We start from the raw sequence: 134,645 nt of genomic DNA, 5'->3' as shown, positions 1-134,645 counted from the left end.
GGTGCGAATGTTGGAAGCATGGAAGCAAAGCAAAGGCCGAGAATGGCGGCAACCCCATCCCTCTATCATCGTAAATCCCCACTTCAACCCCCCCTTACGCTTTCTCCATTCCTTCCCCCAACCACTACCAATACCACAGAGAGAGAGAGAGAGAGAGAGAGAGGTTAGTCGTACCTGTTGTTATTACTTCTATTAGCACTGTTACAACAGGATAAGTTTGCTTGCCTCAAAAGTTGGGTCTAGCTAGCGCGTGGTTTCCTATTCGGGAAGACTTGTGCTGTGCGGGTGAATCTGGCGTTTAAGACAAGGAAGAGTGTTTGTTGAAGCATTCCCCTAGTGAGAGAGGAGCGAAAGATGATGAAGATGGTTCCTCATAATCACCACCACCGTCCATTATCGCCATTTGATAACGATTCCTGTGCGGAGGGTGGTGATGGCGATGGCCCCACCACAACTTGTTCTGTGTCTATGTATAATATGACTCATCATCATCATAATATAAACGATGCTGTTAGTGGAGTTTCTGCTTCTCCTGCTGTCTCTGCAGCAGCTATTCATAGTGGGGGTTCTGCCGTAAGAACTTTGCAGCCTTTTTACATTTCCACTCGCCCTGCCTTCAAATCCCCAGGTTTGTGTTCATTTCATTCTAGTCAATGCTCACTACTGCTTATTTATTTGGGGTTTCTTGCTGTATTCTTTAGTGGGAAAATAGAAGAAAGAGAAAAGAAAAGGATGAGAGTCAGAAGAGAGAGAAGAAGAGAGATGAGGTTGCTGCTGTGTCTGAGACTCTGAAAATGCGTTGTGTGTGTTTTGGTTGTGATTGTACATAGGGGCGATGGCGGCTTCATTAGGATTCCCTTTCACAAATGCGCAATGGAAGGAGCTTGAAAGGCAAGCTATGATTTACAAGTACATGATGGCTTCTGTTCCTGTTCCTCCTAATCTCCTCATCCCCACCGCTCTCACGTCTGCTTCTTGCTCTCCCTGTATGACCCTCTCTCTCTCACTATTTGTGTCTCTGTGTCTTGTTATTTCCTACATCTTTGCCCCTCTGTCTCTCCCTTTCGTTATGCTTTTTTCTGCTGTCTTCATTGTATGCAATATCTGAAAATTTTTATCTTTGCCCATTTTCTCTCTCCAAATTCAACTTCTTTCCACTCTTTTTCTTTCTTTATCTGGGACGGAAATGATGTCGGTTCAGTCTGTCTTATCAGCAACTTTTTTTTTTTGGCCTTTTCTCATGAGCAGTCGATAGTGGTTTTAATCTGCGGCTGTCTAGTAGCAGCACTGATCCAGAGCCGGGGAGGTGCAGGAGAACAGATGGGAAAAAATGGAGATGTTCCAGAGATGTGGCTCCTAACCACAAGTACTGTGAGCGTCATATGCACAGAGGTCGTCCCCGTTCAAGAAAGCCTGTGGAAGTTCAAACAACCGACGGCGCCACCACCGACAACAACCAGCAACAGAAAAGGGCTCGCCAAGATTTTCATCATCCTTATCCTACATCTGCAGTTACTGTGGCTGTTTCTCCTCCCACGATTACAAACTTTGGGTCTTCTTCTCTGTTTCTTCAGTCTCCCACCAGTCAGACATTTCACGAACCCTACCATTATGGTGTCAAAGCCTCCAGTTTTGGATCTTTGGCCTCTGTGCCATCTGATAGCCAACCCAGGTGGGCTTACTTGAACTTTTTACTTAGGTTACTGTTAAATATTTTTGGTGATAGGTTGATTGATTCTTGCTGCGGCCCGGGGTCTTGCCATCCGGCACCTCTGTGTGGTTGGTCAGGAATTCTAAGGGAAAGAAATTTATAAAAGTTACCTTTTTTTTGTCCTCGTAAAGAACCTGAATGTGAGCCATTGATCTTTAATCCTTTACTATATATTTGCGTGTATCCTGTACAAAAAAGAAATGTTTGAAGTTAACTGTCTTATTCCTTGTTCTGAGTCGAAGACGCAGAGAAAAGGCTGTATTTGATGTTGTTCTGTTGCAATAGACTTGACTTGACTGCTGTTACTTACCCGGTGATTTAAACATGTGCAATGAAGGGGCTTGGACTGGATGCTGAAGGGAGATCCCATTTCCACGGCTGCTTCTGATCTAGAATGGCAGCCTCTGATGCAAGCTAAAGCTGATCTGATTAAACAGAGTGCCTGCAACAACAACAACAACGCCACCATATCTAGTTCAAGTTACGAAGACGCTCTGTACCTCAGTTCCTTTGCGTCTTTGAACTCAGGACTAGACCAACAAAACAGACGTTGCTCTCTGTTCCTGAATCCTCTCCTTCCCATGGAGAATCCCGAGCCCCAGAAACCCAGGAGATTCATTGACGCTTGGTCTAATGCTGAAACGGTGGAAAATAATAATGGCAACGCCAGCAAAAGCCCTGTTTCGTCAGATGCTAAACTATCCCTTTCTTCTCTTGATCTATCAATGGGTGGTGGTTCTGTGGTGGATGCGGAAATGGGTTCTATTCATATGGGTTTAGGCCTAATGGAGCCCAATGGAAACACAGAAAATGGCAACAAAACCCATCTTTCTAATTGGCTCACTCCTGCTGCAACGTGGGCGGGTTCCACACCTGGGGGGCCCCTAGCTGAGGTTCTAAGGCCAAGCACTGTGGCTCCGGCCACCGAGGGGGCATCCAACCCGCCGTCTCCGGTCATAACAAATGCCGAATCTGGCAGTCCCCTGGCAACAATGGTGTCATCTCCATCTGGGGTTTTGCAGAAAACGCTGGGATCCATGTCTGATTGTAGTACCAATAGTAGCCCAACAGTGGCGTCTCCAAGGGCCAATTCTGAGTTTGCCTTGCTCTTGTTCAATAAAGCAATTTAGGCCTTTTAGTTGAAGTTCTTAATTTGGGATGATATCAAATATTATGTAATCTTGATTTGTTTGGATATTTAGGTAGCATAAAGATTTTCTGGGTGTTTTGTATACTCAATCTGCAACTTGTGCTCGTGTTAATGTGAAGAAAGCTGTGTTCGGTTTTTTCTGGTCGGGATGATATCTGTTAGCGGACTGTTCTGTGGGGTTGTTTTTGGTTAGGGTCCGGTCCGGGGGCCCTGTCAGTAGACTGGGTCAATTTGCTGTTTCATCCCCCCGCCTCATGGAAAGTTATCTCCCGCAATATTTTCGCTTCTCAGTTTTCTTTTTTTGGCCCCCACTATTACGAATTACCAATTAGCTAATCCAAGCATCGAATCTTCTTTCCTTCTCTGGCTAACCCAAGCCTTTAAACTCTGTTCTAAATGTGGTAACTAGATTATTGCTCGTTACTTGCAATGTAAACGTGTCACTTCTTAAGGCCATTGGGTAATACGTGTCAACCTTGACAGCGGGGTTGGATATATTGAAATCTGCAAACAGTTCTCTCCGTCGCTTTTGTTCTTTATCTTTTGCACGAAACCAAAGAAGTGGCCACAGACGGGGCGTGTCAAGGACTTGGTACCTGTGGTGCTGCCAATGGCCAAAGGAGAGAAGGGTACGTTGCAATTTCAATTCTTTTAATGGAGCTACTGCCATTTCTTTTTTACTTGGTTATTTCCAGGGAGACACAAACTATCCCTAACAGCTTCAAATTGGGTGATCAATTCATGCCCAAGGCCAAGCCTCTAGAAAATTAGATGCCCTGTTCTAGGAGAATCACGAGGGTCCCATCATCCTCGTAAATTTACCAAAAAAAAAAAAGGTATCAAGGAAGCTCGAGACCCCCATTTTCTTGAAATTTTGAAATTATTAATATCAATGTTGATCATGCCGCACGTTTTTGCACCCGCACAATGCTCCATTCCCGAATATGAGTAATTTATTCGTGATGTTGGGAACACAAATGGTTTAAAATACTCTCCCATGAGCATGAGGGAGATGATAACTATTGGGAGTTGCGTTGTAATAGTATCCGTCTAATAGTTTGAGGAAATTAAAGTAAACCAAGGCTTATATTTTAATTATTTCTGGTCTGCAGATGATGAAATCAATAATTTTGACCCATGCTTCATGCTTGTTATCTCTTTTTCCTCCCCATAAAACCTTTCTTGAAAACTGCGGATTAAAGAGCCCGTTAAGGCATAAGTTTAGCAACGCTATATGCCTAAAGTTGGAACCAATACCATCTTCTGCAAAAGGCTGTAAAAGAGGAATATGAATGCGAACACAAAAATACCCCACCTCCATCCTCATTTAACAAGATAAGAGCCAAAAAAGAAAAAGATTCTATTGACCCTGTTCTTTTCTAGTCGCTGAATGGGTCTCCATACTATAGAGGAACAGAGCATCCTCCTTTGCACCTCCACATTTATTGCCATCAACCTTCAACCTTGCTTTGCTTGTTGGACGATGTGATGCCATTGAAGACAGATTAATGCTAGTTAACTAAGTAAAGAAAATTTTCCTGAACTGCTAAATTGAGAAATTAGCTGTCTGCTTAAGGTTCTACATTTTGAGCTAAACAATGTTGGACAAAGAAATACTATTTTAATCAAATATTTGAGCTTTATAGTGTTGCTGCTTTTGTGGGCTTGAAGTCCTCTGCCTGGGTGCACTCAATGAGCGAAGTCGAGCCTTGGCAGAAGCAGTGGCAGCCATATAGTTAGGCACTGAACCATCATGCATTGAATATATGGACTTGGTGGTGCAACGAGGACCACTAGCTGAATGCACCTGAAGATGCTGCTTCGTCTTTCTTGGTGATGAGGCTTCACACTGGGCTTTATGCACCGGTGAAGACAAAGGAAGGGTATGGCTTCTAAGTGAAGAATTGAACTGAGGCTTATACCCACAAGATGATGACCTCGTGGCATTGGAGTAGGGTCTAAATGTGTCTATTTCAACTATTTTAATAGGGTCTCTTTGATCACACGAAGCTCTACCTGTACTCTCTCTGTTCAAGCTTCTTCTTCTTCCTGTCCATGGATCAGACCATCTAGAGACTTCCTCAGCCTCTCCCTCACTCGCGCTGGGCTCCCCGCGAGTTCTCCATATCTAGTGTCATACACACATATATATAGCAAGAAATTAGCTGGTGTTGTGACACTGAGGATTTGTGAGATTAAGAAACTTAAAAGTAAGGTTCATGAAATTGGCTAACCTGTTGAGAGAAAGCATCAACCAGAGCTTCTTCACGTTTCCAGGCAACTTCCTTCTTTTTCTTAAGAGAAGCTCGAATCTTGTCAACGGTTTGTGCTTCATCATCTCTACACTGCACAAGTTAAACAGTAAATAAATCATCAGATAGAGAAGGGGCGTCTTTAAGAACACATGCAAGATTGAAAGATAATAACACATACAATGGACTTGCTGTCAACTAAATGTGATCCCCATATATTATTAGAGGAATCACAGTCACTTAGTCTGGAATCAGTGCTTCCATGTTGAGAAATCCTCCTAGCTCGTTGTTCACATAGCCGAATTTGAACTCGAACAAGGGCTTGCATGCACTGAAGGGTAAATTTCGCTCTCTGGCGGACATTATGACCTCTCACTAATGCCTGCAGCTTTACTAACCCTTTAAGTGCCCTAAGTGCTCTTCTCGCCTTTCATATGCAAATCAAAACGCACAACAATGAGCCCTCATTCTCAGAGATATCTAGCGATCCACAAAAAAGTAAAGCTTGCTATTTACCAGATAACCTCTGAAGGCTGTTTGAATAGTCGTGGCAGCATGGTGGCGTCTGACAAAGATGGACGACCTTGCAACCCGTACAGCCTCCACGGCTGCCTGAGCAGATGCTACGGCTGCCTGAGCAGCCGCTGTAGTTGCCATGGCTACTGCAATTGCGTGCCTTTGCGGATCAGCGTCAACTACTTCAGAAACATTACTACTTGTTGCTGTAATATCACCAGTAGTGGTTTTAGTTCTTTCCTCAGAAAGCTGAGTGACTACTGTTTCTTGACCCAACGGCTTCCTGAAAATCCATCTTCGCTTTCCCCTCCTCTGCATTATACATAGAGACGCAAACGAAATCATCCACTTTGGTTCGTACTTACTCAGTTATTACAGCGTATGCAGAAAGTAGAAAGGGCACAAAAGCATAAGAGTGTTTGAGGTTGTACCTTTTCCTCCTCCTCCTCCTGTTCGGGTTCTTCTCTTCTCCTGCTACTGCTTCTCTTATCGGTTTCTTTTGTTGGGGACCGGAAAGCCCTTTTAACTGCAGTCAACCAAGAGCTTGCTCCTGCCTTCCCCATGAAAAATAAAACAGCCTCACCAAAATCTATATCTGCATATATATATATATATATATATATAAATTGGGCTGAACCAATTCTTTTGCTGCTTCTCTGGCTTTGATGAGTAGTTGGTTTCTTTAAATGCAACATGCAGGGAGATCAGAATGATGAGGGTAAAAAACAAATGATATTAGTCGTTGCTTTTGATAACTGAAATAAAGTCAGTCTGCGGCATGTGGGTTATAGCCAGTCCATGCATTTGGGAACAGCGGCGCCCTGCATTATTATGTATGCATACATAAGGTTTTTATCACTTTTGCAGTAAATAATGCTTAAAACTTTGGTGTTTTCTGTGGCGTGTTTGATAATGGTGCTTTGTGCCAGTGGTTCGAGACAAGCTTCAAAGTGAGAAAGTACTCTCGAAAACGCAGAAAGCTGAAATGCTCACAGAAGGAAAGAGAGGGGAGGTGTAGTTTATTCTATTCCGCTTTCAAGAAATTAAGGATAGTCATTAACGATCCAAGTAACCTAATACTCTCTCTCTCTCTCTCTCTCTCTCTCTCACACACACACACACACAACCGTGCACACATATAATCACTGTATTCTAGATTATTTAAGACGTTTGCGTATATAAATGATCAATAAATTTTAAAACTTTAATGTTCATGATATATAATATATAAATATTTATAAATAGAGTAAGTAAGAAATTTTTGTAAATACTGACGATCCTTAATGCTATCAAAGTAATCCAAGTGGAAGAGTTGAAGGTTGGACGATAACTGCATGAGATCCAGAAGCGTTTTTATTTACGACAAAGACACTGACAGTTGATACAGTCAATATATCCTCCTCCAAACAGGAAACTTTTGTTGGCGGAAACTTTATTTTTGATTCGTAATAATTGGAAGATACGGCAGGGCCTTGGACCAGTCAAACTTCATTGGATTCTCCGCCCAGGTTTTCTTTCTCTGACGTGGCCACTAAGTAGTAGTGAGCAAGCTTTCATATTTATTTGCTGGCGAGTTCATGACAAGTGATAGAGCTTCCAGTGAAACATCAGCGTACGTACAAACGAAACATGATGAAAACCGATGCGTGCGTTGTACAAGAAAGCCACAGCCATAATTGAATCCTGAGTTATTATATGTGCTTTTAACTTTTACACATGTTTGTGATTCATATAGCCAGCAGAGCCTGCCTGATTGCCTGTAATTTTTTTGAGGCCTCTCTTGCGGTCAAGCGTTCTGTGGCCACTTCAGCAGCACAAGCCAAGCCAACTCTTATCACTTCGGCCACACACTTCTCTGCTTTGCGCTGGCACAATGTGAAACTAGAACTATTATAGCTGTCACTAGTGCTGCCTTCACTATGAAAACCAGGGCTTGGTGAGCTTTGTGTTGTTGACCATTCAAAATCGTTAAAAAGCTTTGGATCAACTGCATTCAGTATTTGTTTCTCGTCCATGGCTGACACAAACTCTTCTAGACATAAACCTTCCTTGAACATCTCATCAGTTGGCTTCTTTCCCATGAACATCTCGAGCAGTAAAATCCCAAAACTATAGACATCTCCGGCGGTCGATGCCTTGCCACCCAGACCGTATTCTGAAGCAAGTTACAAGAACGTTAGAAAATTTGAAGGACGTTAGATCATTGTTTTTAGATAAAATATTACGATGATGGTTTCCTCGTACCTGGTGGAATATAGCCGACGGTACCCTTCAGTCCTAGAGTGACAGACTCCAGTGAATCCTGTGAAAGAAGCCTTGCAAGTCCAAAATCTCCAAGATGGGCTACCATAGTTTCATCTAACAAGACATTACCAGGTTTCAGATCGCAGTGGACTACTGGTGGGTCACAGTCATGGTGTAAATAGTCCATGGCGTTAGCAATATCTAAGGCAATATTCAATCTCTGCAAGAAAGTCAAGGAGGACCCTGATTCTTCGTCCACTGGGTACAACCATGTGTCCAAACTACCGTTGGTCATGAATTGCATAACCAAAGCTTTAAAGTCATCACCTTTGTAATCAATACCCGAACAAGAAGTGATGAGCTTCACGAGGTTCCTATGCCTGACGTTCTTCAAAGCTTCACACTCTGCAACGAAACTCTGGGAAGCCTCGCTTAGTTTCAAGTCGAGTACTTTCACGGCAAGAGTAGTTTCACTGTGGCTGATGCTGAAAAGACCCTTGTAGACGGAGCCAAACCCCCCGTTTCCTATCAGGTTTTCAGATGCAAAATTGTTTGTGGCAGTTCGAATATCCGAAAAGGATATATGTTGAGGAAATCCCTTCAGAGGGGACATTGAAGAACATGTTTCATCATCCTTCTTTCGAAAACATTTCATCCACACTAAGCAAATGGAGACGCATAAAATAGAGGCACTTGTAAGTGCAAGTATAAGAGGGAGTAAAAATCTAGTGTGCGTTTTACCTTTGACACAGAAAGTGATTCTCAATCTTTCCGCAACTTCTTTGTTAGGACTGCAAAGCTTGCCGTTTCCTTGCAGGGTAACCTGGGTGAGGTTCGTAAAAACACCTTTCTTGGGAACTTCCCCTTCCAAATGGTTAAAAGACAAATTCAACTTCACCATGGGGCGAAGCTTTTCCAAAGTCGATGGGATGGGACCTGTGAGGTTGTTTGAAGATAAATCCAATGTTTCCAATGACGTTAAGTTCCCCAAAGTACTCGGTATTGGACCACTAAAGTTGTTTCTTGCTAATTGAAGCATCAGCAAGCTTGTGCAACCATCTATTTCTTCGGGAATATATCCGGTCATGAGATTGTTAGACAAGTCCAAGAACTGAAGTTGCTGCATGGAGCTCACTTCAAAAGGGAGGGATCCGTGTAGGGTATTCCCTGCCAAGGACAAGGTGGTTAAGCTAGAAAGCGTAGAAATGCCCTCTGGTATGGTCCCATGAAGGTTGTTCATTTGAAGATTCAAATAGTTCAACCTTTGACACTGTACAATGCTGGAGGGAATTTTGCCAAACAACTTGTTATTGTGCAATGCAAGGGTAGATAGTTGAGTCAAATTGCCAAACATGTCTGGGATTTCTCCAGATAACTTGTTTTTGTACAAAAGAAGTCTCTCCAGTTTGTTTAATGCTCCCACGTCTCTTGGTATCTCTCCAGTGAAATGATTTACTTCAAAAGATAGGGACACAAGGTTTTGAAATTTTCCTATGTCCTGAGGGATGCTTCCGCTGAATAAGTTATGGGATACACAAAATTGTTCTAGAATGGTTGAAAGATTTGCTACGGATTTTGGAAGCTCCCCAGCTAACTGATTAGAGTCGATCATCAGAATTTTCAGCGTCGGGCTATTTCTCAGGGAATCAAAGAACTCAGAATTTTTTGATGTTCCAGAAGAGAGTTGATTGTTGCTAAGAATTAGCCTGGTGAGATTGCTCATGTTGCTGAACAAGGGAAGGTCTCCATGAAATTCATTGTGAGAAAGATCAATTTCTTGGAGATGTGAAGCATTGGATATGGAATTAGGAATCACACCGCCAAATGCATTGTTTGCCAGATAGAAACCTCTGAGATTTGGAAGAGAACGGCCTATATGTTGTGGTAATTTTCCTGAAAGATGATTTTGTGTTACAGATAAGAAGGTCAACGAAGAGATGTTGAAGATAGAAATCGGGAAATCCCCGGAGAAATAATTCTCAGAGAGTTGAAGATGAGAAAGATTATGAAGATTGCCCAAATCGCTTGGAATCTCTCCAGAGAGATGGTTTCTTGCCAGGGAAAGATTATAGAGAGAGGAAAAGTTTCCAAATTCAGGAGGGATTTGACCAGTGAGATTATTCAAAGAGAAGTCTAGAACTTGAAGGTGGCGTAGAAGGGATAATTGGGAAGGAAGTGTGCCACTGAGATTGTTTGCAGCTAAGTTAATCACATTAAGAAGAGAAAGATTTGAGAGCTCCAAAGGAAGATGGCCCTGGAATGCATTATTGGAAAGATCAAGTGATTGTAAAGAACTGAGGTTAAAGAGTGAAGAAGGTAGATTACCAGAAAGGCCTAGTCCTGGGAGACTAAGAGATTGAACTCTGTTGGTGTTTTTGGAGCAGGAAACTCCATGCCAAGAGCAGATAGAGGAATTAGAATTCCAACTAGAAAGAGAATCCTTTGTGTCAGCGACTTGGGATTTGAATGAAAGAAGGGCATCTTTGTCATCACAGAGGATGTGATGGAAGTAAAGTTGGAGGAAAAGGAGAAATAATGCGAGAGGAATATGAAATGTCTTCTTCATGGGTACAAGCTAAGCTTCAGATTCTGCATGGCTCATCAATGGCGGAGAGAATGCAGATATTTATGGATGAAACAGGGCTCTGACTTAGTTATGGATCACATTAACGTATACTAATAACCCCAATCATCACTTTTGTCCCCTGCCTCGTTTGTGGTCAAATGTATTATTCTACTTCTTCTTCAGATTATATATATATATATATATATATATATATATATGAATCCTATTTTTAGCCTACTTTGACCCAAAATTTAAGTCCAGTTTAATAACATGTAAGAGTGTTTAATATTTTTTTCTATGTTATCCTTATATACACTTAAGCTTTATATATAATTAGTGCAGTATTGGCTTTTCACAATAGTGTATTTAAAGAATTTTATAAATTTTTTAATATATTTAATAAAATAACGTGTTTTTAACTACTCTATTTTTTTTCTCTACATATGATAGTCAAATAGAAAGAGTACAAGTAGAGTATTTGAAGGTGACACCAGTGACTTCCAGAAGTGGCGGAAATTTCTGAAATAATGAGATCAATGAAAAATAATGGAACTAAAGAACCAATATTCAAATTCAATAATAGGTGCTTATAATAAAGACAGATGTAGTACAGTTGACACGAGAGATTTTCAAATTGAGAGTAGACCAGCAAGCAAATGATAGAATATGATAAAATATTAACTTAATAATGGCGTATAGTTTGGATTGAATATATATACTCCTCCGATCCTTAATATAAGACTCATTTAACTAATTTGATTAGATTAAACAAGTTAGATAAGTTAGTTAATTATAAAAAATGTGACACGTTTTTCCTAAAACACCATAATCATTTTTTTTAATACCCCATCTCCTTCTTCTACTTAATTATGATTGAGGGAGTATCCATGGGGGTAATTTAGAGAAAATTGATAAATATGAGAAATAGATCTTATATTTAGACCAAAACCAACTCAACAATTAGGTCCTATATAAAGACCGGAGGAGTATTTGGTCACAGTAGTTGAGTAGTTTTCATAAAGACCAAGTCAGGCATTGACGTTGATGAATAATTATGTCAAAGTAAACGTAGTTTGGTGCGGAATTCCTCATTTTGACTAATCAAATAATCAAGAATAGAAATAAAAACCGTCAAGTATTATTAGTTCAAAGTAAAATGTCCAAATAAAAAAAAATCATCAAATATCATCAATTTTGTAATAGCATCTGGTGTGGAATTGGTCTCATTTTGACTAATAATGAATCAAGTATAGAAATAACGCGTTTTCCTGATGATATGGGAGTGTCCACAAATATATAGCCCACAAGCATGTGTGGATCCTCATGATTAATGATCATGAATATGAAGAGCAGGAACATGATGTGGTCGTCGTCATTTTCTTCTGTTCTGGCAATAACGCTCTTCTTACTCCTCCTCTTCTGCAACCATCTCCTGGTTTCTGCTAATCCCAAACTTGGTTCGTACTCCTTTATTTATTCATCCATGACATCAAATAACAGTCTTTTTGTTAATTAGTTAGTTAACTAACGGTGAATATATATATATATATATATATATATGAATGGTGGCAGGACGAAAACTCTCACAGGTTCCCGATCCGGCTGGATCGTACAAGGTTTACCCAGGTGGAGGAGGATACCCAAGTCCGTAGCCATCTAGCAGCAGTCACTATATATGGCGAATTATTAATTAATAAAGTGAGATCCCATTTGTCTTGAAATGTAAGACTCATTTTGTAGTGTAAATTATACTATAAAATGTTTTATATTTAGGATTGGAGGAGTTCCGTATTATTAGATGAATGTTAGTTTTCATTATCTATATATCTTCTTTTACCCCCCCCTCTCTCTCTCTGGGAAATTCTGTATTAGGGTAAGATGCAAAAAGTGATTGGTACTTGAACACACAGAAATACTTTTAAAAACCACTTTTCTGTAAATCAAGATAAACTTTTCTATATATTTACTTCATATATTATAAGATCACCTTTAAAGTCATGGTTTAGTTTTTACTCAAACACACACTTGCTCAAAAATTTAGATATGGTTGGCGCAGATATATGTTGTCATGTTTCTTTGACGTGTAGCCGTTGTGTGTTTCTTTGACGTGGCGCAGATATAGTTTGTTCAATCACAGGGTCAAAATTACTAAATGAATGCTTAAATAAATTTTAAGGAACCACACGGTTTTGGCATTTAAAATTGATTACGGAGTTCATCCAAACAGGCATGGTGAATTTTATAATTTTGGTGAACAGTACGGGGCCTAAGCCCATCTCATTGCTCAAAAATAACCCGTAGTTGAGCAACCCTACAATGTCCCTGTACAACAAGCTACTCACTTCTGCAGCCAAAAAAAAAAAGATCCTCTTTCAAAAACATTTAAAACCTTACTCATCTCTAAGCTAACATTGGCAAGGCATTCTGCACAGATATTGCCTTTCCTGTAAACATGTTGAAAGCTCACCTGCTCAAACATATCTGACTCAACATTTATATTTTTTAGCAAACTAGAATCAGCCTCTCTATCATCTAAAAACCTATGCAAGATATTTATAAGAGAAATGGAATCACAATCAACAATCAAACACTTAATACCAGATTCACTGGCAATTCGATCTTAAACCTGTGATGACTCCCCAAATTTCAGCCTTTACAGCAGAGCATGAGCCCCGCTTCTTGGAGAAATCTTTGAGCCATCTTCCATTGCAATCATAAATAATCAGGCCGCCACAGCCTGCAAAAGTATTTGATCCCCTACCTGCTCTGCATCCATCCCACCCTTGGCATCTCCCATCTAATATTCCTCTCCAAAACCAGCAAAGTTTCGTTTACATAATGATTATAATAAGCATGTTGGGGTTCTCTGCCCATCTAAACCCATCTTCAAACATACTCCTATTCCTCCAACTTCATGACAGCCAACAAGTAAAGCCACACACAATCACTTTCCTTTCTCTCTCTTCTAAGGGTGTGTTTGGTATGAGGGATTTGGGTGGGAGGGAGGGGAGGGAAGGGAAGGGATTTTAATGATTTCCCCTTGTTTGGCAACACACAAATTTTAGGAGGGGACAGAAAATTTTTTAAAATTTCCCTCCCTTCCCTTCCTCACCTCCCCTCCAAAATTGGGAGGATTTGGAGGGAAAGGGCAATATTTTGTTATATTATGACCATTATGCCTATATTTTGTCATGTTATGACCATTATGTCTATATTTTGTCATGTTATGACCATTATACCCACGCCTTAAATAAAATAAGAGCAAAATTGTCCATATTAAAATATTTTTCCCTCCCCTCCCCTCTTTTTTTATAAATTCAAACAAGATAATATTAAAATCCTTCCCCTCCCCTCCCCTCCCCTTCCTTCCATTAAACTCCCTCCCCTCCCCTCCCTCTCATTGAGCCAAACATACCCTTAAAGACCACCTGAACCAGTCTTTATCACCAAAGATATAAAAATCTTAATTTAAATCAGATTCGTCCAAGTGATTCCATACCCTTCTTGCAATGCTACAATCTCTCAGAACATTCATAAGAGACTCTTCCTCGTTATTGCACCTGTAACAGAGAGCATTTCCACCCAACATATGGTAAATTTTATTTTAATGCATAATATTCATTTAAATAATCTTTTATTTTTGAAAAATAGAAACATAATATAAATGAATAAGTTGCAGAATTTAAATATAAATAACCATAGAAGATCCAGATCGGAAAAAAATTATAAAAACCAGCATAATTTCTTTTAACATTAGAGTCTGTGCAAATGCCAATCTGAGGATGTAATAAAACTAATAATTATAATTGTTTCACAACAAAAGGAAAAATTTCCCTCTGGCTACAACAAAGTCACACATCAAATCTCATAGGTTTTGGACGCATGCGATCACCTACAATACTTTCAAAGTTTTTCCACTGTTTATCTATAATTATCATTAACACATGACTTTTACAAAATTTATCCAAAACTAAATTCACGCAGGCAACAAGCCTAGAGATAGAACAATCTCAGTGTCATTCAAATAGCTCTAAAAAGCTATAGAAGAGAGCACTACCACACAGATAAGCTCGCTAACAATATTAAAATAAATATAATGTGTTCGTGTTTCTTTTTTTTTTGCCCCTCGTCCATATGTACATTCTTTGAATAACCTTCAACTCTGTCTAATTTGATGGAACTGAGAACAACGTATTTTTTAAAATGTAAATTGTTCCTTGACTAGGGACATGATCATGTCGGTGGGAAATTAAAGCGATCTCCACCACATAAAATCATTGTTGATAGGTAAAGCGAGTCTATAAATAGCAGTTATTATGTTGATTTAATGCCCTCACAACACTGAGCATGGGAGTGATGAAGAAGATGAAGTCATTTACTTGTGATTAATGTACTGATTCAACAAAAGCTAGAATTTAGGAATCTAAAGCTTACTATTCACTCTACAAAAAAGGAAGGAAAGAAAGAAAGCTTACTATACCAATGTTAAGAGCTTCTCACATCTTTAGGAAGCAAGTCTATCGTCTTAAAGCAAGCATCAACATTATATGTGTGTGTAATGTCTAATGTCTTGTAAATATTGGCTTTTTTTAAGTACATGATAACTTACAATTGTCCCATCTAACAATATTACGATCTCTTCATTATCATCAAGAATACTTATCAAATGATGGCTTCTCTAGTATTTCTTTCTTGATACTAAGAGATTTCATAAAGTCATTACGTATATAGTGTATTAAATTAATACATCAAATATAAGAAATTTAATCTAATTATGGTCCAACTATATGTATGCATACACATCGATTAACTCTCAATTAAGTAAGTAATTCACCAGTGCGGTTTATTTTGGCATTAGTGTGATGGTGAGATATGGATCAATCTAATGCAGATATTTTAATTTCCTGCAACTCGCATGACGACACAAGCATTCATGGGCCGTAACTCCTAAGGGTCGAATGAGGATGCATGACGAAGTAGGTGATTTGTTTTAATTTAACCAAAAATAATGATAATAAAAAAAAATCAGAAGTTGTTTTCTAATTAAGCACAAGTGTTGAAATTAAATGTTAATGTTTAAAAACATCCTTCGCAATCAAACTCGATATATCTGAGACAAGGATGCTGATGCCTTTAGCATGAAAAATTAGTAAATTTATTTTATAAGGAATAATTTCACTGCTAAAAAAATCAAACTTTTTAGAGATTGAATTTAGTTTTAAATATAAGATTTCAATTCACTTTATCTTCTATATTTTTTCTAAAATATTAATTCCTATTAATTATAAAATATGATTCTCATCAAGGGATAATTCCAATCACACGCACATGATTGAAAATGATAGTTTAGGAAGACCAGCACATATTTATGACAAATAACCTACTTAACTAATTTTTTTAATATCCTAAAATTTGTTATGTAACTCGTATATATTTCAATAAAAATAATGGGTTCATGTTTTCTTTTGTTTTTTTTTTTTAATTCCCTCCGTCTCTGTATGTGCATTCTTTGAATCTTTAACGGAGCCAAATTGAAAGCTTCGTGTGTTTTAAAATGTACATCAGTCCTTGGCTAAGCACATGATCATGTCGCGGTGGGAAAATGGTCCCTATCATTCGGAGTTGACGGTGTACGGTGGAGGAAGCCAATAAAAATAAAATATATGGAAGAAGAAAGACTCAATTTGGGTTCATGCCCAAGAAGAATTTGAAAATTGATAATAAAATATGTAAGAAGTGTTGTTGATAATTAATGCGAGTCTATAAACAGAGGTTGTTATATTGACAGCCTCACCACACATGTTCAAGGTCGATCACTACGGGAGGGTTGAAGATGAAGTCATGTGCTTCTGTTCTGGCAATAACACTCTTCTTGCTCATCACCCTCTGCAACCACCTGGCTTCTGCAGATTTCAAACTCGGTATCACTCCTCTTGCTTCCCTAGTTCCTTCATTTTATAGTTTTCATTTATATCTATATGTTTTGTTTAATTTACATATATATATATATATATATATATATATAGACACACAAACACACACACTGAGCGCAGGACGGAAACTTTAATTTCGCAGTCGTGCACAGCACTCCCAAAACACCCTCCCGGAGGAAACTGATGTCGCACAAAGCCATAGTTACTTTATGAATCATAGGTCATAACTAGTTTTAAGGTTTTAATGCAATTCTGGTTCAGCTCATATGTGTGATGTGTCCGTAGCTTAATTATGGTGTCCGTCCAGAAGGTAGTCTGTTATATATCTACCTTTCTCAGTTCAAAATAAACCTTCTGGATATGTTTCTTACTTTGTGACTGTGCTCCAAGTTTCTGTATCGCACCCACTGGCCACTTCTGCACGTTTAATAATTACTTGTTCCTTATAATATATATATATAAATTGCTACTCCTTGCTAATCCTTGTAGTACGTATCTGTTGTTCATAATATAAAAATTATTTGAAAATTAGATTTAGTTCTAAATATAAAATGTAAATTTATTTGGTCTATTAAATTTTTAATTTTTTCTCCAAAATATCCTTAATAAGTAAGGGCTTCTTATGAAAGAATAATTTCAATATAATGCACATAATGAAATAGAATAATTTAAGAAAGCTGACACACATTTGTTACAAATGACGAATTTCATTAACTAATATTTTTAAATTAGTTATCCAGATTTTTTATTAAATGCATGAGGTAGTATTTTGAAAATAGGGTCTTTTGAGATATGCATGAGACAGAACAGAAACGACATGGAAAATTGCTCGATATTTCAATTAAACAAAGATATTTAGAAGGAATATCAAAAGATTATACCATCGAAACTAGGATTGGTTTAAATTGAGGTCCTTATCTTCTTATATATTTGATGAGTCCTAAACTTCTAATGAATAAGTAAAAAAAAAAAATTTAAATAACCATAGAAGGTCCAAATTGATTTTTAAAAAACTCTATCAAAACCAGCATTATCGATATCGTGCTTTTAATATTAGAGCATATGCAATTATAGCCGCTTCGTACGGACAAGCAAAACATAATTTTTATGTATTCATGGAATCATGAATGTTGACTTGTCAACATGATGCATGATATTTAATTTCAAGGATGTCAATATGATCATAGTGCATATCTGCCACCTGCAATATCTTGAACTCTCCGTTCTCACCGAACCTCAGCTTCTGCGTCTCTTTTGGGTTAGATTGTTTCGTCACCATTAATGCTACCGGCACCGCCATGAAGTCGAAACCCAAAGTCGTCTTCTTCCTGGTGTTCTTAATATCAGAACCGCTTCTACTATTCGATCGAAACCTTCTTGGTTAGGTGGTGAGTGTTTATGGTTGTAAATGGTTCAAATGATGCTCAGAAAACTGAGAAGAGAGATTTATTCAAGTCCGGAGAAGGAGATGAAGCAATCAGTCTCAGCTAGGTGATGTCGTACGGAAAGTAAAAGAAGAAGAAAAAGATGGGACTCAATCCAAAAAAGAAGGTTTCGGTGTTTATTTGTGAAAAGGATAGAGATTAAATTGACGAATGAGGGGCATGAAGGGATGTTCCTGGAGATGATGAATTTCTGACAATCAGAGTCAGCTCCAGTATCTTCCACTTCCCTCGTGAAGCGCACACACGATCAAGAAATTCGGCAAAACAAACTTTAAAAAGGGGTTTTTTTTTTAACATAAAAATCCTTTTTTTAATTATGTAAACAAGAACTAAGGTTTAATATTGTACAACACATAAACTAAGTCAACAAAACCACTATAACACAAGAGTTAGCTGTGATAAATCTGCGTAAAATCTGATAAATAAATGAATGGTAAGTTGAGTTTCTAGGAGTTTTTATATTTTACATTAAATATTAAAAATGACGACAACTATATAATTTTTTAATGTAAACTTTGTTTGAATTAATCATTGTCATTTTCATGGCTGTGCTGTTTTTTGTGTGAAACTTAAGCTCATCCATGCGTCTGTATGCACTATGCGCTATGTTAAGTGCTTGCTATACAGGCTATCTATTTTCACATCAATCACTTATTAGAGGCCAGAAATTGTAATTGCTTGAGGCCAAACATAAAAATATAATTGCTCGTGACTTAACCCACCTTGTTTGACACATTTCAACGTGATGTGTACGTCTTTGTCTTTTGAAAGTAGGAGATGCCATGAGACGCATGGGAAACGAATAGACATTATAGGGAAAATTGTTCCAATGTTCCATACAGACAAAAAGATTTCAATTAAACAGAGATATTTACAGGACTTATATTATGTTTACAAGGAATTTCAAAAGATTATACCATCTAATAAAATAGGCTTTGTTTAAACTGAGGTCCTTATTTTCTTATATACTATTTCCGATCTTAATTATAAGAGTTAGTTGACTAATTTAAAAAGATTAAATATAGAAATTAGTTTTTTATAATAAATAGGTGTTGTCTTTCATAAAATATTCTTGCTAATCAAATGTATTGGTTAGAACTACTATTGTTAAAAAGACTATCTTGAAAAAAAATACATAAATATAAGAGACAAAGTAGATTAAAGTCTTATATTTAGGACTAAAATAAAAATCAAACAAGATTTTATATTAAAGACCGAAGGTAGTACTTGATAAGATCTAATGATGAATTCTAGTTCAATAGGTTGGATTCGTTTAAATGATATATTTTTGGGTGTTTTTTTAAAACGAAGAAACAGAAATGGAGACGAATAAACGGGAAAAAAAAGTTAAATTTAGGCAACCGTATAAGGTACAAATGGGGGCGGGGAACTACATCTATATATAAAGAAGCAGCATTATTGATGCAGTGCTTTTAGCATTAGAGCTGAGTGTGTGCAAATGCCAGTCGTATATAATTGCTTCGTGTGGGAAAAAAGACATACATTTCTTATATTCATCAAACCATGTTGACATTTCAACATATGACATTTCCACGATCTCAATGTCATCAAACCATGTTGACATTTCAACATATGACATTTCCACGATCTCAATGTCTTTAAGAAGTGAGATTTAATGCGATGAACAGAATGGAAAAAAGCTATATATACACAAGATAAAATATTAATGCAAACAAAGATATTTCAAACGCTCATATTAAAAGGAAATATTAAAAAAATTATTTTATGGAAAGCAGGCTTGGCTTGCATTGAAATCCTTAATTTTTTGTATACTTGATAATATAAAGTTGGAAATTCTATTTTAATGTATAAAATACTTTTATGCCATAATAAGTTTATTGTTCACCCTTTTTTTAAAATAGAAACAAAAAAAAAAGAATTGATGAACTACGGAGAATAAAAACATATAATTTCTTATATTCATCAAATCATGTTGACTTGTCAACTTGATATATGACATCTCAACGATTTTAACATCTTTTGGAAGTGAAATTTAATACTATGCATAAGATGGAATTGACATGAAATGGGAAAATCTCTCTATATGTGAAAAAATCACAAGGAAATTTACAAATATATTTTAAAGATTCACGTTAAAAAAATATTTTTAGAGTTTACATGGTGAAAACTAGGCTTGGCTTGAATTGAAATTCTTGTTTTATTCTATTTGAATGCATAAAATTCTTTTCTATGATTGAAAAAAATGGAAGCAAAGAATAGAATTGAGGAAGCAGACAAGATTCGGATTTAATCAACCATGTAGAAGACTCAAATTTAATTTACAAAACCAGAGGACCGTTATAATAGATAATCAAAGTGTTGTTGATCAAGTAGGTGGGAAAGCAACGTCCATCACATAGAAGTGTTGTTGATAATTAAATTGGGTCTACAAATAGTAGTTACTGCCTCCTGTACTTAATAAAAAGCTAGTTTAACATTTAATTTGGTCCTAAATATAAAATTTCAGTTCACTTTATCTCTCATATTTATTTATTTTTTTCAAAATAATTCTTGTACACATATTAAAGATTCTTTCAAATAACAATTCTAACTAATACATATGATTAGCAAGGGTATTTATGAAGGACAACACCTATTTATTATAAATAATTAACTTAACAAATTTTTTTAATCTGCTCAAATTAGTCAACTAACTTTTATATTAAATTAATTACAGGAGGTAGTATTGTATTATATTGATGCCCTCACAACAGTCATCAACATGGGAGTGATGAATGAAGAAGATGAAGTCATTTGCTTGTGTTCTGGCAATAACACTCCTCTTGCTTATCATCTTCTTTCTGCAGATTCCAGACTCGGTACCACTACTTCTCCTCCTTCCTTTCTTCATTCCTATCATTTTCACTCAATTAAGCCCTGTACGTACGTATTAATTTATGTATATTTTGCTAAGTGAAGGAACGAAACTTTCGCAGCCTGTATCCCATACCGTACGTCCCCCCCGGAGGATCCAGCCCTCCCTACTGCCCTCCCTCGGCATACAGCTGCCGTCCCTCAAAACCATACTTATGAAACATAAGTCATAACTAGTTTTAAGGTTTTGCGGTAATTTTGGTTTAGATTATACTCCAGTTTTTCATATAAGTGTTTGTTTGATTTTTATTTTGATCCTAAATATAAGATCTTAATCCACTTCGTTTTTCATATTTATTTATTTTTTCTCAAAGTAATCTTGTAATGATAGTAATTTTGGTTAATACACTTGATTAGCAAAGATAATTTAAGAAAGATAATACACATTTATTACAAATGATTTGCATGTGTCAAATTTATTTAATTATATGCAAAAGACTACATCTAACTTTATTTTGATGTGTCCTTTCCCTCATAGTCATTTAGGTATAAATATTGAAAATCCTATTTATATGGGTGATAAGCATGGTGGTCTAGTTATAGTCAAGACTTGTCATTTCCAAATAAATTGTTATCATTTTTAATTAATGCACTTATTATTTCCTATTATAGTGTTATATATCAGGAAAAAACACATTATTAATATCAAATTTAGACTTGTCATTTTCTAATCAAGACATGTTATTTTTAAATAAATTATTGTCATTTTGATTAATGTACATGTTATTTTCTGTTATGCATCAGAAAAAATTACTTTGTTAATATCAAATTTAGTCTTATTATTTTTCAATTAAAACTTGCTATTCCCAGATAAATTGTTGTCATGGGATGGAGCTACAGTAAAAGAGTCAACTTATATTTTTGTTTACATTATAAGGTTAAAAAGTTATTGGTGACCCAATGATCATCTTTCTTTTTACTAGTCCAAATGACCAAGGAATAGTGGAATCAAATCCCACTCCTACTCCCACCACTTTCTTTAAATATTCTTATATGGCCAAAAAAAATCTGTGACAAAAAAAAATTCCACCGGCAGTCACCACTCACCACACTAGCACCAACAATGGGTTGAGCCCTTTTAAAAAAAAAACCAAAAACATTTTTGTTATTTCATTGAATTTCAAAATTCCAATTTGAGAATAACTTCTTTCTCTGTCATTTAAAATCCTTAGCTTCTCAAATTGAAATATCATATATTTAGTTTTCTTTATTTGTCATTTTCCCTTTAAATTAAATCACAATTTTTGTCTGTTTTTCCGAAAAATACAAACAGAATATGAATGAATAAGTTATAAGATTCAAATATAAATAACCATAGGAAGATCCAGATGGGAAAAAAATTATAAAAACCAGCATAATTTCTTTTAACATTAATCAGAGTCTGTGCAAATGCCAATCTGATGATCTAATGACTAATAATTATAACTGCATCACACCAAAAGGAAAAATTTCCCTCAATATAACAAGTCACACAACAGATCTCATAAGATCTTGTGTGCATGCGATCACCGACGATACATTCAAAGTTTTTACACAGTTTATCTATAATTAACATAAACACATGCTGGAATTTTATACAATTTATCCAAAACTAAATTCACGCAGGCAACTAGCTAGCCTAGAGATAGAATATATAATATCAATATCATTCAAATAGTTCTAAAAAGCCAGGTAGGGCACTCTGACACAGATAAACTTACGAAAAATATTATTCTTTCTGGTCCTAAATATAAAACTTATTCTGTAGTGTAAAACCCATTCTATAGTGTAATTATACTACAGAATGGGTCTTATATTTATGACCGGAGAATTTACATTACAAAATGGATTTTATATTTAGAACCGGATGGAGTACAATCTTTTTCTCCCCTCCTCTGTATGTACATTCTCTGAATCTTCAACTCTATTTTGATGGAACTGAATATGTTTTAAACGACGTCATTTTAGATATGTCATCTTGTCGGTCAATTTTCTCATTCAATCTCAGCTGTCTATATAATTTCATATATTATATATATTTTATCAATTTCCCCCTGCAATTCAGTCGTTCTTCTTTCGCGCATTGGTCCATTCTTTCTTCTTCTTTCGTTCTAGTCACGCGACGCTTATTCCTTTTTTCGCTGAACAATCATCAACTTTAATTGGATTTGGGTGTTAATTGTGCTCTCAATTTTTCTCTACTTCCCAAATATTTTTTTCTTGATTTTTTAAAATAATTCTACGTAAAATAAATGCAATTTAATTTGATTTCGTATAAACAAAAAATATTGTTGTCTTCCATTTTTTAATAATTTTTCAAGCAAAAAGTATTTTAAATTAGTGCAAGTTTTCCCTTAAAATTTTAGATATAATTTTTTTGAAAAATTATAAAAAATTGGAAACTGCATTATCATATCATTTAGAAATGGAATTTATTGCTATGACCGAGATGGATCGGAATTGACACAAAATGAAAAATTGCTTGTTTGCTAAACAAAATGAAATGAAAAATTACTCAATTAAACAAAGTTATTTTCGAGACGTTGAAAAAGGAATATTAAAAAATCATATTATTAAAACTAGGCTCAGCTTTTTTGACCTTGAAGGTAGGCTTAGCTTAAATATCGATCAAATCCTTATTTTCTTATATATTTGATTTTATCTAATAATAAATATCGATTAATTTAAATGATACTTTTATTTTATCTTTTTTTAAAAAGAAACGAAGAAGTAAAGAAGAATGAAATTAAAAAAAAAAATCTATAAAGATCAGCACCATGATCAAGACATGGCATTTTACGTCAGCATCTGTTTAGTGATAGGAGAACTTAATACAATAAATATGAGAAATTTAATCTAATTAATGTCCAAATAAATGTATGCATACACATCGATTAACTCTTAAGTAATTCACCCATTTGATATTAACGGGATGATGAGATATGGATCAATCTAATGTAAACGTTTTAATTTCCGCAGCTCACATGACGGCACATGCATTCTTGGGTCGTAAGGGTCGAATGAGGATGCATGAAGCAGGTGATTTGTTTTATTTACTAAAAATAATGATAACAAAAAAATTCAGAAGTTATTTTCTAATTAAGCACAAGTGTTGAAATTAAATGTTGATGTTTAAAAACATCCTTCGCAATCAAACTCGATATATCTGAGACAATGATTCTGATGCCTTTATCATGAAAAATTAGCAAATTTATTTTGTAAGAAATAATTTCAACTGCTCAAAAAATCAAACTTCCTAAAGATTTAATTTGATTTTAAATATAAGATCTTAATTCACCTTGTCTCTCATTTTGCTCTCAAAATATCTTTATTGATTGTAAAAGGTTCCCATCAAAAGATAATTCTAATAATCTAATAAACATGATTGAAAATGATAATTTAAAAGGATGAATACATATTTGTGACAAAAAACCTTCTCAACTAATTCTGTTAATATTTCCAAATCATGTGTTCATGTTTTCTTTTTAATTCCCTCCGTCTCTGTATGTGCATTCTTTGAAACTTCAACGGAGCCAAACTGAAAGCGACATGTGTTTTAAAATGTACATCAGTCCGTGACTAAGCACGTGATCGTGTCGCGGTGGGAAAACAATCTCTGTCATTCGCAATTGACAGGGTACGGTGGAGGAAGCCAATAAAAATAAAATATATGGAAGAAGAAAGACTCAATTTAGGTTCCTGCACCGGAAGAATCTGAAAGAAGATAATAAAATGAAAGGTGTTGTTGATAATTAATGGGTGCCTACAAACAGAGGTTGTTATATTTATCGTTTTCATTTATACATATATTCGGTTTAATTTATATATAATTCCGAGGGCAGGACGGAAACTTTCGCAGTCGTACGTAGCAACTCCATTCCCAAAGCACCCGGAGGAAACTGATGTCGCACAAAGCCATAGTTACATTATGAAACATAAAATGGAAATGAATAAGTGAAAAAAAGAGAGTTAAATTTAAATAACCGTATAAGGTACAAATAGGCCAAAAAAAAGGGGAATGTATGTGTGTATATATGTATATAACAAGCAGCATTATTAATATTGATGCAGTGCTTTTAGCATTAGAGCTGAGTGTGTGCAAATGCCAGTCCTATAATTGCTTCATGTGAGAAAAAAAGACGTACATTTCTTATTTTCATCAAACCATGTTGACATTTCAGCATATGACATTTCCACGATGTCAATGTCTTTTATAAGTGAGATTTAGGAGGTGTTTGGATAACTCTAAAACTGTTTTTTAGCACTTTTGTACAAATTAAGGCAAACCCTTTCGTATATTTATTTTGTATACTATAAAAATATTTTTAAAATCATGATTTTGTTTCTATTCAAACACTCTTTTAATGCGATGAACAGAATGGAAAAAAGCTATATATACATGATAAAATATTAATGCAAACAAAGATATTTCAAACGCTCATGTTAAAAAGAAATATTAAAAAATTATTTTCTGCAAAGCAGGCTTGGCTTGAATTGAAATCCTTCATTTTTTGTATACATAGTTGATAAGATATAATTGGAAATTCTTTTTGAGTGTATAAAATACTTTTATGTCATAATAAGTTTATTGTTTGCCCCTTTTTTAAATAGAAACCAAAAAAAATTGATGAAGTACGGACAATCGAAACATATAATTTCTTGTATTCATCAAATCATGTTGACTTGTCAACATGATATGTGACACCTCAACGATTTTAATATCTTTTGGAAGTGGAATTTAATACGATGAATAAGATGAAATTAACATGAAATGGAAAAATCTCTCTATATGTGAAAAAAATCATGTGGAAATTTACAAATATATTTTAAAGATTCGCGTTAAAAAAATATTTTTAAAAATTACATGGTGAGAACTAGGCTTGGCTTGAATTAAAAATCTTTTTTTTTTTGTATACTTGATTAGATGTAATAGAAAATTCTATATGGATGTATAAATTTTTTTTTCTATGATAGGTTTATTGCTTGCATTATTTCAAAAAACAGAGAAGCGAAGAATAGAATTGAAGAATTAAAGAAGATTCTCACATTTAATCAACCATATAGAAGACCCAATTACTCAAATTTAATTTACCCAACAAGAGGACCATTAAAATAGATAATTAAAGTCTTGTTGATAACGTCGGCGTGAAAGCAATGTCCACCACATAGAAGTGTTGTTGATAATTAAAGTGAGTCTATATAAATAGTACTATCTCCGATCCTTAATATAAGAACTAGTTGACTAATTTGAATAGATCAAAAAAGTTTGTTCAGTTGGTTATTTATAATAAATAGATGTTGTCTTCCTTAAAATAGTCTTACTAATTATGTGTATTGGCTAGTACTATCATTTGATGAAATCTTTAATATATACAAATACTATAAGGACTACTCTAAAAAAATAGATAAATATGAAAGATAAAATATATTAAAGTCTTATATTTAAAGTCAAATTAAAAATTAAACTAACTTTTATACACTTCCGGTAATAAAAATAAAACATTTATACATATATGTACACGGATTTTATATTTAAGATCGAAGGAGTACTAAAAACTGGATATGGCATGATATTATATTGATGCCCTCACAACAGTCGTGAGCATGGGAGTAATGAATGAAAAAGATGAACTCCTCCGTTTGTGTCCTGACAATAGCACTCCTCCCCCTCGCCATCCTCCGACATAAGTCCTTGACTAGGAACAGTGACTGATTAACAACTTGGTGGCTAAGGAACAAACAACGCGTTTTAGAATGTGACATAAGTCCTTGACTAAGCACGTAATCGCGCCGGGATAGGAAAATCGAAACTGACGGGGCGGGGGAAACCAATTTCCACCACACAGGACAATTAAGATATATACAGAGCGTTAGAGCTAGCAAGAAGTGAATGATCAGCTTTTTTATAATTGGTTAATAAAATAAAATATATAGAAGAAGAAAGACTCGATTTGGGTTGACGAAGAAGAAGAATATAATTATTGAAATAATTAAAATGAGTCTATAAATAGCGATTATTATATCGATGCCCTCACAAGCCACAGCATGGGAGTGATGAAGATGATGAAGCCATTTGCTTCTGTTCTGGCAATAACACTCCTCCTCCTCGCCATCCTCTGCAACCACATGGCTTCTGCAGATTTCAAACTCGGTACCATCCCCTACTTCTCTTCCTTTCTTCATTCCTATCGTTTTCCCTCAATTAAGCCATGTACGTATGTATATAAGTTGTGCATATAATATATCGATTAATTTATGTATATATTATTGTGTGCAGGACGGAAACTTTCGCAGGCGCCGGTGTATCCCAAACCCAAACCGTACGTTCTCCCCCAGCCCTACTGCCCTCCCTCGCCACACGGCTGCCGTCCCTCAAAACCATAGTTATGTTTCACAAGTCATAACTAGTTTCAAGGTTTCGCTTTAATTCTGGTTTAGATCATATATATGGTATATGTGTCCTCAGCTTATGGCGTCCAGAAGGGAGTTCACTACCCTACACACACGCGCACGTTCTTCTCAGTCTAAATAAACCTTGGGATATATGTTCTCTTAGTTTGTGTACTCAAGAGTCCTTGATGGGAATTTAAATATTATTTTCCGTCTTTAATATAAGATTTTATTTGACTTTTATTATGATTCTAAATATAAGACGTCAATCTACTTTATCTCTCATATTTATCTTTTTTTTCTAAGATAGTCCATTCATAATGATAGTTCTAGATAACAAACTTGATTAGTAAGGATATTTTAAGAAAAATAACACATATTCATTACAAATAACTAACTTAACTAAATTTTTTAATCTCCTCAAATTAGTTAACTGGGTCTTATAATTAAGACCAAAGGTAAATTTTTTTCCCTACAGCTGAACAGAAAGGTTTAATAAGATGGAAAAATCAAGACCGCATGGTCCATTCAGGAGGTTAATTATAATTTACAACAGAACATAGTTTATCTGAGCAGCAACGTCATCCAAAACCAGCTTTTCTTTCCTCATTAATGAAAAAGTATGGTTATACTGCCACTTTTAAAGCCCATACCAAAATTATATCCTTATTCGCCGCGAGCTAAGGGATTTCGTGAAAATCATCATATATGTGATTATATATATGTATGCACATACATATATTCCACTCCCAAAGCGCAAACCAGAATCTATATATAATCAACTAGGTACTCCGAGGTTTCTAGATCATGTATTATAGTCATATACTCCTCGGATCCCAAATATAAAAATTATTTATGGAGTTGGTCTGGATTCTAAATATGAAATCTTAATTCATTCCATGTTGAATATTTATTCTTTTTTATCTAACTTATATACTGATATATTCTTGAGTTACATATATATATATATAGGTATTTTAAGAAGATCGTATCATGCCACATTTGTTAGAATTAAATAATTTAGTTATCTTTCTTGACCTACCGAAATTAATTAAGTAATTCTTACATAAAAGACTCAAGAAATACTATCCTGGGTTATTAATATAAGAATTACTTAACTAATTCAACCAGATCAATGATACTAGAGGATAAATAAATTAGTTAACTTCAACAAATGTGACCTTGTATAAATTACTACTCCTAGCTTATTATATACTAGCACTGGTATTTAATATAAGAGACTTAGTTGAAAATTTGATTTGGTTATAGATATAAAATATCAATATCTATTTTGTCTCTTAAATTTATAATGTTTTCTTTAAAATATTCTTATCGACGGGAAGGGTTGCTAAGAAATAATTCTAATGCACATGATTAAAAATAGTAGTTTAAGAAAGTCAACATATATTTATTATAATTAACTAGCTTAAATAATTTTCTTAATCTCCTCAAATTAGTTTTATAGTTTTCAAATTAAAAATCAAAGGTAGTACTTATTTTCTTTATTATTTATTATTCTCTTGAAAGACTCTTGGTTAAATTTAGAAATACGATAAGACGGGGTGACATGTAATTTTAATAATATTTTTTGTTTGCAATGGGCATCTGGCACCGTTTGAGGGGGGCAAAAACTTGCATGCACAAACGCTATAAATTGAAACAATAATCTATGCTTTAGATGTTCACAGTGAAAAACATCATTATTAAAGTTACACCTCAGCCTAATAAAGTATGATGGAGAAATTTGGCATTTAAAAAGATCAACCATTAAATGAGGCAGAATATGAAGAATAAAATTTCATTTTGCTACAAATATAACTTAATATACATTCAATGTTTGGATCAAAACCATGAGTCCTGAGTCCATGATGGAAACTAAAATATATTTAAAATCTGACAAATTCATTGAGCACGTATATCAGACAGAATTTCTATCCAACAGCAAAACAAAAGCTTTCAACTAGATGGAGAAATCAAGATCCCATTTAGGAGCTCATATCACAACAGAACACAATTGGAGCAGCAGAGACCAGAATCTATACATATGCACCGAGATAATCCAAGTTTTATCAGATCATATAACATCATCATATATATATAGGTAATTAATTAAAGGTAGATAAGCAACAACCAAGTTTTTCCTTTTAATTTTCAGGGAAAAATGTGGTCACATGGAGGGATGGTCAGGTTTAAAGCTCAAATTACTAATCCATATCCGCCCATCAACCAAACTAATTAAGGTTTTTTCACGGGGAAAAAAATTCATATATCCATACATCAATTTTGAACTCAAAATCATGATCCTCTGACCACTTTAGAAGCTTTTAACCTCCCTTGATTAATTAGCTTCAACATCTCATCAGTTGGGCTTTTCTGCAATGAACAACTTAACAAATAAAATGTCAAAACTATTCACACCTCTGAAACAGAAGCTTGCCAGACCTAAGTGAACCGTATTCTGAAACAGAGCCACAACAAGAACGTTAGAAAATTTTAAGGATAACGTATTAATGCTCTTCTGTAAAATATTGAGCCTAGTAATTTCCTTGTTCCCAGCGGTACTTCAATCTTAGAGTGGTGGACCAGACCCCGTTGAATTCTAAGAAAGAAGCTACGTTAGTCCAAAGTCTCCAAAGTACTTCTTACTACATAAGCATGTGAAATTCTTACGTGAACCCGGGGACCACTTCATTTCTGATCTATCCAATTAAATGCAACCAACTCATAGATATTCAGTCTTACATGGCATGACAATCGAAGAAATAATCTATGTGGGTCCCACCAATTTTTATTTAACAATTTCTCTTTCCATCAATTAATTTCTCTCCCTTCCTCCATTTTCACTTCCAATTATGGCCTTTTTATCTTCCATCAAAGCATGACACCGTTTTGTCCGACTTGGCAGCTTTACAGTTTTTTTTTGGGAAAAAGAACAAAGCTCTACAGTTAATTTCAAACTGTAAATTTGGGATTTTCTTAATATATTATTACCTCTAATTCTTAAGAATTAGTCTGGTTTTTAATTTAATTTTAAATCTTTATTTATTTTTTTAACATAGTCTTTACAGTAGCTGTTTTATCCAATGTTAAAGGTAATACACTTGTTTAATAATAGTATTTTAGGAAAGATAACACTTATTTATTACAAATAATCAATTTAACAAATTTTATTAATTTACTCAAATTAGTCAACTAACTTTTATATTAAGATTAGACGTAGTATTATGTATATGAAATTTGTTTACCTCAATTAGTTATATCAATTGAAATAAACAATATATGTGTGATATATATACTATAACTAAATTCATCTCAATCCCATGTTCACTATTTTAATTATATCTATCAAAATTTTTAAATTTGCATGGATCAATAATTTTAGATACTAACTTTTATATTAGATTAAAACATATATTTAGCCTTTTATTTTTATATAAAGTTTCTGATCTCTTAACTTTAAAAATATATTTTTAGTCTTTTAACTTTTAAAATTTTTAGTATTAAATGATGAGTTTCTATAACAATTATAATTATTTTGAAAATTAAACTTAATATATTAGCTTTTAACAATATTTTATTAACATTCAAGATCTCAATATTATTATTTTTTTGTTAACGGCTTTAGGATAAAAAGACTAAAAGTATACTTTTTAAAGTCAAGAAATTAAATTAAAATCTTATATAAAATTAAAAGACTAAAAATATGTTTTAGCCTTCATATTATTATATGAGTTAAACTGTATTTAGTACCTTAAAATATTTTGTTAAGTGTATCAAGCATTCTAAATTATTTTTTAGCACATCAAGTACTTTCAATTGCATTAAAAATACTTTAAAGTACTAAAAAAATAATTTAAATTGCGTCAAATTCAAATTCTTTGGATTGCCCTAATTTTTCATAACAACTTCTATATTATGCTAAGTGTCAAATTGCATAAAAAATATTTTAATGCATTAAATATACTTAAAAATATATTTTAGGATGCTGATATATTTTAAAAGACAAAATTTAGGTCTAGACTTATATTCATTAGATCTATTTCTCCAGTAAAATTGCAATGCATGGGTTTTCTATTAATAAAAATTGATTAGGAATAAAAATTTAAAATTCTGGTAAACCAAGCAAATTCACTTACTTTTTAACGGTAGAGCTTTCAAGCTACGGGTACTGAGCTTCGATGGAAGAGGAAGAAGGGCATTGTTGGAAGCGAAAGTCGGATGAAGAGGGAGAAATTAACTGATGGAGAGAGCTTGTTAAATATAAAAATTTGTTGGACCCACTGGTTATTATTTTTCTAATTGTGATGCCATGTAAGAGTGAAGTTATGTGAGCTGGCTTTTTTTTATTGGATAGACGACAAATTATGTGGTGCGTCAGGTCCACGTAAGAATTTCTCGTATAACTCCTGAAAAATACGTGAAATTAAATATCAGTAAACGTGGGATTTCATCACTCGTCCTTAAAATGAATCACATATTGTTAGCCAAGGTTTTAATGCTAAGAATACGACTGTAATTGATATAACTAGTCGCCTCGTACATCAATTGACTAAGCACAGTGACAGATTAACAACTTGGTGGCTGAGGGACCAAATGGAAAACGCGTTTTAAAATCTACATCAGCCCTTGACCGTACTAGGCACATGATCGTGTCGGGATGGCAAAATCGAGATTGACGGGGTCGAGGAAACCAATTTCCCCCACACAAGACCATCAAGATATATACAGAGCATTAGAGCTAACAAGAAGTGAATGATTTGCTTTTTTTTATTTATAATAATTATTACTACAATCAAATTATTATTATATTTTTTTACATTTTATTACTAGTGATTATTAATATTGTATTTTATCATTTTTAATTAAATTATATTATTTTAATATGACTGGTTTGATTCAAGTTGATTCGGTTCGACTAACTGACTCCTAAATTAGTGGTTTAACTGATTTAGTGTCTGATCTGATTTTTTTTTCTAGATAAAGCTATCAATGCAAGAAGTGAATGATTTGTGTTTTTTTATAATTGGTTAATAAAATAAAATATATAGAAGAAGAAAGACTCGATTTGGGCTGACGAAGAAGAAGAATATAATTATTAAAAAAAAAAAAGTGCTGTGGATAATTATAACGAGTCTATAAATAGCGGTTATTATATTGATGGCCTCACAACACACAGCATGGGAGTGATGAAGAAGATGAAGCCATTTGCTTCTGTTCTGGCAATAGCACTCCTCCTCCTCACCATTCTCTGCAACCACATGGCTTCTGCAGATTTCAAACTCGGTACCATCCACTACTTCTCTTCCTTCCTTCATTTCACTCAATTAAGCCATGTACGTACGTTGTACATATAATATTTCGATTAATTTACGCATATATTATTGTGTACAGGACGGAAACTTTCGCAGACGCCATATCCCACACCTCCCGGTGGATACGGCCCCCCCGGCGGCTACGGCCCTCCCGGTGGATACGGCCCTCCCTACTGCCCTCCCTCGTCATATGGCTGCCGTCCCTCAAAACCATAGTTATGTTTCATAAGTCATAACTAGTTTTAAGGTTTTGCTGCAATTCTGGTTTGGCTCACGTATCCTAAACTTTATGGTGGCCAGAAGGTAGTTCAGTACCATATACATAGACACACACACACCCCCATCTCAGTGTCCAAATAAACCTTCTGGGATATATGCGTCAGAAGTTAGTTCAGTACCATATATTGGTCTGTGTATTCCAAGCTTCTGTACCGTACCCATCCAAGAGCTTAATTATACCACTTTCAGTCCTAATTATAAAATTTTATTTGTAGACTATAAATAAGATCTTATACTTAAGATCAGAGATAGTGATTTACAACAGAACATATTTTATCTGAGCAGCAACGCCGTCCAAAACTAGCTTTTCTTTTCTTATTAATCAAAAAGTATGATTATACTGCCACTATTAAAGCCCATAACAAAATGGAATCCTTATTATTGGGAGAATTAGAACCAAGAACCTAGAAAAAATAAAATTTATTTTAAAGGATCATAAAAATCATAATTATTTAAAAAGACCAAAAATTAAAATACTATTTGAAAAGGACCATAATTATTTTAAATAGCCCATAACTAGACTTCCGATGTTCTCTGTTACCGCATCTCAGATTTTTTTCGTTATAATCTCAATTATTGGACAATTAGTGAGTTTTCTTGTTTCCCAACAATCGTCGCATTCCCACTCTACACAGAATTGAAAAATCACTGAAACTTATTGATGATAAAGTCTTTTCAACATCTGTGAATTCCTGTAATCCATTCGTATATTTGTAGTTATTTTTTTATAGTCTGACCTTAAGATATCGGCATTTTCTCGATTGATTATGGAGATGTTTGGCAAGATGAAAAATACTTTTTAAAAGCACTTTTCTGCAAAACGAGACAGACTCTTCCACATATTTATTTTATATGCTGTAAAAGCACTTTTAAAACTATGATATGATTTTTATCCAAACACCGCCTATATATATATATATATGTTTTAGCAACTTATCCTCATTTTATTCATCCACTTTCATTATTGTATGGCTATATCAAAAATCAACAGGCGATGGACAATTTAGCAGCAGAGTCTGCACCGTTGGACTTAGGACTGTGAGTGACAAATGGTTTTGGATGTTATCACTTGCAATAGGGAAAGTTGAAGATCTTCCTAGAATAATGTTATTAATAATTGCAAATTCTTAGTATGAATAACAGAAAGAATTGTGTACATAGAGCCTGGTTAAGGACGCTCCGACTTGCTTAAAAACTTATGGAGAAAAAGCAATTACATTATTTTGAAATAAATGCCTAACAACTTAATTAAATAAAAGGGGAGGAAAGCAATAACTACTACTATATCAAGGCAGAAAAATCGTGAAGAGAGATGAATGTCGAACTGGGGTAATTTGGTATTCTAGGATCAATATTTTAAATTTTGGTCCTTTTAAATAATTCTAATTTTTATGATTCCTTTTATTAAATATTTTTTTCTATAGGTCCTCTATTCTAATTCTCCCCTTATTATTTGCAGCGAGCTAAGCAAGGGATTTCATGAAAATCATCATATATATATATATCTGCATATATGTTTGGATGTATATTTCCACTCCCAAAGCGCAAACCAGAATCTATATACTCCAAGGTTTCTAGATCATAGTGCATATCTGCCACCTGCAGTATCTCGAACTCTCCATTCTCACCGAACCTCATGCTTCTGCGTCTCTTTTGGGTTAGATTGTTTTCGGAAGCGCATAAAAGGAATAATACACTATCAATGCCCAACGTCGTCTTCTTCCTGGTGTTCTTAATATCAGAACCGCTTCTACTATTCGATCGAAACCTTCTTGGTTAGGTGGTGAGTGTTTATGAATTCATTTAAATGACATATTTTTGTCTTTTTTTCAGAACGAAGAAACAGAAATGGAAATGAATAAGTGAAAAAAAAGGGGTTAAATTTAAGTAACCGTATGAGGTGCAAATAGGAAAAAGAAAAAACTATATATATACATATATGTATATAACACACACACACACACACAACAAGCAGCATTATTGATGCAGTGCTTTTAGCATTAGAGCTGAGTGTGTGCAAATGCCAGTCCTATAATTTGACTAACTAATAATTATAAGTGCTTCATGTGGGGAAAAATACATACATTTCTTATATTCATCAAACAAAGATATTCCAAAGTCAATGTCTTTTAGAAGTGAGATGTAATGCGATGAACAGAATGTTAAAAGGCTATATATATTCGATAAAATATGAATGCAAACAAAGATATTTCAAACGCTCATGTTAAAAAAGAAATATTTAAAAAAATTATTTTATGAAAAGCAGGCTTGGCTTGAATTGAAATCCTTAATTTTTTTTCTATACTTGACATGATATAATTGGAAATTCTATTTGAATGTATAAAATACTTTTATGTCATAATAAGTATATTATTTGCCTGTTTTTTCAAATAGAAACGGAAAAAAAAAAAAGAAGAATTGATGAAGTACGGACAAGAGAGCATATAATATCTTATATTCATCCAATCATGTTGACTTGTCAACATTTTTTTTTTACCAGACTTGTTGACTGGATATATGAATCTCAACGATTTTAATATCTTTTGGAAGTGGAATTTAATACGATGCATAAGATGGAATTGACATGAAATGGAAAAATCTCTCTATATGTGAAAAAAATCATGTGGAAATTTACAAATATATTTTAAAGACTCAAGTTTAAAAAATATTTTTAAAAATTACATGGTGAAAACTAGGCTTGGCTTGAATTGAAATTCTTTTTTTTTTTTTTTTTGGTATACTTGATTAGAGGTAATAGAAAATTCTATTTGAACGTATAAAATTCTTTTGTATGATAATTTTATTGCTTGCATTTCAAAAAAAAAATGGAAGCAAAGAATTAGAATGGAGGAAGTAGAGAAGATTCGGATTTAATCAACCATATAGAAGACCCAAATTTTACACAACCACAGGGCCATTAGAATAGATAATTAAAGTGCTGTTGACAGCGTCGGTGGGAAAGCAATGTCCACCACATAGAAGGGTTGTTGATAATTAAAATGAATCTATAAATAGTAGTTACCACCTCTGGTTATTAATATAAAAGTTAGTTTGATATTTAATTTGGTCATAAATATAAGAGTCTAATTTATTTTGTCCCTCGTATTTATCTATTTTTTTTAAAATAGTTCTTATAATAGTTGCACATATTAAAAATTTCATTAAATAGTAGTTTTAGCTAATACATATGATTAGTAAGAGTATTCTAAAAAATATAACATCTATTTATTACAAATTACTAACTTAATAAATTTTATTAATGTAGTCAAATTAATCAGCTAGCTCTTATATTAAATTAATTACTAGAAGTAGTATTATATTATATTGATGCCCTCACAACAGTCGTCAGCACGGGAGTGATGAATGAAGCAGACGCAGTCATTTGCTTGTGTGCTGGCAAAAACACTCCTCTTACCATCTTCTGCATCCACCTGGCTTCCGCAGATTTCAAACTTGGTACCACTACTTCTCCTCCTTCCTTCCTTTCTTCATTCCTATCATTTTCAATCAATTAAGCCATGTACGTATGTATTAATTTATGTATATATTGATGACTGGAGGAAGGAAACTTTCACAGACGCCGGTGTATCCCGTACCGTACATCGACCCCCAGCCGTATGTCTCTCCCGGAGGATCCAGCCCTCCCTACTGCCCTTCCTCGGCATACGGCTGCCATCCCTCAAAACCATAGTTATGAAACATAAGTCATAACTAGTTTTAAGGTTTAACGATGCTAGAGCCTAGATAATTTAGTTAACTTCAACAAATGTGACCTTAGATAAATTACTGCTCCTGGCTTAATATAAGAGACTTAGTGAATTGGTCATAAATATAAAACTTCAATATCAATTCTGTCTCTCAAATTTATAATGATTTCTTCAAAATATCATTATTAATTGTAAGGGTTCCCACTAAGAAATATTTTTAATATATATGATTGATCTGAAGGGGATAGTTTAGAAAAGTTAACACACATTTGTCACAATCAACTTAACTAAATTTTTTATTCTCCCTAATTTGGTTATCTAGATCTTATATTAAGGACATGATGTAATATTTATTTTTTTATTATTTATTATTCCCTTGAAAGACTCTTGGTTAAATTTAGAAGTATAATAAAGAACGGTTACTATGTGATTTTAATAAAATAAAGTTTTTTGTGATGGCATCTGGCGCCATAGGTTTTTTTTGGGGGGGGGGGGTACATGCACAAACGCTAAAAAATGAAACAATGATGTTCATCGTGAAAAACTTCAAGTTACACCGTAGCCTAATAAAGTATGAAGGAGAGAAATTTGGCATTTAAAGAGATCAACCATTAACTAAGGCAAAATATGAAGAATAAAATTGCATTTTGCTACAAATTTAACTTTAATTAATGTCCAATTAATGTTTGGATCAAAACCATGAGACCATGATGGAAACTTAAATATATTTAAAAACCTGACAAACTCATTGAGCTCGTATAGCAGCCAGAATTTCTATCCAACAGCAAAACAAAAGCTTTTAATTAGATGCAAAAATCAAGATCCCATTTACGAGCTCATATCTCAACAGAACATAATTTGAGCAGCAGAGACCAGAAATCTATACATATGGACCGAGATAATCCAAGTTTTATCAGATCTATAACATAATCACTTATTTTCAAGAATCTATACATATTAAAGCTCAATAAGCAACCACCAAGTTTTTCCTTTTAATTTTCAGGAAAACATATGGTCACATGGATGAATGGTCAGTTTTGAGGCTCAAATTACTAATCCGTATCGGCGCATCTACCAAACAGATTAAGGTTTTTTCATGAAAAAAAACCATATATCCATACACCACTTTTGAACTCAAAATCATGATCCTCTGACCACTTTAGAAGCTTTTGACGTTCCTTAATTAGCTTCAGCATCTCAGCAGTTGGCCCTTTCTGTAATGAACAACTCAAAAGATAAAATCTCAAAACTGTTCACATCTCCGAAACTGAGGCTTACCAAACCTAAGTGAACCGTATTCTGAAACAGAGTCACAACAAGAACGTCTGAAAATTTTAAAGAGAACATACTAATGCTATTCAGTAAAATATTGAGCCTAGTAATTCGCTCAGCGGTACTTCAATCTTAGAGTGGTGGACTAGACTCCATTGAATTCTAAGAAAGAAGCCCTGTTAGTCCAAAGTCTCCAAAACAGTTTCTACTGTATAAGCATGTATAACTCCCGAAAAAATACGTGAAATTAAATATCAGTAAACATGGGATTTCATCACTCATCCTTAACGTGAATCACATATTGTTAGCCAAGGTTTTAATGCCAAGAAGAAGATTGTAACTAAGATAACCAGTCACCTCGTATATCAATTGACTAAGCACAGAGACAGATTAACAACTTGATGGCTGAGGAACCAAATGGAAGACAACGCGTTTTAAAATCTACACTAGTCCTTGACTAAGCACATGATCGCGTCGGGATGGGAAAATTAAATTGACGGGGTGGAGGAAACTAATTTCCACCACACAAGACCATTAAGATATATATAGAGAGAGAGCTCCAATCGAAAAACTGATGAATTGGGTCAGTGGTCCGGTTTGGTTTGATTATTGAACTGGGTAGGAGTTGACCCGGTCAATCTAGGGTAAACAACTAGTTTGAATGATTATATTGCTATTAGTTTTATTTTGTCTCATTCAATTCTAAATATCTCAATTAATATATATTTGAATGAATTTTAATGATAATTTTAGTATCAATTATTATTAATTTTAGTTATTGATGAATCATAAAAATTAAAATTCTTAATATTATTGTACTTTGTTGTTATTATAATCAAGGAAAAATCCTAAAAAAGTTACTGTTGAATTTCAAAATGACAAATCAGGAATTACTACAAAAATATGTTGTTATTTGCTTTGTAAGTGTAGTCATTTTCTTTATAAGTGTAGTAACCAATACTGATTTGTTATTTTGAAATTCAACAGTCACTTTTTTGGGATTTTCCCTATAATCAAACTATTATTTTATTTTTTTATATTTTGTTATTTGTGATTATTAATGTTATTATATTTTGTCATTTTTAATTAAATTATTTTATTTCAATATGACTGGTTTGATTCCCAGTTGATCCTGTCTATCCAACTGACTTCTGAACTAGTAGTTCAACCGGTTTAGTGTCTGATCTTTTGTGTTTCTTGATAGAGCTAGCAATGCAGAAGTGAATGATTTGCTCTTTTTTTTTAATAATTGGTTAATAAAATAAAATATATGGAAGAAGAAAGACTCCATTTGGGCTAACGAAGAAGAAGAATATAATTATTCTATAAATAGCGTTTATTATATTGATGCCCTAACAACACACAGCATGGGAGTGATGAAGATGATGAAGCCATTTGCTTCTGTTCTGGCAATAGCACTCCTCCTCCTCACCATTCTCTGCAACCACATGGCTTCTGCAGAGTTGAAACTCGGTACCATCCGCTACTTCTCTTCCTTCCTTCATTTCTATCGTTTTAACCCAACTTATGCATGTACGTACGTTGGTTGTCCGTATAATATTATATATTATTGTGCAGGACGGAAACTTTCGCAGGCGCCGTACCTCCATTCCCCCTGTGCTCCCTATCCATACGGCTGCCCCCCCTCAAAACCACAGTTATGAAACCGAAGTCATAACTAGTTTTAAGGTTTTGCTGTAATTCTGGTTTGGCTCATATGTGTCCTATGTAAGACAGATTCACAATACAAATAAATAAAACAATAAAGAGATGTGAATCTTCTCATAAAATAATACAGCGGAAGAATTTTTGTGTACCTCTTGCCATTCGTCTTATCTTTAATTATCTCGGGATCTGAGATAAGGGAATAGAGCTGCAAAAGAGAACAACAGTTAGAAGAAAAGAATCGTTCAGGTCTCTTCTGACTGGAATAGGGCACAGTGATGGCAACTGGATTAGCCGTCACCAGTCAGGGAACCTCAAGGGAGCAGATAGGTATTTCACTCGCTCTCAGAATATTCAGCCGTCAACTCAATTGTTGTGTGTCTCACCATCAGAGAGTTATCAACACATATATGGACTGAAAAGCTTAACCCTACTGGGCTTGGGCTTTGTTTGACTGAAAGGGCCACACTCAGAGTATTTTATTAATTTCCTAATATATATCTAAATAATAATTATAATAAAATATCTAACATTCTCCCACTTGGCCCTTATACGTATGTCAACTGCCATGCCTCAGTAAGCTAAGGCTATACTGCAAGAATCATGGCGACAAGTCCCCTTAAGTTGGGTATTATCTTCCATGCATCACAGGCAGCATCCTTACTTAATGGGTATACCTTTATGAACAAACTCAATTTTGTTCGGTTCCTACTTTATGTTTATCAACCTCAAAAACACAAATGTATACACAATCATAACCAGAGATGACAAACCATAAATTTCATTGCTCATACCTCAACTAATCAATTGGAGGACGAAGTCCCATGTGAGGTACGTGTGAAACAAAGTCATTCGGTTTCAACCCTTTAGTCAAAGGATCAGCTAGCATTTCCTTTGTACCGATGTGTTCAACCGAAATTTGGCCATCCATAACCCTTTCTTTCAAGCATAGGAATTTCAGTTCGACGAACTTACTTCGACTCTTATTCCTCTTGTTGTTGGCTATGGCCACTGCAGCGGTGTTATCACAGTACATTCTGATCGGCCTAGAGATCGAATCAACAATCTTAAGCCCAGCAATGAAATTCTTTATCCAGATTGCTTGTGAACTTGCCTCAAAACACGCAATGTACTCAGCATCACCAGTAGAAGGAGCTGTTAGAGTCTGTTTTGTACTCTTCCATGATATGGCTCCTTCTGCTAGTAGGAAGATATAACCAGTCGTAGACTTATTTGTGTCCAAACATCCTCCCAAATCAGAGTCTGAGTAACCAGTCACTTCTAGATTCTCTGTCCTCTTATATGTAAGCATGTAGTGTTTAGTCCCTTGTAGGTATCTAAACACTTTCTTTGCAGCTGTCCAATGCGCCTCACCAGGATTACTTTGGTACCTTCCCAGCATGCCCACAGCAAAAGCTATATCAGGTCTAGTGCAAACCTGTGCATACATTAAACTTCCTACTGCTGAGGCATATGGGATCCTTTCCATTTGCTTTTTCTTGAGCTCGGTTTTAGGACACTGATCTAGACTGAATTTGTCTCCTTTCTCTAAAGGAGTCACGTTGGTTGAACAGTTCTTCATTCGGAATCGTTCAAGAACTTTGTTTATATAGGTTTCTTGAGACAGGCCTAAAAGACCTTGAGTCCTATCCCTATGGATCTTAATGCCAATGACATAAGATGCCTCACCCATATCTTTCATATCAAAGTTCTTAAACAGGAACTGTTTCACCTCGTGCAATAGTCCTAGATCATTGGTTGCAAGTAATATGTCATCGACATATAAAATCAAAAATATGATATTGCTCCCACTAACCTTGTGGTATATGCATTCATCCATGATGTTCTCATCGAAACCAAATGATGTGATCACCTCATGGAACTTCAAGTACCACTGTCGTGAGGCTTGCTTTAAACCATATATTGATTTCTTTAGCTTGCATACCAAGTTTTCTTTGCCTTTCACAATGAATCCCTCAGGCTGCTTCATATAGACCTCTTCGTCAAGATCACCATTGAGAAATGCAGTTTTAACATCCATTTGATGCAATTCCATATCAAAATGTGCAACTAATGCCATGATAATGCGGAATGAATCCTTCTTTGATACAGGAGAAAATGTTTCTCTGTAGTCGATTCCTTCCACTTGCGTAAAACCCTTGGCAACCAACCTTGCTTTGTAACGATCAATGTTACCTCGTGAGTCTCTTTTGGTTTTGTAAACCCACTTACAGCCAATGGCTTTAGACCCACTAGGTAACTCTACAAGCTCCCATACATGGTTGTTTGCCATAGAGTTCATTTCATCGACCATGGCATCATGCCACAACTTGCAATTCTCATTCTTCATGGCTTGAGTAAAGGTCAAAGGATCATTTTCAATATTAACATCACAGTCAATTTCAGTGAAGTACACAACGTAGTCACTAGGCAATGCCGGCTTTCTCTCTCTAGTTGATCTCCTCAATTCAACTTCTTGAGTTGGCTGAGGTTGCTCATCAGGAACATCCTCTATCACATTCTGTGGTGGTTCCACTTCTGTGACAGGTTGGTCAGCTTGCATATGTTCCTGATGTCTAGCATCATCAACTTGAGTTATGGGATCCACATCATGTTGTATGATAGCTCTAAAAGAAGAGTCATTGACAATTGATGTTCCCTCACCATTTGTGCTAGTGGTCTCTTCTATGTGATCAATTCCTATCTGATCACTCCCACTAATCACATCATTCTCAAGAAACTTAGCATTCCTAGATTCCACAAATCGTTTTGAAGGAGGCGGACAGTAAAACTTATAACCCTTGGACTTTTCTGCATAGCCTACAAAGTAGGCCCTAATAGTCTTAGGGTCCAATTTCTTTTCCTGTGGGTTGTACACTCTTACTTCTGCAGGACAGCCCCATACCCTTAAATGATTCAAACTGGGTTTCCAACCTTTCCAGATTTCAAAGGGTGTTTTAGGCACTGCCTTTGTTGGAACCCTGTTTAGAATGTATACAGCTGTCTTGAGTGCTTCTTTCCATAGAGAAATTGGAAGTTTGGAGCCACTCATCATGCTCCTAACCATGTCCAGCAAGGTCCTATTTCTTCTTTCAGCTACACCATTCATGTCTGGTGAGCCAGGCATGGTATATTGAGCAACTATACCTTGCTCTCGAAGAAATTCTGCAAAAGGACCAGGTGCTTGTCCTTCATTGGTGTACCTACCATAGTATTCACCACCTCTATCAGATCTTACAATCTTAATTGGTTTCCCAATTTGTTTTTCTACCTCTGCTTTATATTCCTTAAAGGCATCTAGTGCCTCGCTCTTATTATAAAGCAAATAGATATACGTGTAGCGCGAGTAATCATCGATAAAGGTGATAAAATACTTTTGACCGTGTGCGGTTAAATCAGGGCAGCAAATATCGGTATGTATGATCTCAAGCAATTCAGAACTTCTTTTAGCTCCCTTTTGTGACTTGCTGGTTGCTTTCCCCTTATGCAGTCCACACAAGAATCAAATTCCGAATGGTCTAAGGGTGGAAGAATTTCCTCCTTAGTTAACCTTTTGATTCTATCAATGGAGATATGTCCCAATCTCCTATGCCACAAGCTAATAGAATTCTCATTGATGACACTTCGTTTAATACCACGCGAAATATTAAAAGATTGAACAGGATCACGAATAATTTTAAATAAATTATCAATCATTGCAACGTCTGCAATCTTAACATGATGTCTGCTCAAAAACATAGAGCCCTTCTCAAGACATAAACCATAATCCAACGGAATTAATTTTGAAATGGAAATTAAGTTCCTCATGTATGTCGGAATATAAAAGGTCTCAAAAAGGTCTACATGAGTATTATTCAAAAAAATGCGATAAGTCCCAACCAACTCCACACGGTCTGGGTTCCTGCTGCCTGATAGAACCCATTCCTCACTCGGATGTGGTGGCCTGCTTGTTAAGAAGCCCTGCATGGTTGTGGAAATGTGGATCATTGAACCAGTATCAATCCACCAAGTGTCATCATCAACATTAATAGCATGAGATTCTAAGGTAACATGAGAAGTAAACATACCTTTACGTTCTAGCCATGCCTTCCTCTTGGAGCACTCATTCTTCATGTGCCCCTTCTTCTTGCAGAAGAAGCATTTGGCATCCTTCTTATTTAAGGCGGTGGCAGGGGGAATTCTTCTCTTTCTTTTCTTCTTGTCATCCTTATTTCCCTTCTTACTGCCACCCCTATTGGAGCTTTCTCCCAGATGAGCTTCCTTGGGTGCACCCTTTCCACTCATCAACAGCCTAGTCTCTTCTTGCACACACATGGACAGCAATTCATCAACTGACCATTTCTCCCTATGTGTGTTGTAAGATACTTTAAAGGCATCAAACTGAGGAGGAAGGGAGTTCAGGATTAACTGCACCAGGAATTGCTCAGTAGGCTCCATATCGAAGGATTTCAACTGAGAGGATAAATCTCTCATCTTCATTATATGCTGCCTAGTACCGCCTATACCTGTAAGCCTCATGGCACATAATTCCGACATAATGGTGCCCCCCATCTGCTTGTCTGTCGGTTTGAACTGTTTGTCCACAGCTTCCAGGTATTCTTTAGCAGTTTCGCATTTAGGGATTGCTCCCCGAATGCTCCTAGCAATCCTTGTTTTGATCAGCAGGAGAGTAAGGCGATTGTTTTTCTCCCAGGATTCATAATACTCTTTGGCCTCTTTGTCAGTTGAGCCATCAGCTGGTTTGGGAGGCCTTTCAGTTTCCAGGACATAGTCCATGTTCAGACAACCGAGATGTAAAGCAATGTCTTCCCTCCAATCAGGGTAGTTAGTACCATCAAGTATAATTTTGTTACTAGCATCAGCAACAATGTTAGGGACAGTAAATGCAGCTGCAATATTAGAGAATCAGTCAAACTTCCAAATAAATAGAGACAATTCACAATAACTGTGCCATGTATGCTTAAAACATTAATAAAGCATACAAATATAAATACGTATCACTAAGTTCTCCCTGTGGGCAAAGAAATTAGCATAGCATGTATTTATCTCATATTGATGGAACTAGAACGCATTTATATTTCCTAATACCTGTGGGCTACTTAGAAAATACAAGGCAATTCTATCCCACCCTAATTAAATATACATTGATAATTATCTACCTGTGGGCAAAGATGAATTATGAATGCATATTTAATTACAATTGATATTTTATAAGTCCATTATGTGATTTATATCGCATGCAATAGATAAAGGATGCTGTGGCTACTCCTTAAAGAAGCATGCTAATCACAAATATCATACAAGTGCATTTAAGTCCAGTATATGCACATCCCAATGGAGAATTTAAGCAATTAATTTAATTAACAAGTAAATAACCAAACTAAATTCTCCCACTATTTTATGCATCCAAACAATTATTTAAACATAAACCTCAGCATATTTCTACTTAAAATAAACATTGCAAAATTTAAGTAATTAAATAAACTGCCCAAATTTATTATCCAGATATTTAGGCAAATAAATAATACAACAAACAATTTTACAAATTTACACAAGATGTGAAATAGCTAAGATTAACTTTTATCTTTATTTAAACAATTCAAATATTTGCATAAAATAAATTACATGTGAAAACTATTTTCAAATAAATAAATAACTTGCAATTAATTATTTATTTAACATGAACTTATTCTGGAAAATAAAAATTAAATGGGCTAAACAGAATCTAAACAAAATAGGCCTAAAAGGAACATTCTAAAATAACAAAATAGTTGTTCTGGCCCAAAACAGAAGCCCAGTAACCAAACAGTGACCAAAAACTTATTTCTGTGCAAAAACAGTAAGCCCAGAAAAACATTCGGCCCAAAACAGAATCACACAACCTTTTTTTTTTTTTTTGGATTAGAACCCAAAAGCACGGCCCACAACGCGTCTAGCCCAGAAGGACTTAAGTGAAACGGTGCGTTTCACGAGGGAAGGGGAAGTGACGCAAAACGACGTCGTACCGGGTTGCTTTCCAACTATTCGGATCCCTATAACCCGACACGCGACCCGTCTTCTTCCCCTTCCCAGCCGTCGGCCAGAGCAGCCTTCACGCCATTTTTTTTTTTTCCGGCGGTCCTCGGTCAGTTGCAGTGATTTTATCATCACTGCACTTCAGTTTTAAAGGCAGAATCTTTGATGTTTTAAGAAATCCCAGCACGGTTTTCTAATTAACAAATAAAAGGGACAAAAAATTGAAATCAGAAGAGAGTTTCGAACATGTGCTTCGGCCTTCAATTTTTCCGATGAAGGAGGCGACGAGTAGTCATCGGAGAACAAAAATCGTTCTCCTTTCGTCCCAATATTCCGAAACAGTCCCATTATACAGATCAAGCAGCACGCAGAACAAAATAAATAAAAAATGATTTCTTTATGGAAGCAAGCATATAGGTGAATATCCGGACATGAACGCCGGTCTTATTTGGGCTCGAAAACATCCAAGATATGCTCACTGGACGAGATGGAGTCAGTTATAATTGATTTTAAAAAAAGAACAAGATTTGTTCGGATCCTCCAATATAACTAAAGAGGATGATGATTCATGGGAGATCAAAATTAATCTCCTCACATCCCTTTAATCCGAAAACATGAAAAATATAAAACATATAGAACTGAATTTAATTTTCAATAAAATAAATTGCAGTATAAAATAATTATCTCTGATCTGCTAATGGAACCCGATGTGAGTCACAACGGTAAAACATTGTATTCCATTTTATGCTCAGATCATCCCAGATAAAGAAAATAAAGAGGCAGAGAATAATTAAACCAGGCTCTGATGCCACGTGTAAGACAGATTCACAATACAAATAAATAAAACAATAAAGAGATGTGAATCTTCTCATAAAATAATACAGCGGAAGAATTTTTGTGTACCTCTTGCCATTCGTCTTATCTTTAATTATCTCGGGATCTGAGATAAGGGAATAGAGCTGCAAAAGAGAACAACAGTTAGAAGAAAAGAATCGTTCAGGTCTCTTCTGACTGGAATAGGGCACAGTGATGGCAACTGGATTAGCCGTCACCAGTCAGGGAACCTCAAGGGAGCAGATAGGTATTTCACTCGCTCTCAGAATATTCAGCCGTCAACTCAATTGTTGTGTGTCTCACCATCAGAGAGTTATCAACACATATATGGACTGAAAAGCTTAACCCTACTGGGCTTGGGCTTTGTTTGACTGAAAGGGCCACACTCAGAGTATTTTATTAATTTCCTAATATATATCTAAATAATAATTATAATAAAATATCTAACATCCTAAGCTTATGGTGTCCAGAAGGTGGTTCCGTACCACATATATATACATATACATATGTGCGTGTGTGTGTATGCACGCACCTTTCTCAGTGCCCAAATAAACCTTCTAGGATATATGTCTCGGAAGGTAGTTCAGTACCATATATCCAGTCCGTGTACTCCAAGCTTCTGTAATGTCCCCACTACCCACTGGCCACTCCTGTATGATTAATGATTGATATGAAAAATAAAATCACATCTGGCTACAAATTTGATGCACTCGTAAAATGTTCGGATCAAAACCCAAGTGTCCTTGATGGGAATTTAAATAATTTTTTTTTCCTACAGCTAAACAGAAGGGTTTAATTAGATGGAAAATCAAGAGAGCGCACGGTCCATCCAGGAGCCTAATTATAATTTATAACAGAACATATTTTATCTCAGCGCAGACTCTAGTTAATGAAAAAGTATGATTATACTGCCACTTTTAAAGCCCATACCAAAATTAAATCTTTTATTATTTGCAGCGAGCTAATTAAGTACGGGATTTCATGAAAATCATCATATATATATATATATATATGTTTAATTTGTATGTATATTTCCACTCCCAAAGCGCAAACCAGAATCTACATATAAGTCTAGATCATGTATTATAGTCTTATACTCCTCAGATCTTAGCTATGGAAACTATTTAAAGAGTTATTTATAATTCTGAATATAAAATCTTAATTCATTTTATGGTTAATATTTATTACTTTTTAAAATTAATTAATTTAACTTATATCATATTTGTTAGAATTAAATAGTTTATTTTTCTTTTTTGATCTACCAAAAAATTAATTAAATAACTCTTATATTAAATATTTAAAGAGAACTACTTTCAGTTCTTCATATAAGAATTACTTAACTAACTAAAGTATATTAATTAACAACGCTAGAGTCTAGATAAATTAGTTAATTTCAACAAACATGGCCTCATATTCTGAAAAATACATTTATATATCATTAGATTATATATCAGTTTATAGGTTAAATAATTTAGTTTGGAGTGATTGATAAATATGAGGCATACAATGAATTAATGTATTATATTTAGGATCAAATCTAACTTTTTAACTAGCTCTGCTGGAATTAATTAGCAAGAGTAATGAGGGGTCAAGTTTTGTTTCAAATTTCCTCTGTCACAAAAATAAGCCCTTTTTTTTTGTCAAATTTTCTTCAAAAATTGCTCCACTTTTAATTTGCTATATGAAGGGCTAGCCAGTTTTTATGCAATTAACCTCTCACCTTGAATTGATGAAGACATCTGGCCAGCAGAGCTAATAGAGCAGGTTGATTTGAGTACATGGAGTTTGGTTTAGATTGATAAATCTCATGACCTCCGTTTTTGTAACTGATGAATTACAGAATTACCCAGTCAAGGTGATTTCCCACCTTTTTTTTTTTGTCATGCTTTATTAAAGTGCTCAAAGTTATTATTACATATGTAACTGTGATCTTGATTTTTTTCAATTACTTGTTATATTAATATACTATTTAATATTACAAATCAAATTCAAGCATTACCAGACTTAACTAATTAACCATCTAGTATAGCTTACAATTTTAGAGGATTTAATTCTGATATGATTGATCTTTCGACTCTTATTTTATTTCATGTATATGTACATATGTGTGTGTGTGTGTGTGAATTTTCATTTTAGATATAGAAAAAAAAAACGAATTTTTTTTCCAAATTTTGTTTATTAAATAGACGTCAATTTATATTTCCGCTATTAATGTCTAAATTGTCCGGAAGGGATATCTTATTTCATCCGTCCATGGGATGCAATTAAAAGATGGTACTCCTCCGCTTCTTAATATAAAACCCATTTAACTAATTTGATTAGATTAAAAAAATTGAGTAAGTTAGTTAATTATAAAAAATGTGACACATTTTTCGTAAAATACCATAATCATCTTTCTTAATACCCCTTCTTTCTCTTCTAATTAATTATAATTGAGGGAGTATCTATATAGGTAATTTAGAGAAAATTGATAAATATAATAAATGGGTTCTATATTTATGATCAAAACCAACTCAATAATTAGGTCGTATATTAAGAACAGGAAGAGTATTATTTTACGTATTTTTGTTCCTAAAGTGCAATGAAGAAATGGTTGAATCAAATGAACGACTGAGATTGAAACTAATAACATGATCAAGGGCTACTAGTTGTTGCACGTGGCCCGGTCCGAGAGAATTTCTGAGAAATAGATCCTTTGTCCGTAGTGAAAAATAAATCAGAGACCATTCCAGAAACAAGCTGTGGAGTCCAGTCCAGAACTTTCGCACTTTCTCTCAAATTCCTCAGACGCTTCTTCACTCTTCGCTCTCCCTTCTTCTCTATATATTCACATTTTCGTCTTTCTCTTTTGTCAAGCCAGCTAACCCTAAGTATTTGATTAAGTTCAGTTCAAGTCTCTTTGAATCGCATCGCAATGGCCGCTCAAGCGGTGTCCTTCTCATCTTGGTCGCCTCTTGTATCTCACGGGGCTGGGCCTTCTGCAACTAAGCCTTGTTTGGCGAACTTCCCAATGACTACGAAGAAGCCTTTGCGTCGTTTTGGGGTGGTGAGGGCTCAGGCCTCTGATGAGAACAAGGACACTTCTTTGGACGTTCACTTCAATAAGGACAACCGTGGCCAGCAACAAACCTCTATGGAGAGGAGGCCTCGCAGGATGGCCATGGATGTTTCTCCTTTTGGTAAGTCTTTTTCTTATTCCTTTTATTGTTAACTAATGTTTTGTGATCGTGCATCCTTTCATTTGCTCTAGAATGGTTTAGATGTTTAAGATTGTATGATCCTTGATCACCCGAGAATGGAGCTGTGAATTATGCGTGCACTCGAATTAACATACTGATCAGGATTAGGATCTGACAAGTTCGTCTTCCATCATTAGTGAAACTCCAGCGATGTCACGTTGGCATTGACTGCAATTGTTACCCTGCCACCATTTGCCCTTTTGGCTCTTTTATTTTTGGGTGGAATTTGAATTTAATCTGAATTATATTGCTTCACTTAGCAACCAAGTTTGGAATCAACAGGGGAAGAAGAAAAACAAGAAGGAACGAATAATATAGGAGAAAAAGTTTTTGACTTTTTCGCTATTTTACTATCGCTGTTAATTGCCTCTGGACGTGTCTAGCTTTACTTGATCATTAATTAGCATCCACTTTATTATCATCTTTTCTTGACATTTCATCCATTCTTGACTTGTTGTGTGTGGTTAGATTAATAAAATGTGCATGAAGCAGAAACCGAGAACAGAGTGAAGCCGAATTGACAGGAATACTTAAAATATGTCAATCTCAATCCTACCAAAAAAACAATTTCGCCCAAAATATCATTTCAAAAATATGAAACGAAACCTAATTAAAGTCATTGGTTCTTACTCCTTTAATCAAACGCCAAAGCTGGCTGTTTTCTAAATCTAATGGTAATGCATTGCGAAGCATGTGAATTGATCTTGCTTCTTGACCCAATACAGGTTTATTGGATCCGTGGTCGCCCATGAGAAGCATGCGTCAGATGCTGGACACAATGGACCGACTATTCGAAGACGTCATGACAATCCCAGGAAGCAGGGGAAGTGAAATCCGAGCCCCATGGGACATCAAAGAGGAAGAGCACGAGATCAAGATGAGGTTCGACATGCCTGGTCTCTCCAAGGAGGATGTTAAGGTTTCTGTGGAGGACGATGTTCTTGTCATCAAAGGTGGTCGTAAAATGGAAGAAGGTAAAGATGATACCTGGTCCTCCCGGAGCTATAGTTCCTACGATACTCGCCTCCAGCTTCCCGATAACTGCGAGAAGGACAAGGTTAAGGCAGAGCTGAAAAATGGTGTGCTTTACATCACCATTCCTAAGACCAAAGTTGAACGCAAGGTCGTCGACGTGCAAATCGAGTGAGGTCCAGAGGCTAAGGCTTTTGTATTGTACAGTGTTTTTGAGTGTCTTTTTAATTTTCGAAGTATGCATTTAAAGATACAAGTGTGTATGTAAGGAAATAACAGTTTGTAAAATAATTGCCCGGAAATAACATCTTCATTTTCTTCTTTAGAAGCTCCGAGTCAACTATGCTGAAAGGGGTAAAACCTACCTTAGGAAGGAAGTATTAAAGAGCAATCATAGTATCAATGATCGACGGTGTGGAATGAAACAGTCATAATCATTAATATGATCGGAGGATGCCGTATCAAATGGGACACGGTATTTCTTGACAAACTTTTCCAGAGCGTTAAGAGTTATGGCGAATTTTCATGAGATATGAAGCGCCGCCCTCTCCTCCGTCCCATCCCGCCCAAACAAGATCTCGTTAAAACCCGATCCTTTCCCTTCTTTTCCCTCCGTTTCATTAGCCTCCCCTTGGCTGAACCAAATACTGTGCTAGAAAGTTTACTGAGAGGCGGAGGGCTGAGCGTTATACAATCTTCCGGTTCCCAGTTCACAGTCGCTTCGTTGTTTTGTGGTGCTCCGTGGTTGTGAGCCGAGTTAATCACTTTAAACATGCATTTAGCGAAGATTTAAGTCTGCATGTGATGAAATAACAGTTTGCAATATAACTCTGATCCGGATCTACCTTTTTATTTCTGAGAGCTTTTTCGTCAACCAGTTGGAAAATAAGAAACGCAACTTCGTATGAGGCAAGGATGAAACAGAGCGGTAAACATGGCGTATTAATTGCTACATGAGCATCGAATATGAGATGAATTTTCACTGGGATGATAAAACCTGATCTTTTTAACCTCTCTTGTTTCTGAATTTGTTGGCTAACGAGCACTAAGCCACCGTCTGTCATTGTTAAAACTTAGAACACACAATTACATATGAAAACCGCAAATACAAAATGAGTGAGCAAAGTGAAAATCGACCTCAACTTCCTATTTATCATATAGTTTATACTAGCTTTTACATTTGCCTTTTCTTTGCTTCTTCCTTTTTCTCCTTTCAACTACGACAATGGCCATGTCATCTAAGGAGAACAGGACAAAATTACAGGAACAAAAAAAGGAAGAAGGAAAAGAAAAGGCTAAACAGCAAGAAGAGAAAACAAAAGAAGGAAAGAAAGAAAGGACATATTTATACATGCTACTCGAACCCTTCAGGGATGGAGTCCAGTTTGGGCTTCCAACTGCTTGGGAGATCAGAAGTCCTATCATGGGCTTGGGACAGTACATCCTCTAAAGAGATCTGCTTGGACACTAGCATTTCTAGCTGTTTCCTTGTTATAACAATTTTGACCCTCTTACTGCCATTGGTCAGCTCTCTGTTGCCGGCGGAAGAAACATTTGAAGGGGGATCACACTGAGGGTTAAGCAAGTAATACAATCTTCCAGCTCTGAGTTCATAGTCTGGGGAAAGATGCTCTGACTCCGAGGCTTTATTAGATGCCCCAATATGTAACTCTGGAAAATTTTTCAACACATCCTTCACAAGAACAGGTGAGCTAAACTCTAATATCTTCCCATCCAACTTTGCTACCCTTACCACTTTACTCTGCTTTGCCATGGCACCTACTATGGCAAGTCCTGAATAGTATTCGTAACGGCCAAAACAATTACCCATCTTTGAGTAGTTAGATAGACAGAGTTAATTGCAGAAAAACAGGCTGGCATAAGATGTGTTTATTGAGTGCGAGTGAGAGAAACAGAGAAAGCAGGGGAAACAGAGGAAGGTTGAGCTTTGAAGGGAAAGCAAGAGGGATATATAATGAAATGGGAGCGTTAGGGGAAAAAAAAATTAAAGAGAGGGATTTGTTTTCGTGTGGAGTGGAGTAGAAAGCAGTCATTTCATTGAGTAGAAAGAGAAAAGGAAATGAATATATATATATATATATATATATATATATAAGGCACACATTTGGGGGGGTTGGGGGCATGGAAAAAGAACGAGAAATTTCAAATTTCTCAACACGCATGCTACAGGGTCGGTTAGTGGAAAGTGGTGCAACTGCAATATCTCATAAAACTACACTATAGTCCTATTGCGTCGTAGGCATCTCCCGAACTTCATCGTGGGGCATGTGTCTTTGTATCGTAGGGTAGGCTCTGAGAAGGATCTTTGGGCTACCTTGTTCCGTCCTGGGGGACGTATGGAATGATACGTACTTCCCCGTCATAAAAGGGAGAGATATCTTTTTCGACACAAAGAGGCATAGAGATATTTTTATTTCTTATTTACTTTCATGTACGAAATATCTTGCAGTAGTTTTTATTTTAAGGTTTATTTGATACGTACGATATTGGTTCTGGTGATTTGCGGAATCTAATCTGAGATGCGACTTTCAATTATAATTTTTCATATATGTGTGTGTGTGTGTGTGTGTGTTAGTTTATAGCAAATTAGTTAGGCATTGTCACCTGCTATTTGGTGGGTTCTGTACAAGTTAATAGTGGAATAGATGGATCCATTATATATAATGGGACTATTCCAAACTACGAATACAGACAAGTGTACTTGTCAGGTCTACAATATTTGGAGTGTATTAGAAGGCAAAATCAAAATCAAAGTATTGTAACAGGTGTCACGCATTCCAACATTTTTTACTCCGAAGATTCAATCCACAATTGATCGATGGGTTAACATGGACCGAAGAGAGAACAATAACAAAAACCTTTCACTGTCCTTTACTGGTTAAGTGTTCATATAGTAATAGTTAATAAACCAGAAAGCAAGTCTCTATTTGCGTCTCAAATGCTTTAGGGTAAGCCTTGGGGTCCAAGTTAAGAATATCATCATCATAGTTGGAAAGAAAAGAACAGACAGAGATCTTCTAAATCCACAAAGGCTCCTTTTGGTTAAATGTTTATTCATGTTTGACTCCCAGGTCTTCTTTCTCTTATTTTTTTTCTTCTTCCTCGTTTCACATCAAAACGGACCTAACCCTCAACTAGTTTTAAAGTAATAATTTATATTGTGGCCAGGATTAAATTTCAATAAACTATGGCGTTTAGGGTGTTTTCTGCTTTTCCAAAATGAATTATTTGCATGAACAATTTTTTAAATCTTTCATGGCCATAGGTGAGGGTCTTCAGGTTAATTAATATATTTTTCTAAAAAAAAATCTATAGGTCTCGAATGAGAGACTCAAATGCATATATAATTCAAAAAAATTATTTTTTGCAAATTTAATTTGTAAATGACGTAACCTGACTTGTAAATATGTAAGTTTGAGTTTTTTTTAGGACTTCTTTGTATTTAATTTAAGTTTGAGTTTTTTTTAAGGACTTCTTTGTATTTAATTTTCTTCCATGGAATTATGGGTAATTTGCCTTTGTAAAAACTCCAAATAAAAATCAAGCAATGAGTTATATATATATATATATATATATATATATAAAGCTATCAACTTTGGATCTGGAGCCATCTGGGGGATCATAACTTGGCACTTGGAGTTACACGTTAGTTATCTGAAAATGAAAAGGCACGGAGAAAACCGTCTAAAAAGTGAAAATAAAAAAGATCGGTCCTAAATATAAAATCTTTTTGTAGTGTAAATTACACTAGAAAAAGGGTTTTAGATGTAGGACCGGAGAAGTACTTATATGTTTGAAATTGGTGATAAGGGGAGGGGGGCAAACAAATTTGCTCAGTTAAAATTATAAGGACAGTGTATAGTGAAAGGAGGAAGACGTGTATTAAAATTATATAAGTGGCATTTGTGTGTGTGTCCGAGTCAAAACACAACAGCTTCTTTTGAAGAAAAAAAGGAACAAAAGGACAGGGAAAGGTGCGAGGCCGCATTATTGTTGGCGAAAACCTTTATGTGATATTTGGAGTTGGTACGCTAGTTTTAAATTTACTGCATTATTGCGTTCAGATGCTTGGCCTTAGAACTGAGTATTAAAATCCTAGAGAATGAACTTTTTAGTCAAGGCAATCCTTAGCTTGTGATTGATCTTTGTTTTCCCCATCAAAACTAAGCGGCAAATTGTTTGGCGTTGCATCAAATTAGATTCAAGAAGTAAATAATGTTATTTATATTGAGAATAGAGGAAAATGTACAAGAAGTTTCAGGTGGTGTGAGGCTAGGCTAGTGTTATAAAAGTCATGGTCGGCTATTGTTCAGTGAATCTCTCATTAGTCAGAGAGTGATAAAGGCAAAAGTTCCAAAGTAGAATGATTAGCGTGAAGGCTTTGTATATTCTCACTCAAGTGTAGTTCACATATTCAAATTCCAATCACCAAAACGAAAAGCTCTTTAAACTCAGAGGCCTATCAATTGCGATGCTTTAGACTAAATGTGACAAAAAGAAGTGTCAATGGACGTGTGTGAATTTGCATTGTATGAGAGCGCCGAACGACATCAAAGACATAAAACGACAAGCAAAGAAAAAAGCATTCGCATGGAAATCTGTTCGCAGCATTTTGGTCTTCGTACGCAAGTTTGTTTCCTCACCTGCTTTTTCTTCCGTCAGCGCTGTGCTCAATTCACAAATATTTACAAGACTTGTAAAACAAAACATAATTCAGATATTTTGATGGAGTATTGGAATAGAGCAGTTTGTTAGGCCCAAAAAAGTAGAAAGCATCTTCCTTTTTTTAAGATGATGGATCGATTCATGTTGGCCCAAACAAAAAGTATCAGGGCATGAGGCCCAATTCATAGATCGTTATTATGGGCCTGTCATATCCAACTCTACCGCGTTCCTCTCATTATCATGTTTTTGAAGCAAAAAATGACAAAAAAGAAGAAATGACATTTTTTTCCTGTTTTTCCAAGATATTATTGTGAGTGTGGGGACATGATGCACAACACAAGTTGTGCACTTTGATGATTGTGCTTCACCGTCTAAACAAAAAAAGATGTGAATGCCACACACACACACACACACACCCCCATGTCTTTTTAAGGATTGCTTCAGTCATGCCCTTTATTTTATATATAATTGGTTATGTGTTTGTGATATTAAATATAATGATGTTTAGGCAGAAAAGAAAACATTAGTCCCCACGATTGAACCAAATTGTAGTAATCTTTTAATAATAGGAATAGGAATTAATGATTTGAGACATCAATCCATGTACCCTATCTGTCTTTCTTCACCATCCTCCCTTCCTGTATCCACAAGTTTATTTATGATTTTGGATTTCTTTTTTTTTTTTTATTAACAAACCATTATTTATCGCATACAAATACTTGTGCTACAAATTTTTACTTATTAAAAAAATTACTTTAGTTTTTTATTTGTAACAAATTTATATTAGTTTTTTAAAATACTCTTAATTATTAACTTTTATTGATGAAAATCTTTTTAAATACATGTAATATAGGGACAGTTTGTTGGTTAAAAATAATAATAATACTTAAAGAAAAAATAAATAAATTTGATAAGAAAAGTAGCTTGAAATCCTATATTTAGGATTAAAGTTAGTACAATAATATATCTCTCAACAAAACTAAGTTTATTTCGCAGAGACCCATCCGATCTATCTTCCTGTATGTTTGACTATACATAGTAACTGACATATTTTGTTCCCCCTTCTCCCCCTCTTCCTCCATACTTTCCCCTCTTCTCTTTAGCCATTATTTTCTTCGAGAAATGACTCAACTACTATTTATGTCAATTAATTTATTTGAATAAACTAAAAAAACTAGTTAAGTTAGTTATTTGTAATAAATAGATATTGTCTTTCTTAAAATGTCCTTATTAATCAAAAGATATTGGCTAGAATTACTATTATTACAAAAATTACCTTAAAAAATAGATAAATATAATAGATGAAGTAGATCGGGATCTTATATTTAAGATCAAAATAAAAATCAAATGGGCTCTTATATTTAGAACCAAATATACTATTTTAGTTTTTTTTTTTAAATGAAAAAACTAAGTAAAGTTTAATCGTACGAGGATGTTTTTTCCTTCGTCGGCATCTGTCTGTCTGTCTGTATATTTATTTAAAGAAATCGAGCTTACATCTGAGAATCTGTAAAACGGGACAAAGACACAGACACATAACTAACCAGTGCGACTGTGGGCAAGCAACAGCTAGATCACCCCCACGTTCTCATGTTTTATAATATGGCAGATTAAGATTTCGGATTGCTTCATGATTGATGATGAACATGAACACGAACATGCTGGTTGCAGGAACGGACGTCAACGGATTTAAGATTTTTTTTAAGTCCAAGGAAACGCCCCTACTGGGGTCTAATCAATATTCGACGCGCTAAGCATAACAAATTTCCATATAAATAATGGAATGGAATGGAAAACGAAATGAAAATATTTTAATGAATTTAAAGAAAAAAAATATCAGTGATGCAATTCAACGGAGGAAGGAAGATGGAGAGTTGAATACAGCAAGGCACGTATCTTTGGACCCATTCACACTTTGGAAAGTTTTGATATGGCCTCCCACATAAAAGGCAACGCGGATAAGCAAGATTTTCATTCAATTTTTTTTAAAAAAAATATTTACAATTAATAATTTCTTTTCCTCTACTTGCTCCTACAGAACTGCTGTCCTTTTGCCTTCTTGCAAAGTTGCTCTTCTACATCATGCTATGTGTAGATAATGGGGTTTTTAATGATATTTATTTTCCGTTTTGAAGCTGTTTCTTTTCTTCCTCTCTTTGGGTTTTCTCTCTCCGTTTCCCTGCTTTTCGTCTCCTCTATATTTTTTCTGCCCTTTATCAGGTTTTTTCTAGTCAAGGGAATCTTTGTTGCAGAATCAGAGGAATTATTATCAACACCGAAATCGAGTGGTTTTCTTTGATAGAAAGACCTAGAAGACGACATGTTGATGGAAGATACCTTGTGGGGTTGATTTGAATTGGTCCCTCTCTCTTCATATGCTTTAGAGCCAACCAAAAGCTTCTGACTTTCTCTCTTCTTGTTACTCTTATTACTGCTCTGTGTTTTCTGGATCCTGTTAGTTTCCTTTTCCAAGGGCTCTGTGAATTGAGATTAAACCACATGTCACAGCCGAGGCAGAATAGGATGATGAATCCAAGCAATGCAAAACCAGCTGTTGACACCACTTATACAAAGATCTTCGTCGGAGGCTTGGCTTGGGAGACTAAGAGAGACTCTCTCAGACGCTATTTTGAGCAGTTTGGAGAGATCTCAGAGGCCGTCGTCATCACTGACAGAAACACTGGAGCATCAAAAGGCTATGGCTTTGTAAGCCTACTGATATATATATATATATCATCACTTCTTCTACCTCTTTCATCTTTCTTTCAATTTTTAATCTCTGCGTTTGTATTGATCTTTCAGGTGACTTTTAAGGATCCTGACTCTGCAATAAGAGCTTGTCAGAATCCCTATCCTTTGATTGATGCGAGGAGGGCTAACTGTAATCTTGCAGCCCTTGGGGCACGCAAATTCAACCCATCTACCGCAGGTTCAATCTGTGATATATTCACCTGAACTAAACCATGTTTGTTAATGGCTAACAAGTTTTCTTCTCCACTCTCAAAATTTGCAGGAGCCGAGAAATTCAACCCCAGTTCATGGGCTATGGTACCAATCCCATTTCAAGGGACCTCTTCATATTACAATCAACACATACCCCATTACACTTTTCCCTTTCCACCACCCTACAGGTATGTACTCAATCTATACGTGCAATTGAATCTTTCCCCCAAATTTGTCTACATCTTACTGTAACTTCATTATCAACTTCTTCTTCAACGTTATTATTCAGGTATCCCGGTTATCCTCCCTCACAAGAAATCTATGCAATGGTTAGTTTGCTCCAAATATGTAACCAGTCAAAAATTTCCAAGGCTTATTTCAATACGCGTTTGTCCTTTCTTTGAATCACCTGACAACCTCGTGATCTTATTTAATGTTGTTTTGTTTCTGTGCAGAACTACTATAATGTTTACGGAGGACAACAGGTTCCATTTCGATGGCGTCCAGCAATATACCAACCATTTTATGGGCTAAGTAATTCAAGGAGATTCCCAGAAGAAGCAATGGGGAAGAAGACACAGTACTCTGAAATACCACCCCAGGAAATGTTGGCAGTTGTTGGGGTACCACCAGAACCTATTCCAGTTTCTCCATCAATACCCACCTCTGGTTTAGTATCAAGTTAATGAAATTCCTCTGTTTTCCTACTATGTTTTGCCTAATCTGAGTTTGATTTGTGCACGGATGAAATGATGATGCAGGTTTAGTCACAGCAACAGTTTCTGCTTCTGCAGCAACCAAGACAGGATCGTCCCCTGAACGCAAATCTTCAGATTAGGCTTTAGTGACAAACAGGTTCCATCAAATCATAGCTTCTTTCAAGTGGGAGGGTTACTCCCTGAATGAGACACAATTTTTTCCTGTTCATCCTTTAATTTCTTGATATTTTCTTGTTTTAAAAGTCTGGATACACACGGATCGTTCTTCAATTTTCTATTTTCTCGAATAGGATGAGGTTACTGTTAGGTCATACTGTTATAGTTCGGAAAATATTGCATCTCGTACTTTTGGTTTTTTTTTTTTTTGGGGTCACTATATATCTGTCTTGCATTCTATAGGTTATCCATTCAAGATCCAATTTTGAGTTGAGTCTTGCTGATTAAAAAAAAAAAAATTGAGTTGAGTCTTAACAGTAATGTCTGAACTGAGATATATATACAGACACATATATTTATATTTAACGGTTTGGTTGATTTTCGCTATGGGTTTGGGAGAACTTAATTTTTATGTGTTAGAATTTAAATTCCCCCCCCCCATTGAATCGTAATTATTTGTAAATTAATAATTGAAAACGTATTTTAATTTTATATTCTTGTTTTAAAATAAATATTAAAATTGAAACATAGAATGGACAGTTTTAAACTCAATTTGAACGATTCACATGAAATGATGGGGATAGCGGCACTTATTTCTTGAGTCCTATTTCAAATTTCACGAGCTTTTGATAATCGTTTGAATTGAGTTGAAATTGTGGACGAAATAGTCAATACGAGAAGATTTTTTTGCTCGAATTAGGATATAAAAATTTTGATGAGCACTTTATATGTGTGAATAATATTCATTTCGTATTTTTCTTTTTTTTTTTAAATCGGTACACACGTAAGGTTTTAAAAATCTGGATAATGTTAATTATTATTAACAGACTTTAGTCTGTTGTAATTTTATCGGTAGATGTTTAACCTAACTCAATTTTAATCATGTATGCAAGATAATTAATTTAAAATTTGCACCTGTAAATATGATAAAGGGAGAGAAAATGCAAGGGTGATACTAATAATGAACTGTGTGCAATATATTATCTCCGGTCCTAATTATAAGATTTTGTTCAAATAAGGTCTTATAATTAGGCAGAATGAGATCTTATAATTACGATAGGAAGTAGTATATTTTTTATAATAATATCATGGAGAAACTTGAAAGGAAATATTAAATAAAAAAAAAAGGATGGAAGAACTGAAGAAGACAGGTGTTGAGTGGGCTTTATTGATGGAAGAAGAATCCAAAAGAAAAATGTAGAGAGTAATTGAATTAGAAAGATAGAGATGAGATTTTGGAACAGTGGAAGCAGCAAATAAAATAACATGAAAGAGATTGGTGTTGGTGGTGCAGTTTAATTTATGAACCACTGGTCAACTCCAATGTATGCTCCTAATTAAGTACCCTTACCAACTAATCCACTCCTTATAACCCCAATTATTACCTCCCCTGCTTACTAATTACGGTCCCCTCTATTTACCATCCTTGTGCATTATTCAATCAGTAATTTTGTTTCTGGCAAAAAAAAAAAGAAAAAGGAAGCTTATAATTTTATTTGCAGCCAACACTTCAAAACTTTGATGTGAAGTGCAACGAGAATTTAAATATTATATTTTTAAATATAATATTTGTTCATATTTGTCGACAGCTAGCTGCTCCTGTATTAACACTATCGGCCGTGTTTAGATTAGATTATGTGCTCTCCCATTACAAGTTGTGTGTTTAAATTGATTGTGGTAAAACAAATACACCTCTAATTTTTGTAATTTTTTTTAAATATAATAATATTAATAGCACAGCGACAAATGTTAAGAGGGATACCACTAAAACCTACTACCTACCTCTCCCCTCTCCACACGCTTCCTTGCCTTCTATTTTCAATCAAACTCCTCACCTCCCACTACTCACTTTTTTATAGTATATTGCAGGAAAAAAAGTAATGACACAAAATATACTCGTAATTTTAAATATACTTTTATTTTTAAAAAAATCAAAGCTTTAAAATGTATGATATGTCCCGGCCTGTTTAAGGATGAAAATAGGCTAGGCCTTTACTAGAGGCTTCTAACCTAGACTAATAAGGACATGATATGTCCCAACCTGTTTAGCAAACAGGTCAGACCTACGGCTTAGTTAGAGGCCTTTTCAAGTAAATAGGCCAGACTTCTAATTTTAAAGCTTCCCCTGAAAGCCTGAAAACTTAACCTGATTAATTTTTTTATTATTAATATATATTAAAATATTTAGGTTTTTAAGTATAACAAAAACCTAATTTATATAGGCGTTAGTAGGCTTAAAGCCTATTTGTAACCTTCGAAACTTGAAAATTAATGTCTTTTTAAAGGCTTACATCATAAGTAGATCTTTAAAAAAGCTTTATACTTGTTAGCCTTTTTGAAAGCTTAAGCTTGAGTTTTTTTTTTTTTTAAAAAAAACTTGTACACAGGTTTAGGCTTTAAACTCTCATTACAAGCTCTGACCTATTTAGCCAAAAACCTGGCCTGTCCACTCCTGATTAAGTCGACTAAAAATAGTTCAATATCCTTTAAAATGAATTAATAGCCAATAAATACCAATTGGAGGTCCACTTCTACACCCCGACACTGTCTCCTCCCGATCCCGATCCCAACGGTTATCATGTAACCTTGACTTTAATTTTGTTAACTTTGTACGCCACTACCTTCATTAAAACAATGCTGACATTTTCTCCCCTTTAAAAGCATCTTTCTTTAAATAAGACATTTAATGCACATTTAATTCTTTGAACAGGTTACATTGCAACTGAAGAATTTACGACCAAAAAGAAACGTACACTTCAGTCCATAAATTAGTAAAATTTAAATTTAAATAAGAAAAATCTGTTCACACAATTCACCGGTTCTATGATTAAACGAAAGGTTATTTATTCCAGGAAAATAAATCAAGATCTTCTAAGAAATTGTTGCTTTCCTTTTTTGGGAAAATAAAAGGGCATAAGAAAAGTGAGGAAGATAAGGATGAGAAAATGAGGCTACATTTGTGGTTAGACCTAACATTCAGTGACCAGAAATTCAGAATTTCGTGGCGTCCGCTAATTCGTCATCACTCAACAGGTCGTCACCTCATCATTCTTCTCCTTTTCAATTCTCAATTTCCCTCGTAAAGGCAGTGTGAACTGACTTGCTTTCACGTTGAAAGCAACCATCTATTTTGGATAAGACTGAATCATGCAGATAAAAATCTTTCGTCTCTATATGAATCTTCCCGAAATGAAGAAGCTGACATTCAAACAGTGTTCTCCCCGGATTTAGACGTGCGCATGCCAAAACCAAAACGTTCTGTTTGGTTTCCTTTCGCTTCACTATTAATCCATAATACCACAGAAGTACCAGCAATGTAGGAATCTTCCCCATTCAGCAATCTTACTAATAAACAAGTTTCAGAGATATGATGCACGAAGGAAGTAGAGGAGTATGGAATTCAATCAAAATCCAAATGAGGTGGCTTCCTTCTCCACCAAGCTCATCACATGACACCAGTTTAGTACCAACGTGGTACCAACGGCTGCCAAATGGGCGGCGAAACCGGTTGTAGTCAAGGGAAGTTCTTAGAGGCAATACAATACCTAGTTGGCAAGTGCAATGAACTAATACAGGCTCATCAAAATTGTAACTCAAGGATTACCCGAAAAAATTGGAACTTCGGGAATCCCTGCCATCTGAGACACACTTCTAACAAGTTTCCATCAGCTCAGAAATTTTTTTATCGATTGATCACCTCGATCTATTTACCTTTTTGCGGACTAGATTGACCAAAACTAGAGTCCGCAAGCAGCCATTAGCAATACCAGCTTCATGCACGTCAACAAAGATTAAGCTATGCTACGGGAATATAGGGAGTATAGTACGCCACTGCTTCAAAATGGCATAAAAGAGCAACAGAAATGTCCAAACAACTTTGTAGACAACGAAGTGAACAAAGTTTAGCTCAGGAGGACCAAAGGTTTGTTACAACTACCAAGTTTCTTACAAGAAATTTCAGATGCTAGAAACATCCAACCATTGCTCAACACATTGTGCATCATAACTTAATCCCTCTAGATTCTCGAAGTGCCGTCCAACTCTACAAGCTAAACAAATAACTCAACCCCAAGGAGGTACAGTAGATACCTTACTGCAAGACTCAGGACAAAAGTATCAACAGAACACCGGCAGTGCCTTAGGATATATCTGTTTCTACGTATATATAGATGTAAATACTTCTCTCAGCAGCAATCCACCCCAGCATTAAGGATGACTCAGTGCATGTGAGAACGAGGCGTGCGAGACCGGACAGGTGTCTTTGATGGACTTACCCTGGAGAAAAAAATGCAGCAGAGATATAATAAGAGATGCTTTCTTTAATTTCTTTTAATAAAAAAATAATACAACAGTTGAAATCAAAGAGAAATATGTGAATCTGACCTGATAGGCAGTGACCCCAAAATCACACCGCTACAGTTCAGAGCTGCAATTGCACTTTCAGCCTGCAATATTGAGGCAAGGAAGAACTTGAGACAACAAAAAAGGAATGGGAGAATAACAAAAGTATAGTAATCCAAATTTAAACTTGAGGGGAGGTATAAAAATTAAGACATAAGCACATTGTAGTAAATAAAAGCGTTATGGTCTTACAATTTCAAGATATTTTAACCAACTAAACTCTCCTTGCATTACCAAATTTCGCAAGGGATGGAAAGACCAGTCCAGGACCACAAGCATATAATTAAACCAATTCTTCAAAATGTATCATTAAATATGAGAAACCCAAATTTGAAACTAACTATTCGGCTGATCCAGAAACCCAAAAATACAAAAGAAGCTAGGTCAAGCAACACCTGAATGTGTGACAACTATATTGAAAAAAATACATACATATATTATACTGAAACAACCACATCAGACAAGCAACTCAGGGCAAGCTCTAGTACAGCTGAAAGCACATGACCGAGCATTGGCCCCATCAAGACTGGGTTATATAAATGACAGCAAGTTTCAGTTCTATGAAAATCCATCCCTATAAATATAATTTTCTAGGAAAATTAAGAAGTATATTAAGTTCAAATTAAGCTCCAGCGAGCTTTTCCAGAAGACCCAATTCAAATTCAAATCAAGCTGAAACAAGAACAGGTAATCACGAGAGGCCACAAACTGACGACAGGCAATTAAACCAAGAGTTATCACCACTAAATGCTTTGATTTGAAATTGTACGTTATCAAGGAAGCCCAAGTGTCATCGTGCTGTCAATGTCGGAAATAAACTAGCACCTTAAGAGAAATTTGCAAAACGGACAAAGCATTGCCAAGGCATCACACTAAAACCTATTATAAATTAACACTAATTAATAATTAAGCATCAACAACTGAATTCATGCATTTGGATCCTAAGGTAGAAGGGTATGCTTCATTGTCAGATCAAAAACCATCAACTGCCTCATGGCTCATAGGACCTTCCCCCTCAAGTTGCTCTCATTACAACTCTGAGTCCAGCACATCCCACATTATTAAGGCCCACCACCCCCCAAAAAAAAAATGCCGTAATGGCAAGTAACTAACATGCAAACAAACAATAAATTCATCCACAACGCCCAGGTTACAGTGATGTCCACACAGTCACACTACATGAATGAACAATCAGTAGAGCAATCGTCATTCTTCCATCAATGATAAATCAGATGCAAACTAAGATATTTATCAGGTCAGTAAAACAAGCAGTTTTAGTTTGTGGGAAAAAATTATCATCAGAACTCAGGCTCACAGATTGGCTCAAATTTACCAAATGATGTTCCATGATCAACATGATTCATAATAGTTTGACTGAACAATCTAGTGAAGATAGGTATGTTAATTTAAACAAGTGAGCAGGACGGTTTGCTCATTCTGTTTTGGAAGGGGGAGGCTGAAGGGGAGCTGATATCAATATCAATAGTATGCATAAGAACAATGAACAACAAAAACATGGTAACACTCAATCTGAGGTTTAGGATTCCAGTGATGGAAACTGATAAGAGTAGTTGAGTACGCCATAGTTGATTCAGATGAACAATAAAAATCGAGAGAGAGAGAGAGAGAGAGAGAGAGAGAGGGCAATTACCATCATGAACTCAACAAATGCAATCCGAGTTGAATGATGATAATCACCAAGAAGCCTCAATCGATGAACCTAGATGAACAAAATCATAGAAAAGGTCTGATACCAAAAAAAAAAAAATCACTTAAAAAACAAAGAAACTATCTCATTTCCATGAAAAGCTACAAACCTCTCCACAGAGAGACTCAAAGAAGAGTTTGACATCTGCCTGAGTAACCTGCACCAATGAAAAGGAAGGGAAAAAAAAATGAGTCATGGACGAGGCATGTGATGCAAAAAGAACCAATCAAAGGAGCCGGTGGTAGTCCTCTGCAAAAGTCTACCCCAAGACTAAACCCAAAACTACCTTTTTGTCGATATTTGTGCAATAAATGGTTCTTGAACACATCTCACGTTCATCTTCAGACTGAGAAATATAACAACATTACAAAGCCAGGACGGGGGAAACACTGTTAGCTCACACTGGTCAATCATCCTCTCAAAGTGACGATCATGACTTTGAGTGCTATAAAAGTGCATATGCTAAGAAATGATAAAACCATTACCCTGGGCAAAAATGTTGGATTAACTGGTGCAATGGCAGTTTTTGAAGGCAGCACTCTCACGGGATAATATCCAAGCATAGTGCCAGATAGATTCAAAGCGGCCCTAGCACCTTCTGCAGGCATAACATCATACAATGAAATTCTAAGTCTACATCATATGTAGAAACCAAATTGGTGATGTTACCTTCATCTGTGAACTCAATGAAGGCAAAACGAAGAATGGAATTTGGATCCCCACATACTCGACAATCAACAACCTTTGTCCCAGACAAAAGGAGTCAATTCAGTAATGTTGCCAATTATTATTAAAGAAGAAAAACACATAGTAAGCTAAGCAAAAACATTTCTACCTGCCCACAGTTAAGAAAGAGAGCCGCCAGCTGCTCTTCAGTAACCTAGAGGCCATCATAGAAAAATGATCCACAAAATGAATGCACCATAGCAAGGCAATTGAAATGAGAATCCACAAGCAGGATATGATCTGTACCTGTTGATCAATGTCAGACACATAAACGGTCCTTCTTATCATCTCTTCTCTCTTTTCCACATCCATCTTATGATTCATTCTTCTCTTACCCTGATTATAGCCATTCTTCCTCTGCAACGAGTTACAATTATATTAGGTAAAGTGATATTTTGGGGCAAAAATAAAATGAGCGTGCCAGCAACATGACACTGGGAAGTCGGAATAAATAGGACAATACAGTGAACTGCACTCAACAAATTCAGAAAGCATTTGTCCTCAACCTTAAAAGTAAAATCTCTCAGGAACAGAAATTAAAATTTCCTCCGTTTGACTATGAAAATGAACTCATATTCATACCCTTCTGTTAATTTGACCATTGGCATTGCCATAGTTAGCCTGTAATAGAAAATTGTTAGCGTAGCCAAATCCTCCCGCACCGCCTAAGATCCCATGATTTTTAGTAAGCGATGGGGGCACAAATTCTTCAGCCATAGGATTCAACTTCGACAATAGCTCCGCCAAATCCCTCATATCTCGCTTGAAACTTTCCCCATTGTCGTCTCCGCCATTTCTCACCCCATTAGAAATCTGGTTAATGCCGTATCCACCATTGTTCATCACCATCTGCTGAGTCTGGACCCCATTTTCTTCAAATCCATTTCGCATCTGAGCCATCTGAGCTTTATAGTTATTATTCGGGACTGACATAGTAGCCGAAACGATGTCTTTGTTGTTGAAGACAGCGTTCAGATTCTGATCACCGTTGACAGGCTGGACATTAGTTTCTATACCATTTCCCATGGAACCAGGTTTGAGCTTCGATTTCTCCAGTTCATTGGGTACAGTCGAGTCAGATGATACTACACGGTTTTCCAAATTTTCACCAGAAGGGCCGATTATGGCCCCAACATTCTCAGCAACAGCCATAATCGAAGAGATACTTGCAGAAATTTTTTTTTTTAATTTTTTTGAGGCGAAAACTATCCTACAAAATTGATCAGAAATTCATCGTCAAGTGATTCAGTGAGTAGGGTCAAAACAGGAACGCAGACAAAACCCCAAAAACCAAATTTCGAAAAGGAAGACATACCTGGTCTTATCTAAAAGATTTCCAGTGACGCGAGATCAAACTGATCCTGAAGATCGTCTGAACACTTTAGAAACGAATAAAAAAATATGCATACGAAATGCAAAAAAAGTTGTGCAAATTGATGAGCAATCAGTAAAATAAAGGAAAAGTTTTTATCTTACTAGTTTAGTGAAGAAGACGATGATTATTCTAGAGAGCGAGGGCAGAGAGAAAAAGCAAAAGGGTATTCTTCGGATCGTCCGTTTTAGCTGCACTGCCTTTTTGGACCTTCCTCAGAACGTCCCAATTTGACGATGAACGTAGTGAAACGCAATAACAAATAAAAGACCCATTTTACATCGACCCATTTTTTCTGCAATTTCCGCAAATGCCCATGCTTGTTATTTCCGCACATGCATACATTCTCAACGCACATCCATGTAGGATCCATTCATGACAATTTCTTACAAAAATATACATTAATTAATAATAATGAACACCCAGGATTTTGAATTAAATTCTTAGTGAGACATTAGGCTGTCTAAATGTTTAAGTGAGTTTTTTTTTTTTAATGAAGTTATATGCATGTGTTCCCGGATCAGGAAGACCAATTTTAATTGTTTAAAATTATTTTTTTTAAAATATCATAATGATAGAGTTTTAAAACTGAACAGCTGGAGCATAGTATAGATTGAAAATTTACAATTCAAAACAAAATAATTAGCAGTATTTATTTAAGTCCATGGACGTAATTTATGATGATGTTATTTAAAAATCAAAATGCAACTCTTTTTTTTTTTTTAAGATATGTTTGAATAAGATTTAATTATGTCATGCATGACAAATCAATGTATGGGTATAACTGTAAACCTAAACGGTTCAAGTTGAACCATTTTCTATGGGTAAAGCCTTTTTTTTATTATTATTATTTCTCCTCTTTGAAACATTCAAACAGAAACTCATGTTTGACAAAGACTACGTATTGCACAAGGGTTGTCTAGGGCTTCACGTTGTTTCTGAAAATAAATAAACAATTAATTAATTAGTAAGCAATTTGTTGTATTGGCAGTTCAAAAAAGAAAGTAATAAAAACCCTTTAAAATGTATAAAAAAAATAAATTAGGGTGCTGAATTTAAACAATACAGTATCAAGTGAGTAGACTAATTTATAATAATATTAAAATATCATAATAATACTACGAGATCATGTTTGATTGTCTAGAAATCATTTTTCTATGTTGTTATTATGACGTGGAATGGCTGCCTAGTGCAGATAATCATAAAAATTGTTAATAAAAAATGATTAAGTAGGGTTTTCCATTCTATCACCATTGGATTTAGGCGTAGTCATTATAATTATAATTATCGTTTTAATAATCATCTGACATTCAGTCTTATTGGATCATTTTTAAATATTGTCATAATTGATTTAGATTGTTTGGCCAATGTTGACAAAAACATTGATTTAAATCGAAGAACTAATATTTTGCATTATACATGGCAAACATGTGGACAGTGTTTGTCTTATAAAGTACCAAAAAAAAAATTTAAGTGTTTCTGTGGTTTGCCAAAATAAACACAATAATTAATGTTGAATACTACATTCATTCATGAATACAAGAGCTAGATAAAAAAATTATTTTAAATATAAAACATTGATCAATTTTGTCTTCAAAATTTTATATTTTTTTTCCAAAATATCTTTATTAATTTTAGCTAATAAGGATATTTTTATGAAATAATAGTTATAAATATGATGGTCATAATTAGAAAGAATATTTTAATATTTTGAAGAAAACCATAGATATTTATTATAAAATGACTAAACTTAAATACTATTTTTTTTAATACTTATAAATTAATTAATTAAATCTCACATTAAATATAGGAATTGGAGGCACAAAAAAAATACAGGAGGTACTATCGTAATGAAATCGTGGAATTGAATCTCTCTTTTACATTTTTTTTTCCTTTTAAAGAATGAGTGTGATATAATATAATTAATGGGTTCTGGAAAATTTGTTTGGCAAGTCATCATTTTTAATTAACAAACCTTGCACGAGGGGGCGGTAATTTAAATGCCGACCACGTGCCCTTCCTTTCCATTCGCCAACATGCTTATGCCTACGAAGGATCAAAAATTACATCTAAAGACTTAGATGTTACTCTAAAAATTATCATTCTCCTTGATATTTAATATAGCAGTTAGATACGAATGTGTCAAGATAAAAAATTTATTGAGTTAATTATTTATAACAAGTGTTAATTTTCTTAAAATATTTTTTAACTATTTACATTAGAAGTCCTTTCTTACAGAACCCTCTTAATATGTAATCAATAAGAATATTAAAAAATTATAAATTTAAAATTAAAATAAACTTTCTGACTAATTTTTATATTTATGATCATATCAATTTCTCAGAGACATGTTATTAAAAATTGTAACAAATTGTTCTTAAAAGCACTCCTGATTTTAAAGATGCTTCTTCTATTAAAAATTGTAATATATATATAAATTGTAAGAAGCAAATTCCTGAGAAATGAATGCGCATCAGTGGGAGAAAATGAGAAGAAAATTAAAAAAGAAAGAAAGTTGGGCGGCGTAAAATGATCATCACAATAGTTTTTTTCGGGGGGGAGGGCGAGGGCGAGGGGGACGATGATGGCTATACCTACCCGTATGACTGAGAGGAATTTCGTTACGCTATGAATTACCATTTTGAATATAAGAATTGGTTTGATTTTTATTTTAGTTCTAAATATAAAAAATCAATCTACTTTGTTTATCATATTCTCTATTTTTTTTTAAAGTAGTTCTTGTACAATATTAGTTATAACCAATAGTAAAGATATTTTAAGAAAGATGATATATATTTATTATAATAATTAGTTTAACTATTTTTTTTAATCTATTCAAATCAGTCAACTAATTTTTCGAAGCAGAATAATATTCTCTCCCACTTAATTCATAATGCCAAGTCTGCGGTTTAATTCACAGGAACTATTATTCCCATCTGACTAATTATGCAAATATGTTTTTTTTTTTTGGAGGGGGGGGGGCACTGCCTTGCCCCTCGAAGAATGTTTCCGCGATCATTTTCCCGGGAAGGAGCCAAGAATTCTTCTGCCCACAAAGAAACCAATGTTGCTGGCAGGGAAATTTTGGGAAATGTCGAAAATGCCACAGCCTTTCATTTTATTATTCCCTCCATTGTTGTCGTTGCTCGTCGCTTATCATTGCCTTGTGTAGTCGACAGCCGTCGAATATAAAACACGTGATTGGTTGATTTCAAGGAATGAACGAGGAGGAAGCACAACTTTCGGGACAGGAATGTAATTTTGGGCTGCCACACCCCAACCTTAACTAACAGTTGAGGAGGGAGGGGGCATGTTGGTGCCGATTATTCTTTTTAATTTCTTAGGTAACTACCAATGGCCTTGAAGTTACAAAATAAGATCAAGTTTGTGACTTTCCAACACTTGAAATGTGGATGGTAATTATTAGGAGCCCAAGTGAAAGGAAGGCATGACGTACGCACAACGTCGACCTCAAACTTTGCTTTTGTTGGGCTCTACGTGTCCTTTGAGGTGTGTCGTGGACGCAGCATCTTATCTTTGTCTCTCTTTCTCTTTCTCCATGATTCAACCAACTTAATAGAAAACCCATCTCCCTCATAAAATGCCCCCAAATGGAAACACCTGTGTTCCATTTTCTTTTTGGCAAATTGAAAAGACAGATTGCAGACACAATTGAGCTTGTAATTTTTTTTTTATTTATAAAAGAGTTTTCATATTACTAGATCATTAAGATGATTGATAATTATGTTCTAATTTGTAGCCAGTTTCCTCTTAGCCTTTGGGCTAGTTCGTCCTTTTCGCAGGATGAGAAAAAGGGAAAAGGAAAAGGAGAGAGGGGGGTGTGCTGATTTAGGAGGGTGGGGTGGGCTTTGTTTGTGGACTAATGAAAGGGAGAGAATTGGGGAGGCGGGTGTCGGAGCAGAGCAGGGAGGTAACAAATGATGATGGGGCCCACCAACGTCCTTTTAGGTGCTGCATGGTGATGTCTCAGCCATGCCTCTGCTGGTGGACCCCAACACCTGCAATCCCCCCCCAAAAAAAATCATGCATTTTCATTTATAAATATAAATGGATGGATAAATGAATAGGTGGACACTGGACAAATTTGGATTGTTGGTAAAGAGACTGAAGTGTTGAAATAAATACAGACTTAGAGGTGTTTAGACCAAACTCAAATCATGATTTTAAAAATGATTTTATAATATACAAAATAAATATATAAAAAAGTTTTTTTCGATTTATAAAAAATACTCCTCCGGTCCTTAATATAGGACTCAATTGGTGAGTTGGTTTTGATTCTAAATATAAGACTCATTTCTCATATTTATCAATTTTCTCTAAATTACCCTTATGGATACTCCTTCAACTATAACCAAATAGAAGAGGAAGATGAGGTATTAAGAAAGATGATTATGGTATTTTAGGAAAAACATGTCACATTTTTTATAATTAACTAACTTACCTAACTTCCTTAATCTAATCAAATTAGTTAAATAGGTCTTACATTAAAGACAGGAGGAGTACTTTTTAAAAGTAGTTTTCTCACATGTCAAATATCGAGTCTGAACAAGTGAATTTGTGGTTCCTCCCCTCATATTTTCCCCCATACCAAATGACAGGAAAGGATTTTCCTCAACCCTGAACAAGGGAAGGGCAGGGATTTCTCCTCCAACCAAAGGAAGCATTAACGAAGGACTGAAGGAGAGCGGGGGGAGTTAAGCTGAGGAATATTAATAATCCTCCAAATTCTTTATTCTGGAGAGAAGTCTCCCTCTCCTCCCTATCATTTTATTTTAATCCATTGAGGTGCTCCCCTCCTTTATATTTTTCCCAAGCAAGGAGAAAGAAGCAACATTTCTTCGTACACAAATTTGAATAGCTCAGATTTAATACTTTATAAAATTATTTTTCCCATTTAATATGATTTTAATGTGGTGATAATAATCTTATGAAATATAAATAATTACATTAAATTTAATTATTTAATGATTGAGATGAAAATTAGAGGGGAAGTGGAGCAGAGAGAATGAAGATGGCGGGGAATAAAGAACGAAAAAGTAGAAACAGAAGATGCGGAATGGTACAGTACAATGCACTCAAGGCAATTTCGTTCTTCCCTTTAAATCATGCATTGTTCATTTGTTCATCCACCAACAACCCAACCGTTCTACGAGCATTGTCGTGAAATTAGCAGGCACACAACCAACCGGGCAGTGTTCAGATTTGATTTGACCTCAATCATTCTCTTCATGTGCTGCTCTAACAAGAGTCCACCTGCAAGTTCATATCAAAATCTTTATTTTATTTTTTTTGGTTTTAATAATTTTCACCTTAAAAGAAATAATAGAATGAAAACAATATCTTAACCCCCATCGAAGATAGTTTTTTTTTTTAAAAAAAAAACCACCAACATTTGGAGAAACAACACTACGATTAAAGAAATATTGGAAAACTAAAGCAGCAAAGAGTAACTTCTGCTTTGTGTGGAAGGTACTCATTTGAAATCACCTTAAAAAATATTTATAAACACGTTTAATATAAATTAAAACAAAACTCTTTTTACGTATTCATTTTATATTTCATAAATTCAAAAACAACAAGCCTTATCCCATTAGGTGGGGTCGGCTACATGAATCACACGACGCCATCGTGCTCTGTCAACAACCCAATCCTTATATTTCATAAATTACTATTAAAAAATTATTTATGAATCATTTCAAACGGATTCAAAGCATAAAAACCAAAAAGCCATGATCAAAAAGTATAAGCCACTAGGTCTCACAATCTCGGCCACAAGATTAGGACCATGCTGTAGTTCACCTCAAACAAACGAAAGTGTTTGGGGCGTCTGAAAACACTTAAATTACTTTTAAAAAATATTTTTTACAAATCTAAATAAACTCTTCTACATATTTATTTTACATATTATAAAATTATTTTTAAAATCATAATTTGATTTTTAATCCAAAGATTCCCTTAACTAACTTAAAAAGCATTTTTAAAAAAATACTTTCACACAAATCAAGACATTATTTTTATTTTGTACCTCATAAAATTATTTTTCAAACAATGATTCCATTTCCTAGCACACCCCAGGCTCTTCATCTCCAGTTATACCTCCATCCATCCTTGCATCATTTTCAGTTACTCTCTGCATATCACGGCAAAATCAAAAGATATTCAACGCTCCACGGTAGTGTTTACCAATGCCACAAGGGCGCAAACGAACGGCCTTGACTCTAGATCCTTCAAACACAAGGACACCCCTACAGCGAACACAGGATTTAATACATCTCAGGGACAGACCGTGTAAAGCTTTCAAGGTTATAAACATGCTCAGGAACCTGCTTGTCTTTGCAGAGCCTAATTCCAGGGGATTGACGGACTGATGCTTCTTGGCGGTAGTCTCATTTCTCTTTATTCAACAATTACGGTGTCAACTTCCTTTTCAGCGTTTGAGTTATCCACGCCATTCATAAATAACCCCTCTAACAACGTAATAAACATAATATGATGGCCAGACTAATACATTAGTCGTCTCGAATAAATACGACAAGCATAAATCCCTAGAGTGATCGTATGCACATCAAACGCCCAAACTGATCTATAACATTTGTCAATAACACAACCCCAGTGCCTTTTTTTAGGACCAAACTCAAGTGCATGATTAATTTCCAACAAAATAACTTAATACAACCGCATCATCTAAAACTCATCCCGCATTGCACCAGAGGCTACCCCCAGATAAGGATCCAGCTGCATTGGCGGAGTGATCAACCACTGGCCGATCGAGCCTGCAAAGTCACATGCTTGTTTCATAAGAAAAACGTTTGTTCGATATCATCCATGCAAAAGCAATAATAAAAGCATGCAGAATAACTATCCTTTCAAGCCACCAACATTAGAGACTGACTTGAATGCAGAAGATGCATTCCACCCACGCATTTGAAGGAGTGAATGCTCCACATTGCAAAAGCTTTTTGTTTTGGGCCATCACTATTTAGACTACATATTTAATTGTCTTGAATCCCCTCTAATTGGGTGAGCTATTAGTTCAGAACAGATAAGGTGGCCAAGGAAATAGCTAGACTTCTTAATCTCTCTCATAGAAGTCAAAATTCACATGTTGGGATTTACCCATCACAAAAGCCTCAGTTACATCACTTTCCATACTTGACTAAAAGATCATGTGCTTTCTATTCATAAATGTTCAAATACCTGGCGTGGTGATCCAGATTGTGACCGAGACCGAGAACGTGATGGCGATCTTGGCCTATACAATCATGAAAATGGATATGCCAAATCAAAAGGTTGGATTTACAAGACACCACATGTAACAACAACAATTTGTATATATTGTATCTCATACCTAGATTTGATTGGCGATGGTGATCTAGACCTAGATAGTGATCTAGACACAGATCGCTCCAATGACCGACTGCATGACAAAAAAGAAAGGTTTACCACAAGCGAATCAACGACTGCATCACATTAGTGAGAAACAGGAAGCGACAGAATTACCTTCTAATCCTTTTAGGACTTCTGCTTCTGCCAGGGCTCCTGCTGCGGCTCCTTGTGGGACTGGCCTCATATTTCTTCACCTGCACAATAAACAATTGCCTTTGTTAAAAGTTTTAACTTCATTCTAGTTATGAACAAAAACTTCACACAAACCACATGACAATTTGGGTGCACCATAAACACAAACGAGAAATTCTAAAGATAAGTAGAAAAGTTACCCGAATGTAGGCTCTTGCCCATGGGTTTCTAAATTCAGTGTCATCAAGTTTTCGAATCTGCACAGTAGATGAGTAGACAGAGTTAGGAAGACAAATAACAGCACTTAGAGCAGCACTAAACCAAATACTATTTAACTATAAATTCACTTACAGCATATTTCATGTCGTCATAATTAGTGTAGTCAACAATGCCAAATGTGCCTAAAAGAAGATCAATTTAAGTACGTTAGGTATATAACATATATAATTAAATTATAGCGTGGAAAATTGAGCCATAAAATTAATACATTCGGTTGAATAGAAATTTGAATACAGCCAAAAGGATGTTTTAAATATCGTTATGAGCTTAAATAAGTTGTGGCATGCAATTATCCTTAAAAAGCTAATCCTCTGCCATTCTAAGAGTTAGATCTATGCACTCATTTGATTCTAAAACCTTATGCATCAATCTTCAACTTAAATGGCACAAAAGATTTCAAAACTAGTAATGCTTAATACGATACAAACCATGCCAAAAAAGTTAGATATCTCTTCGAAAAAAGCATTGTGTTAAGACTCAAAGACATGAGAAGGACTTCGTGTTGTGTTGTTGAAAAAAAACAAAAAGGCATTAAACAGCAACTTAGGTTTCATGAATTACTATTCTATAATGACTAGGTACTCACATGATGAATCAGCATACATAACAAATTACTCCAACCAACATACTAGTAATTCTTGCCAACAAGCTAACAGACACTGCCAAGAAAAACCGGGCAAACAAGGAAAAGAGAACACAGTAATGTGGGGAGAGGAGATAGCACAAACACAAAATACTTCGTAGATGTACCTTCACTATCACGTGAAACCTCAGCAAAGCATACATCACCAGCTTTGCGCATATGATCCTGAAAAAGGGCATTCAAGGCATAGTTGGTAAAGTGATAAAAATTTGAATTTGAACTATGGATAAGTTTGCTGGCCAAAAACAAAAGGTAAGTTTGACAATGCAAATACCTTTAAATCCTGCCAAGATGCAGATGATGGGAGTCCACGAACAATAACTGTGATCAAATGAAGAATAGAAAACTTTACTTAAAAGGAGGCTCTTCAGCAATTACACCACTTAGTACTTTGTATAAAAACAGGTATTATCGCAGTTAGACATGGAAAAAAAGGCAAAGAAAATGCATGCCAAACAAGTTTTTAAAAAGAGACATATTATGAACTGACAACAATTTCAAAATTTATGCATCAAATATATTATTTGAATGACTCGCAAATGGCAGCTCTTTCTTGAAAATTGCATGACAAGTATAGAATTAATAAGCATGGCACACCTCGGTATTCAGAATGACGTGAGATGCCAAAACGGCTCCCACCACCACCACCATAACCGCGCCGATCACTTGATGATGGCCCCCTACCACCATGCGCAAGCTCCACCTAAAACACAAATAGATGAGAAACAAATCAAGGTAAATCAATGACTTTGAAGTAAAAAATGTTGGAACAGCTCAATACCCTTAATCGACAACCATCAAAATTGTAGCCATCACGACCACGAATTGCATCTTCTGCATCTCGAGCATTGTCAAACTAGCAACCAGCAAACAGGACAATAAGAAAGTGAAGATTAAAATATATATTCCTTGTAATAAAAGACGGGTAAGGCAGCTACCTCAACAAAACAATAACATGGAGGTCGAGGTGGAATCTTTAACTCGATATCCAATATACGACCATACTGTAGAATTACAATGTTGACAAACTACTTTAGTGCAACTATCATTCAAACATTTATACAAATTGACCATTAAAATAATGGTTGCACCACAAACAATAGGAACAAAACTTACTCTCAATTTACATATTGCAAATAAATACCAACCCCATTCCCTCAAAAAAACAAGTACGAAAGAAAAATTACATGGAATTACTAAAAAATCAACGAACCGCAAATTGTAGAAGCATTTAGGCAGGTTCCAGGTAGTGAGTAAGCAAGGAGAAGAAATACGATACACAGAATAAAATGAATGCCCTGCCCAATAATACACAAGGAAAATGCACATCAAACCTTGTAGAATAAATCCTCAATTTCTGACTCTCTGATATCTGAGGGCAGGTTGCCAACATAAATAGTGCGAGAAAATCGACCACTCATATCTGATAGAATAATTTCTACAATTCCTCTGCAAGCAAAATTTGGAAACTCATTAACAAAGGGAAAATATCTCACTTTCTTTTGTCATGCCTGATAATGAAATGCCTACTTATTATCATCATTACTCTAATGATTACACAAATGTAAAGAAATCCAAAACCATGAAGCAAACCAAGAGAGCAATCCTCGAGGTGAGCCGTGCTCCACAAGCTCCATTGCTCATTTGCTCCAAAGATGCTCCAAAGCTATAACAATATTGAAATAAAATTTGATCTCCCAATCCTTTCCAGACTATTAGCAGGTATAGATCTTCTGAGAGTGAGCAAGAATCTCCAATAATATAAAAAAATAACCAAAACTCCACCCTGATTCTCCCACTCCCTCTCTATATCCCTATGTTTGATTGCAAAGCTCATATTTGTCCAAGCGCTTGTCATCTAACATAAACAAAGCATTGGTGTCATGGGATAAGGTAATATTGACATATACTGAAACAATTACCTTACTCAGCTCTCTTTTAACAGCATTTAAAAAATAACCCGCGGAAAAAGGTAATACAACCCCTATTTTGATTAGACTTTGTTAATGCAATAGAATTGTCCTGGGAAGTAGTAAGAATGCATTTCTCTAGCGCCGCTAACTGAAATACATTTATATAACACATCACATACTGTTAAGGGCAGCAAATAGCCAAATCTACATGGAGATTCCGATTTTGATTATCTATTGCAACTCCACAAAAGTTACAAATTACAAAGGAAGGATTTGTTATATAGCTTTATCAAAAATATTAATTGTTGTAGATGATAGGCAACCAGAGTGCTCAACCTCTACCAGTTGCAGAAATGCAAACATATCGCAGGTTATTTGGAGGTTGGACGGACGAGCGATAAGATAGTCGTAGCCATTTTTTAATTGAACCAAAGAAAGTTCAAATGTGGCGCAGGCAACGAGCGAGTTTAAACTTATAAGGCTATGACTTATACGAACTACCGCATGTAAGTCATAGCCTTTAGCAGTTGCCATCAAGAACCAATCTTGAGGACAAAAGTTCCATTAAATAATTATCTATGAGAATAACATTTCGAAATTGCCGATTCCCTTAGCAGCCCTAAGGCGACAATTGGTCATCAAAAATCAGACAAAGACACCCGATTACGGACAAAGAGAAATATGAAGAACAAAGCTATACCGAAGATGAAAGATTGAGAAGAGAAGGCGGCCAACGAACCGAACAAGGGCCTCCCCGTAACGAGCTCCGGCCGAAGATAACGTTCCCGATGCGGAAAAAGCAGACGCAGCAAAGGTTAGGTTCTAGGGTTCACACTTCACGGCACAAGATCTGGGCCTCCACTTTCTTCAAAATAATCCTGCCCCACTTCTGCCCGCCTTTTATTTTACGCCATTACTCGACCACGAGTCCAAGACATTTTTTAATTTTTGTCCCTCTGCCAAAAGTCCAGACAACAAATAATTTCTTTGACATTAATTAAAATTATTTCTTTTATACTACCTCCGGTCCTAATTATAAGACCCAGTTGATTTATTTAAGGAGATTAAGAAAGTAAGTTAAGTTAGTTATTTGTAATAAATAAGTGTTGTCATTCCTAAAATATCCTTGCTAATTAAGTGTATTGGCTAGAACTATCATTATTAGAAGGATTATTTTGGAAAAAAATGCATAAATATGAGAGACAAAATGGATTGGGGTCTTATAATTAGGACCAAACAAAAAGTCAAACGGGGTCTTATAATTAGGACCGGAGGTAGTACTTCATTAATGGTGCATAAAATATTTGAAGTTATTAATTGCTGGAAAAAATTTAGCTCATGATATTACATCCGATACTTAATTTAATTTAGGAGCTATATAACTAATTTGAAGAGATTAAAAAAACTAGTTAAATTGATTAATTGTAACTTTTCTAAAATATTCTCTTTTATTGTGTGTATTAGAACTATCACTTGATAATAATCCCTCATAATTAATAAAAAAAATTAAAAAAATATAATAAATTTAAAAGACAGAATTAATTAAGATTTTATATTTAAAAATAAATTCAACTTCCAATTAACTTTTATATTAATAGGTTGGGTAACACTAGCCTATGACCTAAGTAGGGCATTACGGTGATGTTTGGTGGATAAACATGATGTTGTACCAGTACGCATACGTATGTGTATTAGTAAATCATACACACATATATAACCATTACCAATACTAAATTAACTTTTATATTAATAACTGGGTTTAATATAAAAAAAAAACAATATGATATAGAAATAATAAAAATGCACGTGTTAAGTAATCTTACACAATGTTTCAGTTTAATTGCTTGGTTTTATAAAGCATCCTCGCTTCTTTTAATTTTAACATCATTTGTTTCAAATAATAATTTTTTGGGGCAATTATTATGTTTAAAATTAAATTCATTATGTCAGTATTTATCAGTATTTAAAATATATGCTGATATGAAGTATCCTCCTTAATGGAAGAGATCTAAATTCCTAGATGTTAAATGAAAAACAATTAATGCCAGAGAGAATACATTATCAGGAGTTGGAGCCCGATTAATTTCAGATTTCAGTGTGCTTTGTTATAGATCGTGCTGCTTGTCTTGGATGTTATTTCACTTTACTGTATAATCAAAGGAATTGCTCAAATCATGAGACAGGAATGAAACCACCAAAATCGAATGAGAGAATTATCATGAGGTGCTAAGAAAAAATTTAATTGTAAAAAAATTTCAATAACAAGCAACTAATCTAAACTAATTATCATTATTTATTCTGAAACTTGTTATTGCGTATTTTTCAGTTGTTAATAAATTTTAGAATAATTAAATCTCTTTTTTAAAACTTGAATATAATTATCTCAAATTTAATTAACAAGGCACTTACCTTGAGATTCGACTAATTGCTAGAACATCTTGAATGGATATTCAAAAAAAAAAAATCAATAGAGCCGCGAGGCAAAACAGGTCCTAGATTGCCTGGCAAGCAAAGAGAAGTAACAGAAGTAGAACCTAGTTAAGCAAGCCAAAACCTATGTCATCATCGTTCTTTTCCTTGGCTTCTTCTTGCAAATCCAGTTTCGGAAACAGCACAGGTCAATCTTGTACGAACAAGTAATTAGACTATATTGTGTAGTAACAAACATGTTGGTTAAAATGGTAAGCGAGCTTACAGAAATTACTAACAAGCTTAAAGTAATTTAAACGCATCATAAATTACATATTGGGGGGTTATGGACCCATTTGAAATAGTTTATAAGTAGTTTTTTAATTGTGATTTACGAAATACAAGATAAGTATGTAAGAGGAGTTTTGTCTTGACTTACATAAAACGTGTTTATAAGTTATTTTAATCGTGATAGCAAATAGGACCTATATCGTGTGGTATTAATGGGACCAAAAGGTCTCCACGATTGGTGATTGGTGATCTAGATTTTATGATTAATGTTTGGCATAAATCATTATATATTTACAAATAATCGGTATAAATGAGTATGCTGGGAAAAGATTATATAATATATGTTCACAAGGATCCCGATTAAAATGAAGCTGTCATCATACATTTTATTGATATAAGGTTTCTTCAATTTATTTCGGATATATAATTATTAGTGAAAGATACGAAACATCTTGAATATTTTCTTTTAATTTTATCCTGGATGATTTAACTCTGCTTTATTTAAAATTTAAGATAAAGATGGCAAAAATTAGAATTTAACTGGGGTATCATATCTGGATCAAAAGCCCAGGCCCAAGTCTAAGCCCAAATTTGAACCCAATGGACTCACGGTGGGAAGCTCCTTCGGCGGTGGTGGCTGCAAGAACCAAGATTTGCGCCTATTCGTGGCCTGCATCATATTGGAGATACTTATTCTTTTTTTTTTTAATGATTTGGCACTTATATTTTTTTATCCTAATTAAATTATTTAATTTCACTTTTTAGAGCAACATTAACTCTTGTAACTTTATTATATTAGCATTTTTAGTATTTATGTAAGAGTTAACGATGTTAATAGAACAAAATTAACAGTTTAATTAAGAGGAAAAAAAATACATAGGTACTGAGTTTAAAATTGCAGAGGTGCTCAATAGCGACCATTCCCAGCGTCTCGTCCCTATTCCAATCATTTTGGGACCAAACAATCCCATTCTGAAAGTTTTTTGGACGGGATAAAATTGTTTCGGGACAGGACGAGACGCACCCCTATCCAAGTCTCATCCCAATATATTATTTTTATTTTTAGTTGTTATATATTTGTTTTATTTATCACTATAATAGTATTTTGGTAATGATATTTATCAAGTGTTTTTTTATTTGTTTATAAGTTGTTTTTGTATAAGTTACATGATATTTTTTGCAATGAATATTTTAGGTTTGTTTATTTTTTGCCTCTCAAGATTACGAAAAAATGATTTTTCTTTGTCCTTGTTTCATCATTTTTATCTATTTTCCTTGCATAGTTTTTATTATAAGTTCTTATACTTTCTGTATAGTTAATTCTCAAATTAAAAAAAAAAGACATTCCTGTCTCGTCTCAATTGGGACGGGACGCTATTGGAACGAGATGAGACACAAGACAAAAAAAATGTCTTGTCTCAATTATCAAGACGGGATTGGGATGGGGTTGTCCCTATCCTGTCCCGTTCCATGAACACCTTGAAAAAATTGGAAAAAAGTATAACTGTCTCCAAAATGGTTTTTCCATTATATTTACTTGATATGAATTTTTAGGGTACCTTTAATTTTCGGACAATATTCTACTCTTCTGATTTTAAATATAAAACCCATTTTATAATGTAATTTATACTACAAAATAAGTTTTATGTTTAGGATTAAAGGAGTATTTGCCTTGAGGATGCAGTTCTTTACGATGTCTGGCAGAGTAGTGTATGATCATGTAATGCAAACCCTCTTTTTTTAGGCCCTCCCTGGTTAATTCTCCTCTTCGGTCAAGCTTAGCCATATACATTGTGCCTTGCACGCTTGATTTGTAGTCCCGTCCATATTATAAACTTTTCTAAGTGATTATTGTCTGGAGGCAACGCCATGTTCATATTATAAACTTTTCTGCGTGTTTATAATTTATATAAATGCACGTATAAAATCTATGGAGGGAGTGTTTGGATTAGTAAAAAAAAGCTTTTCAAAAGTATTTTTTTTAATAATTTGAGACAAATTTCTTCACATATCTCATTTGTATTTATACACTGTAAGAACACTTTTAAAAGTATGGTTTTGTTTCCAACCAAACATCTTCTAAAAGTTGTATGGTTACTCATAGGCACACATGAACTAGTATAGCTTGCCACTACGAGGAAAACACGCCCGATTGCACACACTAAAATTTATAGAAATTTTTAGCGGTCCAAATACGATGTGATTAAAGCATAAGAGTCTATTTGCATGTATAGTCACGTTCTACGCAGTCACCCAACCCTCTCCTTTTTGCTGCGAGCACTAACACCCTGCCAACTAACGTGGCAAAGTTAGAAAGCCTTGAAAACTCAACAATTAAACATGCCAGTTAATTAGTAATTTTTACACAAATATAATTAATAAAATATAATCACGATATTAAGTAAAAAAATGTGATTATCTAGACACAAATAAGTCCTTTCATGTGTAGCGTTCGGTGTAAGTCTTTTAGGACCTGTATAGAATTGTGATTGGATCATTTAATATAGGATTTTCAATTGTAAGTTATGGAATACAATGTGAATATATGAGATAAATTTTATCTTAACTTACATAAAAATACTTATAAGTATGTTTCACAAACAAGTCCAAACAAATCATAAATTGAAGTCTCTAGATCCAAAATATGTTTAAAAACTTCATTTTCAACTCAAATTAAATTAAAAATGTCGTTATAGTTAATACTTTCCTAATTTTCTGAGTTCTTGTTCGTGTGGTTGATGAATTTTAAATTTGTAAACGCTGAATTGAAATTGAGAAGTCAGCTGATTGGCATCAAGCTTCTATGTCACTGTACTGCAACACTGTTTTTTCTTTTGCTTTTCCTTGCTTTGATGGTACTCTCAAAACTGTAGTGTTTTGAACCCAAACTCCAGACTCAATTAAGAACAGTACCTGTCTGCCCATACTTCGGTCATCTACTTATTATTCGCATTTGGTTGGTTGTTGTGTATAATATAACGAGAAGGGAATTTGACACGCTCGCTTGGGAACCGGGATTTGTACAAAAATAAATAGGAGCCAGTAAAACTGAACCGTAACTGAAAACCGAACCGAACCTAATTTAATTTCAGTTTTTCAGTTTAGTTATTTTGGTTTTCAGTTACATATTTGGTTTTTATTTTTTAAACAATTCGATTTCGGTGTTCAGTTCGGTTAGTAAGAAAAAATTCAGTTATAACCAAAAAACTGAAGTAAATATATTATATATTTATATTTAATAAATATTATTACAATAAATATATATGTGAGTTTATATGAACTTTTTAAATATATTTATATTCAATAAATATGGTTATAATAAATATTATTATAATAAATCATATTGAATGATGTAATATTTATTAATTAATTATTATAATTGTGTTTTATTATTTTTAATTTAAAATCACTTTTCATATTTATATATTTCAGTTAATCGGTTAACCGAACCAAAATATCTTGATTAATTCAGTTTCGATTACCAGTTTTGATTTGATATTTAAAATTTGTTTTATTTAGTTATTCAATTAATTCGGTTATCACGACTGAAAAACCTAATACTCACTTTCAGAAATAGAATGGAATGGGAGCTTAACCCCGAAAGTCAGCAACGTGGGAAGAGGAGAAATGATTGTTGGTGGAACAAAACACAAATACATAGTTAAGTAATAATACACCCAACAGGTCTACATGAAATGAACCGCTGCGCCCCGTGACTGGCTTTATCCCCTTTCGCCGTCAACATCAATAATTGCCCACTAATCACACGCTTTCCAGTTTTCACTTTCCCTTTTCCCCCTCCAACATTATATTATCCCCTCAAATAGTATTATAAAATATTAACAGGGTAATCTTTTTTCAGGCTCTGTCCTATGAGAAAACCTGCAAAATTGTACGCACCGGTTTAAAATGATTTATACTACCTCCTATCCTTAATATAAGATCTCGTTTAACTTTTTGTTTGGTCCTAATTATAAGACCCCAATCCATTTTGTCCTTATATTTATACATTTTTTTTTCCAAAATAGTCCTTCTAATAATGATAGTTCTAACCAATACACTTAATTAGCAAGGATATTTTAGGAATAACAACACTTATTTATTACAAATAACTAACTTAACTTACTTCCTTAATCTCCTCAAATAAGTCAACTGGGTCTTATAATTAGGACCGAAGGTAGTACTATTTACTTTCGGTATTGTTTATAATACTTTATTTATAAACTACAAATAAAATATTATAATTAGAACCGAAAATAGTATAATATAAAATAAGTATACAAGAAGAATTTGATCTCTACTTAAAAATACTTATAATTATGATTTCAAATGAGACCTAAAAAGACGAACGTCTACCCAGATTTTGGACAGGAAATCAAGCTGCTTCGAGTTTAATTATTGGCACCGTATTGTTAATGAGCCTTCACACGTGAGCCTATGAAGCCATGTGAATCAACATGGTAAAAGGTTCAGCCTTTGGGACCAGCCAACTAACGTATTTACACTCATCTCACCCTTAATATAAAAATTAATTGTTGAGTTGATTTTTATCTTAAATATAAGACTTATTTTTTATATTTATTAATTTTTTTCTAAATTACTTCTATAAATACTCTCTCAACTATAATCAAATAAATAATGATAATTATAAGACATGGACCTTCATAGATGACTTGTTTTAAGAAAATTGTGAATATTATAATATTACGTTTGATACTATATAAGATTCAGCTGATTTACTAAATTATTTTAAAATATTTATGCGTATCATTATATAACATATTCCTTCAGTCTTATTTGTAGGGCACAGATAAAAGATTTTTTTATTCTATTTATAGAACACTGAGAGAAATTTTTTTATATAGATATATAATTTTATCTTCTATTTATTATTAATTGAATTTATTTATATAAGGTACAATATCTATTAAATAGGACTAAAGTTAGATAATTGTTGAATTTTAAATGAGAGTTAATAAAATTTAAATTTTTTTTAATTTGTGTAAAATATGTTAAAAATGACTTATAAATAAGATTAAAAGAATATACTACAATTAAGGAACTTGAAATTTTTCTTATTTTTTACAAATCTGTCCCGATGCTAGGTAATATTTCATTATCAAAATAAATATGAATGATAGTAATAATGATTGATATTACATAATGTGGGTCCACAGGGGTAATTGGCCAATTGGCCCTTTAAATTCACAGTGCAACGGCCCAAAGGGTACTTCCTGCAACAATGTTTTAGGAAACACGGCAGGACAGCAGACACCAACCTTGTCGTTTGTCCACGTGGCATCCACTGACGATGTGCTTCACGCTCCGCTTGCCTTCCTTCTCTCTCTCTCTCCTCCCTCTTTCCCTGCACTTCCACCCCTCACACTCTCTCACTTCAAATTCCCAAGTCCCAACCCCTCGGAATCCCCCCATCTCTCCCCTCTCTCTCTGTTTTCCCTCCGAATATTTCAAACTTCCGATTTCTCCATTCTTGTGCTCCTTTCAACTCGCCCACCCCACAGGTCCGGAAGAGGGGGAAAAAAAAGGACACACACAAGAAAAAACCGGTCCCCACCATGCTCTGCTCGGCTCCGGCCGCCAAGTCCGGTTCGAACTGGCTCGACCGGCTCCGTTCCATCAAGGGCATTCCTACCGGCGACGGCCTCGACCTCGACTCTTTCCTCTCCAACCACTGTAACTCCAATTCCGACCCCGCTCTCTTTCCGCCGAAGCGGGACCGCAATCGGGCTCGGGGCCCCGAGTCTTCTACGCCCGACGCTGACCCACCTTCAATGGGGAGCGTCCTTGCACAGCTCTTCAACATGGGGAGTAGCCTCAGTCAAAGTTACAAACTTTCCGGCAAGAAGTGCCCTAGGAAGCAGACAAACCCCAAATCTTTCATCGCTTCTTCTGTGAGTAATAGTAGAATAATCGACTGTGCGCGAAAGGACGAGAAAAATGTCCCCTGTACGAACTCTTCTTCCAATAACCTTGAGCTGGAAAGGAACCAAGAGAACATAGCTGGTTGGGATGTAGAGGAGGAGGAGGAAGGCAAGGATAAAGATAGTGGGGGGAACGAATTGAAGGGGTTTTCGAAGAGTGAGGTTACAGTGGTTGATACGAGTTGCCCAGAATGGAAGGTTGATAGGCTTGTGTTTAGAAAGAACAATGTGTGGAAAGTCCGAGATAGGAAAGGCAAGTCCAAGGTTTTTGGGAAGAAAAAGAGGAAAGGGAGTTTTGGGCTTGATAAGGAACTCAGGCTTTTAGATTGTCAATTTCGGTCCCCCTTGAAAACAGATAGGGAAGAGTTTCGAACGCTATCTACCCAAGTAAGAACGAATAACGTGTTTCTATGTTTGCTTGAATCTTTATCATATGCTGATATGGTGGTCTAAACTTGACAATTTCTTCACAGCTAACGCACTCACTCTGTCCAACGTAAATTGCCTGTGCTAATTTGGTTTTTCTACATTAACTGTATTATTATGAGCAGCGCTTAAAGTCTGTTTTTTCCTTCAGCATTTCTATATTGGGTTGCACTATTGCATGTTTGGAAAATGATTCTGCCTTTATATTTTATGTTGGTTTCAGCGGATGGCTTGCTTTTGCCATTTTGGAATTGTGCTGTCGTGAGTTTAAATGGATATTAGTATGTGTTGATGATGATTTAAACATAAGACGAATGGATAAACTTAAATCAATCAAGGGCGACAGCTATCATTTAATAACTTTAGGACCGATACGTTGAATCACATCACTCGTAAAGTCATCATCCTTTTTGAGCGGGGCCTCAGTATCTTATGTATATATTATTTTATTACGTTGACCTCAAACCTTGACTCCCCTTTTCTGAATTGCAACGATCTTTAGTTTCGAAAGATTGGCTATGTACTTTATCACCCTTGAAAATTGTTCACGCCGCAGTTTCTTCGACGGAATTGTTGCTCTTATGGATTAATATTCGGTCCCTTCCTCTATTAGGCTCTATCTATCAAGTCGGGTTCATCATATATATAGGTTCTTATAAGGCTTACTGATAGATTGATTGCATTATTGATCTCAACTAGTATCAAATTGTGATTCCTTGTAGGATTCTTGCACTGACTCCTTTTCATCTTCACTTTCTGAAAAAGTAATGGTAGATTTGGAAGCTAATGACGAATTCTATCAGTTCTTACATTCCTTTCTATGAAACGTATTCCAGCAAAGAGCAGATATGCTTAATTAGCTTAAGCTTTGTCATATTGCACTCTGCGTGGGTAAGTATTATCTTAGTGCTACTACTGAAGTCTGATACCATGCTAGTCATCAGAAATATATTAGTTTAATTTTTATGCGAGGTTTAGAAGCTGCTGGAGCCAACACGGGTCATTGCATATAGGGAAACACACTGGTAAAGAGTTTTTACAACTATAGAAGCTCACCAAACTTGATGGTATATGCTTTCAGAGGAGTGTTTAATGTTGCATAAGATGCTTACGGGATGCTGCTAGCCAGATTCCCACATGAGAGTCCAAGTATTCCTCTTAGGGTAGTTACTGCTATCGCTTTTCACCTCATCTTTCTGCTATTAATTGCTTGATGCAATAAGAAGTGCTGAGGAAATCATCTGGAACCTAATGAACTAAATCCTATCTTGTGGGGTCGCTGCGCTGCTTTTGGCCTCCTAACTCCTTTGTCTTGAGGGATGGGACCAAACCTCTGCCAATATGTCTGTGATGGCGTATTCTTCAACTGCACACACTGAATTATCATTTAAGAACACAATTTGATAAGTAAAAGGAAAAGAAGGAGTAAATTAAAGTGGTAAAAGGAAGGGAAGAAAACGAGAAGAATAGGAGGAGTCATGATAGATGATATATTCAGATAAACAAAATAAAACCTTTATTAACTATAGTTTAATTTAATAATTTTGATATATAAACTAAAAATGTAAGATTTTTTCTTATAATCTTTCACAGTTTTTGAAAATGCTGCATGTCAGTTGAACTTGAATGTTTAAAGATTCACATGATTGTTGTCCTCAATCATGTAAATCTTTAAACATGATTTTTGGCCTTCATTTGCCCCTAAATTCTTAATTTCTAAAATGCCATTCTGATGGATGCCTAAATGGGATGGGGAACCCTACCTCAAAAGCCAGTTGTTGAAGTGGCAGACCAACCCACTGAAATATCTCATTGACATCCCACTCTACTCCACTTGAAACTTATTATCCTATACTAACAAGTTTCCATCGTATTTTTTGGCTAATTTGCAATTTCCTTTTGGTGATGATTTGAGGGGGTAAAGTGTTTATGTTTTAAGGCTTCAGCACTGAAACTATGATTGTGCTATAATTCAAAAGGGCTTTAGGTAGTTTCCCCATATTGATGTTTTTATGCTACGGATAAATATGCTCTCCATTCCATGACTTGGATGCTAATTAATGAATCTCTCTCTGCTACTCACTCTTTTGTCCCTTTAACTTTTGTGGTTTATGATTAAATCCCTCATTATGGGTCAAGTCATCCTTGAAAAGAGAGCCTGGTTTGACAAGATACTGGCATACACAGATAGCTTTTCCGTGCTTGGTGGGCTCTCTTAGGCTGACTCTATTAACTCTAATCAGGAGGCCAAGAGATTAATTAGTTAGGCTTCTGAAAATCATTGCCGTCTTAACAGCATTCCATTGGACGAACAGTTAGTCACTATACATTGGAGTCTCTGTGCTAATTAGGTAAAGAAGTATTATAGATGCAAGAAACAAGAAAAATAGTCCATAGATTCAGTACATTGCTTCTTTTTTTTTTCCTTTCATTTTGCCAATGCATTTCAATTTGATCTTGCTGGTTAGCTCCATGCTACTCAATGAACTTTTCTTTCTGCATCTTTATCTTGTTCCTATCTAGCGCTGAAAGCAAGCTAGGTTTCTGTTGATATTGTGGTTTCTGCTGTTAGGTGCTTGCCTTAATCATATAATGTAGCACAACAAAGTATAAAATTTATTTATTTTTAATTAAGAAATGTGAATTCTTTATATTGGTCAAATACATATTTCATATTTGTTGTCATGTAAATAATATGTCTAATGGAATTTTGATCAAAATAGTGTAATTGTTACCTGTCTTTTGCTGTAGGGAAGGTTTATATATATAGCACATTAATTTATTAATTGCCAAGGAAATTAAAGGAGTGTAAAGTTGTTAAAATAAAAAGGAAAGATTATATGATTTAAATGGCTCTCAGGAGGAGGTGGCAATTTATTCTGAGGAAAACGAAATGAGACTCATACACAACATAATGTTCTGATCATAAAATTAGAATTTTAAAAATGAAACTTAAACAGATTAAGACCTTTAAATTAGGTTTTGGATCAAAGGAATTGCTGCAAAGCTGCAGTGTGAAGGTGAAAAAGCTAGCTTCATTTTGTGCCAATTAGGGTTTATGGAGAATTTTGAGGCATTGGTGCGTTATAAATTATAAACTTATCATATAATGTATTCACTTTAATTATTACATATATTAAAAGAAAGATGGTAAGAAAAATGAACCCCCACACAGTCCTTTGTTTTCTTGGCACCATTTTTTCTCTGAACGTATGAATGCATGACAGTAAAAGACCTAATGAAAGTGGACTTAACTTTTTTCTATCACTAAGTTCATGGTGTTGTAATTAATTGTATTTTATACTGACTCACAGAATTTAAATATATTAAATTGCAGATACGCATGATCTTGCATGCTTAAGAATTTCATTTTATTTATTAATTCTGCTGACATGTTCAGGGACAGAATACTGAGAAGAATATGAAAGATGTTGGTATAGACACAGCCCAGGATGATCCAAAGCCTCCTCCCAAAAAGAGGCAAGTTCACCAGCTGCAGGCATATTGTGTTTTCTGGTCCTCCTTCTAATGCTTTTCATAATGACAAGGACTCAGTACGTAGATTAATAAATTCGGTCAGAATTAGTTAACACTTTTAAAATTTCAAATTACCATCAACGAAGTTCATTAATTAGAGAGGGTTCTTTAGTTGGTCAAGGAATATCAAAGTAACTAAAGAACAGTTAAAGAGGAAAAAATTCAATACTTTAAACAAATTCTCTTATGTTAAAGACAACGAGGAAGGTTCTTATAATTATGATGGGAAGGAGAATTCCCCCCCCCCCCTATGTTTGTATTTTGACTTGAAAATACCTCATAATGCATTGCAGGTTCCAATTTTCTAAGTCGCCTGCAACATCAAGAAAGGGAAACAAATCTGTTCGTCTGATATAAACAACTCCTACATAAAACAACACAAACAACAGTTTCAAATCTTAATAAAGCGACGGACAGCAAAGAAATAATTCGAAGCCCTCATTGGTCATTTACTTGTGATTCTGAATTCTCATTTGGCTGCTGCTCATGATGGTATTGTTGGTCCTTCGTTGTCATTTTAGTCACAAAACATTTATTTATGTAAAGCTCTTTTATTCTTCTTGAATTGCAAACTTCTTCTCAGCAATATATCTGCAGATTTCAAGTTATTTCCTTCTGTCATTCTGGCACTTTTCCTTTTTCTTTCTATTTTTCACTTGTGCTGCGATATCTTTTTATTTTTCTGTTCTTCCCTTGTTACCAAATCTAAGTACAAGATGCGTAGCAAAAGTTGCTAATTTATGACCATATTTATTTTGAAGAAATTCCATATATATATATATATATATATTTAAAAAGCTCAGTAGCTGAATTTTACAAGAATTCAGGTGAATTTTAATTACTTGAACAATTAGTTTGGTTAGGGAAACGGGAATAAGGCAATAAGAAATTTAGAATCCAAGACCAAAATTTCAAGTATTATAGGATTCATTATTGAATGAAATTACAATGCCGACGAACAAAAATAATTATCACAATCCATTATATGTGATTAATTTTTTAATTATTTTGAGTCCATTTTAGTCATTGCGTTTTTTTTTATACACATTTAAATATGAGAAGAGAACATATTTGATTTCCCCCCCTTTTTTTATTCGTGTATTTTCTTTCATATTTTAACTCCAAAACATTTCAAAACAAATAAGCCAAACTGAAGAAGAATGAATGAGAATACACTAAACTATAAACGTACTCTATTTGTTATTGCCATCTCGCCTCCTCTCTCGTGGGATGCTATAAGTTCTATCCTCTAGCACTTCTTTCAGATTAAAAATTGGTGGAAGTTGGAGAAGATCTAAATTGAGTTTCAAGAAAAAAAATGAAAAGGAAAGTGTAAATTGATGCCGTGACAAAGGGAAACCAGGTTCTAGACTTCTAGATGGTGAGGAACGAGAGGGATCATCCACATAAACAACTTGCAAGGTTCTAGTGATATTGTAGTATTATCTTTAGTCCAAAATATAAGATCTAATTTGTAGTGCAATTTGTATTACAAACTAAATCTTACATTACTTCCTATTCTTAATGTAAAAACTAGTTGGGAGTTGAGTTTGATCTTAAAAATAAGACTTCAATCTATTTTGTCTCCCATCTTTTTTTAAAATATAATATTAATTGTAAGGGATTTCCATTAAAGGATAATTATAATTATTCAATGTATATGATTAAAGAAGATAATTTAGAGAGATCAACACACATTTGAAACAAATAATTAAATAAACTAATTTTTTTAATATTTTCAAATTAATCATTTGACTCTTTGATTAAGATCATAGGTGATAGACCTGCGCGTGTCACGTATTTTTTTTAATTTAAATATACATAATAATTAAAGTCTTAGATCTTCTGTACGGAGTTCAAGGGGAGTATAAAATTTATTTTTGCGCCACAAACATCAAACCTAATGAATAATATACTTTATACATTATTTACTGATTATTTTTCAAAATTGTTAAAAATATTAATTTTTGAATCTAAAATTAATGCTGACAATAAATATATCATAGTATTATTTTTTTTATATGACTGTTCGATTGAGCTATATTTAAATATTGTCAGATCTAATTGAACTCAAAAGTGTTTCTACATTTTGTTTTGGGCCAATGAAGGTGTCTCCTACACTTAAATAGGCCTTCTACTTAACAATAGTCAAAGATGACTCAACAACAGGTCTGTTTGGATCAGCGATTGAAAAAATAACTTATTAAAAAAATAGCTTATAAAGAAGTGAAGTTAGATAAAAGCTAAATTAGATAAATTGAATTGTGTTTGGATTGGAGTTCAGAAAAGCTAGTTTACAAAAGTGAGATTGGTAAAATGTTGTTTAGATTATGGTTGAATAAAAATAAGTTTGGTTGTAAAATAACCAAAATAGGTATGAGTTTTAATAAGTAATGAAACATGATAAAAAGAAATGATTTCACGTACAATGAAATTAAAATAATTTAATATGAAGAAGTCAAATTTAATGAGTGAATTAAATTTTAAAATTTTAAAGAAATCATAAAAAAATATTTTAAATATAAAACGAAAGATGAAAAAAAGAAGAATTGAGATAAAAAAAATATTTTAAATATTTCGAATACTACTTCTAGTACTCCATGGATATACCAACTTGTTTTTTAATTTTACGTCATGTCCTGTTATTTTCTGAATGCTTGAAAATCTTCAAAGAGGCTCCAGAGTGAGTGTCAATATGGTCATAACGGCATGAGGACTCATGGCTCGTGGGTGATTGCTTTGAATAAAGAAAACAAGTGAATAACTCACGAGAAAATAATTGCCAAATGGGAGAGAAAGAGGGAATAAAAGAATTTCTAACACCTCATAACAATAATAAGCTCTTTATATTTGAAAAATAAGCTCCCTTCTCTAGCTTATTCTGAACGCACGGTAGGTCAGTTATTTTTTTATAAGTCTAATACAATGTAAGTTTTCCCAAACAACACCTTCATTTTGAACTGGACTTCTTCCTATTTTAAGCCATACTTAGGCCAGCAAACGCTAATCCAAACAGGCTTAAAATCACATATGACAAGGTTTCATTAGACAAAATAAATCTAAACATCAAATTATGAACAACCAATTGTAAATAGTAGTGCTTGGTTTTGTGTACACTATTCATGAATAGCAAATAGAAGTCCAACATAAAGCACATATCTATAACCTAGCTTTATTGTATATATTGAATTGATATATTGATAATTATATATTCATATTTGAAAAGTAAATTTGTAAATGGGATAAAAAATTTTAAAAAATAAAAAAAATACTACTTTCTGTATTATTATTAGAAAAATGTGTTTTTTTCCTTTAAGCCTCGTGCTAAAAGAAACCGCGGCATGTTTCTGTGCAACATGTAGTTATTACGTCGTATAGTAAATTTGCTATGAAACGTGCGGCATCTCCAGAGTGTGGGGCTCGTAGCAGTCGCTTGCTTAACTGCGCACGTTCGCCTCGCAAATATGGCTGCTCAGCTCACTCAGTTTACACAAAGTTGATGTCTTTCTCTTGTTCTGCTTCTCCCATGGCGTCTCATTTATGCCCAGTAACGCTTTCACCTACTCTTCAAATCTCCCTTAATCCCGTTTCAGCCTTTTATCGTCGAGGGCTCTTCTCCGCAGCGAGGTTCAGTGAACCATCGAAGGGCACGCTTAAATTACTACTAAGTAAGGAGCTTTTCGGACCCAGCATGCCCACTTCATCCCAGTGCAGCTGCAGTGACTCTCTCGCCAACCCTATCGTTGAAATGGGTGAGTTACTCTCACAGTCAAATTTTCAAACACCTGTCCTTCGAAATGCATAACCCCACTATGTCCATGCACTGGACGATTCACGGACCGTTTTTCCCCTCTGTTTCAGGAGTACTCTTCTCTTTGTTTCAAGAAATGGGGTTGGGCTATGAGGAAACTCAAATGCTGTTGGCCAATGACCCTGAGCTTGCAATGGTATCTTTTGATGCATTACGTGCTCGGGTTCGTTCTTTGCAGTCTTTTGGTGGGTTTGATCGTCTTGCTCTGCTGAACTTAGTCGCAAAGCGTCCAAATGTATTAACAGCTACGCAAATTGATGATTTGATATGTTTTGTACGGGATGAATTGGAAGGTCAGATAACTCAAGCACAGATGAAACGCCTATTATCTGGTACAGAGCCAAGATTTTTTGTGGATTTTGATCAAAAGGTCAAACTGCTTCTCACCAGAGGGGTTCCCCGTGAAAAGATTGTTCATGTGCTCAACAATGTGAATCTGACAAAGGCAGTGTGTTATAGGTCCATGGATGAAATCAATAGAACAATAGATTTCTTAGACCCCTTTGGTGGCATTAATCTAATTGTAAGGCGTCCTGCAATTTTCAATTATGATTTGGATAATCAACTGATTCCAAGAACTAAGTTTTTGATTGAGCTCAGTGGAGGCGATGAAGATGGCACTGGGAAAGTGCTGTGTAGGCTCCCGGCAATTTTGAGTTACCGTGTGGAGCATGTAAAGGGCCACGTAGAGTTCCTAAAGTCTTTTGTGCGCTTGAATGATCGACAAATATTTCGCATAATAATGGTTTTTCCTAGTATTGTTAGTGCTAGCAGGGAGAGGAAGCTGCGTCCTAGAATAGAGTTTCTCAAGAATTGCGAGTTGAATTCGGATGAAATCTTCAAGTTCTTGATAAAAGCTCCTTTATTTCTAGGCCATTCATTTCATGAGAATATTGCATATAAACTCGTGTTTCTGGTCAAGATTGGGTATAAATATAGGACAAAGGATTTGGCAATGGCAATTGGATCTACGACTAGGACAAGCTGTGAGAATTTGCAGAAGTTAATTGATCTATTCTTGAGTTATGGGCTTTCATGCGAAGACATAGTTGTTATGAGCAAGAAGCATCCTCAGATACTGCAGTACAATCATACATCTCTAGAGAAGAAGATGAAGTACCTAATAGAGGAGATGGATCGTGACATTGACGAGTTACTAGCTTTTCCTGCATTCCTTGGTTACAAGCTGGACGACAGAATTAAACAAAGGTTTGAAGAAAAGAGCAAGAGGGGATCAAGAATGTCTCTCAACAAGCTTTTAACTATTTCATCTGAAAGATTCACAAGTAAAAGAAAGAAGGCCTCTGAGAAACTCAATGCAATAGGAAATATTGATGCAAGTGAAGGTCTTTGAGTCAACGTCTTTTCCTTTTTGGTCAGTTCTTGCTGTCCCCAGTTTATTTATTTATTTCATCACCCCACCGGCGCCTGGTGGCATTTTTCTTTTTTCTAAGGAGACTCAGTGCTAAAGATCTCTCTTTTTACAGAATCAACTGCTTTAGGTATTTGCTGCTTGTGCTGTGTATACAGGAACCAACCACGGATCTCTTGGAGCAGTGAAGATAATCAAGATATTGGTTTCAGACAAATGATGAGACTTTATCTCCCCCTTTAAAAAAACAATTAAAAGAACATTCAAGAGTGATCGTCGTGGGACCATTTATCATCGGAAACAAGTGGGTTAGGCTTGTTATGTTCTCGAGTCTATGCGTAGGAGTATTACTGGTCCTCTACTGGAGCCAAATTTGAAAAAGAGCCTCTCCGTCCAAAGATACCGATCACATCGCTAAAGCTGTCTGAAAACTGATGATACACAACACGACATAGTGGGACAGTGGGCTCTCCTCAGTCACTGAACCAACGTGCGCTGCCAATTCATTATGTCGAGTCTGCAGGGATGACAACTGTTTTGAGTTTTGTATCATCTTCTCTTCACATGAGAGACCATTCAGAAATTTGATGGTGGCCGCTTAATGACTGGCGCACTACCTTTAATTTGTTGGCTCAAGGTCTGAACAACTATTTTCTGCATGTTACAAACGTGTTGGCCACTATTAAAGATGCTAAAGAGGATGCCTCAGTCAGGCCCCTTTTCAATTTTTTTCTGCATCAGAAATTTTTCCTTTTCTTCACATATTAAATAATTCATCCTTTTAAATTCAATAGAAAATAGGTCATTCATGCCGTTCACAAAAGATGAAAGGACTAGAAAAGTTAATTGCTAGTTTTCGTATTATTTTAGTTCGTAGAACATATATAACATGTCTTATTATAGTTTCCTAGTTGATTCTACGCTGGCAGCACTCACACAAGTATACCAAAAAGCCTGCTGTCCACTATAGCCTCAGGACTCACTGAATATAGACATCATACAACATGTGAACAATTGAAGGAATAGGGAATATCCTATCTTATTTCATCCACAATGAGTGGCGACCAAGTAAAGGGCCGTCTGAGGAACATGTAAACTTAAGAATGTCTGTCTCAACGTTGAGGCGTATACAGTTACCTGTTATGTCTGAGTCGAAAGCAGCTTGATGAAGTCACTAAACATCATTCTGGCGTAGGATCGAATCTGTGCTAATCAAGCAACTTTTGCTAATTGTCAATAAAGCGTCGTCAAAAAAGTAATATCTGTTGTCTCCATTCGGGTAGTGGCAGATTTTGACTATCTGATTAGTATTGGGTTGCTGTCGTATTTAAGCTTCCTCGCTGGAGTTCTTGCTACCACGCGAAGAAACATAGCAATACAACAGAATGGGCGTGTTTCTTCCGAGGAACAACAATGCAACGTTCTTGTTTATATTACTATTCTTTATTCTGGTTCTACAAGACACCAACATCCTGGCCTCGGCTGCTCTTTCAAGAAGCAACGTTAACTTTTCACTCTCATCAACTCCTTTTTTCTCCTTACTTTTCCGACTACGTTTTCCTGACACTGACCATATCAAAGCGAACAGGTTTACATTGTTTACATGGGAAAGAAGCAGCACGATGATCCAGAGCGCCTCACTGAACTCCATCATGAAACTCTTAAATCAGTCATTCGAAGGTACTAACGTTGTTAGAAAATAATAGCTCGATGTCCACATCATTGATTTGAGTTTACTAACAGCTGGACCAATAATACTTTCACCTTTTCCACTAATCGAACAGAGAAGAATCCTCAGACTTTATGGTGTATAGCTATAGACATGGGTTCTCAGGTTTTGCGGCGAGGCTTACAAAAACTCAAGCTAAAATGATTGCAGGTATTTTGTCCCGTCCGGGCCTTTCTTAAATATCATTTCTGTGCCATGCATGAGTTCCCGGTTTGTGCGACTGCTAGATAATGATTACTCGTTACTTGATTCGCATGGAAACTCCATGCATCATATTAATGCCCTAGAAATGAGGATGCATTTTCTAAATTCCAATCATCAAAATTACCGGTGAAAAATCAAAACCATTTTCATTCACGTGAGCCACCAGTCTGTATTTGATACATCATCAGTCAGATGGAATTGGAAACATTCAAATCTTAAAAGACCATCAGATAAAAACTATGGTTTCAAGAAATACGTGTGCGATCGCGCGCGCGCGTTTGATATATCAAGAATAGGTTTAAAGTATTCCAGTTAAGTTCAATTCGGTTGAGTTCAATTGTTTTGACCGCAGAGTTACCTAATGTTGTTCGAGTGATGCCCAATAATTTTTATAAGATGCAAACTACCAGAAGCTGGGACTACCTTCAACTGCCTTTACAGTCTTTCAATAGTCTTCAGCATCAAGCCAAGCTGGGACATAGTGCCATCATCGGCCTTCTTGATTCAGGTTATGACCTACACAACTTCCTCGTATATGAACATGCAGCATCCTGATACCCCTTGTGACAAAACTGTGAACAATGTTTGGGCAGGAATATGGCCTGAATCTAAAGCTTTCTCCGATGAAGGCATGGGGCCAATCCCCTCTAGGTGGAGGGGAGTCTGCGAATCAGGAAAACACTTTGACGCGGCAAAGAGCTGTAACAGAAAGTTGATTGGAGCTCGTTATTTTATCAAAGGGCTTCAAGCTGAATATGGACAGCCATTAAATGCCAGTGTGTTCCAAGATTACTTGTCCCCAAGAGATACATCCGGGCATGGAACACACACCTCTACTATAGCTGCTGGCTCCTTCATCAGTAATGCCAGCTACAAAGGACTAGGTGCCGGAACAGTACGAGGCGGTGCTCCGATGGCTCGCCTGGCTATGTACAAAGTCTGCTGGAATATGTATGATGGAGGACTTTGTGCAGCTGCTGACATACTGAAAGCCTTGGATGAAGCCATACATGATGGCGTTGACGTATTATCACTGTCCATAGCCTCTGATCTTCCCCTTTATTCTGATGTGGATGAGCGTAATGGGATCACCTTGGGGGCTTATCATGCCGTGGCACATGGAATTAGTGTTGTTTGCTCCGCAGGAAATGATGGTCCAAATGGTCAAACAGTGCAGAGTCCAGCACCGTGGATAACAACCGTGGCAGCAAGTAGCACAGACCGCTCCTTCCCTACACCTATCACACTTGGAAACAACTGGACAACACTGGTAATGTCTTCACAACCTGATGCAGCAAGAAAATTAGAAAAATATGGGCTACACTTGCCATGTCAAGAACAGATATCTTGAAAAATAATTTGTCATCAATTGCAGGGTCACGGGATGTTTACAGGGAAGGATACAGGGTTCGTCAATCTGGTATACCCTGAGGAATCAAAAGAGCTCCAAAGTCCTCGGTAATATATGCTGCAGCTAGATTACATTTTTAACTCTTTTTTTTGGTGACATACTGAGGATTAATAGTTGGTCTTTAACTCTTTATATTACAACGCATTAATTATATGCTCACAGCATGTTACTTAAATTAGCGTCCTGCTGGACTAAGCTTCAAATCGTAATATTTTTTCCACTTTTTCAGGCCACCGCCAAAAGTAGCAAAACTTAACCATGTGGATATCTTTTGTTGTATTTTCTTTTCTTTTCTTCCTTTTCTCTTTTTTTGTTTTTTTGGGCCCAAACACGACTATCAGGTCCATGTGGGTATAATACATGCGCATAAATTGCCTCAATATATAAATATATGCATATTGTCTATAGAATTAATGAGACTTGTGTGCAGTTACTGCAATTCTCTCTCGCCAGATGACAGTTGGGTAAGAGGAAACGTGGTTTTCTGCTTTGTCTTCGATTATCGATATTATGCAGTGCAGGACGCTGCTCAGATTGTCAGAGAAGCTGGGGCTTTAGGGATTATCGTGGCCAGGGATCCCAGTACGGTACCAGTTGAACCATGTGGAAATAATTTTCCATGCGTCCAAATAAGCCACGAAACTGGAATGCAGATACTCTACTACACCCGTTCTACAAGGTAAGGTCGCCAACTTTGCCAATTCTAGATGTAAACATCAACTATTAGTTGTCATTCCCATTAAAAGTCTAGAAAATGATTTGGGTAAACATAGCAGGCGTCCTAGAGTAAAGATTGGCTCTTCCAAAACACATACTGGCAGACCTGTGCCAACCCGCATAGCAGCATTCTCGTCTAGAGGGCCTAGTTCTGTTGCCCCTGCAATACTTAAGGTATTCCTTTCTCGTTTGCTATGAAGGGCAAAAACATGGTACCGTTGTCTTCATTTTTCAGAAGCAATACGTGACACGTGATATGACTCATCAGAGACCAATGTGACATTTACATGACAGCCAGACATAGCAGCTCCAGGTGTCAATATATTAGCTGCAGTCGCTCCTGATGAGGATTCCTCAAAAGACACAGTCTTTGCTTTTATTTCCGGAACTTCAATGGCAGCTCCTCATGTCTCAGGCATAGTTGCACTGCTCAAATCGCTACACCCTAATTGGTCACCTGCTGCCCTCAAATCAGCCATAATCACAACAGGTAAAATTCTCAGATATTTGAAAGGTTTAAATTGAAACTCAAAGTTACTTTCATTTTCATAATCACCACAAATTTGCAAAACACAACAAAATGCTGCAGCATGGACGACTGATCCATCTGGGGAACCAATATTTGTGGAAGGAGAACCAACGAAGCTTGCAGATCCATTTGATTTTGGTGGCGGGATTGTGAATCCAAACAGGGCAGCAGATCCTGGTCTTATCTACGACATGGACTCAGCAGATTATGTTCAATACCTCTGTGGCATGGGCTACAGTAATCCCAGCGTTTCCCTCCTAACGGAACACCCCATCTCTTGCCCCGCCAACCGGCCCTCCATGCTTGACATAAACCTGCCTTCCATAACTATACCATCCCTTAGGAAGTCAACAATCATAGTAAGAACAGTCACAAATGTTGGACCTGTCGACTCAAAGTACAAGTCCATCGTAGAGCCTCCCATTGGCATAACCATAGCTGTGCAACCGGATATTTTATATTTCAACTCTACATTGAAGGCCATAACCTTCAGCATTATTGTTTCCTCAAGTCACCGTGTGAGCACAGGATACCTCTTTGGTAGCTTGACATGGCACGACGGTAAGCATTCAGTCAGGAGTCCAATATCTGTCAGAACTCGGATCACAGAATCTTATAGTTGATGATTTGAAATAAAAGGTTGAGTATCGTGTGGATCGTGAACTTTATGAATAATATGAAGATCTATTAACTGTACTTTAAGAATAAATTTAGCCGTTTTATTCCATCGCGGCCTTTTTACCAGCAGCATTGTGAATATGGTCGGGCCCGTGCCCCTGTTCCTTGGGCATGCCATTGGCAGCTCACATCTACCTAACCCAAACTCCGGTCAAACATTCAATAAAATTCTCAAGCCGTATAAAAGACTGAGATGAAATTATGATTATCTATGTATCATAACAAGAGCAAAGCAAGTACTGTATGCCAGGTTAAAATAGCAGGTAGTCCAAGGTTACATCATATTTGAACACTAAATTTACACTTAACCGCCAATGCCTCCATTCTAACTCCAAAGCAATGGCTATTAGTATCGGCAAATCATTTGCAAGCTCTAGAGTCCTCACTAAAAGAGTTCTCCATGGGTACCACCCAATCATGCAGGAAGTGTTCTCTAGTCAGTTATAAGACCACAGTCTCCAATTTCTCAGCTTCAGCATCACCTTTGGGTATAATGAGTCCATAACCTCCTTCTTTTCTTTTGTACACGATATTAATCTCCCCTGAAAAAATGAGGATATCTATTATTGCAAAGAAAAGTGGAGAATCGATTCTTATACAGGAGAGAACTTTAAAGGGAAAAAAAGGACAAAGAAATGTACGAGGGAAATGCAAACCCCAAAGAAAGACAAGTGTACAATAATAGCGTACCGGTTTCTTCATTTCTGAAACCGTAGAAGTCATGATCAACATTTTCCAGCTGCTCAATTGCTTCAGATACAGTCAATGGTGGCATGTCGAAGTATTTCATGCGGACAACCTTTATGACAAGTCCGCAGAATGAATGTATGTCAGGGAGGACAAAGAAAATCATCATTTCGTGATTAGCTGAACTAGCACACAACACAGTAATTTTTCAGTATGCAAGCTAGACCTTTGGTTCTTCGCAACAGATTTTGACATATCAAAATGCATGATTCAAGATGTGCATGATCAATTTGAGAGAAGGATAAACAAAACCTAAGATCATAGGAAGCAGAAATACAATAAGGCAAATGTATGAAGCACCACCTCATCAGATAATATTTCCGCCTCTTCTGGCCCTGGGGGCGTCTCTGTCTCAACCTGGGGTACTGCCGTTTCAGGCTCCCTGACCTTCAGCCTATTGAATCCCTTCATGTGGCGACCATGGTCTGATTCCTTTTCTTTTATCTTCCTCAACTTCCTCTGGATGATTGATGACACTAAATCTATACTTCCATAAAGGGTCTCTGCATCTTCCTCTGCCCTGACTACTCCGTGCCTCTTGGTAAACAATGTTACCTAATGAATGATAAGCCCAAAAATTCAATCACTGGACTCGTCTATATAAAAGTTCCAGATAACCAAGAAGTCTCAACTGGAATGCTTGAGTCGCACCTCACATCTCCTGGTTCTGGGTCCTCTCCCAAACTCTCCGCCTCTGACAGATAACCTCACGTCCACCTCCCTAACTAAGTGACTATGCTTTTGAACTGCCTTTCCCACCTTTTCTTCCACATGCTGCTTGACCGGATCAGTCAACTGAATGAAAACAAGTACAAACACATAAGCGACTCATATCCCCTATTCAAGAAACTCATATACGAGAAAAGAAAGAAATGCAAGAGAATGTGACTAAAGAAGCTAACATTCATCGATGTGAAGAAAGGGATCGCGTACATACCTCTAAATTTTTTCCCTGAATAATCAATTTGACGGCAGAGAGTGGCCCCTCCCATGTCATGCGAGCAGCGAGAGCACCGCCACTGTTACTTGTGCGCGTAATAGTACCAGAAGTACATCTGAGTATTTCAAAACGAGTTAGGGAAGTTCTCAGCTTCGTGGATGGCTTCGAGTGAGATGAACTCAGTAGACAGACCGTAGAAGGAGAACAGCGATGAGAAGACGCAGAAAGCGATGACAACGATGCCGATGACGTAGCGTGCAAGGCGGTCCGCAGAGAAGCCACCGAAATTGCCATTACAAGAAGTCAAGGTGCGAATTCTCCGGGGAGATTCAATTTAATTAATTGAACAAAAATTTTCCGGGGTATCGGATGAAGGTAATCGGTGGGAATGTTGGAGGAAAACCGGGGAAAGGGGTACACAGTAACACAGAGAGGAATGAATCAATTTGTTTGGACGAATGGGCAATGTAGGACCCGCGGGGATCTTATCCATTGCGAGATGCCAATACTAACAAAGACCCATTTAGCTTTCACGTTAGGCCCAACCGCACACCATACTGTATTGTTGATCGTAAAAAATACTTTTCTTATTTTTAATATATAGCTTAATTATTAAATTAATTTTGATATTAAATCTAAAATCTATTTCATATATTTATTAATGAATATTCCTTCAATCATAATTAAATAGGAGAGAGAGGAAATATATTAAAAAAGATAATTATAGTGTTTTAAGAAAAACATATCATATTATTTATAATTGACTAATTTATCTAATTTCTTTAATATAATCAAATTAGTTAAGTAGGTCTTATATTAAAAACTGAAAGAGTAATAATTACAAGTATCCTTTTTATATGCGGAGTTAGTAAATTTAAATTGTAATTTTGTAATTAGATATTCATAAATTTCAACACTTTAATATGATAGTTTTTTATATTTTAAAACTAAAATTGGGCTTACAACAATGATGTTCACGGACGAGTTGTTCCTTTTTTCCCCCACTTGAGTTCCTGGGAAAATCACAGTGTCGCAGGCCCGTGTGTGTGCGTTTTCTGTGAACAAAATTTTAAAAAATGATGCAGCTTCTGCCACGAGGCAAAATTTGACGCAGGTCAGGAAAAAGCTACGGGGAACTAATTTAGACGGCAACGTGGTTCGTGAGCGAGAAGCTTGCTGGTCTCCACCACCTCCTGAAAATGGCCTGGGATCGGGGCGACAGGAATCTAATTCTTGAAACTGATGCTGCTGAAGTGATTCAGTTAATAAAACAAGGCGATGTGGCCACGCACCCGGATGCAGGAATTATTCAAGAAGCCAGAGGTCGAGACTGGACCGTTATTGTTCAATGGGTTCCGAGAGCAGCCAACGGAGCAGCTGATTACTTAGCCAAACAGGCCCTCAAGGCTTTGCTTGGATTTCACATAGTTCGTACTCCGCGTAAGGAGTTAGTAATCCTTGATCCTAATCCTTATCCAAAAAAATAGTTCAAATTGGGACAGGGGATTTGTTATTTGTGAACCGAGGCTTTAGCTTTAAAGATGCCTTTTCCAATATCACGACGTGCTTGAAGGTTGAATCCACTCCTTTCATAAGCCTGTCCAAGTTCCAACTTCTTTACCTGCTGCTGCTGCTGCTGAACCCACAAACAAAGGGGACGTGTGTTTTACGTACTTTGTAAGCAAAAGTTATTGATGTGAAAGTGGACGACAATTCGGCGATGACATTTTTTAAGATTTTGTTTTAAATTTAAATATTTTTTAATTTAGAAATTTTAAATCAAGTATTAATCTGTCAACATTTGATCATAAGGTCACCATTTAAATCTGCGAAGTAAGCGTTTTTTTTTAATTAATGTGTTTAGCCGTGTTAAAATTAACAAAAGAAAAAATAAGTTTTATAAATTCAATGAACTAAATCAAAACTTGATATAAAATTAAAGAGTATTTGTGATTTTATTTTATTGGCAGAGGGTATTTGTGATCTGTAAATAAAGTGATTTGTGATAGGAGCGGATTTTACTACTTGCACTGACCTGCTATATTGAATTGGGAAGAATGGGCATTAAGGTTGGATGGTGCGAAATGTGATGTAAAGCAAGACACGAGTTGAGTGACTTGAAAGCGATGAATGATTTCTCAAAAATATCTATCATCATCATAAAGATCTTTATCTCAATTTTCATGCGAACACATGTAGATAGAGTGCGTAACCCAATCAGCTTCTTCCAAGCTGCAAATGAATTGTGGTTGAATATCTTATCGTTTATGCCTTATGATTAACATCAGACAAATAAGTTGATCCAAATTATAATCATTTTTACTAAATTAAGCGGTTTAAGAAAAATGGTAAAAATTAGTCTAAACAGTAAATATATAAAAATTGAATATTTTTCTAAAGTATGTCCCTTTTTGATAAAAAAAGCCAAATGAAATTAAAAACAAAATATAAATGACATCATAAAGTAATGCCAAAGGAAACAAAGAAAATATGTTAGCATTTAAGTATCTATGTCCTTATTTAACATAGGAGAAAATAACAAAAAGAAATACTAGTAATAAGATAAATGATGAAAGAAAATATAGTATAAGAAAAAAAAAGAGAGGAGATGGAATAGAAAATTAATTAGAAAAAAATTACTAAAAATGCATTTAATATTCAAACACTCATAAAAAATATCTTATTAAGAAAAAACAACAAACCGATTGAAATTTTAGTATCTTATGAAAAACACCAAAGGTAGCACCTGCAATACGCATAAACTAGAAAGAAAATGAATAGGGCCTGCATTAAATAAAGGGTAATCTTTTTTCACTGAACGAGCGGTGGGAAAGATCTAAAGATAGGAGTGGTTGAGCCGATTTAAAATGAAATAAAGTGAGGGAAATCATAAATAAGTGGGAGAGGGTATTTGGAATGCCATTGAAACTTGAAGGGCCTTAATTGTGTGGCAATCTTCAAAGCATTTTTCTATAAAACGAGATAAATTCTTTTATATATTTATTTCATAAACTGTAAAAACACTTTTAAAACCATAGTTTAGTTTCATCTAAACATCCCTTAAACTGAAGGAAGCAGCCAGTCAATAGGGACATGGTAGCTTGGCAGAAATTGTGATGCACGCCCCACCTCTTCCCCGCAAATTTTAGATATGCCTGGCACTTTTTGTTCACCATTTCACTCCCATTTCAAACAAGTTATATTACTCCCTCTAATAGTTTAGTAGTTAATTTAAATATCAACAGCAAACGGCTCTGACGCTAATAGTAGCGCTACTCGCGAAGTTTGGGTAAAATTTTTGAAACTCAATCCTAACATATTTGTGTATGCATTAAAATTAAAATTTTAGAAGATAAAATACATTGACATCTTACATCTAAAATCAAAACAAAATCCTTAACTAATTTCTATATTTAATATATGGGAGGAATAATCAATTTTTTTTTCACTTAATCAAGTGTTTAGTCTCTTCTTCCAATAAATAAGCTTCTCAAACTTTGAATTTGTATTTTTCTTCTTATATTACGAAGATGAGGCCGCTTACCATACCAACTAACTATTTGTTGTGGAGGAGTAATTAATTTTACCTCGTTCATTCTTCTTATTTTAGCTTTATTAATTAGGCTTGATTGCCTTGGATGTTTAGTGGTTTTGCGTCCAGGATTTAATCTTGGTTTCACCTTTTTTTTTAAAAAAAAAAATTGACAAATTAAAGGTGGTTTGTCGGAAGAATAATTGGGCAACCTCACCAAGTGATTATCGTTATGTACCTGTGAAAGGCATTTATCATATGCTTTGTCAGATTGGGATTGGCTCAAACCAAAACCACGGAAGTTCATGATCATTGCCAGCTGATTTAACCATGGACCATATGGGAAATATGAAAAAGTACTGAGGACAAATTAGTCCCGCCGTCGCATCCGCCACCAGTTGAATTGAGCCATCCAATTTGACACCCACATTAGATTCTTTTCATTAAATAAAAAAAGAATAATTTATAATTTTTAACCAATTACCCCATGGCGTATGTGAGCCACAATATGAGCAAGGGCTAGATGCAGCTTAGATCGGTGTCCCGCTGAACAGGGTCAAATTATTAGCGTTTTATCTTTTTATATCTATACATAATTGATAATATCACTTATTTATACTCTTCCAATTCTCAATATATGACCTAATTATTAAGTTAGTTTTAATTCTAAATATAAGATATATTTATCATATTTATTAATTTTCTTTAAATTACCTGTATGGATACTCCCTCAACCATAATCAAATAGAAGAAAGAGGGGTATTAAGAAAGATAATCATGGTGTTTTAAGAAAAACATATCATATTTCTTATAATTAACTAACTTACCTAACTTCTTTAATCTAATCAAATTAGTTAAATTAATCTTATATTAAGGACATGAGGAGTATAATCTGGTTAAAGATATGGCAGGAAAAATAGATTTTAAGTACATATAATTAAAATTTAAAATTAAAATGTTAATGGGTAACTAATATTTTAAAAACAAATAAACGATCGCACAAATGAAATATCAATCTGAACATCTAATCATTTGATCATTGTCTATGAAAATCAGGAAGTTATTAAAATTTTCACCAGTGAAAAATTAAAATCATAATATATAAAATATTATTTAACGTTTATTTTATACCGATTTATTAAATAATATGTGGATAAATTAATGGTGAAGGAGTGTTAACATTGACTGTAGGGGCTTAAAGGAGAAATCCTATTCTGCCCACCAACCAACATGTGAGCGAGTGCGGAAACAATCACACACTGCGCGCGTGCAACGAACAACATCCTTCTGGAGAAAATACTTTGTCGATTAGCGGTGAAATCCTCAAAGCCACAAACGAAGAATCCCCCCGGAGAGCCAAAGCCACGTGTCAAGATCATATCCATAAGATTCAACGGCCATCTTAACTCATCCCAAAATATCTTTGAAGGGTGGATTTAAATTTTAATATCTTCCCCCTCCTGGGGCCCACACAGTGCCTCCATTCATATCTCCACTCCAAAAATATCATTTTTTTTCCAGGCAGGAGTCCAACTATGCATATCAGGCACAGAAAAAACTAAAAAAGAAAAAACAGTGATAAATATCCACCACCAAACATTGAGAGAACCCAGTAGCTCTTTTCCTTTTGATCTTTGGTCGAAATTTAGATCTGGTTGCTGACGTGGCGATGGTGGGTCACCCCTTCCCGCCTTCTAGATATTTTGCTGCCCCGCTCTTGTCCCCAGATATTTTCCCAGGCCGTTCGATTTGAGGCGGTTAATGGTGGACTTGGCATCCCACGCCCCTGGATGCCCTCTTATATTTAACGTTGGGTTTTCACCACATTGCCTTTTCTCTTTTCTTCCCCTCCAGATTTTTGTATTTGTTGGTCTTTCAAGGATCAGATTTTGTGCTCTGGTTTTGCTCCCGGAATCGATTCTAGAGAGAGAGAGAGAGAGACAGCGGGTTAAGGGAGCGGAAAATGGGCGAGGTCGTGTTGAGTTCTGAGAAGCTTCTGGAAGCGAAGGAGGTTGAGACCGAGACCCATAAGCAGAAGGGGACGGCGGATGAGGAAGTGAGTGGAACAGAGAGTAAAGATGAGGAATTGAATAACGGATTGATGAGGTGGAGGAAGTTCCTGCCCAGGATGACATTGAGGGTGTTATTGGTTGAAGCTGATGATTCTACACGGCAGATTATAGCTGCGCTTCTTAGGAAATGCAGCTACAGAGGTCAGAATTTTCCTATACTCGTCTAGCCGGTCCGTTTGATCGCTTCAAACTGTTTATTTTCTCCTCTTCATTTTCTCGGGCTTTTCTGGGATGATTGAACAAGGTTTTGGCTGCTTTTCTTCGTAAACTTTCTCACTCTTCATATTTAACTTCCTGATCGAGAAGAGATTTTTCTTCATTTTTTTCCTTTGGGATATAATAGAATTTCTAGGAGATTAATCTAAATTTTCAGGTGAAGCTGAGAGGAAGTAATTTATATTTTATTTTAAACTCGCTGTTTTTTGTCGCTAAAATTACAATTCTGATGCTTTCTTGCTCTCTAGTTTTTTTTGGATACAGTAAATTGATAGTCTAGTTAGAAGAGTTGCTTTGGGCGCCGCTATCCTTAGTCTGTGCTGGTTTACGTTCCTTGTTGCGTTCCATCATGTTGATATCAGGACATCATGATCTCCAGAGCTTAAAATTGAATTTGATTGTTCATATGCTTTGGTTTACCTTTCCCCCGGCCTAACTGATGAAGTCTTCATTTGGAATTTTAAATATTATTTCATTAATTTATTATTCAAAGGGTGAAGCTGTTTAGAATTATTCACTAAATTTTTTGTCTGTGAAAAACAAGGAGAAAAAGTCTATTGTTTTCTTGCAGGCTTGTTGCGCCCAAAGTCCCAAACTGAGAGTTTGACAGGGGATTTGGGTTATAAAAAGTAAGTTTAATGAACTAACAGCGCCATTTAACTCGCACTATCCAATTCAGTACGAAACTTGCCAGTAAAAAATCTTGCATCATTGTACTCGCCAGACATATCACATCTCATAGCTTCTGTACTTGCTTAAATCGTGTAATTTATAAATTTCAAGTGCTTCATGCTTAATTACTTGCTTTTGAAAGTTAGATCTTTTTGTTAACTTTATCCAATTTGAGCAGTGGTTGTTGTGCCTGATGGCCTGAAGGCATGGGAGATACTGAAGGGAAGACCACACAATGTTGACCTTATACTAACAGAAGTGGATTTGCCATCAATATCTGGTTATGCTCTTCTCACATTGATTATGGAGCATGAAGTTTGCAAAAACATTCCAGTTATAAGTAAGTTATCGGGGGGGGGGGGGGAACTTCTGCCTGTTCAACTGCTGTCTTCTCTTTCACTTCACATATGTGATGACTAACTTTATGCCTTTCCAGTGATGTCTTCGCAAGATTCAATCAACACAGTCTACAAATGCATGTTGAGAGGTGCTGCTGACTACCTTGTCAAGCCCCTTAGAAAGAATGAGCTGAGGAATTTGTGGCAGCATGTTTGGAGAAGACAATCTGTAGGATATTGTGCTCATTTTCTTGTTTCTCCTCCTTTTCATAAGTACTGGGATGCCATTAATTCTTACTTGATCTTTTATTTGTTTGTTTGCTATTTTTGTCAGTCAACCTCTGGTTTAAACGGTCTTGAAGACGAGAGTGTTGCACAAACGAAGGCTGAAGCCACTGCTGAAAACAATGCTCCAGATAATCATTCAAGTGGCGATGCTGCATGCATTCAAAGAAATAAGGAATTAATTGAGAAAGGAAGTGATGCTCAGGTCGGTTTGGTTTTCCTGAACGTGAAACTCTGTTAAAAAAAAAAAAATGTAACAGTTTTGTATTTTTTATGTGTAAAAGAAAATTTACTTTATTATTTCTATGTTGTAACAAGAAAATTTAATTCATGGTAGAGTCCTTGAATTAACCTTCCTGCATGCTTATTACGGTCAAGCTTGGATATTATATGGTCTGGCATTGCCCATCCATTGTTCCTTGTGTAAGTTGCATGTGTAAACACTCTTGATAGGTCGATCATGGCTTAGCCAACATGTTCCCGATGCTTAATCTTTTCCAAGGGCATATGTTTTTTTCCAAGGGCATATTTTCTTACGGTTTCGAGAGTCTCATAGTTCAATAGAAATTTGTTTTCAGTATGGATTGGCTACATGATGTTTTAAATGGAGACTGCATGTTTGCTGTCTCTTGCAGAGCTCTTGTGCAAAGCCTGATTTGGAAGCTGAGAGTTCTCCGATGGATCATGTGTATGAATCTTCCCGACTAAAACAGGTCGAACCATACCCAAGAGAAACAAATATGCAGGACGTTGAAATGTGCATTCAAGTAGGCCAGGCCTTGGCTTTGCATGACAATCACGCAGAAGGTAAATTTTTGCAGGCTAAGTTCTGAATTGACCTATGACTTCTGTTAATAAGGAAGAAGCTAAAATTTCCGCAAATCCTCTGTTAACTAGGATTAACAGTCGAGATCCGCAAGCGTGGTGAGACTAATTCAGCTTATGGCAAGGATGGTGACCAAGAACATTTTAGGAGTCCTGACACCAGTCAGGAGGCTTATGACAATCACAATGTTCAAATTACCTCTTCAAAGGAAGCTATTGACTTGATTGGAGCATTTCGAAATCATCTAAACAGCAGTCACAAAAGTTCCTCAGTCAACTGCACGGGCAAGTTTGACTTTTCTCCTCAGCTTGATCTTTCCTTAAGAAGATCTCATCCAGGCAGCTTTGAGAATGAAACTACTAAAGAAAGGCATGCCCTGATGCATTCCAATAGCTCAGCTTTCAGACGGTAAGTAACTATTTCAAGGAACTTCAAGAGATGGATAATAGATCCTATCAATATTAAACCATGAAAGTTGTAATTTTCCCAAGTGGGTGATGAGCTATATTAAGCCTCTGGATTTTGTCATTTGACTTCTGAAAATTTCTCATTTTGTTGCATTTCTATGAACTTGTCAATTAAATATACGTTTATGCAGGTATACTAACAGGCAAACACAGGCCCCGCCTGCAGTGTCCATAAACTGCTGCAATCAAGAAAGAGAAAAGAGAACAAATTGTGGGAACAACATCTCAAACATGGCAGGCTATAACTTGGATATTTCAATGCCTAACTTTCAAGGAAGTATTGTGTCTTCAGCCACACAGCAGTCAAAAGAATCCGAGCTCCCAACTTCACCCTCCCAGCGTCGGCTTTCACTTCCAATCCCAGTAAAAGCTGTAAGGTACGATGATCCATGCGCGACCTATGGTTCTGCACTTCCTCCTATGTTCTGTACGCAGTCAGGGCCCGCATCCACACTAAATCCAGAGTTGGTGCCACACCGTGAACCAACCTTTCAAGTGAATGGTTTTTATCAGTCGAATACCAAAGAAGAAAGTTCAGAGCAGCGTTATGATCCTCAAGGTAAAAATGGAAGCAACACAACAGGCCACGTTGTATACATGCAGGAAAGCAATTTGGAACATGTGGAGGATCAAAGACACATCTCTCCCACAACTGGTCAAAGTGCCTGCACTAACAGCAACGCCGATCAGGTTGCCATGGCCAGGGCAGCTTCAGAGAGCATGACGGAAGAGCTCTCAAACAATGGGAGTTCTCATCGATCTAGATTAAGAGAAGCAGCTCTGAACAAATTCCGCTTGAAACGGAAAGAGAGATGCTTTGAAAAGAAGGTTCGTTTTTGCTGTCAGCAATGCTTTTCGTTTGTATGATCATTGTATGATCATTCTCTGATATAGCTTTTCCTTGCATGCTAACTTTATCTTACTCTCGTGTGTAAAATAGGTTCGATATGAAAGCAGAAAGAAACTTGCAGAGCAGCGTCCTAGAGTGAAGGGCCAATTTGTTCGTAAAGCGCAGCAATATTCTCAGGCTACAGAAAAAGATGGTTGAGACTAGGACCACTAGAGAATTGCTGCCTCACCAAGTTTTTAGCATTGGGTTGCTTGAAAATTTTTGTTTTCCAGAGACCCTGTAGACGATAGCCAGTTTCATGTGTATAGGCTTCCGAAAAGTCAGTTTCTTTAATCTTTCTTTCGGATCATGATATTATATATATGTATTATAAGTTTGTAACAAGAATGATCGAGCTTGTAAATTTCTTGTCTTACATGGGACTTGGTTGGCTCACTAGATATTTATTTATTTGTACGGAATGGATTTTTGTTCTGAAAATAACGACTCTATCCGTGTGTTGCTGCCTTTTCTTTTATGGTATATTTTTGGTAGTTAGACTTGATTGTGAATTTATAAGAAATGATATGCGTTTTGCTTTTAAAAAAAACAACAATGAATGGATCCTCTCCTGATCCCATCCCTATTCACTAAAACCAAATGTGTGTCGACAAAAAGGGGAAAATTTCCAGACGATGGGGATGAAATATTGGCACCCAAACAAAAACACGATAAAACTAAATCCAATCAAAACAATCCCTTACCTGCTTTCACTTTCGGCTTCTGGATATATCAGAGTTTGATTGATCTTTATGATCACTTGAATTCTTGAATTGCGTAAAGAGTCACCGATGGGCGAAGGCGTGAGAAGTTTATGGCCGGAGGAGGGATTACTTTTTCATGTTTGTGGATAAAGTTGCAGAGGACATGTCAATAGCCACCACGCGATCACTACACTACGAGACAAATGCAGGGTGACCATGTAATCAAGTAGTAGTAGGGGGCCCAATTTTTTTTTTTTTTTCACAATAAGATAATTGCAAAAGCTATACAAACCAAATCATACTAATAATATTATAAACTTGTTTACACTGAAGCAAGGTGACTTACTTCGTTGCTTACTTTTCCAATCCCAGAAACGAAAATGACCAAATATGTTTCATTTTGTTAGCTCAAAAATCAAGGAAGATATAAAGAAACCGATATCGTGCTGTAGCATTAATGTTCTAATGATTGAAGGGCTCAGTTATGTTATTATATATAATATGTAACTAAAGAAAAAGAGAGACTCAAAAGCAATACTATACTCCCAAATGTCCAAAGTTGCTAATCCTAACAAGAAGTGCCCCACTCACATTGCCAAATTATCAAGCAACATCTTTTGAAATGGTAAACCCAAGCTTAGTTTAATTAACTACTAAGCTCATCGGCTACTAAATAAATACTCCTTTCAACTTTATTTATAAGTCTCTTTTAACATTTTTTTACCCGTAATTACGAAAAACCTTAAAACTTGACATCAAGCGGTACAAGAGAGGCAGGTAGGCCACACAAAATGAAAGATGATGCATCCAAGTCGGTCCCATTCTCAACTTCCAAAAGTAAAGTGAATAAGGAAGTCATTACAGAAAAGATAAATTTCAGGGAGTCTCCGAAAAGCCATTTTACAGATTCTGCAAGATGTCTGCTTTTTATCTTTCTCTGCTTTTTTGAACGGCCTCTCTGTTTGTTTGTTGAAGTAAAACCTGAGAATTAGATTAGTCCATTAGAACCCCCCTCCCCTCCTTCACAAGTCTCAGTGTCTTGCATTAAGAGACGTCTCTGAGGTTAAGTCATCATCATGAGCACAATAAAAGCAGAAGGAAAGTGCCACTACCCTATTTGATGCTACATCTTCCCACTATATCCCCAATCAATCATCATGATCCGTGTCCAAAAGCTATATCCACAGCTACTCTCTATCTCTTGTACGCTAACGTTTCTTTCAAAAAAAGATCACTTCTTTTTTTTCCCCCCTTTATTTTTCTCTCCCCCAATCCCTGATTCTTCCTCAGAAAACATGTCCCCGAATCATCCCTTCCTTCAAATATCGTCGTGGCAGTATGTGCGTACGTGAATTAGTATTTTATATGAATGTGTTAAGCACAAAGTAAACAGTACCCATGTAGTTTGGAGAGGTCGCGGTAGGGTGTAGGCAAACTGAGATGCACTGAATGATGAGTGTTCCTTCTTGTACGCCACGTGTATCTGCCAAGTGACTACAGCTGGAAATCACCAGTGACTTGCAAATCGTGCGGCTGATGATCATTGACAATTTCATGGACTTTTTCAATGATGCGTGAGAAGAATGGAAGACTTTGGATGGTGCTGCCAATTATAAGGTGAAAAGATGGTTTGTTTTCTGGGAAACGTTTGATGGCTAAGAAAGTAGTAGTTAAACTTAAAGTGTTAGGCAAAAATTGGGGACGGATGTAAAATCTCTAAGTACGTTAAACTGTAATAGTCTTTATAATGCAATCTGTAAAGAATGAATAATGAAGTTATAGGGTTAGAGAGGATGGTGAGAATTAAAGAGGAGGATTATTATTGTTGGAGTGAGTTTGGGGTTTGGAGAGAGCAAGCGGTTGCGTGGGAGTCTCAATCCTGCTTTGGTCTCATAATGCAAAAAGTTGGAAAGTGACCCGAAGCCATTTTGGGACCTAAAAGAAAAAAAGAATCTCTTGAACACAACAGCCACCACCTTTCTTTCTTTTCTTTTTCTTTTCTTACCCCTTTAATTAGTGTTGTTTAACAATCTCAACCACCTATGATTTTGCACAACGGGTTCGGGGTTATTTTGTCGTGTTCATTGATTCATTGATTCTCCACAATTCAGCCTTCCAAAACAGATTTTCTACAATTCATGGTTGTTAGTTTCACATTTTAAAAAAAAACGTTATTGTTGTTGTTGGTACGTTGCTACTATTTTATCTGGTTTTTAATATAATAGTTAGTTAATTAATTTGAATAAATTAAAAAAATTGTTGAGTTAGTTATTTATAATAAATAAATATTGTTTTTTTAAGAATCCTTTTGCTAACCATATGTATCAGTGAGAACTACTATTTGATTAAATCTTCAACGTGTATACCTACTACAAATACTATTTTAAAAAAATAGATAAATATAAGAAATAAAATTTTTGTACTAAGGATAAGAGATACTATTTTTTAGTCAATGATAATGTATGTATGAAAATGTAAAAGCCTCTTTGATTCCTACATTATTTTGCACAGTCATATGGTTTACAAGGTGGTTTATTTCCATTAATCATCCATTGTCCTCGTTAATCTACAGCAAATTTGGAAATAAAAGTTTATCTCATTGGTAAAAGTGCGAATCAAGTTCCATCACTACTGTGTAAGTATTATTTTAATCATATATAACAACGTATGATCTTATCTCTAATAAATTACTGAGAATAATTAACGGACATGAATTTTTGTATTTATTTAAGAATAAAACCGCATAAAATATCTTACTTTATTGTGCCCAAAATGTACGCAAAAGGGGAATGGTTTTTCCAGCTTCTTTTCCAGGAAAATTCAGGTGAATTTCCCGCGAAGTCTTTTACTGTTTTCTAACTTCGAATTAACAACACACGTACGAACACGCGTCCCTCGCACTAATTGCAGATTTTTTTTTTCTTTTTTGGTGAAATAATTCAAGATTTCTTCCCCCATGTAAAAGCCTTTCAAGTTTCAACTTTCAACAAAGCACTTACCTCCACCAGTAGGAGGACCTGACATTCAAAAGAGTTCCCAGCGAAATTATTGCTTCTTTCTACTCTCTTTCTAAATAGTGTGTGTGTGTATATATATATGCATGTATAAATAAACCCATCCTCTCCCTTCTTCCTTAACGTTGTAAACTTGTCTCCTTTCTCAAGTTTCAAGCCTTTCTTGTTCCTCCTTCGTTTTGCAGATGTCTCTAATCACGGTAAGTTCTCCGAAACACTGCGCCATCAAGAAAGGACCTCACATAGAGAGGAAGTACAAGAAGTTCTTGTTCATCGTCTCTTCATGTTTCACCATAATTTTGCTTCTAATCCTTCTCATCTGGTTCATCCTTCGCCCTTCCAAACCTCAGTTCTCTCTCGAAGAACTCGACATCTACCAGCTCAATCTCTCGGGCCCTTACCTCAACTCCACCATTCAGCTCACCCTCCTATCCAAAAACCCCAATCGGAAAGTGGGCATTTACTACGACGAATTTCAAGTGTACGCCGCCTACAAGAGCCAGCAGATAACAATGGATTCTTCCCTTCCTCCTTTCTACCAGAGCAACGAAGAGAGCAATCTCTTGTCTGCTTCTTTGGTGGGAAATGGCCTCCCTGTGTCTCCCTCTCTTGCTTATGAAGTGGCTCGTGATCGAGCTGCTGGAAGACTGGTTCTGAATGTCAAGGTTAATGGCAAGCTTCGATGGAAGGTGGCAACCTGGGTGTCTGGTCGTTCGAGGTTTACTGTTAATTGTGTTTCATTCGTTACTTTTGGACCGGCTGTGCCTTTTGGTCCTGTGAGTTCAAACCAGGGGGCTCACTGTTCTACCGATGCTTGATTATAAACTGATTATACGAATCGCAGTAATATTAGTAATGAAGTTTTTCTTACTGGTTTAATTTTCAGCTTTTGGTTTAGCTTTGATGCTGATGAGCTCTGTACATATAAAATATATGAAAGATAGGACCAAAAGTTGGGATTTCTCGTGGGTGAGATGAAAAGGCTTGCTTGCTTATTAGGTTGTTGTAAATCTTATCGCTTGTGCTTTTATTTTCCTACTCTCTTTCTGTTTCCCATTATCTCTCTGCGGAATATTTTCTTTTGGGAGTGGATTCATGAGTAGATACTGGGTCACCTGGGCTTCTTTGTGGGAGAAGAAGAGTGATTTCGATTGAGGAATATTTGGATGGGATCATTCCCACAAGATATGTATGGAAATTGAAATTGAAAGCTTTTTTCCTTCTCAAAGAATCTGCATGTATATCACAGTATTATATACATGTCAATTTATTGCCTTTAACAAGAATCGTACATTGTAGATTGGTAGGCTTTGAATCCAACTTTTGGTAGCCATGAATCAAATTATATTTGTTCCTTCTTTTTGGAATCATGAGAACCCAATGGCTTTTCATTTCTGTAAATGAATATCCAGAACCAGAAGATGCTAAAGTGAATAGTTCCCCACTTGTCCTTTTATTTTTAGCACGTAACCTCCCAGATAGATGCTTCTTCTAATACCATTCTGATACAGTCACAGTCATTCCATCCCAACTATTAAACCCAATTGTTAAATGCATTTATAATTGATTAACATGTGATCAGATTGCTTCTCTTTTTCACTGATGCTATTAAATTATATGATGCAGATCAAAAGAGGGGAAAAAAAAAAACTCCGTTCCCCCTGCTTGGAAAACCTGTGCCAAAAATTTGAGAAAAGTCAGATAACTTTCTAATGAGTTTAAAAAAACCCAGAACTGTACAACTGGAGCTGAAAATGGGAAGCAATTTCTTGCAAAATACAGCAACACTACTGCAGATTTTAAATGGAAAACGACTGGCACTATATCGCACACACTTGTCCTATTATAGCACGTTACATTCCTATCACACACAATTATTCTTTAGAGAAAGTACCTTTGAACTTGTTAGCTTTTACCTTTTTAAATTTCTCTTCATGTTGAAAACTTCACTGCATAGAATTATTGACAAATGCCCGAGTATTAAGGTCCAGGGAAGAAAAGAAACAAAAGAGAAAAATATCCAATTAATGACTTTCTTATGCAGCTACTATAACCTAAAATTTAATATAGTCATTTGATAGATTTGAATATTGTTTAGCCAAAATGAATTTTTCAACATGATTTTTTAGTCATAAAATTAAAATCGTGAATTACATTAAGTAATTAAGGCACACACAGATGTGCATGCAAATATATGTATGTTGTTTGTATGTATGCATATGAAATAAAGACAAATTTGTGTCAAAGGTGAATGGAAATAAAGCAGCATGTTGATGCTGTTGTGACCCCATAACTGACTGTGGATGAAGGACAGGCAATTCAAAAGCGAAAGTGGGATATGATTTAGGGAAAGTTGCTTTTCATGTTTTGAATTTGATTAAACTTATACTACCTCCTGTCCTACTTATAAGAACTAGTTGACTAATTTGAGAAGATTAAGAAAAAAAGTTAAGTTAGTTATTTGTAAGAAATAGGTGTTGTCTTTCCTAAAATATCCTTACTAATCAAGCGTATTAGTTAGAACTACTATTGTTAGAAGGATTATTTTGGAAAAAATACATAAATATGAGACACAAAATAGATTAGGATCTTATATTTAGGATCAAAATAAAAATCAAACAAGATCTTATATTAAGGACCGGAGGTAGTATAACGAATCTAAAACAATGTAGTCATTTCTTTTTTTCTTTTGGTGAAAATAATATAGTTATTTCTAATCCTAAGACTGGAAAAATTGCATCTTATTTTAAGAATTTGGCATAAATAATTACTCCTCCGGTCCTAATTATAAGACCCAATTGACTTATTTGAAGAGATTAAAGAAGTAAGTTCAGTTGGTTATTTATAATAAATAAGTGTTGTCATTCCTAAAATATCCTTGTTAATTAAGTATATTGACTAACACTATTATTATTAGAAGGATTATCTTGGAAAAAAATGCATAAATATAAGAGACAAAATGGATTGGGGTCTTATAATTAGGACCAAATAAAAAAAGTCAAATAAAAAAATGGGGTCTTATAATAAGGACCGGAGGAGTATAATATTTTCAAACAATTGGCATGAGTTGTTTTAATCATAATTTTCTTTTCAGTTAATACAATGTCTAATCTTTATAATTTGCCACATTGTAGTTTTTGTCCTTCTAATTTTAAATCATAAGTTTCGTTAAGAAACAAAATATTACATGTTCTTATTGAAAGCACAGCAACAAAAATCAAAATAAAAGCAAATTGTAAAGACTAAACAACATAATAATCCTTTTTTTAATTGTCTCAAAATCTTACAATAAATTATATTACCTTCAATCCTAATTATAAGATTTAGTTGACTAATTTGAGGATATTAAGAAAATAAATTAATTTAGTTATTTATAATAAATAGGTGTTATCTTTCCTAAAATATCCTTACTAATCAACTATATTGATTAGGACTATTATTATTAGAAGAACTACCTCAGCTTGAAAAAAATCTATAAATATGAGAACCCGAGGTAGTATAAACTTACTTCATCAAGTGTATTTATAATTGTTTTTTTTAATTAACATAATTATGATTTATTTTGTCGCTTAGCGTCTGTGAAATTGGAGAAGCACAGTGGCGTCGGGCCAAGTCAGGGAATGCCTTGAAGTGTGAGACAAAATGTGGGATGGGAAGACTCTTTATTTTAAATGTGCATTGGGCATGAAGGGTCAGTAGGATTATGGTTAAATAATCGAGTCATTGTATCATGGAACTCATTTGTAAACCTAAAGAAAGTTAGAAAGTAGGACTTAGAAATCTACAGGTTTCCTTTACGAAAATGCCAAATGATTTTTGACAAAAAAGCTGAGACTGAGAGCACCCTGCCTTTTTCCCAGCATACTCGAACCCCTTCCCCCACCACCCACCAAACAAAACAATCCACAGCCAAACTTAATGGCTACGCAAAAATAACGGACCCTCACTCCCAAAACAAAAAATGTTCAAAACTGCGAAAATAAAGATTCCAGCATACCACAATGATGCATAAAAATACTAGTTACTGTATTTAATATAAAAACTAGTTAACTAATTTAAGTAAATTAAAAAAATTTAGTTAAATTAATTACTTGTAATAAATATGTATTATTTTTTCTAAAATACTCTTACTAATCAGGTGTCATTTGATAAAATATTTAACATGCGTAACTACTCCAAGGACGATCTTTGTAAAAATGAACAAATTGATTAGATTCTTATATTTAAAATTAAATTAAAAGTCAAACTAATTTTTATATTAAGTACAAGAGGGGTAGTAAAGACAAAAAAAAGTTTAAATATTACTCCTCCGGTCCTTAATATAAGACCCATTTAACAAATTTGATTAGATTAAGGAAGTTAGGTAAGTTAGTTAATTACAAGAAAAGTGACACATTTTTCCTAAAACACCATAATCATCTTTCTTAATACCCCCTCTCCCTCTTTTACTTGATTATGGTTGAGGGAGTATCCATAGGGGTAATTTAGAAAAAATTGATAAATATGAAAAATGGGTCTTATATTTAGAACCAAAACCAACTTAAAAATTAGGTCCTATATTAAGGACCGGAAGAGTATTAGAAATTGTTTATTTATTTATTTCTTCTGGACTCCCGGCCTGCCTCCCCCTCCTACTCTAGTTGGGGCCTGGTCCATCATGAAGAAGGCCGTACGCACTGCGGCCTCCACTGTGCAACATCGAAATCCATTTTGTTAGGGGTGGCTAGCTTGTAACCCGCCCGCTTATTCTTAAAGGGGTTCGGGCTAGCCAGTAATATCCTCATGTAGTTTTTTTCCTGCGATCTAATTTTTTTAATAGTTTTATTATTTGTATAAGATTTTTTTATTTTTTAAATATTTAATACAATATTACTTATTTTATTTCTAATTTAATGTATTTAATATTTTTTTTTATTTATCTCATTATTACTCTTTTATATTTATCTATTTATATATAGGGATATATTTAAAAAAAATACTACGTTTGTTATATATTAATTATTTTTAATTAATTTTAATTGTTTTTTTAAACAGTACAATTTAATTAAAATGATAATTAGAATGCGATGCGGTGCGATGTAATTAATTATATGAGTGAATAAACTAACTAATTTAGTTTAACATTATCATTGTCAATTCTAAAATGAAATCGTATCCTGGTTACCTCGAATTTGTGTGACGTTAACCTCGGCTTGATCCTTTTCCTCCCAAATCAGAATCAAATTCCCTATTCTCATCGCCCTAGTTCCATCATTTCCACTCCAACATCCCCAAAAATTGAAGACTCTGTACATGAACGTTCTGCTACACCTGCCACAGCGCCCTCCGCTTTGTCCCGACCGAAGAAATCAGACGACCACCCTCCCTCTACGGCTCCACCGAAGCGCAGCCGGTAGGCCTGCCGTCACTCTCTCAATCTTCAATATCTTCTTCTTTCACTTTGGTATTGTCTTTGAATTATTGAATATGTCAATAAATTCGTTTGCCACTTTGCCACTCATGTATTGTCGTGCTAAACCCTTGTTTTTGGACGTTGTATTATTATTATTATTTATTGCTGGGTATTGATACTTATTTGGGTTACGACTTATTGGACGAGTCCTTACCCAGCGAGAGACCTTGCATTCTTTGGAGACATTTTGCTGCGTGAGAGCATCCCCCCCCCCCCTTTCCAACGAGGGGGTAATGGAGCATGATATATTTTTACATATGAAAACTTAGAAATCAGGTGCCATATGAATCTGATAGTTCTGCAGAAGGAAGGAACGGATTTGTTCCATTAATCTTGTACGCTAGCTCTTATGAATCTTGTGCCATATCAATGACATTGCACTGGGGCAGAAGTTACTTTGTTTAGAAATGTTTTATTCGTGTTCTTTCCTAATCGACTTTGCATCTGCAAATTCTTTGTTAGGCTCAGCCTTCTCCGGGCACAATTGTTCTAAAACATAATTTGTTCAAAGCTACTCTGCAATGCAATGAGATGGAATTTACAGAAATAAAGATCCATGATCCACCCATAATAACTTTTGTACGTGTTTATCTTAGATATTGGATTCCTTAGAAGATAGCTGCATGAATAAATAGAGATATATTTGAGTAGTGTGGGGACACTCCATAGTAAAAAATATTTTCTTCACTACTGAAGGATTAACATCCTTGGGTGAAGAAAACCCATTCACATTTGGAAACATTGCGTGGCTTTGATCTGTATTCAGTAGAATTCGGCCTGCAAAATTGACTATCATGAACATAACTATTCACTTCTTTAAACATTAAATAGACATTGAACCTCCCTCTACTTTAGCAAGGAATTAGATTATCCCTTTGCGTATGTCTCCAAATCTCCTTCATCTCCCCAAATTTGAATGCCCATAGTTGCAATTTCATTACTTATGTCTCTGCCTGGAATTTGTTATCCGTTCCTCCGTTCTCTCTCTTCTTCAGCAATTTTTTGTCTCAGAATAATTTTTCATTTGTTTTTCCAGTTGTCCGTTGTCTTTTGTGTTTGAGACACGTCTCCTATTGTTTAACTCTGGCAATATATTTATTTATCAGCTTATTTACTTATGGGGAAAATCTCTAAACCCTCACTCCCTTCTGTTACTAGGGCTAATCTTCTATGATTTCCTCAGCTGGAACTTCTTGAATACCAATCCCAAAACCCTAGCTTAGGGTTTTTCTATTCTTAAATTTTTTTTCTTGGGAAATGTATTCTCCTTAGAATGCCAAACATGTGAACTCTAAGCTTCTCATAAATGTTACTGCTTGATATTTTTCCAAAACTCATGGTAGGTATTGTATGCTTATTTACAGTGTTGTTTGTCATGCATCTGTCAGGTTGCATTCATTGAATGGATGGAGTAGTTAATTCTAAATGGTATTTTGGGTATTTTTAGCTTTTTGATCTAGATTTACTTGTTTTCCACAGATTTTGTGTCCATGTCCGTATTACTATTCCTGAACAATGAGAACTATGGTTCTTCTTTTGACTTAAATTCTGGCGGGGAGTTCCAGAAATACCTTCAATGGCAATGCCAATAAGAAGCGTATTGATTTATATGCATTTCTGCAGGTGTAGATGGAAACTGAAGCCGGTCGACAACCCAAGCCAGAGCGCTCAAGGACAAGATGGACAGCATCCCTTGACAAGATATTTGCCGACTTGGTTGTCAAGCAGATTCAGTTGGGGAATCGACCAAACAATGTTTTTGACAAGAAGACATGGAATCACATTCGTGATGAGTTTAATAGGCAGACAGATCTAAACTTCAATAATAATCAACTGAGGAAGCATTTGGATGTTCTTCGAACGCGCTTTCACAATTTGAAGTCTGCTTATGATCAGAATAATGACTTTGTTATGAATGATTCTTGCTGCATTGGTTTTGAACTCTGGGAAGATTTGGGGGTAAGCATTTTTTCATCATTGAAACAAATTTTTTCCCTGTCGCCATACTTATCATGAATTCTGATGTTTTATACACAGGCTCAGCATAGGCCTGAAGCAGTTAAAGTGAAAGACTGCCCTATATATGAGCAGCTATGCACAATCTTCACAGATCCAGCTGCTGATGGAAAATACGCTCAATCTAGTCATTATGAAGAGTTGGACAAGTCCATTGGAACGAATGCTGCTGGTTTAACGTCATGTCCGGAAGGTGGAGTCTCGCATACTGAAAACCCATCATCAGTATCAAAGCCAGTGCAGGGGAATGCCTCAACTCCAGAGAAGGTAACAAAGAATCCTTCAGATAGGAAAAAGAAACGTCCATCTGAGACTCAAACTCCCAGTTTCGATCGAGACACGTGTGATGCCATGGCTGAGGCTTTGTTAGAGATGGTTGCTGCTTCAAGGCTAAGGACGGTTGCTTCAACTGCAAGTGATGATAAATATTCCATCACAAATTGCATCAGAGCTCTGGATGAGATTGAAGCCATTGATCAGAAGCTCTACCTTTCTGCATTGGACCTCTTTGAGAACCCTAGTTTAAGGGAGACTTTCATTTCCTTAAAAAGTGACCAGATACGACTGGCGTGGATTCAAGGAAAGTGTGGTAAAAGTTCTTCCTCTTAGACTAAGGTCATTTTGGTGGTGGCATTGAGCAGTGTTGATTTGCTCGGGCACAGCCTACGAATTTTGTTTATAACATGGCCTTCTTTTGCTGGAAATGATACTGCTTTAGTTACAACAAAGTCACAACCTGCTGCTGGTTCACCTCTTGCTCCCCTTTTTCTGCACAATCTTTTGCATTCTTGACCGCCGGATTTTTTTTTTTAAAATGATTTCTAGCGAAACAATTACTGGAGTTTGAAAATGGACGAAACTTGTCCGCTATTACTAATATACTTAACGTCAGGTTTTTCAACAAGTTAGTTAATTAAATGTGGATTTTGACATATAGGTACTTGGAAGAAATTTTTTTTTTTTTTGGGGTTGGGACTTGCTTCAAAAGATTTTTTTTAATGAATTTTTAAAATTTAAAATTAAATATCTTGATTTTTACTTCAAGGATTTTCTTTCAAAGATGCTTAAATGGATAATAATATTCTTAGTAATTTATATAAAAACGTCCGTTATCTCTAATGCCAACACATCTATCAAAAATTGAAACAAGGAAATTGCCACGCCAAATTTATTTTATTAGATGATGAAAGTAGATGAGCTAATTTTTTTCCCACTTCTGTGAATTTTTGGTATTTGGTCCAGAGTTTAAAGTTCAACCAAATTTTGTGAATCCAAAGCATAGGGCTTGTGATTCACCAGATACAACGGTAGGGATTCACCCAAAGCAAAGTACGCCCAATTTATATTCCCTCCAATTGTTTCTTCACAATGATGTTTTTTATTAAAAAAAAACTACTTCTACTTTTTTTGGGTAGTGTTTGGGAGATTCAGAAAACCCTTTAAAAAAATAATTTCACGTAATTGAAATAAATTTTTTTTAACATATTTACTTCCACCTCTGTACATCCACTTCTAAAATCGTGATTTCTTTCATTTAAACACTCCCAAAATGACAAATTATTAAAGAAACATGGGAAAATCACTAACAGGTCCCACAGAAGGTAATTTATTACTCTGAGGTCCCACGAAATGTCAAAATCATTAACAGGTCCCAAGGGACCTCAAAGTAATATTTTCGTTTTGTAAAATGACATTATTACCCCTCATATTCCAGATTCACATTTGCTCTGTCATTACGATTTACAACCTCAGCAGCGACTATTAACAACCTAATGAGAGGGCGTTAACAACCCTAGCAGTATCCGTTAACAACTTACTTTATAGAATTATATAACCTCTACATAAGAGTAAATTATAACCAAATAATATAATACAACAACTTTAACACTAAAATGGGAAGCTTTTTGATATCATTAAGAATTTTAACTAGATCCAATAAGATTATAGTAATATTTTAATGTGAAAATCCATTTACAACCTCAATAGCGACTATTAACAACCGAATGAGAAGGCATTAACAACCTAAGCAGTATCCGTTAACAACTTACTTTATAGAATATATAACCTCCGCATAAGAGTAAATTATAACCAAATAGTATAATACAACAACTTTAATACTAAAATGGGAAGCTTTTTGATATCATTAAGAATTTTAACTAAACCCAATAGGATTATAGCAACATTTTAATGCGAAGATTCATTTACAACCTCAATGGTGAGTATTAATAACCTAAAGAGAACTGTTGACAATCTAGGCAGTATCTATTAACAATTGACTTTATAGGATAATATAACCTCTAACAACTATATAAGATTAACTTTAAGACTATTTAGTTATAGTTTAGTTAGTTATAGTTAGAAGTTATATTATCCGATAAAGTTAGTTGTTAACAGACACTGCTATGGTTGTTAACAATTCTCCTTAGGTTATTAATACTTACTGTTGAGGTTGTAAATGGATTTTCGCATTAAAATGTTGCTATAATCCTATTGGATTTGGTTAAAATTCTTAATGATATCAAAAAGCTTCCCATTTTAGTGTTAAAGTTATTGTATTATACTATTTGATTATAATTTACTCTTACGTGGAGGTTATATAATTCTATAAAGTAAGTTGTTAACGGATACTGCTTAGGTTGTTAATGCCTTCTCATTCAGTTGTTAATAGTCGCTATTGAGGTTGTAAATGGATCTTCGCATTAAAATATTACTATAATCCTATTGGATTTAGTTAAAATTCTTAATGATATCAAAAAGCTTCCCATTTTAGTGTTAAAGTTGTTGTATTATACTATTTGGTTATAATTTACTCTTATGCAGAGGTTATATAATTCTATAAAGTAAGTTGTTAACGGCTACTGTTTAGGTTGTTAATGCCCTCTCATTCGGTTGTTAATAATCCCTGTTGAGATTGTAAATGGATATTCGCATTAAAATATTACTATAATCCTATTGGATCTAGTTAAAATTCTTAATGATATCAAAAAGCTTTCCATTTTAGTGTTAAAGTTGTTGTATTATATTATTTGGTTATAATTTACTCTTATGTAGAGGTTATATAATTCTATAAAGTAAGTTGTTAACGGATACTGTTAGGGTTGTTAACGCCCTCTCATTAGGTTGTTAATAGTCGTTGCTGAGGTTGTAAATCGTAATGACAGAGCAAATGTGAATCTGGAATATGAGGGGCAGTAATGTCATTTTACAAAACGAAAATATTACTCTGAAGTCCTTTGGGACCTGTCAGTGATTTTGACATTTCATGGGACCTCAGAGTAATAAATTATCTTCTGTGCGACCTATTAGTGATTTTCCCAAGAAACATTACTCATTACTCATTATCAACCAATATTTTAATATGAATACAAGATACGAATAATGCTTTTAAAGATTCTGCATGAGGGACCAGGATCCACCTAATCCTCTTGTCTCTAGAATCCATTTGTATGGTTTGTGATTTAACATACAAATGGAGATATTGTATGACATCAAACCACACCACATCAAACCATAATTTCAGGTGTACGAAAAATTAATAATTTGTGGCCCTTTTCACATACGGATCTGGCGCGTTAAACTGATGATGAGACAATTTTGTCGGGGACTACGATCGGACCCAAACAAAACAAAACAAGAAAGAGAAGGCAAAAGACGACCCTCGCGCCAAGCACGGATATTTTTTTATATGCTATCTAAATAATGCTTTTGAGCTGGAATTAATAAAGACTTAAGGAGTAAACAACACGATAAGAGTTGACCGACTCCTTTAACACAAATTTGCCGTTTCATCTTGACAACGAAATATGGGACCTTTAATACTGTTGCTGTTTCTTCTTTGCCGTATTGTTTGGTTTTTTTAATTAAATATGGTCATATATCCTAATATTTTTAGGGAGACTGTAATAAAGTCCCATGAAAAGGAAATAACTACTAAAAAATCTTAATAACAAATGAGAAGTCGTCATTTCCTATTTTGAAAATTGTCTTTACAAACTGTTCTGTTGTTATTGGAGCTTCACAGTAATTTGACATAACAAATATAAGCAACTTGATCTCAGTATTTTACCCCTGATTAATACCATCGGTATATAGTGATATATATAATGCTGTCAATGATTAGACAAAACAAAACATTTTTGGGTTGATTAAGCTAATGGTTTGGATAACAGAGAGAGACTTCAACACAATAATCAGTGAAGTTGCGTTGAGATCAATTCTCGCCTTCATGGTCATGGCCATAATCAATTCAAATGAACTGGATGCATCTTCATTTTATCTCATCATTATAAATGCAAAGATAGGATTTCCTGTCACGATCTAAGTTTAGTTTTAACTTTTTCCATTCTTTAAATGAAAACCGATCCAACACTTCAGCTAACACGAAATTGCGATGATGTTCATTCAGTGATAATCATGTGAGATTGAAGAGTATGATATGATTGCCAATTTGCTTGTTTTTGGGGCAAGTGTGATCAGCAAATCTGTTAAGTAATAAGTTTAATTAGCGGCCAAATCAAAGCATGAATTATGAAGATGTGGAAGCTGCCCTAGAAAGCTCGATCGGGACCAGTGATTGATCTGGTGGGAGAGGCAATCCCGTTAGTTCAGGAGACGAGAGATTTGAATTGATATTTCTGACTTTGGGATGATCCGATCTCTCTAGGCACCCAAATATCAACACCTTGGAACTCTTATTTTCAAAAAGGGGAAAAAATCTGGGAACTCTCAAATCTTCACCGCCATATACAGACCACTTACCTTGATAATATAGAATACGACATCTTACGCATTTGAAGACCAATCAAGAAGGAATCGGCAAAACTAGTTGCTCTCTCTTGACTATTCTTCAAATATGTGAACGGCATGGGTTTGACAAGGTCTTGGTGGCTTACGTGGACTACTCCTTATTAGGACCCATGTGGCTGATTACGGTAGATGGATATCCAAACATCCTTTGAGGTTTGATATTAATGAGGTGAGGAACATGTTATATTCCGACTGAGACATCGTCGAAGCTTTGATTCGCACCAGTTAAGGAAAATCATCTGCCGGGCAAGTTAAATTGCTTTGCTAGTGAAGCTCATAATAACCTTCATGAAGAAATGAGGCTCATGCAAATTATTAAAGTCCTCTTGTTGGATGTTATGCGCACCAAAACTCAGGGCTAACTGGTTGATTTTCTTCTGGTTAGTTGTTTTGTAAATCTCAGCTTCTAGATAATTAATTATCATCTTATTCAAAAGAAAAACAAAAGGAAGAAGACGTCTTAATTACATGTCATCTTGTTAGTAATCTTATCACTAATTGTGGGCTTAGCTTGTAATACTTTCGCAGCTAATCAAATCGATCCGCGCGTTCATCCTATTTAACGAGCAATAATATGTCTGTTGGGTTCTGTCTGAAACCAGATATCTAATACCTTTAGATTTATACGCGTCTTGACATGAGAAATCCACAATAATAGACTATGGTGATGTTTGGATGAAACTAAGTCATAATTATAAAAGTAATTTTACAGTATACAAAATAAAATGTGAAAAAAATTTTATTTCAACTTTTATAAAAACGGTTTTTAAAAGTACTTTTTATGTCCGTCAAACACCACGTATGTCCAATCCTTGTTAGAAGCTATCTAAATGTGATCATCGAAGTTTTAAAAGCGCTCGTTAATGAACGTTCAAGTGATGAATTATTTAATCTTTACGAGGCGTGGATGTTCGTTAATAATAACAAAACATTATAATAAAAATTAGAGAGAATAATTTATACTTAAGCCAACAGGATAATATAAAATTGAAGAAGAGAAGATTGAATAGAAAAGTAGTTCTATTATATACTAGTATTAGGGTTGAAAGGGTAGATGAACACATTGAATAGAAAAGGGCAAGTGGGAGGAGGATATGTGGAAATGGAAGTAGGAATTGGGAAGTCACAGATTCGTCATACCATAACGTCATCCTAATTACATCATCCTCTGACCAACTTAGCTTCATTTACAACAGTTCTGTCCCCAACTCACAGCTCATCTCTGCTGTGCACATGACCCGATCATCTCCTCTTCATTTAATTCCCTTCAGTTCCGGCGACTCCAGTTTCTTTCTTCTTTTTTTTTAAAATATAGAGTACTAGCAAGCAAGCAAGTATCCTCCTCTCTCCTGCCGCGGAATTGAATATTGATGTGCGTCGGCAAAAGGTGATTTTGCAACAAACACTTTTTGTTTTTGAGGAAAATTAAATGGGGGAAGGAACCGCAAATGCAATAGGAATGCAATTTCTGGTTCATGTCGGTAGTGTCTTCGTCCTAAAGGCTCCCAGCTTCAATCCAATGCCGACCCATTACGCCTTCAATGGCTTTTCACCCTTCACACTATTATATACCAAGCATGTTCTAAATGCTCCTTTATTAACACTCCCCACAGCTCTCCCCTTGGAAGCATCCTGTCCTCTCCACCTATCCAAATCAGCCTTCCATTTTTTCACCTTTGATCTCGTGTAGGGTAGATTAAAGAAACTAGTTAAATCACTTATTTTTTTTAAAAATATGTGTTTATTTGTATTGGAATTATCCTTTGATACAAAATTTTATAATATGTGTAATCAACAGGGATAGTTTGAAAAACAACTCATAAATATAAAGAACTAAAATAGATTGCACTTTTATATTTAGAGTCCAACAGCCTTCGGTTAGTTCTTACGTTAGGAATCAAGTGTGATATTAAAATATTTCCAAAATTCTATAAAAAAAAGTTTAATAAATTACTTAATTTTAATAAATGTAATATAATATCCTTAAAATATCTTCATATAATCATATTAGATAGTGGAAGATAAATTAATTTTTAAAAAATTATAAATATTTTTATATTTAGAATGAAAATAAATTTCGTAAGTAGCTCCTCCATCTAGAATGGGAGGAGTATTTAATTTTTGTTTTGGTGGTGAATGTACCCTTTTTTTTTCACCATGAGCTGTGAATGTACTCCTTTCAGTTCTAAATATAAGACTCATTTTATAATGCTACATTATAAAATAATTCTTATATTTAAAATCGTAGAAAATTTTGTCCACGATGTTTGAGTGTTTTTCTTAACCAAAAAAAGGGCTGGTAGGTGCAATGAGTGACATATGTAGGCCGTGATAAGTCGGCACCGTTTTCAGCAGCGTTGAATGAAGAGAAAGAAGAAGGTGGCGGTTGGATTCATTCATTGTAACTGAAAAGGGCCTTTTTTTTTTTCGGTATAAACCATCCGGTATCCAACCGTGTCTTTTTTGGGCTTCAGCCTCTTTGGGTCAGTTGTACCCGAATGATCGACTAGTCCGGATTTGGGCCGGGTGACAAGTAAAACCCTCCTCGGTACCCTTTTTAACAAGTGAGGATTCGAAACCCCGCCCTCAAAGAGCAGAGACTCGCCTCACTTGTGACCTAGCCAGTCACTACTAGGCCAGGAGTATTCGGGTACTGAAAAAGGCATTAGGCTCTAGCCGAAAAAAGTTAGTTTTTTATAATATGATAAATTAAAGTTTAAAATTTTTTTTCAGAAATAGTATATATATTTAGTATTTGATAGTGTCTCAAATAAAATTATTTTTAATAAAAAAATTTTCTATTTAACCAAAAAAAAACTCACTGGACAATTCATTTAGCTTCGTTACGTATCTAAAAAGTATAATGGGAGTTACTCTCACTCTATAGTTAAATCTGTCTTTAACTTTATTCTTATTGATAAAATTTTGAAGGAGAATGAAAATACAAAAATTTTACAATTAAATATTAATTATAAATGTTAATTATTTTTTAAAGCCATTTATGGATCTAGGGAGTACCTATATCAGAGGGATAGGAGGTGTTAGGAGATCATGAAGAGGGTAATCAAAGATCGACACGAGTTAGGCAGGTGCTCCCTCCGTCTATTGTTATAAATTTTTTTCAAACTAAATTATACGTTTTAATTAAAACGGTTAAAATTAATTAAAAACAATTAATATGTACTAAAAGTAATTTTTTTTCAAATATACCCTTATATATAAATGGATAAATATGAGAGAGTAATAATGAGATAAATAAAAAAAGAGAATGTATTAAATGCATTAAATTAAGAGTAAAACAGGTAATAATACGTTAAATACTCGAATAAACTCAAAGAAGAAATTATAAAAAGGAACATGCCCATTTAAAAAAATTAAATCTTATAATAAGAAACGGAAAGTATGTGATACTTCCTCTAGTTCTATTTATGAGTTTTAATTTGAGATTTGTCTAACATTTAACGCATTTTTTATTTTTGTTCTTATTTATTCTCTCTCTTATTATATTGTTTTTTATGATATTTTTGTACACATTTTCTTTCATCTTTTTTCTCATTTATTATAAAAACATATTTAGAAACAAAATTATATTTCTAACTTATTTATTACTTATAGCTAATTTTAACTAACAGTTTGTTATCCGTAAATTAGTTATCTGAGGCTAACTGAAGGAAGTATTTTAGATGTAAATTTAGGATTTTTTTTTTTGCGAAAAATGCAATGATGAAGAAATTAGGAGGGAGAGTAGCACTAGTGAGGAGGACTGAGAGATGAGTGAGTGGTTAGAAGTTAGAACCAATAGAAGTGAAGCGCCGTCCCATAAATGTGACAGAACGAATTCGCCCACTCCAACCCCACTCCTGTTTCTGCAGTACCCCCTCACTCAATTTCATGGAAGAAGCAGTTCAATTCAAAATTACTGCCCCTTTAATTATAGACTTAAAAGGGTATTTGATTTAACTTTTTGAAAATAATTTTACTATATTCGAGATAAATAAGTTTATTTTGCCTTACATAAAAACACTTTTTAAAAGATGTTTATAGTGTATTCCAAACACTCCCTTCAAATGACACTAAACTCCCAACTGCAATTCTATGCTTTGCCTTCTTTTCACCAGTGTTATAATCTGGCGATCTAAAGACTCTTTATAAGTAAAGACTGTGAGTTTGACCTTATAAGATTAGTTTGATGCTCTCCCTGTCATGATGCTTTTCATTATGGACGGAGTTCACTGGGCAATATCTTTTGCTTTAATCTGTAGTCCTTTTTCGTGACTTAAGGTTTTAGTGACTAAGATGAATGAACCTCCACGCACGCGATACGCTATTTTCAACGCTTCTATCAATAAAAGTCTGAGACACCCCATTTGCTGTGTTCCCATATGGCTACATACGCTTCCATTTAGGGACAATGACCAAAAAAAGAATCTGAAATTTTGCAAATGCCAAATAAGAAAAGTCAATAAAAATTTGTTGTCGTTTGTAAATTTAAACTTGTTAATACTAAATAAAGTTGTGTTACCAAAATTTTTAGTTTTTCTTTCCTGTTATTTTTCCTTCCATTTATCCCCTTCCTCGTGTTCTTTTTTGGGGAAATTTCACTGTAGGACCGCAGAAGACAAATAATCTCAAAGAGCCCTCAAAACTTTCTGAAACCTCACTGCAGGACCAAGGGGCCAATCTGATATTAATTCCACAAGCGAAATGACGCCACTGCCCCTAATGAAGACTTATTTCCTCCGAAATGAGACATATTATCAGCGGGTGTAAAAGACGGAAGAAAGACGGAAAGGGGGGAGATGGCGTTATTTCCTACCTCTCCCATGCAGCGCGCCGGTGCGGAAGGGAGATAGCTGACAACCATGAGCTGAGAAAACGCAGTGGCGGAGCTTCACTTTCGGTCCGTCCCTCCGCCGTCTTTCGGACTCCAAGCTAGAGTTGGTGCAAGAGAGAGAAGTCGCAAGTGTGCCCTACAGTGTTGCGTGTTCTCTGGAAGTAGCGTCAGGTTGGCGTGGGAGGTAAGATTTTATTGTTAAAATTTTGGTTTTGTTGGTGTGATTCGGTTAGCACAGGTGGGTTGTGATGGGTGAATGAGGAAGAAATGAGTAGTTTAAGTGCATGGGCATGTAGGTTGGGAGTGAGTTGCAAATCTTACGGTTTTATGGTTTAAGAAATTCATGCTGATGCTGTTTTAAGTTATTAAAGATGTGGTGTTTGTGATGTTTTGAAAAGTGGGTGCATATTGAGAATAATGCACTGCTGAAGGAACATAGGTAGGCGAAAAAGAAAGGGAAATGGGTGTGTGGGCTGGAATGGGTTATATGACAGGTAGACGCGCAGAGGAATGGTGAAAATACATAGTATGATGTAAATTTGGTAATTTGGTAATTCTGTGTTGTGTGTGCGAGAAAAAGCAATATAATGTTGTGAAAATACTAATTCTTGTTGTCAATTGTCAAATTGCTGATGTAAACGTACGTTGTGTCATACTTGAATGATGTGCAGCAGCAGCAGAGGATAAATGGCTAGCAGTAGTAGGAAACAAGTATTTTGCATCTTTCATGTTAGAGGGCACTTTTAAAGACCTCAGAAAGGAAATTCATTTATGAAGGGGGCATCATTACTGGAAGATTGATTAGAGAAGGGATGACATATGAAGAACTACAATGCATGGTAGCTCATGATGTGTGGCCAGGGACTTGTGAATATAAAATGAAGTACACAGTTAGCTTTGACCGGGATACATTCTTGGATCTTGTTGACGATATTGGTGTTGGACAAGTAATTGAGTACAATAATAGTAGTGGTCATGTTTATGTTTGTGAGAATGAGAAAGACTTTACACAAGTGTCACAGCTGGACAGTGTACAAGAGTAAGTTGTTCTCAACTAGTTTTATTAAGATTGTGTGTAGGATAAGAAAGAATATGTCCAATTTTGATAAATTGAACTGTAATACTGAATAGCTGTATTTGTTTATGCAGGTTAGATGATTTGGTTGGCCCTTGTGGAATGTCAGTATCTGCAATTGAATTGGATCTAGACACAGACAACATAAACATATCTTCCGTACAAGATGTGCCAACACTGATAGGAAGTGTAGGTATGGAAACGTTGCCAACCCCAATAGCGGTGATGATTCATCAAAGTGGGCAGATTTGTTGATGTCAAGAGGGCAAACCTTTGTTAGTGCTGAACATTTTAGAGAGGCATTATATAAGTATAGCCTTGCACACAAGTTTGGTTACCGGTACGTAAAGAATGATAGGCATAAGATGATTGTGAAGTGCTGTGTAGATGGTTGTCCCTGGGAAATTTCAGCATATGGTGTAAGTGAGAATAATGGATTCCTAGTTGTGAGAAGATTTAACTGTGAACACTTGCATTATGCACAAGACAACTTAGTTGTCCCTCAGAGAAAGAGGTGCAAACTTGCTTCAGCAGTCATAATAGATGAGTTGATTTCTTGCATGCACAAAGCTCCAAATGACATTAGACGGGATTTGGAAAGAGAGTATGGGTTGAGGCTCAACTACCAACAAGCAATCATAGGGCGAAAGAGAAAGCATTGGCAAAATTCATGGTTGTCCGCAGGAGTCTTATATGCTAATCCCTTGGATATGTGAAAGGCTGAAGGAAAGTGATCCAGAAACGGTAGCAAAGTGGGTTGCATCATCAGATAATAGATTTCAAGCTGTATTATTACATACGGTTGCTGTGTAGAAGGGTTTTGGAAAGGTGGCAGACCTGGGTATTATATGTGGATGGATGCACTTGAGTGGTCCGTACAAAGGAACGTTTTTGGGAGCACAAGCGTATGACGCGAATAAGAATTATTCCCACTTGCATATGCGATTGTTGGAGGTGAGACGCTTGATGACTGGGCATGGTTTCTTAGTAACATAAAGGATTACGGGATCATTAGAAGTGACAATAGTATCGGATAGACACAACTCAATAAAAGGTGTAGGTGCAAGCCCGTGTTTGGAGGAGATCGACATGCTTTTGCTACCGTCATGTGAAGGAGAATTACAGTGCTGAGTTTTGAAGATAACTAGGGAAAGAGGAGGACCAGCAGACAGACAAAGGAAGTTGCCACTAAAATTACTGATCTATTGCATACGCAAGACTTGATAGAGACTTTGATTGCAGT

At 35.3% G+C, this 134,645-nt stretch overlaps 15 protein-coding genes and 2 long non-coding RNA genes across 29 annotated transcripts; 11 read left to right on the top strand and 6 right to left on the bottom strand.

Moving 5' to 3' along the window:
- Positions 1–226: 226 nt before the first annotated feature.
- On the top strand, positions 227–2,998 carry LOC114761450 (growth-regulating factor 7). The gene is made up of 4 exons (XM_028950816.1): positions 227–628; positions 831–986; positions 1,249–1,672; positions 2,049–2,998. Exons 1-4 carry the CDS (start codon positions 355–357, stop codon positions 2,839–2,841), a joined length of 1,647 nt encoding a protein of 548 aa, XP_028806649.1. The 5' UTR covers positions 227–354; the 3' UTR covers positions 2,842–2,998.
- A 1,459-nt stretch (positions 2,999–4,457) lies between these two features.
- On the bottom strand, positions 4,458–6,192 carry LOC114761455 (protein IQ-DOMAIN 14). The gene is made up of 5 exons (XM_028950822.1): positions 6,061–6,192; positions 5,630–5,941; positions 5,295–5,540; positions 5,096–5,206; positions 4,458–4,989 (listed from the first exon to the last, which is right to left on the bottom strand). The coding sequence occupies exons 1-5, from the start codon at positions 6,190–6,192 to the stop codon at positions 4,483–4,485; spliced, it is 1,308 nt and encodes a 435-aa protein (XP_028806655.1). The 3' UTR covers positions 4,458–4,482.
- Positions 6,193–7,096: 904 nt separating this feature from the next.
- On the bottom strand, positions 7,097–10,439 carry LOC114761454 (putative receptor-like protein kinase At3g47110). Its single transcript, XM_028950821.1, has 2 exons — positions 7,874–10,439; positions 7,097–7,784 (listed from the first exon to the last, which is right to left on the bottom strand). Exons 1-2 carry the CDS (start codon positions 10,437–10,439, stop codon positions 7,357–7,359), a joined length of 2,994 nt encoding a protein of 997 aa, XP_028806654.1. The 3' UTR covers positions 7,097–7,356.
- Positions 10,440–11,754: 1,315 nt separating this feature from the next.
- On the top strand, positions 11,755–12,383 carry LOC114761434 (uncharacterized). The gene is made up of 2 exons (XR_003742152.1): positions 11,755–11,896; positions 12,012–12,383. It is a non-coding gene; the product is annotated as an uncharacterized LOC114761434 (long non-coding RNA).
- A 19,895-nt stretch (positions 12,384–32,278) lies between these two features.
- Positions 32,279–32,891, top strand: LOC114761435 (uncharacterized). Its single transcript, XR_003742153.1, has 2 exons — positions 32,279–32,364; positions 32,473–32,891. It is a non-coding gene; the product is annotated as an uncharacterized LOC114761435 (long non-coding RNA).
- Positions 32,892–48,933: 16,042 nt separating this feature from the next.
- LOC114761503 (small heat shock protein, chloroplastic) lies at positions 48,934–50,699 on the top strand. Its single transcript, XM_028950888.1, has 2 exons — positions 48,934–49,344; positions 50,130–50,699. Exons 1-2 carry the CDS (start codon positions 49,080–49,082, stop codon positions 50,549–50,551), a joined length of 687 nt encoding a protein of 228 aa, XP_028806721.1. The 5' UTR covers positions 48,934–49,079; the 3' UTR covers positions 50,552–50,699.
- A 717-nt stretch (positions 50,700–51,416) lies between these two features.
- On the bottom strand, positions 51,417–52,423 carry LOC114761504 (uncharacterized). The gene has a single exon (XM_028950889.1). It carries the CDS (start codon positions 52,205–52,207, stop codon positions 51,731–51,733), a length of 477 nt encoding a protein of 158 aa, XP_028806722.1. The 5' UTR covers positions 52,208–52,423; the 3' UTR covers positions 51,417–51,730.
- Positions 52,424–57,208: 4,785 nt separating this feature from the next.
- LOC114761502 (RNA-binding protein 38-like) lies at positions 57,209–59,118 on the top strand. Its single transcript, XM_028950887.1, has 6 exons — positions 57,209–57,768; positions 57,865–57,991; positions 58,076–58,193; positions 58,295–58,334; positions 58,461–58,674; positions 58,767–59,118. The coding sequence occupies exons 1-6, from the start codon at positions 57,562–57,564 to the stop codon at positions 58,841–58,843; spliced, it is 783 nt and encodes a 260-aa protein (XP_028806720.1). The 5' UTR covers positions 57,209–57,561; the 3' UTR covers positions 58,844–59,118.
- A 3,618-nt stretch (positions 59,119–62,736) lies between these two features.
- Positions 62,737–67,326, bottom strand: LOC114761515 (polyadenylate-binding protein-interacting protein 12-like). 3 transcript variants are annotated; one of them, XM_028950912.1, is made up of 12 exons: positions 67,192–67,326; positions 67,031–67,094; positions 66,298–66,925; positions 65,962–66,072; positions 65,825–65,869; positions 65,659–65,731; positions 65,475–65,587; positions 65,276–65,335; positions 65,099–65,146; positions 64,933–65,001; positions 63,264–63,325; positions 62,737–63,155 (listed from the first exon to the last, which is right to left on the bottom strand). In XM_028950912.1, exons 3-12 carry the CDS (start codon positions 66,865–66,867, stop codon positions 63,098–63,100), a joined length of 1,209 nt encoding a protein of 402 aa, XP_028806745.1. In that variant the 5' UTR covers positions 66,868–66,925; positions 67,031–67,094; positions 67,192–67,326; the 3' UTR covers positions 62,737–63,097. The 3 variants fall into 3 exon arrangements, with proteins under 3 accessions (XP_028806745.1, XP_028806744.1, XP_028806743.1); XM_028950911.1 differs by having other exon boundaries at positions 67,031–67,087; positions 67,192–67,319; XM_028950910.1 differs by having other exon boundaries at positions 67,031–67,076; positions 67,192–67,319.
- A 6,153-nt stretch (positions 67,327–73,479) lies between these two features.
- On the bottom strand, positions 73,480–78,328 carry LOC114761511 (serine/arginine-rich splicing factor SR34A-like). Of its 7 annotated transcripts, none has more exons than XM_028950904.1 (14): positions 78,162–78,328; positions 77,142–77,406; positions 76,883–76,997; positions 76,487–76,552; positions 76,330–76,404; positions 76,146–76,251; positions 75,823–75,869; positions 75,656–75,713; positions 74,978–75,027; positions 74,827–74,883; positions 74,609–74,688; positions 74,457–74,525; positions 74,306–74,360; positions 73,480–73,881 (listed from the first exon to the last, which is right to left on the bottom strand). In XM_028950904.1, exons 3-14 carry the CDS (start codon positions 76,967–76,969, stop codon positions 73,861–73,863), a joined length of 771 nt encoding a protein of 256 aa, XP_028806737.1. In that variant the 5' UTR covers positions 76,970–76,997; positions 77,142–77,406; positions 78,162–78,328; the 3' UTR covers positions 73,480–73,860. The 7 variants fall into 7 exon arrangements, with proteins under 7 accessions (XP_028806737.1, XP_028806740.1, XP_028806736.1 ...); XM_028950907.1 differs by having other exon boundaries at positions 77,142–77,214; XM_028950903.1 differs by having other exon boundaries at positions 76,883–77,406.
- Positions 78,329–85,426: 7,098 nt separating this feature from the next.
- LOC114761508 (uncharacterized) lies at positions 85,427–90,680 on the top strand. Of its 2 annotated transcripts, none has more exons than XM_028950897.1 (3): positions 85,427–86,490; positions 89,930–90,083; positions 90,360–90,445. In XM_028950897.1, the coding sequence occupies exons 1-2, from the start codon at positions 85,738–85,740 to the stop codon at positions 90,056–90,058; spliced, it is 882 nt and encodes a 293-aa protein (XP_028806730.1). In that variant the 5' UTR covers positions 85,427–85,737; the 3' UTR covers positions 90,059–90,083; positions 90,360–90,445. The 2 variants fall into 2 exon arrangements, with proteins under 2 accessions (XP_028806730.1, XP_028806729.1); XM_028950896.1 differs by having other exon boundaries at positions 85,430–86,490; positions 89,930–90,009; positions 90,360–90,680.
- Positions 90,681–91,642: 962 nt separating this feature from the next.
- Positions 91,643–100,535, top strand: LOC114761505 (subtilisin-like protease SBT3.6). Of its 3 annotated transcripts, none has more exons than XM_028950891.1 (10): positions 95,281–95,886; positions 96,838–96,929; positions 97,034–97,128; positions 97,535–97,690; positions 97,776–98,452; positions 98,558–98,640; positions 99,024–99,272; positions 99,370–99,484; positions 99,605–99,800; positions 99,900–100,535. In XM_028950891.1, the coding sequence occupies exons 1-10, from the start codon at positions 95,851–95,853 to the stop codon at positions 100,460–100,462; spliced, it is 2,262 nt and encodes a 753-aa protein (XP_028806724.1). In that variant the 5' UTR covers positions 95,281–95,850; the 3' UTR covers positions 100,463–100,535. The 3 variants fall into 3 exon arrangements, with proteins under 3 accessions (XP_028806725.1, XP_028806724.1, XP_028806723.1); XM_028950890.1 differs by lacking the exon at positions 95,281–95,886 and adding an exon at positions 96,246–96,751; XM_028950892.1 differs by lacking the exons at positions 95,281–95,886; positions 96,838–96,929; positions 97,034–97,128 and adding exons at positions 91,643–91,648; positions 93,165–93,170.
- On the top strand, positions 93,455–95,246 carry LOC114761453 (transcription termination factor MTERF8, chloroplastic). Its single transcript, XM_028950819.1, has 2 exons — positions 93,455–93,818; positions 93,928–95,246. Exons 1-2 carry the CDS (start codon positions 93,455–93,457, stop codon positions 95,229–95,231), a joined length of 1,668 nt encoding a protein of 555 aa, XP_028806652.1. The 3' UTR covers positions 95,232–95,246.
- Positions 100,536–100,696: 161 nt separating the features above from the next.
- LOC114761507 (ribosome-binding factor PSRP1, chloroplastic) lies at positions 100,697–102,597 on the bottom strand. The gene is made up of 5 exons (XM_028950895.1): positions 102,202–102,597; positions 101,916–102,059; positions 101,568–101,819; positions 101,208–101,316; positions 100,697–101,059 (listed from the first exon to the last, which is right to left on the bottom strand). The coding sequence occupies exons 1-5, from the start codon at positions 102,496–102,498 to the stop codon at positions 100,959–100,961; spliced, it is 903 nt and encodes a 300-aa protein (XP_028806728.1). The 5' UTR covers positions 102,499–102,597; the 3' UTR covers positions 100,697–100,958.
- A 4,905-nt stretch (positions 102,598–107,502) lies between these two features.
- LOC114761506 (two-component response regulator-like APRR5) lies at positions 107,503–111,942 on the top strand. 2 transcript variants are annotated; one of them, XM_028950893.1, is made up of 8 exons: positions 107,503–107,949; positions 108,875–109,036; positions 109,133–109,263; positions 109,369–109,524; positions 109,955–110,126; positions 110,217–110,553; positions 110,744–111,440; positions 111,553–111,942. In XM_028950893.1, exons 1-8 carry the CDS (start codon positions 107,700–107,702, stop codon positions 111,658–111,660), a joined length of 2,013 nt encoding a protein of 670 aa, XP_028806726.1. In that variant the 5' UTR covers positions 107,503–107,699; the 3' UTR covers positions 111,661–111,942. The 2 variants fall into 2 exon arrangements, with proteins under 2 accessions (XP_028806726.1, XP_028806727.1); XM_028950894.1 differs by lacking the exon at positions 107,503–107,949 and adding an exon at positions 107,998–108,653.
- A 3,355-nt stretch (positions 111,943–115,297) lies between these two features.
- LOC114761491 (NDR1/HIN1-like protein 26) lies at positions 115,298–116,447 on the top strand. The gene has a single exon (XM_028950864.1). The coding sequence runs from the start codon at positions 115,405–115,407 to the stop codon at positions 116,035–116,037; it is 633 nt and encodes a 210-aa protein (XP_028806697.1). The 5' UTR covers positions 115,298–115,404; the 3' UTR covers positions 116,038–116,447.
- A 3,893-nt stretch (positions 116,448–120,340) lies between these two features.
- On the top strand, positions 120,341–123,437 carry LOC114761494 (L10-interacting MYB domain-containing protein). Its single transcript, XM_028950869.1, has 3 exons — positions 120,341–120,611; positions 122,295–122,630; positions 122,709–123,437. Exons 2-3 carry the CDS (start codon positions 122,301–122,303, stop codon positions 123,294–123,296), a joined length of 918 nt encoding a protein of 305 aa, XP_028806702.1. The 5' UTR covers positions 120,341–120,611; positions 122,295–122,300; the 3' UTR covers positions 123,297–123,437.
- Positions 123,438–134,645: the final 11,208 nt, after the last annotated feature.

Source organism: Neltuma alba, unplaced genomic scaffold (genome assembly GCF_004799145.2).
Source record: "Neltuma alba isolate B1F8T4 unplaced genomic scaffold, ASM479914v2 tig00011122_pilon, whole genome shotgun sequence".
NCBI lineage: Eukaryota > Viridiplantae > Streptophyta > Magnoliopsida > Fabales > Fabaceae > Neltuma > Neltuma alba.
Note: the sequence above shows the minus strand (reverse complement) of the source record. Positions and strands in the feature narration are given on the sequence as shown.

What these genes read in the sequence shown, in the direction of transcription:
- LOC114761450 (XM_028950816.1), top strand. Translation starts at nt 355, where the DNA reads ATGATGAAGATGGTTCCTCATAATCACCACCACCGTCCATTATCGCCA. An exon ending in CCCTGCCTTCAAATCCCCAG is followed by an intron (nt 629 to 830) that starts GTTTGTGTTCAT and finishes GATTGTACATAG; the next exon opens with GGGCGATGGCGGCTTCATTA. An exon ending in GTCTGCTTCTTGCTCTCCCT is followed by an intron (nt 987 to 1,248) that starts GTATGACCCTCT and finishes TCTCATGAGCAG; the next exon opens with TCGATAGTGGTTTTAATCTG.
- LOC114761511 (XM_028950903.1), bottom strand. Translation starts at nt 76,969, where the DNA reads ATGAGTGGTCGATTTTCTCGCACTATTTATGTTGGCAACCTGCCCTCA. An exon ending in TTGAGGATTTATTCTACAAG is followed by an intron (nt 76,553 to 76,882) that starts GTTTGATGTGCA and finishes GTAATTCTACAG; the next exon opens with TATGGTCGTATATTGGATAT. An exon ending in ACGTCATTCTGAATACCGAG is followed by an intron (nt 75,870 to 76,145) that starts GTGTGCCATGCT and finishes ATTTGATCACAG; the next exon opens with TTATTGTTCGTGGACTCCCA.
- LOC114761491 (XM_028950864.1), top strand. Translation starts at nt 115,405, where the DNA reads ATGTCTCTAATCACGGTAAGTTCTCCGAAACACTGCGCCATCAAGAAA.
- LOC114761503 (XM_028950888.1), top strand. Translation starts at nt 49,080, where the DNA reads ATGGCCGCTCAAGCGGTGTCCTTCTCATCTTGGTCGCCTCTTGTATCT. An exon ending in CATGGATGTTTCTCCTTTTG is followed by an intron (nt 49,345 to 50,129) that starts GTAAGTCTTTTT and finishes GACCCAATACAG; the next exon opens with GTTTATTGGATCCGTGGTCG.
- LOC114761502 (XM_028950887.1), top strand. Translation starts at nt 57,562, where the DNA reads ATGTCACAGCCGAGGCAGAATAGGATGATGAATCCAAGCAATGCAAAA. An exon ending in CCCTTTCCACCACCCTACAG is followed by an intron (nt 58,194 to 58,294) that starts GTATGTACTCAA and finishes GTTATTATTCAG; the next exon opens with GTATCCCGGTTATCCTCCCT. An exon ending in CACAAGAAATCTATGCAATG is followed by an intron (nt 58,335 to 58,460) that starts GTTAGTTTGCTC and finishes GTTTCTGTGCAG; the next exon opens with AACTACTATAATGTTTACGG.
- LOC114761494 (XM_028950869.1), top strand. Translation starts at nt 122,301, where the DNA reads ATGGAAACTGAAGCCGGTCGACAACCCAAGCCAGAGCGCTCAAGGACA. An exon ending in AACTCTGGGAAGATTTGGGG is followed by an intron (nt 122,631 to 122,708) that starts GTAAGCATTTTT and finishes TTTTATACACAG; the next exon opens with GCTCAGCATAGGCCTGAAGC.
- LOC114761504 (XM_028950889.1), bottom strand. Translation starts at nt 52,207, where the DNA reads ATGGGTAATTGTTTTGGCCGTTACGAATACTATTCAGGACTTGCCATA.
- LOC114761508 (XM_028950896.1), top strand. Translation starts at nt 85,738, where the DNA reads ATGCTCTGCTCGGCTCCGGCCGCCAAGTCCGGTTCGAACTGGCTCGAC. An exon ending in TTCGAACGCTATCTACCCAA is followed by an intron (nt 86,491 to 89,929) that starts GTAAGAACGAAT and finishes TGACATGTTCAG; the next exon opens with GGACAGAATACTGAGAAGAA. An exon ending in AAGCCTCCTCCCAAAAAGAG is followed by an intron (nt 90,010 to 90,359) that starts GCAAGTTCACCA and finishes AATGCATTGCAG; the next exon opens with GTTCCAATTTTCTAAGTCGC.
- LOC114761453 (XM_028950819.1), top strand. Translation starts at nt 93,455, where the DNA reads ATGAAACGTGCGGCATCTCCAGAGTGTGGGGCTCGTAGCAGTCGCTTG. An exon ending in CAACCCTATCGTTGAAATGG is followed by an intron (nt 93,819 to 93,927) that starts GTGAGTTACTCT and finishes CCTCTGTTTCAG; the next exon opens with GAGTACTCTTCTCTTTGTTT.
- LOC114761455 (XM_028950822.1), bottom strand. Translation starts at nt 6,192, where the DNA reads ATGGGGAAGGCAGGAGCAAGCTCTTGGTTGACTGCAGTTAAAAGGGCT. An exon ending in CAGCCTTCAGAGGTTATCTG is followed by an intron (nt 5,541 to 5,629) that starts GTAAATAGCAAG and finishes TGCATATGAAAG; the next exon opens with GCGAGAAGAGCACTTAGGGC. An exon ending in TAGTTGACAGCAAGTCCATT is followed by an intron (nt 5,207 to 5,294) that starts GTATGTGTTATT and finishes TAACTTGTGCAG; the next exon opens with TGTAGAGATGATGAAGCACA.
- LOC114761515 (XM_028950912.1), bottom strand. Translation starts at nt 66,867, where the DNA reads ATGGCTGTTGCTGAGAATGTTGGGGCCATAATCGGCCCTTCTGGTGAA. An exon ending in TGTCTGACATTGATCAACAG is followed by an intron (nt 65,870 to 65,961) that starts GTACAGATCATA and finishes GATGGCCTCTAG; the next exon opens with GTTACTGAAGAGCAGCTGGC. An exon ending in CATTTGTTGAGTTCATGATG is followed by an intron (nt 63,326 to 64,932) that starts GTAATTGCCCTC and finishes TCAATATTGCAG; the next exon opens with GCTGAAAGTGCAATTGCAGC.
- LOC114761505 (XM_028950890.1), top strand. Translation starts at nt 96,635, where the DNA reads ATGGGCGTGTTTCTTCCGAGGAACAACAATGCAACGTTCTTGTTTATA. An exon ending in GAAACAACTGGACAACACTG is followed by an intron (nt 98,453 to 98,557) that starts GTAATGTCTTCA and finishes CATCAATTGCAG; the next exon opens with GGTCACGGGATGTTTACAGG. An exon ending in TTGCCCCTGCAATACTTAAG is followed by an intron (nt 99,485 to 99,604) that starts GTATTCCTTTCT and finishes TTTACATGACAG; the next exon opens with CCAGACATAGCAGCTCCAGG.
- LOC114761507 (XM_028950895.1), bottom strand. Translation starts at nt 102,498, where the DNA reads ATGGCAATTTCGGTGGCTTCTCTGCGGACCGCCTTGCACGCTACGTCA. An exon ending in CCAGAACCAGGAGATGTGAG is followed by an intron (nt 101,820 to 101,915) that starts GTGCGACTCAAG and finishes ATCATTCATTAG; the next exon opens with GTAACATTGTTTACCAAGAG. An exon ending in TTTCAGAAATGAAGAAACCG is followed by an intron (nt 101,060 to 101,207) that starts GTACGCTATTAT and finishes TCATTTTTTCAG; the next exon opens with GGGAGATTAATATCGTGTAC.
- LOC114761454 (XM_028950821.1), bottom strand. Translation starts at nt 10,439, where the DNA reads ATGAAGAAGACATTTCATATTCCTCTCGCATTATTTCTCCTTTTCCTC. An exon ending in CGTCGGCTATATTCCACCAG is followed by an intron (nt 7,785 to 7,873) that starts GTACGAGGAAAC and finishes AACTTGCTTCAG; the next exon opens with AATACGGTCTGGGTGGCAAG.
- LOC114761506 (XM_028950893.1), top strand. Translation starts at nt 107,700, where the DNA reads ATGGGCGAGGTCGTGTTGAGTTCTGAGAAGCTTCTGGAAGCGAAGGAG. An exon ending in AGAAAGGAAGTGATGCTCAG is followed by an intron (nt 109,525 to 109,954) that starts GTCGGTTTGGTT and finishes TGTCTCTTGCAG; the next exon opens with AGCTCTTGTGCAAAGCCTGA. An exon ending in AATAGCTCAGCTTTCAGACG is followed by an intron (nt 110,554 to 110,743) that starts GTAAGTAACTAT and finishes ACGTTTATGCAG; the next exon opens with GTATACTAACAGGCAAACAC.